This window comes from Petromyzon marinus, chromosome 69 (assembly GCF_048934315.1).
Source record: "Petromyzon marinus isolate PM22_M1 ecotype Great Lakes invasive population chromosome 69, UKy_Petmar_22M1.pri1.0, whole genome shotgun sequence".
NCBI classification, from domain to species: Eukaryota; Metazoa; Chordata; class Hyperoartia; order Petromyzontiformes; family Petromyzontidae; genus Petromyzon; species Petromyzon marinus.
In genome coordinates this window covers 952940-1056187 of record NC_133735.1, presented here as the reverse complement: position 1 = coordinate 1056187, position 103248 = coordinate 952940, and the positions used below count along the sequence as shown (strand labels likewise).

Genomic DNA, 103248 nt, shown 5'->3' with positions numbered 1-103248 from the left:
ACCAGCATCAGCACCAGCGCGTGCCAACAGCGCGCCACCAGCGTGCCACCAGCACCAGCACCAGCGCGTGCCAGCAGCGTGCCACCAGCGTGCCACAGTGCACAACTTCGCGTCACCAGCGCTGAGAGGGCAGCGGCCCCGCACTCAACACCCATCGGCGCGACGATGGCGAGCGTCGTGCTGACTCATCCAGCCAGCGGTGGACAGAAACTGGCAGCCGGTCGTATGCAACCCCTCCTCCACACTCTCCCCCTCACTCCCCCACCGCGCCGCAACACACAGGAAACACATTTTGGACACAAGAGATGCTAACCTCGGCGTCTGCTTTACGCAAAGAATTGAACCAGTGATAAAGAAGACACACGATACGCATATCGGGATAATCAAGAAGGGTGCCACTCCAAGGTGGTGCATTAAAAATCAATTCATAAAGGAAAATACTGCTGTCATTGAGTTGCATAATAACCAATCGTCCTGTTAACAACGTGATACGAATTGACTTGAAGGTCTATGAATGGATGTGGTACTGTGTGGGCAATGTTTAAACACGAATTTACATATTATAAGGTTAAGGTTTTGATAGAATAGTTGCATGTTTTAATCTCTCTCTCAACAACCGATTGATTGCGTTACGCGTCGGGAATTAACCACAGGTGCCGCTATCGAGGTGAAACAACGCAATCGTGATGGTATCATGTTAACGCTGTGTTGAAATTCCAAGGTCGAGAGTTTTCATATTATCCAAAAATTTAAGTTAGCTAGAAAATAAAATTGATCAAAGCAGAAGGTTTGTGTGTGATTCTTCCTGAAATTCTGCGTAATATTGTTCTGCGTATGAGATCTGAATCCTGGGGACCTATCATAAGCACACCACACATAATCCATAACACGCATAATTCGTAATGTTCAATCGAGAGTAATCGTATCCTTATCGATAATACGGAATTAAAGAGCAGAGTCGAATCGACTCTCTCTCATTCACGATCACAACGCCTGCGTCACTGCATACGACTAATTGCGTCATTCCAATTCATAACACAATCCTAGTCACCGAGGCTCGACCTGATAATCCATAACGACCTGCATTATCCTAACCACGCCCACTCGCATAAATTAATACAATTATCTCTCGAATCAGCATAATTTATGCGCATAATTACATCAATTAACATAATTTCGGATAAATTATGCAAATCTCAAATTTCATTAAATTTTCATTATTTTCATCAATTTTCATAACACCTATATATACAACATATTGGGGGCTCGTGTCCGGGATCTCTCGCAGACAGTTTATGCTTGAATTAAGGAACAAATCACTGTTGTATTAACCAAGGTTTTATGATCTAACGTTGCCCTGTGACTATAACGGGTGTAAAGCAAACAAAAAAAACGCACTCTGAAGGGAAATTCCAGAGTAGCAGGGTATAACAAAGACAATTGAAGTAAGATTATTTGCTCGAGTCAAACTGACCACATCCTGTGATACAAGTGTTTTTATACGTACTCTGAAGGGAATACCAGAGTCACACGAGTCGAACTGATGCATTCTGGATACAACTGTTTTGATATGCACTCTGAAGTGAAATTCCAGAGATGCTCGTATTAAGAGTAATTTTTGAGTGGATTGCGGGATATTGGGAACTTGTACCAAAAAGGTCAGGCCGATCTGCTACAGAGCAAACAAATCAGGGAGACACATGGAAGGGGAGCTGTATTGATGACATTGGGACACTGCTTAAGAACTGGATAAAATGGGAGAAAAGCGAACACGATGCAAAAACATCAGGAATAGCTACGCTGAACTCAGACCCTCTCGCACAGACAGACAAACAGAGATTATGGGAGGAGGAAAATTTCGGAAAAGAAACAGGTGGGACTGATAACCCCGAAGTCAGAGTGAGACAGAATATTAAAACTAAATCACCAGGAGATTCTGTACTAATAACGCGAGAAAGGGCGGAGCCGAAGCTCCGAGGCAACTCTCCAGGAAAACGCACACCACGCACAGACGGCCGACATAAACACCGCGACAGGCACGACGCACCAGACAAATATAAATCAAACACCCCACAAAAACCACATAAGTATGAGCCATGGGACAAACATGAGTCACCGAGCAAAGTTGACCCACGTTACAGGCGCAAAATACACTACAAAAATCATGTTAAGCAACGCCACCGTGATGTTAATGACTCATCCGAATCTGACTCGGATGACGATGATCAACTTTCCGAATACTCGTTCAGTAGTAACACTCTGAAATTGATGGACAAAGCTCTCGTCAGAATTCCCTATTTTGATCCACACAATAAGAACAGGGACATTCACACTCACATCGCAACGGTAGAAGCAGAAGCAATGATCAGGGGTCTGAGGAAAACGGATGAAAAAGCGAGTTTGCTGAAACGCAGCTTGCATGGACAGTCCATATCATGGGTAAAATTGCTACCATACGAGGTTCGGAACGATTTTAAAAAGCTGAGCCTGGCAGTGATTCGGAAGTTTGGAGAATATTCAACACTGTCTGAGGGATTTAACGCTGCAAAATCTATGACCCAGTGTGCAGACGAGGATCCTCGGGATTACCTCATGCGATTTAAAATAGCGTACTATGCGGGCGATGTGGATCAGTATCACGAAGGTGACAAAAGGTTCAAAATTATGTTTTTTGGATCTTTGAGTCCAGATATTACAGAAATTGTGGGAATGGTCTTGAATCCAGAGACAGCCTCCTTAGACCACATAGTGGATCGGGCACACACGGGTGGTCAAATAACAATTACACGAGACAATGGCACACAGACCAGGAGCGATCGCAGCATGCAGGGACGCGTATTTGCGAGAATCGCAACGTGTGGAGACCACGAGCAAAGTCAGACCAGTGCTCAATTCCACGGCACACAGACCGAGAGCGTTCGCAGCGTGCAGAGACGCGTATTTGCGACAATCGCCACGGGTGGAAGCAAAGAGCAGGACCATATCTTCACCCAATGCAGCGGCACACAGCCGGCCAAAATTACCCACACAGATGGCGAGATAACAATTACGGTCGACAGTGGCACATAGAGAATTGGCGGCCACGACACACAAAGACACATAATCGCGAGAATCACGGCGTGTATAGGCCAAGAGCAGAATCACGCCGATTCCCCATTCCACGATACACAAGGGGCACACATGGCTTGGCTGTAACAAAGAGGGTGACATGGGCACGTGATAAATCGCTCACACTGGTTGAGAGGAAAATGACAGGGAAAGAGGTGTCCGCTGATCTGAAAAAAAAATCACAGCCCTTTGAAAAGATCAAGCAGGTTGGAGGTTACAAACAGAACCAGGAGGGGAACCATGATTGTGGAAAACTAATTAACACAATTAACATAATTTCGGATAAATTATGCAAATCTCAAATTTCATTAAATTTTCATTATTTTCATCAATTTTCATAACACGTATATATACAACAGTAGCCGTAGGAATAGCCGCAGAGGCGAGCTGGCCGGCTATGTAGCATATCGGGTGAAGGGGCCGTGAAATTGTTATAATAAACGTATGGCCTCTAAGTGAAAGTTCCCTTCAGTGTGTTACCGACTACAAAACAAATACAGTCCCAAATCACACTCAGGCAACAGACGTTGCAATTTAACTCCCAATACAAATCACGTTAGCAAATGTGACTGCATCCAGCACGAATCTTCACCCGTCAACTCACCCTTCCCACTCAAACACCCACGAACCCTCCTACAAAGGCTCTCCCCACTCACTCCCCCACTAATTCCACCCCACTCGCCGCCCCCCCCCCCCTCGAATCCCTACCACTAACCCCACCACTCACCCTGCCCCCTCATCACCCCCCCAATTACCCCCCACTCACCCCTCTTACCCCCCACGAACCCTCTCCCCACTCACCTCCCAACTAACTCCGCCCGTGCCTCCCCACTCACCCCCCCCCACTCACAATCCCCACTCACCCCTCCCCCCACTAATAACACCCACTCCCTCCCTCTCACCCCTCCCTCATCCCCCCTCACCCCCCCCCCCCAGTCACCCCTCCGTCACTCCGCCCCCACTCACCCCTACCTCACCCATCCACTCACCCCTACCTTACCCCCCTACTCACCCCTCCCTCACACCCCCACTCAACCCCTTCCTCACCCCCCCACTCACCCCTCCCAATCACCCCCCCCCTCCACTCACCCCTCCGACTCACCCCCCACCCCTCCCCCCCACTCACCCCCTACTATTCATCCACTCCCCACTCACCCCCTAACTAAATACGCCCACCTCCCCCTACTCACCCCCTCATCCCCCCCCCCCCACTCACACCACCCCGCTCACCCCCCACTCACACCCTCCACTCACCCCCCCTCTCATCCCACTCACACACCCCTCCCACTCACACACCCCCACCCCACACACCCTCCACTCACCCCCCCCTCTCATCCCACTCACACTCCCCTCCCACTCTCACACCCCTCCCACTCACACACCCCTCCCACTCTCACACCCCTCCCACTCTCACACCCCTCCCACTCTCACACCCCTCCCACTCACACACCCCCCCCCCACTAATCCCCCCCACACCCCACTCACACACCCCTCCCACTCACACACCCCTCCCACTCACACACCCCTCCCACTCACACACCCCTCCCACTCACACACCCCCCTCCCACCCACCCCCTCCCACTCTCACACCCCTCCCACTCACACACCCCCTCCCACTCTCACTCCCCTCCCACTCTCACACCCCTCCCACTCACACACCCCTCACACTCACACACCCCCTCCCACTCTCACTCCCCTCCCACTCTCACACCCCTCCCACTCACACACCCCCCCCCCCCACTAATCCCCCCCACACCCCACTCACACACCCCTCCCACTCACACACCCCTCCCACTCACACACCCCTCCCACTCACACACCCCTCCCACTCACACACCCCCCTCCCACCCACCCCCTCCCACTCTCACACCCCTCCCACTCACACACCCCCTCCCACTCTCACTCCCCTCCCACTCTCACACCCCTCCCACTCACACACCCCTCACACTCACACACCCCCTCCCACTCTCACTCCCTTCCCACTCTCACACCCCTCCCACTCACAAACCCCTCCCACTCACCCCCCCCCCACTCACCACCCCCACTCACACACCCCTCACACTCTCACACCCCTCCCACTCACCCACACCTCCCACTCTCACACCCCTCACACCCCCCCCCCACTCACCCCCCTCCCACTCACGCCCCCCTCCCACTCACACACCCCTCCCACTCACACACCCCTCCCACTTACACACCCCTCCCACTTACACACCCCTCCCACTCACACACCCCCCTCCCACTCTCACACCCCTCCCACTCACACTCCCCTCCCACTCACACACCCCTCCCACTCACACTCCCCTCCCATTCACACTCACCTCCCACTCACACACCCCTCCCACTCACACTCCACTCACACACCCCCCCCCACACTCACCCCCCCCCCCCACACCCCACTTACACACCCCTCCCACTCACACTCTCCTCACACTCACACACCTCACACACCCCCCTCCCACCCACACCTCACTCACACTCCCCTCCCACTCTCACACCCCTCCCACTCACACTCCCCTCCCACTCTCACACTCCCCTCCCACTCTCACTCCCCTCCCACTCTCACACCCCTCCCACACACACACCCCTCACACTCACACACCCCTCCCACTCACACACCCCTCCCACCCACACCTCCCACTCACACACCCCTCCCACTCACACTCCCCCCCACTCACCCCCCTCCCACTCACACACCCCTCCCACTCACACACCCCTCCCACTCACACACCCCTCCCACTCACTCACCCCTCCCACTCACACTCCCCTCCCACTCACACTCCCCTCCCACTCTCACACCCCTCCCACTCACACACCCCCTCCCACTCACACCCCTCCCACTCACACACCCCTCCCACTCACACACCCCTCACACTCACACTCCCCTCCCACTCACACACCCCTCACACTCCCCTCCCACTCACACACCCCTCCCACTCACACACCCCTCCCACTCACACACCCCTCCCACTCACTCACCCCTCCCACTCACACTCCCCTCCCACTCACACTCCCCTCCCACTCTCACACCCCTCCCACTCACACACCCCCTCCCACTCACACCCCTCCCACTCACACACCCCTCCCACTCACACACCCCTCCCACTCACACACCCCTCCCACTCACTCACCCCTCCCACTCACACTCCCCTCCCACTCACACTCCCCTCCCACTCTCACACCCCTCCCACTCACACACCCCCTCCCACTCACACACCCCTCCCACTCACACACCCCTCCCACTCACACACCCCTCCCACTCACACACCCCTCCCACTCACACTCCCCTCCCACTCTCACACCCCTCCCACTCACACACCCCTCCCACTCACACCCCTCCCACTCACACTCCCCTCCCACTCACTCACCCCTCCCACTCACACTCCCCTCCCACTCACACTCCCCTCCCACTCTCACACCCCTCACACTCACACTCCCCTCCCACTCACTCACCCCTCCCACTCACACTCCCCTCCCACTCACACTCCCCTCCCACTCTCACACCCCTCCCACTCACACTCCCTTCCCACTCACTCACCCCTCCCACTCACACTCCCCTCCCACTCACACTCCCCTCCCACTCTCACACCCCTCCCACTCACACACCCCCTCCCACTCACACCCCTCCCACTCACACACCCCTCCCACTCACACACCCCTCACACTCACACTCCCCTCCCACTCACACACCCCTCCCACTCACACACCCCTCCCACTCACACACCCCTCCCACTCACACACCCCTCCCACTCACACACCCCTCCCACTCACACACCCCCTCCCACTCACACCCCCCTCCCACCCCGCCGTCTCTGTGCACGCGACTCCCCGTGACGTCATCGGCGCGAGACGCTCCTCGCGCCCGGGGCTCTCTCTGCACGCCGCGCGTCGCTCGCTCTCTCGGGTGAGATGTTGACATCCTGACCACCACCACAACAACAACAACTACTACTGCAGCAGCTACTGACGTTGTTGTTTACCCAGGCGCAAAGCCCTCGCCCTATGCCTCCTTCTTTGTCTGTGCATATCAACGGAGAGAGTAAGTAGTATAGCAGTCGCGGTGCAGTCGATGTCCAGGTTGTTACATTAGAACGAGGAGGTGGGCCTAGCCGCGCAGGGCCCGGGACTGATGCCTCTCGGCTGAATTTTTTTTCGTATAAAAAAAATCGTTTTCGTTTGTCCTCAGGCGCCCCCTCTTGTCTGCTGCACCTCGCCGAGGAGAGAACTCCGCGCATTCTACTCTGGTCAGCCCACGACGCGAACATTGCCCCACTGCCCAATCGCGCCGCTGTTTATGTAACTTTGATTTACGTGACGCACTCCCTTGCGTGCGTGTTTTGTATTGTTCTGATCTCTCTCTCTCTCGCTCTCTCTTTGCCTCATTGCTTTCACGTACAGTCTGCACCACGGACTGGTTGTAATACAACGGAAAAATGAGTGGCGTTTTAGACCGCATGAGGAGGAAATCTGATGAGCTATCACATCTCTTTTTCACAGATGTCCAGTTTCCATCAACAACAAACTACAGACAACCATATAGTTCCACAATAGAGAAAAAAGGTAAGCGTATCATGATAAATTAATGTCAATAAAGTATGTAGTTTTTTTTTTTTGGGGGGGGGGGTGGGTATTAGATCGCGTAAGTGTAAATGTGTCGATTCTCGCCACCACCCGACACAGCCAACTAGTAAGGGTTGTGGTGGTGGAGAAACCAAACGCCATGTCTCGGACCGCATTCGTGAACACAAAGCAGACCTTAAACACGGTAGGACCAACACCTCGGCCGTGGCAGATCATTGTTATAATTCAGGAGGCTCGCATGACATTGACTTCTCCAAGACAGAGGTTCTTTGTAAGCCATCTGGCTACCATGAGAGATTCGTTCATGAGGCTATCCACATATACAAGCACAGAGACAATTTCAACCGAGAAGATGTATTCTGGTTTAGCAATCATTGGAAAGATTTGATAAACCATTTCAGGTCCTAATTGATTGTTGACGCTTACAGTGGCTTTCAGACAGCATACATTAAATTTTCGTCTCCCCCCTCCTCTTTTCAGAACATAGATGGACTCGTCCTTCTAAATAAACTGCTAAATCGCTGCGCGTGGCGCTGACGTTTTTTTATAAATAAATAAAAACACCATTTAAAAATAAATACATTTATGCAAAAACCGACACACCTGATGACGACCGTTCGTGTTATGGTCGAAACGTCGTGAGAATTTTTATTGTTTTATATATATTTTATTATTTTATTGTTTCCCTTCAACGTGACTTTACCGAACGAGCTAAGAATATGAATTACTGCAGTCACGAAAGCTTTAAATCAAAATTTAGTAAGGGTTGTCACGTAAACAGAACGTGGCCGAATTTGTCACTAGTACAGCACACAAGGTGTGTTGGAGAGCGAAGCCACAACATTTACATGCACATATATTAGCGCGATCTAACCCAAATTAAAAACTTATGGATGATATTGGTCGCGAAAGCCTGCCTGTTAAAAAGTGTACAGTACAAATTGTAAGTACGTACGCACATAAATTCCCACCGATTTTTCAACACTAAAATGCAAGCTTGGGGCAAGGGAGCAAAGCAAAACAAAAAAAACTGAAACACTTACATTGTGGCGCATACCCCACGCAAGGCTGGCCTGCAGCCCTTACTGCTGCCGTTATTGTCTTTGTAAATTATCGTGTAATTTGCCTTCATCCAAATTTAAAGGTTTTTGGGTTAAATCGCCAAAGTGTAAATCTGCCGAAACCCTCCACCACCCGCAACGGCCAATCAGTAACGCCAAATGGTTTCTACTTCAGCCAACCGGTGTGTTGAAAAGTGACTCCATAAAATTTACAATCCGAGTACGACGTTTCGCTCGTAATTACATCCAGCATCTGGCAAATCGCCCGATCTGAAATGTACTCGGATTGTAAATGTTGTGGATTCATTCTTCAACACACCGCTGTGCTGAAGTAGTAACTTTCTAGCGTTTTGTTTATGTGACAAATCCCTTACTGATTGGCCGTGTCGGTTGGTGGAGAGTTTAGACACATTTATACTTACGCGATTTAAAACAAAATCCTTCATTGAATTATGAATAATATTTGTCGCGAAGCCTATGTGTTAAACTTGTCTTCGTCTGACTGATTACTTGACCTCGGTCAGTCTCAAGACTAGTCCAGCAGTGTTCTGCCAGCTTCCGCGGTAGAGGTGATGGTGCTTTGCAGTAATCCGAACCAGTTGAATCATTTGCAAATCCCGTCTTTTTTTTTTTACAATATCATGTTTGGCCAATGCCAGTTGCAGTAGATTGTTTGGTGAGGTCCCGTTGGCAGTGGTTGTACAACAAGCACATGCAAAACAACTAACATTTGTAAATAACACTGGCCTTATTTGGAGAATGTACGTATGTTAAACTTTTTTCACACCGTACCTACCTAATCGGTGTGGGAACTCGTGCTATGCCATTGAGCCCTTCAACTTTTTGTAGTACAGGGATCAACGATTAGCATGTGTTTCCCAATTACGTATTTTTAGAGTAATTAAAAAATTAAATGGGTAGACGAAAAGTAAGCACACAAGGTTATTATCTTTATTTTACCGAATTACAGAGGGTTATTTTTATCTTAACTGGATGTAATTACAGTAAAACCTTGGATTGCGAGCATAATTGGTTCCGGAAACGTGTTTGTAATCCAAAGCACTCATATCAAAGCAATCGTATATCAGTTGTGATCATGTGATGCTCGGCAGACAAAGCGTATACGTACTTCTCGTATTGCAAGACCTCGCTCGTTTATCAAATTATTATTTAAATTTTTTGCTCGTCTTGCAAAATACTCGCAGACCAAGTTACTCGCAATCCAAGGTTTTACTGTACCAGCAAAACGTCGTACTCAAATTGTAAATGTTGTGGATTTACTCTCCAACACACCGGTGGGCTGAAGTAGTAACTATTTGGCATTTTGTTTACGTGACAAATCCCTTACTAATTGGCTGTATCCGGCGGTAGAGGGTTACGACACATTTATACTTACGCGATCTAACCCAAAAACCTTATGAATATTGGTCGCAAAAGCCTACGTGTTAAACTAATCACGTATTTATCAAAACGCGTAACAAATCAGATATCTAGGTTCATTTGATTTAGTTTAACAAATGTTCAAACTGACTCCCATTAACATTCTATCGAGATAACTGCTCAACCCGATCTATTAATGCTTTGGTATTTGCATTATCCTGTACTGCTCACCTTTTGTGGCATTGTTCTTTGTTCTAACACTGGTGAGGCAAGGCCAGAACGAAGGCTGTAGCTCTGGTGTAGGCCAACCAGTTACAAGGATAATGCGTACATAATTTTCAAAGCATATTTGTTTGCATGCTTTACCACACACATGATGTGTGGGTGATGCAGACTCGATGTCTTGCAATAATGGATGTCTATTTGGTGATTTAACATCTTAACACCTGTATTTTTGGGTCATCCCATATATACTGGTTTTCATTCTTCATCCTTGCACGCATCGGTGTAGTTTTCAAGTAGTTGTTTGGGTTCAGCAGTTTAATCTATGCCACCCTTTTGGTCATCAATGAAAACGAGTTTTTACAGGTAGGAAACTTTATTTATATTGTGTTTAATATATATCTACAGAATCAATCACATGGAGCAGAGAGACTCAACACAGCCTGGAATTAAAAGGCACCAATGCGTCCTTTGTTCATACAGCACGGATCAGATGGGCAATTTGAAGAAACATCAGAGAACACATACTGGCGAGAAGCCCTTCAAGTGCACTGTGTGTGGGAAGGCATTTAAAGACGCACGATCTCTGCGTATTCACCAGAGAACACACACTGGCGAGAAGCCCTTCAAGTGCACTGTGTGTGGGAAAGCATTTACACGGTCAGGAGATCTTGACAGACATCAGAAAACACACACTGGTGAGAAGCCCTTCAAGTGCACTGTGTGTGGGAATGCATTTTCACGGTCATCACATCTTGACACACATCAGAAAACACACACTCATGAAAAACCTTTCATATGCACGGTGTGTGAGAAGGCATTTAAAGATTCAAGATCTCTGCGTATTCACCAAAGAACGCACACTGGTGAGAAGCTCTTCAAGTGCACTGTTTGTGGGAAGGAATTTCCACGGTCTTCACATCTTGACAGACATCAGAAAACACACACTGGTGAGAAGCCCTTCAAGTGCACAGTGTGTGGGAATGCATTTACACGGTCATCACATCTTGAGACACATCAGAAAACACACACTGGTAAAAAGCCTTTCTTTTGCACTGTATGTGGGAAGGGATTTTCACATGCAGGATCTTTTCATATTCACCAGAGAACACACACAGTTGAGATGCCCTTTAAGTGCACTGTCTGTGGGAAGGCTTTTACACAGTCCGAAGATTTACATATTCACCAGAATAAACACACAGGTGAAAGGCCGTTCAAGTGCACTCTGTGTGGGAATACATTTACACGGTCATCACATCTTAACAGACATCAGAAAACACACTTTGCTGAAAAGCCCTTCAAGTGCACAGTGTGTGAGAAGTCATTTTCACGTTCATCACATCTTAACAGACATCAGAAAATGCACACAGGCGAAATGCCTTTGACGTGCAATGTGCGTGGGGATGCGTTTACAAGGTCAGAAGTCCGAAACAGTCAAGAGAAGACCCACACAGACTGGAATGGCAAATCCACAAGTGAGAGTCAAAATGCTGCAGTGACCCCATCTCTTATTAAACAGGAACCAGAACAATTTCCCCCCTTTGCAATGTGGCCAGGAGTGAAGGTGGAATGTGAAGAAGTGAATTGTGAAGAAGTGAAGGTGAAATGTGAAGATGAAGATTGGATTTCAGGACCTGACCTCCAGTTTGATGGCGGCAGCATGAAGCAGGAGGAGAATGCACACTGGTGAGAAGCCCTTCAAGTTCACTGTGCGTGAGAAGTGATTTATACGGTCAGAATGCCGAAACAATCATGGGCAGATCCACACGAAGGCTAGTCAAAATCAAAGTGCAGCAATGAACCAAAATAACTAGAGGTAAAGCCCCCCTTTACAACGTGGCCAGGAGTGATGTGGAATTGGAATATGAATTTTTGGCTCTAGGACCCGACCTCCAGGTGGATGGAGGCAGCGTGAACCAGGAAGATTCAGCCTGTGAGGGAGAGATGATCCCCAGGAGTTTGTGGATGTGGAGGTGTGGATGGGCTTTACGGAAAAAGCAGAATAGGAGGGCCCAGGACGTGTGAAGTGGGGTCGAGGAAGATCTCTAACCAAGACCGTGACCCAGAGAAGCTCCATCGTGTTCACGTTATTCACAGGCTTCTCTCCCTACAATAATGCATGCAGCTGTAGGTGTAATCAAACCAGAGAAAGCTTTCAGTGTAATAATGCAATATTGTCGATTTGCAAAGAAGTAGGGTTTATTTTTCGTAATTTAGAAGTATAATTTGATTGTTATGCATGACACGATTTTTATTATCTGTTAACTGTTGGACATTACCATTAAATTGGTTGCCATGTGTGGCTTGGCCTTTCTGCAATGCTCCCTCATCTTTTTAAAAAAATAACTTTTCAGACTTCTTTAACTTCACACACACGGTATACTCGACACAATATACATATACACATCCACCACACGCACAAATCATATACGTAACATACAATACAAACATTCACAACAACTGCCATTCACCACTAAGTGGCGGTGATGTTACCAAGGCGCTTGTGCCAGTCTAAGTGAAATTTGAGGCCACGAAAAGTGTCGAAGGCTCAATGGCAAGAGGTCACTGGGCAGACCCAGGTGCCATGGCTTGATTGCAATGACTGGCAGATCAAAATTAAAATATGTATTCATAATGGATTAATTTGATGAGCTATAAAGCTCTTTTTTGCAGATGTTAAGTAGGGGCGGGTCAGACTGTTACAACAAATAATGCAAAAACACAATAGGAGTGCAAACTAACATCACAATTCATTAGCACAGGGGTGGGGAACGTCCGGCCAGCGGGCCGTATAGGGCCCGCGAAATCATTTGGTCTGGCCCTGCCAAGGTAACCGCAAGCGGGACTCGAAATTCAATCAATCTAGGAGCAAACCTGGAAAAGCAGTTGCGAGTTGCAACATCATCAATACTAGCGAACATCACACGCCTCAAAGAGAAGCAGTTCCAGCCCATCACATTAGAGGTGAGTTGATTAAATGTTTGACCAAATATAACAGGATAATTTTTAAGTTGATAATTTTGTATGGCCCGCGAATTATGTTATAAATATACAAATGGCCCTTGGCAGAAAAAAATGTTCCCCACCCCTGCATTAGCAGATAGCCCGTAAGTGTCCACTGCACATTTCATCATTTGTTTCCACTTACCTCTCTTGTGCCAATATGCTCAAGTAGTGCACGTCCTTATGGCACCAATCTTTTGTGTCAAGCCATTCTCTGTTAGGTCTTCCTCTCTTTCCTGTTACTTTAATTTATTCCGAATAATACATTTTTAATTTGCCTGTTGTTCTTCCTACATGTGTCTAAATAGTGCCAGTTTATTTCTCATCACTACCTGCATCAGGTTTTCTATGTGCAACCTTTTTCGTCTATGTTAGTCACTCTTTGGGTCCAGCTTAGAGTATCCCACTATAGCAATACTTTTCTAGTGCCAATATCTTATCTCTATCTCTTTTTAATGTCCAAGTCTCGCAGGCATACACAGCTGTACTGAACATGCATGTTTTTAAGTTCAGTTTGGTCTTGTAACTAGTTTTCTTGCATGCAAAGTATAGGAAAGGTAAACAAATCACTTTAAAAAATGATGAAATTAAACTTTATCTTACCAGGTAAAGCCCACTGAACTATTCGGTTTTTTTTTTCACAAGCGACCTGGTTAAAAATTATAGCTCAACAAAGTGGCTTATGTGAAAATGTATGGGAGTAAAATAATCTAAATGTTTCTAAATGTGGAGAGAAAAAAAACAGAGGACCCGGTGAAAAAAAATCTATGCGACGATGGGGAGAACCTGCAAACTCCAAATATAGAGGGGTCGAGATCAAACCCCCCGAACCTCCATACCAGGCGAGGAAGACAACATCTCATCACTGCGGTGCTCCTTTAATAAATTAAGTATATACATTCAAATTGCATGAGTACATACATTCCCAAGCTTGGGAAAGGCATTAAAACAACAAAAACAGTCCCAGACCAAACCAAGACAATACACAGTCCCTCAATAAAATTACACATGGAAATGTAACTTTCGATACATTTTTAAGAATCAAATTTACAAATCACATTTGCCACGTGTTGTGCAAACTTGCTGTGTTTTGGCTGCCCAGCGCTCTGCTTTTTGTGTGTGTCACTGTCATTGGAGGGCGACTGCCTCCAACTACGCAGTAGTGTCCTTCACGAGCCTCCTCTACAGAGGCCGATCTTGACACTACGGGTACTTGTCTTCGGCAAGTCCACTTAGCTCCATATCTTGTACAGCATCAGTCCATCGCTTCTCCAGCCCGTGTCATACCCGTTTAGCTCCCTCTATCCAGCCAAACAAAAGCTGTTAGAACATGCAAGATACATGACCCAGCCAATGCAGCCTTGCCTGTCGAAGGAGCTCACCGATGGGACTGTTCAGATCTTCCGCGGATTTCTGAGCTCGCACAATTCAGCCCGGTTAAACCTAGGATGGATACTAGTTGGGCCAGCCTGAAGGTTTGCATAAAGTACCATTAGGGGGGTCCACGTTTAGCATGCATCGAGAAGGGAGGGTTTGACTGGCCGAGAAGACCCAAGGCTTTGTGTGGAGCGACAGACCAAGTACCTTCCACGCAGTGTTACGCATCCGATGAAAAATTAATGCTGCCCGGCTGATTCGGAGTGAGACCCCTGCTGTCAAACTGAAGCTGGTTAGAAGCACACTGCCCAAGTATGGAAACCTCTCCACTCTCTAATCAACTGACCTATCACGAATGGGGAGTTGAGGTGGTGAAGTATTATATGAAACAAAATACCCACGCAGGTGCTTAGATTTGGTGGGGCCAGCGGTAAGGCCACACCTGTTTTAGCACGCTCCAGGTTCAGTAGCAGCACCTCAACTCCTTTCTCTGAGTGAGCAGCAATCATCAGATCATCAGCATACATGACATGGTTGACCAATAGGGAACCATTCTTCGACCGCACCCGGGCATCGATCAGCCTCCTAGTACAGCCAGATGATATCCCTGTCGCACCCCAGGGAATGGTGAACAGGGAATGGCTCTGACTCCCAGCTACGTGGCTTTACCCGGGCCTGCCCACCATCATGAAACACCCCCCCCACTCCACCATCCCCCATTCTCCTATCCCCCCCCCCCCTTTCATGAGTGTGGGTGGGACAGTGGTGGGGGGGGGATTCCCCCGCTCATGACGTCAACAGGGCCCTCCCGCCCCACTCACGTGCCACCACGTGATGTCACAATACACCTGAACCAGGAAGTGGGTCAAAGAGTCAACTGGCTCTACTCGCCTCTCACTTGGATTCGAGGTGAGATGTTTGCATCGTGGTGGTAGCGGTTTTTTGACGCTTTTATTTAACTCGCTCTGTCTGTTGTTGTATCCTCAAATCTTGTAACTCAATGTTAACCCACTTCCCAATGTGGTATCGTCTGCAAACCTGGTATACTGATGTCATACTGATGACAATACTATATCCTATTAAAAAAATGTATTTTTAAACCTTCATTTTTTTATGTTATGTTTCGGCTTTGGTCTAATTGTCCATGCTCAACTGTCGTTGGCTGTAAATCACGGCCCCTTACGTTATGGCAAGCTTTGCGGCCACTTCTGGAGTCGTGGAGTACTGCCATTACGAGTAGGATACTTTTCATTAACGCGTGTTTTTAAAAAAAGTATTTTTTAAAACATTATTTGTTATTTACCCAGGAAAGACATCCGTTATTCTCTTTCGTACGGATATCAATTGACTATCGAATCGATTTCCAGGTTGTAAAATGAGCACATTAAATCGTGGGGCCTAGTCAATGCAAGCCTGGCCTGCTGCTCTAGTTTGCTGTTATCTTGTTGAGCATTTTTTGTTAATTTGTTTTCACGGAGTGCAATCACAAACGATTAGCACGGTTGCCTATGTACGGTGCGAAAAAAAGTTGAACAAACATACAAGACCCTTTGATCTCAAATATGAAACAAAAGTACCAAGCATGAACAAGGGTAAACTTTGACCCCCGCGAGACAACAATAATGTAACCTTAACCCACGTTGTGCTGGACAGCTGATCAACACTGCGGTTATTTCTTATTTACTTATATGCATTGGGTTTAGTCACTTGCTTACTTTTTATGTACGTTGCGCTCCTGTCGTATTTTTGTGTTGTAACTTAATAATTAAAGATGTATCATGGTTCATAATAATGTTTTTTGGGTTAGATCGCGTTATTTATAAATGTGTCGTAACCCCCCCCCTCCGCCTCAAATCACTGCACCTGAATGAGTTAAATGATGACGTCACCCTGCTGCTCTATTTAAGACTGGGAGCAAGTGAGGGCTTTACCATTCTGGCGAATTGCCCGATGATGCTGGATGTAATTACCAGCGAAACGTCGTACTCAAATTTTAAATGATGTTGATTCACTCTTCAACACACCGGTGGGCTAAAGTAGTGAACTATTTGTCCTTCTAAACGCGACACATTTTTTACTGTTGGCCGTGTCGGGTGCTGGAGGGTTACGACACATTTATAAATAATGCGATCTAACCCAAAAACCTTTATTATGAATACTATTGGTCATGAAAGCCTACGTGTTAAACTGATGTATAATGTTCTTTGGTTCTTTCGGTAAAGTCACGTAGAATGAGAATAAAATAATAAATTAATAAAATAAAATAACACAATAAAATTCTCACGACGTGATTTTACCGAAAGAACCAAAGAAGATTAATCCTTGCAGTCACGAAAGCTTTAAATCGAAAAATGATGTATAATGGTTGTGTAGAGTAGTAGTTAGTGACGTCATTTCATGCTCGCCCTCCGGTACGATGACGTCACGTATGGTGACGTCACGGACAGAGGGCGGGATGGTGACATCATGTCCCCCTGGGATATTTAGGTTGGGACCCGTAACGTGTTCGAGGTCGTGGCGGGGAGCCAGGAACGTGTGGAGTTGGGAGTTGAGACCCAGGGTAGGAGGAAATTAGCACCAGGCTAGAGTAGCCTGGAGGTGTGCTAGGGAATCCCCAGTACCCTTCCCCTGGGGGAGCGATGGGACCCAGGGTAGGGGGAAATTAGCACCAGGCTAGAGTAGCCTGGAGGTGTGCTAGGGACTTCCCCAGTACCCTTCCCCTGGGGTGTGGAGTGTAGGCAGTGAGCGTGCAGTACACGGAGTCGTGTATGAAGAAAAGTCCTTAATAAAACAACTGGCGCAAGCCCCTACATGAAGATCTGCCTCCGAGTCGTCATTTACGCCTCAACAGTTGTAAAGCGCATTAGATTAAGGCGCTGCTGCTGTACATACATCTATGTAAGATGTGCAGATACGGTATTGGCAGGAGTGGAATGGGCATCTGGACGTCCTGAAGATGCACAGGAAGTCTGATGGCCACCACCCGGTCAATAGGGGAAGCACTAAATACGAAAACAAATACGCTAAATTTCACGTATTACTCAATCGTTTGAAAAGTGAAGGAGATTGGAAAAACACTCAATGCGTTTTTTTTTTCATTTCGATATGGACACAAATATACAGATATTACTCTCAAGCTTGACATATTTTAGGGCCCCCCAGCATTGTCACCATCTGGCCCTGGTAAAAGACTGAAGGATTTTTGATGGAAAAGGTGTGACGTGTGAGTACTGTGTGAGATGTATTTAATGTGAGTGTATATTGTGTTTAGGTGTGCTGTGTGTAAGTGTAAAATGCATGTTTATTGTTTGTGATGTGGCGAGATGTTATGGTATGAATGAGGTTATGCGTTCGATCCCGTCCCTGACGCCTGTATATTTAGAGTTTGCATGTTCTGCCCATGGTCATGTGGATCGTTCTCAGAGTCCTCCAGTTTTTTCCTCTACGTAAAAAAAATGCATTTAGATTATTTATCTTCTACACATTTCCACATTATAAGCCACTCCGTTGAGCCATCATTTGTGGTCAAGTCGCGTCTGAAAAATAGCTAATATCTCAGTTACCTTTACCTGGTGAATCAAATAGTTTTGTGTATTGCGTGTGATGTTTATCTTTTTCTGCTGGGTGTACTGCGTATGCATGTAATGTTTTTATAGTAAGTGTAATGTGTATGTATATCTGATGTGTGTGTTGCGTGTGAGTGTGTAATGTGTGTATAATGCATGTGTTGAGGCGTAAATGATGACTCGGAGGCGGATCTTCGTGTCGGGGCTTGCACCAGTTGTTTTATTAAAGTCCTCTCTTCGCACACGACTCCGTGTACTGCACACTCACTGCCTACACTCCACACCCCAGGGGAAAGGTACTGGGGATTCCCTAGCACACCCGCAGGCTACCCTAGCCTGGTGCCAATTTCTCCCTACCCCGGGGTCCCATCGCTCCCCCGGGGGAAGGGTACTGGGTAGGTCCCTAGCACACCCACAGGCTACCCTAGCCTGGTGCCAATTTCCCCCTACCTCGGGGTCCCATCGCTCCCCCAGGGGAAGGGTACTGTGGAGGTCCCTAGCACACCCACAGGCTACCCTAGCCTGGTGCCAATTTCCCCCTACCCCGGGTCCCGACTGTGCAGTACACATTCCCGGACTGTCCAGACGACCCTGAACCCGTGATGGGTTCCAGCTTAAATCCCCCAGGGGGACATGACGTCACCGTCCCGCCCCCTGTGCATGACGTCACCATCCGTGATGTCATCGTACCAGAGGGTGAGCGTGACGTGACGTCACTAACTCCTACTCTACATCACCCCCCCCCCACCCCATGAAAAAAAATCAGCCAACCCGGCTGCAACCATTACGAGAGCAGAACCCGGCAACCCGAATGGGAAGACAACTATATCAAAAGAGTGCAAGTGACATGTGTGTGAAGAGAACAGGACCGGCTGCTAGAACACAACCCAACACTAGGGCAGCACGGTACAGGGCGACATGGAGATGGTCCCCACACGGGACACCGGAACGTGTCCGACGAAGGCAGGAGACGAAGAAACGGCCCCACTGGCCGTCACCGTATCCGCAGGCCCCCCGAGCGTGTGCGTGACGTCGGCCCGCTCTTCCGTGCCGCGTCGGCGTCAGAATCGGCGGTGTGCTGGCAGGTGTCCAGTCCGCCGGCCAATCCGCCAGGTGAGGTGCTGCTGGTGGAATTACTGGCGGGGCTTCTGCAGGCGCACACAAAGGCACGGCATCGCTCGCGCCATCACAACTCGTGCGGCCCGGCTCGGCGGACACAACAGACACTCGGCCCCTCAGTAGTGGAGATGAGAAGAAAAGAATACACAAATTCAGACGCGTTGGATGCACAACCAACGCCACGATGAACCCGAATACAGTAGAACCTCGGAGATGGAATGCACCAGAACCCGAACAAATTGGTGTTGGAACAAATTGATGTTGGAATGGCCGTCTGGAACGAATTAAGTTTGATCTCCGGGGTACCACTGTACGTTCACCTTCACCCACACAACAAGGGTGGCAGGGTTCCCCGACCCCCAGCCCCCGTTCCATCCACTAGACGGTGATAGAGCGAAGACGGAAGAACCGCCTAGCGCTCACTTACTGCACAACATGCACCCTAACAACGGAGGGATACAGTCTCAACGCAACCGGACACCAACGCCCGAACACCACGAATCACCAGCCCCCTGTTGCAACGTGCCTTGGAGTGTCTCGATCTCCAGGCTGGCAGGGCGAGCCTACAGCTCCAGACGCACCACGGAGGGTCTCAAACTCCGGGCCGCCAGGTCAAGCCATCAGCCATACCATGACGGGACCACATTCTCCGAGCCATGTGAGCGCACAGCCCACTAGGCTATCTACACCATGGAGTGTTTCAATCTCCGGGCGACCAGGTTAAGCCGTCAGCCTTACCATGACGGGACCACAACTGACATGTTTTAGGCACGCAACACCCCCTGGACCATCCTGGTCAGAATCTGCATCCCAAGAAATTTGACAGCCAGCACCACAATTACAAACACTAGCAGCATGTCACCATCTCAATTTAAATGCCCCGTACACATGACGGCAGAGCCACAAACCAAGGCAATCATCCCCCGCACAATCGCAATCTCACACCCTCACAACACATACAATTTAAACCTTGCATTTCAAAATCCCCCTCTACATTTACCATGGGACTCGGGCATTCCAATTTGAGGAGCAAAAAAAATGTATACAGAAAACGCCCAATAATCGCCGAATGGGGTAATACAGTATATGCCGTCTGCATACAGCCAACCATCTCGAGCAATGCTCCATACAGTCTATACACTGTTAACAATCACAGCACAGCTATACATTAACAATGATGAACAAAGTTTTCCACAGTCACGTTGACAACACTCACAAGCGAAGCTCCATACTGTATACCCAAAAACAATCGCGACTCCACAACGGCAACCAACAAAGTGTCAACAAATCATTGACCCGGCAATCCACTGGATCTTAACGGAGCCCGAGACCCCCCACCTAGCCGAATTATTCATTAACTGGCTCCTTAAGATAACAATCCCGACGCCGCCGTAATGAACCAATAATGTAACACGCGGACACCCGACACGAACGCCACGGACAGACGCAAGTTATCAAAAGCAATTGGACGCCCCGCATCCCGGCGGGAAAACAATGAAAACACTAACTCACAACCCGGCGCACGCAAGATGGATGAGGCGTCAACAGGGGCCGGTGTGTGTCGCGTCACGTCCTCGCCTGACAAGCTGTGACGAGCGGAGGGACGGCAGGGTGGAGCGCTGGGAGGCCCCGGAGAATCTTGCACGCCGACCACGGACCCCGCTTGCGACTGCAGCCGCCACCCGAACGTGTGGGAGCTCCGCCTCCACAGGTGTTGACGTCGGCGGGAACGGCATTTTGGCGGGAACAGCGCCCCTCCGCCAAAATGGCGGGAACGGCGTTTTGGCGGGAACAGCGTCCCGGCCCGGCTGCCAAAATGGCGGCCCCACCGCGGCCCCCAGCATGCCCTCCAGGCCTCCCCCGCCAGCCCCCCGCAGTGACGACGGCGTCCTCTCCTCGCGGCTCTGTCGCGCGCCGCGGCCGCTTCAGCAGCAGGCCGCGCACCACGTGGCACCTCCAAAATGGCCGCTCCCGACCGCTTCTCCGCCACGATGGTCAGGATGGCGGCGGCGGCCTGCCACGTGGTCGCCGGAGGACCTGTAATGGAGGCCGTCTCCCCAGCGCGCCCGATGTTCCTCCACTGGTGCTGTAGACACACCAGCCGTGGCCGCAATAGCCGGGGCCACGGAACCCCGGGGTCATCTGGTCCCGGGTCACCGCCTCTGCGTCGTTGGAATGCACAACAGGTGGGTTCCGCTTTTTCAAGAGCATCGCCTTGAAAAAGTCCACTTCTGACGCCAGTTGTTGACAAGTTCCCGATGACTCACTCGGAAGCTGAGGTAAGTTAAGGGCTTTCGCCTTAGGTTTATTACAGATCTTAACAGTACACGGGGGTGAACATTTTCCCTTGGGATTAGGGGTCCCGGGCTGGGTCCCGATACAGCCGGCTGCCTTGTGCGGTCTCCTCTTCGCCGGCCATGGGATCAGACAACACGGCCGACCGAGGAGCACAGCCACGTCTAGCCTGGCACTGTGCTCTCCCCTATCCCTACCCTCTTGCTCCTGGCTCCCCGTTCCACCCTTTTCGGACCCTACTCTCCAGCTACGACCCTGCTGACGTCACGGGGTCCCCCCTTTATACTTGAGGAGCCGTGACGTCATTCTCCTGCCCCGAGCGCATGACATCACGTGACGTCATCGCACTGGACAGCACATGTGACGCCACTTCCCCATTCTACTCAACAAATGTAACGCTTATGTATAAGTACTTGATGTCAGTGCCGGATTAAGCTAGTGCGAGGCCTGTAGCATATGTTTATGAAGGGGCCATAAAAAAAACATTAAACACAAAATTTATAAACTTTCTTCATAATTTAATAGTATTTTCTCGCTAGCTGTACCCGGCCACGCGTTGCTGTGGCTCAGTCTGCTTAAATGGCAAAGAAAGAAAAGAGAAAGCGCACGTTTCTAAAATATTTAATTTCACAATGCTTGTGGGTATACAATAGTTTTTGTTGTTCCATTGTCTGTGTGGATATAGAGATTGTCTGGTTTGCCGAATCTAGAACACGCAACATATAATTGTCCATTTGAGAAGCAAGCCGTGTCTAGATCTAAACCGCACAATTCTAAAGATTGGCCCTGAGCTTTGTTGATGGTGATTGCAAATGCCAATCGAATTGGGAATTGCAATCTCTTAAATTGAAATGCCATATCCGTTTGAATCATAGGAATGCGAGGAATGAGGACATCTTCACCTTTGAAAGGTCCTGTCAATATTGTTGCTTCAACGACGTCGCTCATTAATTTTTTTTACTGCAAGCCGCGTGCCGTTGCAGAGCTTTGGCTGGTTGATATTTCGCAACATGATAATTGGCACACCGATTTTCAATTGCAGTACGTGCGGTGGCATCCCTGGCAGATCGAGTGAATTCAATAATTCTGTTGGATAATTAACCGCTTCATCTGCTTCCACAACAGTGTCGACGGACTTGTATGTGACTGCCTGGCTTTGAATGTTAGACTGAATAATATTGTTAAGTTCGTAGACGTCTTTGTTCTTGGCCGCAAGAATAGCTCGTTCACTCAGCCAATCGTGATTCTTATAATTGGTTTGAATATTGGGAAGTACGTTTTCAACCAATTCTTCTTTTGACGTCACTAAATTGCAGAAGTTTTGAGGCAATGAAATTCGTCCTGAGGTCAGATCAACCGGCACGTTTCCGTTCCCAATTTCCAGCAATTGGTGTGAGAATATTTCAGCTGATCGATCGTTTTGCAGTTGGACATGCATATTTGTAGTTAATTTTAACGTCTTTTCGTGTCGCCACAAAGTAGAGTATTTCAGGCAAGCATTTATTTCGTCCACTGGTGTCGATCGAGGAATCACAGGCAATGTTTGCCTGAAATCTCCTGCAAGCAATATTAATGCGTTCCCAAATGGTGTGATGTTTCCACGCAAATCTTGCAATGATCGATCAAGAGCCTCGAGCGATTTTTTTGTGCGCCATTGTGCATTCATCCCAAACAATAAGTTTGCATTCCCATGCCGGATGCTTTGGAAATGTTGCACGTGGGAGTTTCAATGAATTGCATGTTTAATGGAAATTTCAAAGCAGAATGAGCAGTTCTTCCACCTGGTAGCAATGTCGCAGCTATTCCGGATCGAATTACTGCCAGAATCAACCTAATTAGAAACGTTTTACCAGTTCCTCCTGGCGCATCTAAGAAGAAGATTTCTCCAACTGCGTTATTGATAGTCTGCATTATTTGATCGTAAATGCCTTTTTGCTCAAGCGTTAGCTTAGGAATATTTGATTGCACATACGACAAAAGATCACCCGTGTTGTAATTTTGTTCACGACGCAATTCTACATCGAACGAAGCAGCAGCAGATCGATTCGGTGATGGCATTCCCAATTTATTGAGAACTTTGTTCGAGATGTCTAAGCACAAATCTTCAATCATTATCAACGCTTCGTTGTAGATTTCTGCTGTAAAATCCATGTTCATATTTGCATTTTCCTTGCGTATTCGACGGAAAATATCTTCAGCCATGTGCGATTTATATTTCTCCCATAACTCTGTTGGAGGTGAAGGGGAGCAGGCGGTCAATATGATTGCAAACAATGCACGAATTTGATTTGGATGTGACGTGTTGCACGTGTCATTAATGCATACATCCCAGTGTCGGTCGTTCTCCAATGCATTCAGAGCTTGACATGCACTGCGGAAAGTGGCATGTGTAACGCCGTTGACAATTGTCAATTGCTGGAAAGACTTTGGACCGGGCACATTTACCAACAGCATGCGAAGAAAGAAGCATTCATCTTGATTGGGATGCACGGTGTACAGTCTACCTATCGTAGTTTCTTTGAATATGCCAGGTTGTCCCGCGACTCGCTCTCCTCGTTTGCGTCGTTCAAATGATTTTCTACTCGCATTCATGTGTAATACGTAGGCACTTCCGAATACAGCAGTGTTTTCGCAAACGTGTCATTTTGACGTAACGTGAAGAAAGCAGTTAACGTTGTAGCCGGTGGATTCAGGGCTATTTGTTGCACATTTGCAGCTGTGAAATACACGCGTTGTCCATTTTCTAAATGTACTGCTAAGTGAACAACAGCTGGACTTCGTTCATGTATGGGAAATGAAAGAATTCGCCATACAGCTTCATTGCTGCTTATGTATCATCCAACCTGATACTGTGCGATTTCACCGATATGTATGACCACATTCCTATCACTTCTTTCTGGTTGCACGCCAAAAACTGCCATGTCGCTGCCTTTATTCACGTACTTACAAATGTATTTGATCGATTTAACGGAGTTACAGCATTCCACGTTTATGTGCGCTTTGTATGTTTTTGATAGCAAAGGCGAATATGGAACAACCCACCGGTTTTCTACTTCGATGTCACCGTTTCGCATTTTTATGGTTGCTAATTTACCGCCATCTTCTGCTGATCGTCTTCTGTATTAAGGATATCCATCGTTTCCTGTAACTGTGTTGGATACTAATGCTCGAGGATATCGCTTAGAGCATTTTCCGTCTATCATGCATGGTGAATTTGGATGCAGTGTACCGCAAGGTCCGTGTATCATATTTTTCGTCACGACTTCATGCAAATCCTTATCGACGTCGACATCGGGTATTTCAGCGCATATTACATCGTCGATTTCGTTTGAAGTGATTTTGTTATAGAGCCAGATTAGTATATGTGCGTGTGGCAATCCTCTCTTTTGCCATTCCACTGAGTACATCCAGCAGCGCACAGACCCAACCACTTCATGTTTTACCATGAAATCCATCAGCGATTTCAGCTTCTGTCTGAAAACACGTGCTGTGATGTCATGCCTATCCACCGGTGATTGCCCAGGAAGTAAGAGCTGTTGTATATCGTCGCAAGCTGGATTGCATTTGAATGTAATGAATAGGTCTGGACGCCCGTAGTGACGAACATACGCAATTGCATCTTGAGCGTACTCATGCATATGACGTGGACTGCCTGTATATGAAGTTGGCAAAATCGTTAGTCTTCAACGTTAGTTGTATTGCCGTCATTTACAACTGCATCTCGCAAATGAACGTATTCTTCAGAGCGAAGCTTGGTCTGATTCAAACGGATGAATATCAAACGTTCTGTTTCTATTTTTGCATACATATCTGCGATGTATTGGTGAAACAATTGACGCCATTTCAAAATGTGATTGTCTTCATTCTCTGGAATCATTAATCGGTATGAATAATAGTTCATTGCGCTGCATTTCTTATTTGTTTCTTCGCCACTGACTGGATTTATCATCTTAACGTTGAAGTGATATCCATCGGCACCATCCCAAAAAATGACTGGATATAGCAGGGCATCGTAGCATCGATGTGTTTCTGCAACTTTTGTCAATTGATCGTTTCTCCGATGAAGAACAATATCTCTAGGTTGGAATTGAGCTCCAACTATAACAATTGCCACTTCGTCTGTAGTTGGAGCATTGAATCTTCGCACATGTACTCCAGCAGGCGTTTTGTCAGCATGAATAACAATCTTGTGTGTATCAGATGGCATCATGTCAATTGCTGTTTTGAACAAACGCACTAAATTATTTTTTTTCGTGAAGAAATTCTTGCAGTTGGGAAACGATGGACCTTTTATGCCGGTAGAAATTCCGCAGCGTGCATTCAATTAATCATTGCCATCACCGATGAAATACATTTGTAGGAATTTATGTTGACCATCTGAGAACGGAAGCAGGGAGCCAGCTTTATGATATATTTGTCCTTTCACTTTGAAAGTTGGCATGAATTGAGCTGTTACGATTTCTGCGCCGAACGACGTCATTTGGAAGCATGAGTTGTATTTCCTGATGTTAGATAGGAAATGCTTTGATTCGGCGGTATATCCGGAAAGCAAAGTTTTTAATGGCACTGGCGGTTCTCCAAGTTGAGGCAGTTTAATTTTTCTGGCGGCGCAACACATTCCTTTCGTTTCTCCATTAAATTTCAGAGCCTTGCAATAAGGACACACTTCAGTCACAGTGCCGATGAGAACATGCCCGCTCAAACTATAATCATCAGCTGGCTTGTACCGGAATGCAAGGCGATTGTAATCGCGTGATTGCTGAGCACGTAGTCGTGTTTGACGCTGATCTGCTGTTTCTCGTTGACGTCTTTCAGCCACTCTCAGCCTGTCGCGTTCATTCTGTTGAGAAGGAAGCAGATCTGAAGCTGCAGAACGCGATCGCCTGGCTCGCAACTGTGGCATCTTCAAGTCTGGCTGCACGTCACACTGCTGCTTCCTCGGCACGTATTTGAGCCATTCTTTGTCTGTTTCACTCGTTCGCTGATGCCCGTTCTTCCTCGGTTTGATTCACAATTACTCGTCGCACTGCTTCCGCTCCGCGAGTACGACGACCTAAGTTTGATCTTCTGCGAGGCATTATTTGGGTGAACTAAAGCAGATCGATTGCACTGAAAAAGAAGAAAGAAAGTTATAACAAAAAAGGAAAAAAAACACGAACTAAAAAACAGAAAAAACAAAAATAAAAAATATTAACGAAATGTTTCAATGCAAACGCAGATCAATCGACACAGCTCAATTCCACCGCCAATTGCACAGAAAAATAAGAAAAACAGTTAAAAAACGTAATGAAATGCAATGAAAAAATAAACTAAACTCACAAAATGAACGCTAAGGTAAACGACACAGCTCAAATCCAAGGCAATGTAACACGAAATAATTAAATCAAAATGAAAAAAAATCGAAATCTATGAAAATTAAATTTTACAATGCAATCGGAAACATTGAAATGGAATCGTAAAATTGGAAATTTGGAAATCGTAAAAGGATCGTAAATCTGAAACATTGAAATGGAATCGTGAAATATTTAGTATAGCGTGTGTTGCTTTTACGTCCAACAGATGGCGCTGTTTTTCAAAAACATTTTTACCTGTCACAGGTGTGACATCTATATAATAGTAGGTATATAAAAACATAGTAGGTATATAAAAAACATGCGTGTATTCGAATGCAACGTTGTGTCAAAATTTCAAAGCAATCGGTGAAGAACTTTAGGAGATTTAAGATTTTGAACAAACGAACATTTACATTTTTATTTATATAGATATAGATTGGCTATATTGACAGATAATACGACAAATCGCGAATCTTAAACACCCAGTCGTTCATACAGTTTAAAGCAGTATAGTACTATAGTAATAGAGCAAGTGCAGAATCACTGAACCGGAATTGATAGCTTGAAAGCATTTTGTGCGGGGAACTTGAAAGTGCGGGGCCCGTAGCATGTGTAGCTACTTGTGTTCCTAGTATAATCCAGCACTGCCGAGTGTATTGCATGTCAGTGTGTAATGTGCGTGTATATAGAGTGTAATATGTATAGCTGCTGGGTGTACTATCTGAGTGTGTAATGCCTGTGTGTATATTTTGTGTAATATGTATGCACATTGTATGTAATGTACATGTGTATATTGTGTGTAATGTGTATGTATAGCTCCTGGGTTTACTGTGTGCGAGTGTATAATGTGTGTATATTGTGTTCTGTTGGGTGTACTGCATGTGAGTCTATGATGTGTGTATATATAGTGTGTAATGTGTATACATATTACTGGGTGTACTGAGTGTGTAATGTGTGCATATAAATGGTTGTAATGTATATCTGCAGAATCAATCAAAAGGAACAGAGACTCAAAGCCCGCTGCAAGGCACCAATGCAGCCAATGTTCCTACAGCGCGGATCACATTAGCCACTTGAAGTCTCACCGGAGAACACACCGGAAAGAACCCCTTCAAGTGCATGTTGTGTGGGAAGGCATTTAAAACAGGTATCACATCTTAATAGACACCAGAAAACACAGGCGAAAATCCCTTCAAGTGCACACTTGAAAGGCCCTTTCATTGCATTGTGTGTGGAGTTGCATTTAAACAGTCATCACATCTTCGTGTTCACAATATAACACACGTAGGCAAGAAGCCCTTCAAGTGTACTGCGTGTGGGAGTGTATTTGCACGGTTAGCAGTCCGAAACAGGCATAAGAAGATCCACAAGGAAAGGAAGGTGAAAGCACCAAGTGAAAGCAAAACTACTACAACGAACCCATCTCTCAAGCAACAAAACAATTAAGAAACCCTCAGCTTTGAAACGTGGCCAGGAGTGAAGGTGTAATGTGAAGAAGTGAAGGTGAAATCTGTAGATGAATATTTGGTTCCAGGACTCGACCTGCAGGTAGATAGAGGCAGCGTGTGAAGCAGGATGATTCGGACTGTGATGGTGAGAGATGACCTCCAGGAGTTTGTGGAGGTGTGGATGGACCTTTTTGGACAGAGCAGAGGGCCCTGAATCAAACCATCGTTGAAATTTTAGTAATTATGATCTTATTGCTGTGCAGTTGTGAAAGTCTCGATTTTCAAAGTAGTAGCAGTGCCTCTTTACACACTTTTATTTAACTTGGTGTTGACTTAAAGCTTTTGTGACTGCCTGCAGGAATTCATATTCTTTGGGTCTTTCGGTAAAGTAGATAGGTTCAAAGTAGATAGGTTCAAAGAAAATAACAAAAAACTATGACGTTTCGATCACAAGAGTTCGTCATCAGGAAGAGGGTGTTATCTTCTAAAGGTAAACTTTATAAAGGTTTGAAATGGGCGTAGTCCAAATGTCAGCAGCCTATGTTAATGTAAGTACTTTGAAGGTACTTTGTAAACCCACTGGCTATCAACAAAGATTTGTTCATGGAGCCATCCATATATATAGACAGACACAATTTCCATCGACAAGATGGGTATAAACTGAGCAATCATTGGAAGGACGTTATCAACCAGTTTAAGTCGTAACTAGCTGTGATGTTCCCATCCTACCACCTTGGGATGTTAGTTATTTTCGGCTCTCTGATTTTACATTAACAGGTTAAATTTCTCACACTAACACAGCCACCTCGCTCACCGAGCTCGAGGTTTTTGCATTGTGGTCTCCCATTAACATGCTAATGTCTCACATTAACATAGCCACCTCAAGGCGCCCGCCATGTAGGCCTCTCAACGATCTTACATTATGCTAATTTTTACTGGGCAGCCCTATGATTGGTGGGAAAACCCACCACTGTTGCGGTCGCTGCCCACCACTTACATTAACATTGGCTGCTGACATTTGGGCTATGCCCATTTCAAACCTTTATAAACAGTTTACCTTTAGAAGCTAACCCCCTCTTCCTAATGATTATTTTCTTTGGACCTATCTACGTGGCTTTACCAAAAGACCCAAAGAATATTAATCTTGAATTGTCACGCGAGACGAGTCTGTGCAGAAAACTTCAGCTATCGCCTCTGGGTTCCACTCTGTTTCCAGGCTATTCTCGTTCAAACCTTTCCCTCCAATCACTTCAAAAGCTTGCCTCCCAACCAATAACTTTGGAGGCCTCTTTCCAATCGGAGACCTTGGCCCACGATTGAATAACCATTAAATTGTTTCAAATCTTGATGCTTAATATTTTCAGATCTACGAAGCCTAACGAGCTGACGTTTTTTGCACATACTTGTCTCGTGTGATAATTCAAATTTCATAAAAAAAAAGGTCTGGTTCAGGCCCCGTCGATCCTGTGCCTCTTCGTGATTTTCACTGATTTTTTGTCATTAATACTCGTACATTCTGCCCTCCCATTTCAAATCACGAATGGTCACGCCCAGCTCCGAGGGGAAACGTCTTGTCCAATCAGAGCGGCTGCCGTTGTTGGGGAGCCTCTGTCCAATGATAGGCGTGCTTATATCACCACTCGTCATGGCCCCGAAGCGGCCGCTGTGGTTCCTTCTTCTTTTGCGCAAGCCTAACAATTAAATAAATATTATTGCTATTATTAAAATAATTACATACTTATAATCGTAATAACAAGTATCGTTTGCTTTGTCACGGTCCTTCCGATGCGCAGAGCGCAAAATGTTTATACTCAAGTTGAGCAAGCAGGTGACAACCGTGATCATGATTTAAAATTAAATGCCGAAATGTTATCCCTATTTTGATCGGCTAAATATTTTAATTATGAATGTTGATATAAATGCTTTAAATTAAAGTGATGAATCTGTGTCGGGACATGCACTGTTGTGCATATGCGTGCATTGTTAAATCATTGCAGTCTATAGGTCTTACCATCTTTCATACAGTATAGTACTTGATCGCAAATACGACAAACATGTATCATTTCACTACTTTGCAATCGGGGTGATCGTTAATTGTAATAGCCATGCTGCGTGCTAGTGACCTTTCATTATGTAGAATGTTTTTGTCAGTGACGTGCGGTGAGGTCATTGGCTAGGGAGGCACTGGCGAGTATCAGAGCCAGATTTACACATGAACCCGGTAGAGGTAGCTTAAATTCACCATTCAATTGGCTAGTTGCACAATGACTATTGGTTAGGCCACTGTATGTTTCATATTTCATATCAGCATTCTTTACAACACATGCATACAGGTAAGTTACGTATTCGATTAACGTTTTATAGGCGAATGCAGTTCCACTATTCCTACTAATTCAAGACAAATAAATATATATTTCATGGTCTTACCTTTACTTGTAAATGAAGTCCATTCGTCTATCCTTCTGGACAAAGATGTCAGTGACTTTGTTGTAGAAGTCCTCTTGATTTTATTTTAGTTTTAAAAGTCTCTCCGTTTCAATAGAGATAATTGCCAGGGATTAAAGTCGTCCTTGGTCAGTCTGATTCCGACTATTTTGAGTCGTTTCAAAGCAAAGAACGACCTTTCAACAGACGCTGTTGTAGATGGTATAGTCAGCACCAGCTGGAGTAACTTTGTCGCCTCGGGAACCATCTGCATCGGATCATTTCGTCCAAAAAGCTGAGGAGCTGTCCGGGTGATTTGCATTCGTTCCTCACCATTTGTGAACTCTACAATCCGATAAGATCAGCCTTTAGTCTAACAAACGTTCATATTTTGATTGGCTCTGCAGTTTCGTGTCATAGAAATGTTATAACATTTCATAAAATTTCGTGCAATCGACCAAACCAAGGAAAGTTAGCTCACCGAAATGATCAAACTTAGCTTTCATTTCAACACTGATATTGTCCAGAATGTTATAAAACACTGTTTTCCCTCTCATCTCTGATCAGCTGTTTACTTCGGGAAATTGTCTGTCAGGCCAAGTGTGACTCATTTCTGCTCGAATCGATCATAGAAACGCTCAAACTCTTTGTCTCTGGCGTTCCACAACTCCCATTGTGCCGCGGATTCGCGCACAGCAGAATCCAATGTCCATCGCTTTATTCTGCAGCACACGAAAGAGTGCATCGGTTTAATTGAAAATGTCCTCATGCCATGAAGAAGCAGGTTGATGCTTTTTTACAGCCAGAGATGATATCCGGCGGCCATCATCAGCGTGTCATTGTCCCAACCATAGGGATTTTAGCACATGATCCGGAACACAGCACGCAGATCAGATTGGTACATGCTGATCATCTGCACTAATTTAGAATTTGAGCTCCATCTCGTGGGCGCTGCTCTTGGTAAACGTTGCTTCACAACATCGTCCAGTAGGTGGATGCGATTGGTCGACTTATTGAAAAACGTCACAAGTCCCTCAACTTTAAAAAAAAGTTTTACACTCGGGCATACATTTTGCTGAATGCGAGAGCACCAGGTTCAATTTGTGTGCATAACAATGGGTCAACGTGGCTTCGGGTACCTTTTCTTTAATATCAGCCTGCACCCAAATTAAGATCTGATGCCATCACAGAGGATCCGTCGTAAGTCTGAGCTACCAGCTTTTCAACGCAATTGTATTTCCCCAACACTCCCAAAACATGATCAGCCTTAGCCGGTGTTCGTCTGTCATCACTCACATCAAATCCCAAGAACGCCTCCCTCACCTCACAAGTCACCTCACTTTTAGCCACAACGCAAAATGACAGAGACCTGGGCTTTGTGACATCCATTGTCTCATCTACTTCGACTGCAACAAATGGGGCTGCATTAATCTCTTTGATATCATTTCTAATTACATCACCGACTGCTTCGATTAAATCGTTCTGTATTCTGTTTGATAAGCCAGAAAACACAGTGGATGTCTCCAATTATCTAGGTAACTTTACATCTTTCTCAGCAAAGCATGTAATCGCTCCACAGTTGCCACGATTATAAGAGCTTGCACTCTCATCGTTACCACGAAATGCTAATTCCTGTTTGGCTAGGAAGCAGGTCGCTTTAATAAGGTCTTTACAATCTCACGGTTTTCTTTTACCTTAGCATTGTGGATGCTGATATTTAATCTCTGCTGTTCATTCGAAGCCATATCTTTCCTTGAAGTTTCAAATTCTTTTTAAAGCAATTTAGCTTTGAATGCGAGTTGTCGATTTTTCATGTTTGTTGAGGGGTAGATTTTTCAGTTCACAAAATGCTGCATTAGTCCAAACGTCGGTCGTGGGGAACAGAAGGCAGGGAAAGCAGTAAAGGCGATTCTTCGAAGCACAGCCACACAGCCAGTCTTATTGTTGGTACCACTCCATCTGATACGACAGTGTTATTTTGTGTCCCTTCGTTTGAAGCAGGTCATTAAGCTCGGGCATTGGTCATCACTCCCTGTTTTGATTGAAAGTCCAATTAAGACATTTTTTTAAGGTTAGATATGACGTTTTCCATTCTTGCAGATTCTAGAATGTTGTTTTTCTCGAGCTAGCTAACGTGGAGGTAGAGCGAGCACCAATTACGTCGGCTCAAGACATGCCCCCTCAGTGAGGCAGATGTAATAGCTGCCTCCCCTGGTGCTTTTTCATTGCAGTTTCATGACGAGACCAGCGAGCCTAAATATCTTAATACACATACGTGAAGTAAGTTACCTAGACTATGGAAGGTGAGGACATGTAATGAAGGGGTCTGAAAACATTACATTGGTGACATACAGAGAGATAGTAACAGGCACGCGCTTATTGCCCATGATCCATCCAGTTTGAGGGGTTGCGCAATCAGAGGGGAGGCTGAGCGCATCGCTGCCTCACCTCTCGTCTCTCCCTGTATTTGCAGTGGAGCTCCGCAAATTTGGCGATGTTGATTATAAAAATGATTGGAAACACATAAATGATATTTATAACAGATCGGTGGGAAAATATTAATATTTTTTTTAATTTTCGTAACAGCTATTTTCATTGGAGTATGACAGGTGAGGCTCTGCCTCCCCTGACCGGTTGTTGTATAGCAATGCATATACTTTCATTTACTGTAGGGTCGAGGGTTGACATAGGCAAACCATCGTCATCTAGTCATGAAATAAGTATCGCTTTATGCAAAGTCGTCAGCGGTTAAAGATGGTTCCTGCCATGGGAATGTGGAATTTCGACTGGTGAAGATGAGTGTTGCACAATGCCTGTCGGAGCATAGGGACCTTTTGGCAATCCACTGCTGGATGAGAGCCTCCCCACGCCTTCCTGGTTGTGGAGGCCGTTTGACCATATTTCAGCCTGGCTGGTCAGTGTGGATTGGTAAAGGTGGGCAGCATAGACGTACAGTACAACTGGATATAAACACAACGTGGCCCCGCAGCCCTATGACAACCTGTTTGTGCATGGTTGGGCACCCATCCAGGCACTGTCCAAGCTCAGATCTGCTTGGCTTTCAGGGTCCGACCACATGGGGCGCATTCCAAGTCCGAGTGATTTGTTCATAGGCATTGAGGGTTATCGTGATGCTGTTCTTAAGTGTTACCAATCTCACAGTAGTGAGATGTTAACTACCTCGCCTGGGGGTCGGTGGGTTCGATGCTGACCCTCACACCTGTATATTTGGAGCACGTTCTCCCCATGGTCGCTTTGATTTTTCTCCAGGTCCTCTGGGTTTTCCCTCTACATTTGTAATGAGCGATTTCCTCGACACGTCGTGAGGAGGGTACTCTTCTTTATTCACATTCGGGCACACCACAGGCAAACCTTATCTTCTCCAAGTACACGTAGATATTAGCATCCCTACAGGCTACACGTGGTCGATCCCACAGCGTGGTTCCGTCTGCCCACTCTTGGCCTCGCCACTGGTTGACGGCGTGCCGGTAAGGGTGGTGGGACTTCGCAGAAAGATCTGCCACGTGGCTGGACGACGGAGAGTGATGACGGCGAGCAGCGACGCAGTCCAGACCCAAGGCTCTCCACACCGACCACAAGTCCTCCGCCTCCGCTTATATTGCCGCCTCCGGCCATGCCCTCTCGTAGAACCTTCCAGCCGGTTCCTGGAGTATCTCGGTTAGCCCCGCCCTTTACCTTTTGCCCAGATACCCCTCTCTTTGAGATTTGATGATGTTTATAGTGGTGCCTGTGTAGTGACTGTGCTTGTCACTATGGTGCCGGGGCTTGCGAAGCCACGGCCGATAATGTGTTGTCATTACGGGCAGCCCGGGTTACGGGATGTCGTACCAGCCCTAGCAGGGCTTGGGGTGAGTGCCGGTCAGCGCGGAGGCACGCGAGCAGTGTGCGGTGCGGGCTCCCGGTGAGGGCGCGAGAGGGAGCGTCAGCCAGCCAGGGTTACCTTGGGGCATGATACGCTGGTTGACCAGCTGTCACATGACCGGCCGATATTGGATGGGCGCCACTGGTGGACGGGGGCCATGGGGCGGTCATGTGGTCCAAAGGAGCTCTCGGGAACCTTCGAGAAGGAGCTCGAGAGGCCTGGAAGGTGGGCGGGGCAAAGGGCGGTGCCAGCCCCAGCCCGGGGGCATATAACGAGGGCTCCATGAGGAGCTCGGGGTTCTTCGTGTGCTGGTGTTATGAAGATCCACGTCGGGGAGAAGAAGCCTCTAGCCACGCAGTCCAGGACCCCGTTTGTGGTCCGGACCAGGATAGCGAACCGTGTCTAGTTCTGCCGTAGCGTGGTTAGATGGGCATTCGAGACCTGAGTGTAGGTCTTGTTGTGTTGTGTGTTAATGCAGAATGAATAGTGTTGCTCCCAAGATAACGTCTGCGACTCAGTTGTACTCACTACACCTGTACCCGTGCTTCCCTTTTCCAACCAGTAGATGTCACCATGTCATTACACATTTCTAAACATGTGCTTCGAGTATTTGGCTGCTATAAATTTCCACATAAGCCACTTAATCATTTTTGGCCAGGTCGCTTCTGAAAAAGAGCTATATAGCCCGAGTAGGCATTACCTGGTAAAATTTAATTGTTAAAGTTTCAATAGTTTTCAGGGTTAACAAAAAATTAGGTAGGCGAGCATGGGCAGGATTATTATGCACACGATGGCCCTGAGCTCATCCATGCTGCTGCTGGAGAAGGGGACGTGCATCTCGGCCGCCAGCTGCTTAGCCTCGTTGCTTGTGTGGCCCGACGGCAAGCAGCATCAGCACGAGCACCCGGGCCGTGAGCCTTGTGTCGAACAACCCTACACTGGGTAACATGGCTCACTCTCTCCCAGGTCCCTCTTCCTGGACTTGAGCCTTTTGCAGAGGGTGCGCAGCTGTTGCAGGTCCCGGCTCACCATCCTCACGAGGAAGTGCAAAAAGAAACACTTCGAGTAGTCCTCTGCAGATGCATCTCAGCATGATTGCCATTTGGTGGTGCTGCTGACTGCTAATAGTGGTGATTGTGGCTATTGATGATGACCGGTGGTGATAACTCTCATGGTATATTGATACAGGTAGTGGTAGAGGTGTTGATGGTAAGTGATGGTTAGTGAGAGTGGTGATGGTATAGTGATTGTGGTATTGGTGATGATATAGTGATAGTGGTGATGGAAGTAATGTCAGTGATAGTAATAGTTGTGACGATTAGAGGGTTGAGAGCGTTGATCACAACGGTCATGACGGTGGTGATGCTTGGTATGAGCGAATCATGTAGTTTGTTGACTAAACAAATTCGCCTCTTCCATATCTGTCCATCCAATATATTATAACACAGCCCATCAGCCCCACATACTTCTGCCAGTGAAATGATAATATCAGTCTGCCAGGTGTGGTTGTGCCAGGCTTGTTTTTAAAGAGCCAGTATCCCCTTCACTTTGCAATAGTTTTACTCAACCATGATGGAAGCACCCACATACAGCGAGTCCTCCACATACATCGGGGGTTGCGTTCCTGCAAATTTCCGCTTAAAGAAAAGTCTCGTTAAGTGGGAATAATGGCGATAGGTTTCCGTTCCAGCCCATATTTTTTTAAAAATAGTTTTAATTGCCTACAGTACACTGTTTTGCATGGTTTTTTACATGTGTTTTTTTTTGTATTTCTATGAATATGATACGTGTGACGGTCATTTATCTAAATATGCCGTGTGTGAGAGAGATGTGAAGGGTGAAAAGGTTAAGGGAGTGAGATGACGCAATGCACACAATGCATCACAGAGTGCATGAATACAGTACCAGCTTCCAGCATCAAACAACGCTGCCAACACCGACGCCTATCCAGAAGAGTAGTCCGTCACGCGCTGGGCTCGCATTGTAGCGAGTAGTCCGTCACGCACGAGACTAGTGGAACAGCGAGTAGTCCATCACATCCTAGACCCCTCGCGTTATAGCGTGTAGTCCACGCGCTAGACTTGCGTTATGGCGAGTGGTCCATTGCGCAATAGACTCATGATATAGCGAGTAGTCCGTCACGTGCTCGACACCTCGCGTTATAGCGAGTAGTCCTTCGTGCATTAGACTTGTGACATAGCGAGTAGTCCATCACACACGATACTTGCGTTATAGCGAGTAGTCCGTCACGCGCTAGACTTGCGCTATAGCGAGTAGTCCGTCACGCACTAGACTTGCAATATGGTGAGTAATCCATCACGTGCTAGACTCGCGTTATAGCGAGTAGTCCACACGCTAGACTCGCGCTATAGCGAGTAGTCCATTAAGATAGATAGATAGATCCTTTATTGTCATTGTCACCAGTACAACGAAATTTAAAGTGCTCACCAGTCAGTACATCATTCATAAATTTAAATAAACTAAACAAGAAATAAAAATAAAAGAAAAGAAAATCAATACATTTTATATATAAAAAACTACCCAAGTATACCTACATACCCACATAAAAGTACATTTTATCATTGCACATCCTTATTTTACAGTCAATTGTATACATTATTACTTAGTAATTAATTAGCAGTATTAAGTGTGGTAATTGCTGTAGGATAAAAGCTGTGTTTGAATCTGTTTGTCCTTGTTTTGACTGATCTACATCGTCTGCCTGATGGCAACAGCTCAAACAGAGAGTGTCCAGGGTGAGAAGAGTCCTTTATAATGTTCTTCGCTTTTTAGATGCAACGGGAATTGTGTAGTTCTTCCAATGTGGGGAGAGGGCACCCGGCGATTTTTTTTGGGCCGTGTTGATGACCCTCTGCAGCGCTTTTCTCTGAGCCACTGTGCAGCTGGTGTACCATATACAGATGCAGTATGTAAGAATGCTCTCGATGGAAGCTTGGTAGAAGGACACCAGCAGTTTCTGTGTGATGTTATTCTTCCTGAGTATTCTCAGGAAGTAAAGTCTCTGCTGGGCCTTTTTCAGTAGCTCAGAGGTGTTGGCGCTCCAGGTTAGGCCCTCCCCAATGTGGACTCCCAGGAAGCGGAAGTCTGCCACCCTCTCCACACAGTCCCCGTTGATGATTAGTGGTGGAGTGTCCGTTTTCTTTCTCCTGTAGTCTATTATGAGCTCCTTGGTCTTTGCGGTGTTAAGGAACAGGTTGTTGCCCCTGCACCATGCTGTCAGCCGCTCCACCTCGTCCCTGTAGGCAAACTCATCCCCCCCCAGAGATGAGCCCCACCACTGTGGTGTCATCAGCAAACTTCACAATGGTGTTACTATGGTGGACGGGGGCACAGTCATGTGTGTAGAGGGAGTAGAGCAGGGGGCTCAGTACACAGCCCTGGGGGGAGCCAGTACTGAGGCTCGGGGCTGTGGATGTATGATGGCCCATTCTGACCCTCTGTCTGCGGCCCGAGAGGAAGCTATGCGTCCACATGCAGGTGGAATGTGGAAGCCCCAGGTCGCCCAGTTTTACCACCAGTTTGTGTGGGAGGATGGTGTTGAACGCAGAACTGTAATCCACGAAGAGCATGCGCACACAGCTCCCCTGCTGCTCCAGGTGTGACAGTGCAGCATGTAGTGCTGTGGCCACGACGTCCTCCGTGGATCGGTTCGCTCTGTAGGCAAACTGGTGGGGGTCAAGGCTTCGGGGCAATGCTGCAATGATGTGACTCCGGACTAGTTTTTCAAAGCACTTCATCACCACTGGCGTCAGTGCTACTGGCCGATAGTCGTCGTTGAGGCTGGAATTGTGGGGTTTTTTTCGGCAGGGGACTATGGTGGATGGCTTTAGGCAGGGTGGTACCGTGGACTGTTCCAGAGACAGGTTGAAAATCCTTGTGAATACTCCAGCCAGCTCGTCAGCACAGTCCCTCGGCACACGTCCCGGGACACCATCAGGTCCCGCAGCCTTCCTCGTGTTGACGGCCCGCAGCGTGTGCCTCACCTCGTGCTCCTCTGTTGCGAGGTTCAAGCTGCTGTGGACCGTGGGGTTTGGTGATGCTGTCCCTGGTGGTGTCACCTCGAAGCGGGCAAAGAAGAGGTGCAACTCCTCTGCCAGAGCGGTGTCACCATCAGCAGCTCCGAGGTTGGCCCTGTAGTTGGTGAGGTGCTGAACTCCCTGCCACACCCGCCTGCTGTCGTTACTGTCCAGGCGTTCCTCAATCCTCCTCCTGTAGTCTGCTTTGGCCTCACGGATGCCTCTCTTCAGGTTAGCTCGAGCTGTGCTGTAGAGAGCTTTGTCTCGGGATTTGAAGGCGATGTTCCTCTCCTTCACCCGCTGCTGGACCTCCCCGGTCATCCAGGGCTTCTGGTTGGGGTAGACCCGAATGCGTTTGTCCACAGTGACAGTGTCTATGCATCTTCTTTGGTTCTTTCGGTAAAGTCATGTAGAATGAGAATAAAATAATAAATTGATAAAATAAAATAACACAATAATATTCTCACGACGTTTCGGCCACAACACAAGCGGCCTTCATCAGGTGAAGGGACGAGACTGTCTGGTAGGACAGCGCTGGAGTGAAAAAGCCACGTTCAGATCACAACCTTTAAGCTGTGTGAGAACGTGGCTTTTTCACTCCAGCGCTGTCCTACCAGACAGTCTTGTCCCTTCACCTGATGAAGGCCGCTTGTGTTGTGGCCGAAACGTCGTGAGAATATTATTGTGTTATTTTATTTTATCAATTTATTATTTTATTCTCATTCCACGTGACTTTACCGAAAGAACCAAAGAAGATGAATCATTGCAGTCACGAAAGCTTTAAATCGAAGTGTCTATGCAGTTTTTAATGTAGCACAATACACTCTCTGTGAACACCTCCAGGTCCTGATGTTCGAAGACCCCCCCAGTTGGTCCTATCAAAGCAGTCCTGCAGCTGCTGGGTGGCACCCTCAGGCCAGGTGGCGACAGTTTTTTGTGATGGTAGGAGCCGTTTTCTTGATGGGGGCGTATGCAGGGATCAAAAGCAGAGGCAAATGGTCAGACTGGCCCAGGTGTGGTAGTGGTCTAGCCCTGTAGCCTAGTTTGATGTTGGTGTAGACCTTGTCCAGAGTCTTAGTTCCCCTAGTAGCACACTTAACATGCTGGTGGGATTTAGGGAGTGCTGGCCTTTAAGTCTGCACGGTTGAAATCCCCTGCTATAATCTGCACGGCGTCAGGATACTTGCTCTGCTGAATGCTAATGCTGCCATGTAAAAGTCCAATTGCCGAGTTAGCATTAGCATTCGGTGGGATGTAAACAGCGGTTATCATGACCACAGTAAACTCTCTTGGGAGGTAAATGGGCCTGCATTTAGCAGTCACATACTCCAGATCTGGTGAGCAGTGGCTGTCTGCAGTCACTGTGTTAGTACACCAGCTGTTATTCACGTACACACAGAGCCCCCCCTCCTCTGCTCTTATTGGAGTCTGCTGTTCTGTCATGGCGCTGTGCTGTGTAGCCTGCTGGCTCAATAGCAGAGTCCGGGATGGATGAATGAAGCCAGGTTTGCTGTGAAGAGCAGAATGCAGCTGTCCTTCACTACCTTGTTCGCTGTAGTCTGTAGCCTCAGTTCATCCATTTTGTTCGCGAGGGATCTTGCATTCGTGAGAAATAGGCTGGGTAGCGGTGGTTTGAGTGGCTGCCTCCGTAGCCTGGCTAGCGCACCGGCCCTGCAGCCTCGCTTCTGCCTTCTCTCTCTAGGCCGCCTTCGCCTCCTCCCCGCCGGGATGATAATCCACGGAGAGCCTTGGCTTCTCGCCAACTCCACCGGATTCTTGTGCAACTGTGTGCGCCGCCATCTCTCAAGTAGTCCATTAAGCACTAGACTCACGCTATAGCGAGTAGTCCGTCACGCACTAGACTCGCGTTACAGTGAGTAGTCCGTCACGCACTACATTTGCTTCATAGCAAGTAGTCCATTACGCGCTATATTTTCGTTATCGTGAGTAGTCCGTCACGTACTAGATTTGCGTTTTAGCGAGTAGTCCTTCATGCATTAGACTCGTGATATAGCGAGTAGTCCATCACACAGGTGTGAAAACCAACGGTGTGAAATGATGACTGCTTGTGTTGCAGTCGAAACGTCGTGAGAATTTTATTGTTTTATATATGTATTATTTTATTGTTTCCCTTCAACGTGACTTTACCGAAAGAACCAAGAATATAAGTTTTTATCGGCTTTTACATTGTCTAGGGGTATATATCAATCGTGATAACATTTACTGATTCCTTTTGATCAATTATAGGCAATTGTCATGTCTCAGAATTCAGATCTTACCGCAGGATACAGTTCTCAAAATTGAGAAATATGAGGCACGAGTTTGGAAGGAAGCACTCAGTTCATTAATATGAACTTAGATTGACATCGAAAAAAAGAGTGGCACTATTGTACACATGCAAATATAGTCCTCATCAATTCATACTAAATGGTTAGAAAAGTATCAATGATCAAATCACAAAATTACGCTATCAAAGAAGTAAACCATGCTGACACCTCAAAATAACAGTATTCATGCAGATATACGTGCTCATAAATGCATACCAAATGGTTAGAAAAGCCTCAATGATCGAATGCATGATGTGGAGTGGGTGTGTGCGTGTGTGTCAAGGTGGCAGTTGTACATACAATTAACTAATTATGATATGTGGAATGGGTGTGAGTCAATTGATGCTTGTGCGAGGTTGGCATCACAATCTGTAAGCAGTGTGGTTATATGATGAGTGAGTTTATAAGTCGGTGTTCATCTTCTAACTTCTCTACCAGAAACTACTGCTGAATAGTAGGCTTGCTCCACTGCTGGAGGGCGATACGACCACGCTGCCTGCTGCTTGTTCATAGGATTGTCTGCACGTCAGGCAGCTTAAGCACACTGCGGCTTCGCCTGCCGGCACGCTTGTTGCTCATCAGCAGGTTGGTCGCACGTGGCGACACTCGCCCTGACACATTGCGAGTTAGTCACCACTAGTCCGAGTTTGCTGTCCATGCTCGGAGATCAACGGCGTGCAGACAGCCACAGGTTCAGGTGGAAACTGCACCTGACAATGTGGACACTCTCCAAGCCTCTTCACACCTCATGCAATGTCAGTCAGGCTGACTTGTCTACGAACAGAGTTCTTCCAGCTTGTGCACCCTTAATATTGGTGCGTAACTCAAATATCCACCTGAGTAAGTGGCTTTATACCGCAATGCACGCGTTGCCAACAATTCCCTGGCACCTCTTACCTTAGTACTGCTTTATATAAAGCACATTCATTTGCACCTCGATAGTATGCTACTCTGAATATCTTTGTATAAGGGAGAGCTGGATGATGCCACTATGGATGCTTATCAATGATTTTCATCGCAAAACAACTATACAGAGTTTGACTGCAAGAGACTCAACTTGTGAAGAGGAATAAAAAGAAACATTGAACAGCTTTCAGGAACACTTTTTAGTCTGCCTTAGCAAGACGCAAACTCTTTGATACTCGGAGCCTTTACCGCTGCAAGACTGATCAATGCGATGTTTGTCCTGTTATATAGAAATATCTACCTTATTTAATTTATTCCCGAGGCCATGTCGGGGTATGAAGCTGCTCCTAGTCACACCCTGGAGCATCCATAGGATCATCCTGAATTCATCTCTGATGTTTCCGCTCTCTCCTGCCCTTCGGAGGTCATCTCGAGATCTGTGTGAATACCGACCTACCTTAAATTTCTTTTGCGATGTCTATTGGATGATAAAAGTTCGCTCTTAGTTTTGCTTCTTCCATGGTGTGTGTCTGTTGTTGTGTAGCACATGCATTGAGGTGTGAAAACAGCCTCCCTCTCTGATTTGTGTCCTGTTTCTCCTCTCTCCTATTGAGCCTGGTTGGCAGTGGCGGTTTTCTGAACTGGTTCTGGTTCCCCCCCCCCTCCCCCAAGGTCGACTCAGCCTTAAAATGAATACATGATGCTGCATGTAAAGATCGCCACTGGAGAGACAAAGGTGGTCGGGCGTGGCTCCGGTTATACACCCTTGAATACATATACATTATTTGGTCGTGGAAAATTAGCATAAAACATCTACATATTGTCCTGAATGCTCCTGATCAACACTTCATCATGAACTGCCATAATTCCATTATCAACTTTCACATTTGTAACCCAGACCTTATGCCACGTATTTTTTTTATAATCGTGATTTTTAATAAGATCATGCAAAATGGTAACATTTCACCTTTTGGCCCTCGGCTGCATTGTCATGTAGTAGTACATCATATCATCAAGGTCACAATGTAATACCATGATGTTTTGGAATATTCATATGCGGTCATCACAGAGTGTTTTCACTCTCCAAATGCAAAGACTTGTTACTAATTAAAACAGCTCAAGATGTTGAGTGTGGCGGGTTTCCGATCATGGTAACTTTTAAAGCAGCAGAGTGCCCATATTATGGTCTTTCTGGTAATGTCTGTGTTCGATCAAGGAAAGAGTTTGACATGTTCGTGCCACTTATTATCATCCCAAGCTATCAAGCCTGTTTTGATTTCCAATGTCTCACGAGTCCTAATTGGTTGTTTGTCACATTTGTTTTTTCAACTCACAACGCGATCAATGCACATGTCTACAAGGAACTATGACATTCAAAATAGACATCACATCTCATTTTTTTTGGAAAAGGCGAATATACAACAGTGTTGGCGACAGGAATTGGTTGATACAGATCTATATATATGGTACTGGTAATGTGTGGAATTTAATTGTGGTATACTGTGCAGTGTCGACCTAGCAATATGTATTACGGTCTTGATCTGTGGGGAAGGTGGCGACACTAGCCGGGGTCCAGCAGACTTCACCACAGAAGGAAGGACAGCTTTGCTGCCAAGGCCTTAATAAACCCACCGACATGGTCATTATGAACCCGCCAACATGGCCCTGAAGGGCCCCATGAAAACAACCGTTAGGAACCCCTACCCACACCGCTGTTATAAATCTCCCCGACAATACCGCTTTAAATTCCCCCGACACTGCCATTATAAACCACCCTCCGACGGCACGGCCTTTATGAAGGGGGGTGCTGGTAGTGCGTTAGGCCCCTCTCCATAGAGAGCACAAGCGTGGAATTCGCACGGCCAGTTAGACCAAGCATAGCGGACTGACGTCACGGCCCTGTTGGTGCCAATGCAGGTGGAGATGTCGAGGAATACACTGTCGGCTTGTACGTCGAGGATTGGAGCTCGTTGCCAGTCTAGGTCGAGACACTGACTGAGCACTTGGGAACAGCAGATCTGCGATCGAGAGGAGAGTAGAGGAGGGGAGGGGAAAAAGAGGGTAGACGTTCAGAGAGGATGGAGGAAAGGAGAGTGAAGGAGGAAGAATAGGGGGGAGGAGAGAGATTATGATTATACAATGTAGCAGGGTAATGTGCAGTGAACTGCAGTTGAAGAATAAACGATCTTTGATCGTACTGGAAGTATAGCAAAGCACTTAAAACAATGCGATAAAATAGTAATACAGTGGTACCTCGGAGATCGAACTTAATTCGTTCCAAGACCGTGTTTGAACACCGAATTGTTCAAACACCGAATCAATTTTCCCCATAAGAATGAATAAAAATAGCATTAATTGGTTCCCCATCCAAGGATGATCCTATTATGGGCCGTTTTTACACAAAGGTTACAATTTTAAAATACAGTACAGTACATAAAAGCATACAAAAACAAGAAACACAATTAATATTATTATTATTAGAATAAATTAACATTGAACTTCACTTTACCTGTAGTAAGGAGAGTGGATGGCTTGAGTGGAAGGTGGTGAGGAGGAGGGGAGGAGGAGGTGTCAGTGTTGCTTGGAAGGGGAGTCCCCCTCCATAAACACGTTGGGTAACTGCCCTTCTGTGTGGTTCCTTCTTCTCTTTACCTTTTTTCGAGCACTAACTGTGATTCACTTGAGGGCCTTTTTACTAAAAACTGATCAAGAGAGGATTGTTTCTGCCTCCGTTTTAAGATGTTTCTAAAATTACTCAATGCATTATCATTATAAAAATCGCCTGCTCTACTGGCTATTGCCTTATCTCGATGATATTTTGCTACAAAATTGTGTAACTCAGCCCATTTTGCCACCTTTGAAAAAGGGCTTTCGTGTAGAGTTTTTAAAAGTTGAAAATTACCTGTTGGTCCATGGGCTGTATGAGAGGAGTCGTATTGGGGAGCAGGAACTTTACAGTGATAAAGGACGAGAGCCACGCGTAAACTGGGTCATTTGCCTTTGTCCCGGTCGCTCTGGCTACGCGTCTCGTCCTAAACATGTTTTTCCAGTTGTTCGACCTCCGAATTTTTGTTCGATGTCCGGGGCAAAAAAGGGTCGAAAATTTTGTTCGATCACCGAATTGTTCGTGTTCTGGGACGTTCGATCTCCGAGGTACCACTGTACACAACAACAAAGGTATACTAAAACCGATAACACGAACATCATGTAATATGACCTCTGACCTGAAAGTCGCCCCGTCCCCATTTGCGGTGGATCAGCTTCTGTCCATATTTGATGACGAGCATCTGGGATTTCAGGTTCACAGTGGCCACCTCTGGGAAGGGGCCCTGGAATAAGGAGGAACTGTGATTGTAGGCTACAGCCAGTGCACCTAGCAGCAGACGGGAGGCAACCTCCTGCTTGTAGCGTGGGTGAATCCTACACAGAGAGATACATCATATACTCCATTAATATATACTACGCTACAATATATACTACACTATTCGACACTACGTTATATACTACACTATTTCATACTATACACTACACTATTACATGCTACACTATTTGCTACACTATTTACTACACTATGCCGCACAGCAGAACTCCATCAATTTGCTATCCAACAATCAGAAAATTTCTTTAAGTCAAGGCAAGCCCGCAGTTTGCGAAAACTCAAATTTTACACGGGGTCAGTGATCAAAATATCTGCGGCAAAATGCTAGATTTTAGGATATTTTCTGTGAGCAGCCAATTCTTCTTGTAATCTACAGTGCACTGCTCGCTCCTAAGATTGTTATACTATTTGGAAAGCAATGTACATTTCCTAGAGGCCAGGTGGCCTCGATGGAGTCTCCTCTATGAAGGATGCACTTGAAGTGCACGATGAAGTCTGCTTTTTGTGCAGGCTTGCCCGTTAGTTGGCTAGATAGAGGAGAGGAGGAGAAAGAAGGGAGGGGAGTCATCTTAATTACAAAGCAGAAAATATATGTTTATTTGTGTGAAGTAGCAAAAACTCTCGAACGCTGAGGTCTGGCGTCATGAAATTTGCACAGCTTATTCTGTCTGGAATTTCTAATTCAACGCGACTATTTTCAGCTCGCTACCTCATTCCCTTCCCGAGTTGCCAAAATCAACCTTACGTATAAGTGTGTTAAAGCCTCCACAGTGTTACCACGTGATGCATTACTCATAATACTCCCACAGTGTTACCACGTGATGCATTACTCACAATACCCCCACAGTGTTACCACGTCATACATTACTCGTAATACCCCAACAGTGTTACCACGTGATACATTACTCATAATACCCCCACAGTGTTACCACGTGATGCATTACTAATAACACCCCCACAGTGTTATCACGTGACACATAACTCATAATACCCCCACAGTGTTACCACGTGATACATTACTCATAATACCCCCACAGTGTCACCACGTCATACATTACTCATAATACCCCCACAGTGTCACCACGTCATATATTACTCATAATACCCCCACAGTGTTACCACGTGATACATTACTCATAATACCCCCACAGTGTTACCACGTGATGCATTACTAATAACACCCCCACAGTGTTACCACGTGTAACATAACTCACAATACCCCCACAGTGTTACCACGTGATACATTTACTCATAATACCCCCACAGTGTTACCACGTGACACAACTCATAATACCCCCACAGTGTTACCATGTGATGCATTACTCACAATACCACCACAGTGTTATCACGTGTTGCATTACTCACAATACCCCCACGGTGTTACCACGTGATGCATTACTCACAATACCCCCACGGTTTTACCACGTGATACATTACTCACAATACCCCCACAGTGTTACCATGTGATGCATTGTTCATCAATTCCAGACAGAATAAGCTGTGCAAATTTCATGACGGCAGAGCTCAGCATTCGAGACCTTACGTATGAAATCGACCTTATGTATAAGTGTTTTAAGGTTGAATGTCCTCGAGTGAAAAACATCCGATTTAGAAAAAAAATCTCGCCACGTTCATTCTTAAGAATTTTGTTCAGTCAGATATTCTTATAATTGTAAAAGTGTTCTAACGTTGTGTTTCCTCATCGCGTATTTCATTAGTGAAATATTTACAATGTAAGTTTGTGTAAATTCAAGGAAACCTTTTGAGATTTTTGAATAAGGAAACGCTCGGTTAAATAAATATTGCTGAGCCGAATCAACACGGAGTAAAAATTGAATGTTTGCTTGATAACGTTGTTGTGACATTTCCTACAGATTCCATACCGTACATTTCTTTGCTTATACTCGACGAATATTTTTGACAGCAATGCCCAAAAAGAAGAGATCAATTGTTTTTTTTTCATTTCATCAAACTCAAATCAACACAAAACCGTCAAAAGCTGTCAAGAGCCAAACAATCGGAGGAGAAAAGACAACAAGCACGTGAAGTGCACAAAACTCAACAAGCTGTTCGACGAAGCAACGAAACTGCTGAGGAAACAGGGGCACGACTTGCTGAACAACGATCGCGAACTGCTGCAACGCGAAGCGACGAGACTGCTGAAGAGGCGAACGAGTGCCGAACGTCAGAACGCCTGCGAGCTTCAAACTCGAGAGCTATTGAAAGCGGGGAGCAGCGACATGAACGAATTTCAAAGTGATTTAATTGCTCACCAGAACCGAATTTTGGCTGACGCTGTTGAAACTCGCAAAGGTCGACTGCGGCAGGAGAGAATTCGACAAGGCGCCTCGACGGGCAAGAAACTGGCTATGTTTGAAGTATGAAACATTCAATTATGATCCTGAATTGGATTATTCAAACTTTCCTCCGATTCATCACTAGTAGCATGACTTTGAAGTGCAATTTTTTGCAATGCGCTGAAGTGTGAAGGCGAGACACCAGGATTGTGCTGTTCCGGTCGAAAGATTTGGTTTGCCAGAGCTTCCGGAATTGCCAGAGCCATTGCAGAGCCTTATGAACGGTGATCATCCAATGTCGAAAGAATTTCTAAGCCCGATCCGCAAATACAATTGCAGTTTTCAAATGACTTCGTTTGGAACATCTGTGCCTATGCCTCAGTCAACTGGATTCATGCCAACTTTTAAAATTCAAGGTGAAGTGTACCACAAGGCTGGCTCTCTCTCCTATCGCTGCCCAACGAAGAGTCAAAGTTCCTACAAATGTACTTTCTTGGCGACGAAGAAACTGAAGTGCAACGTCGTTGTGCTGTGATTCCTGGCACAAACAAAAGTTTGATCGCTTCCTTGCAAAAGATGCTGCACGAAAACAATCACTACGTTCAGCATTTCACAATGGCACTTGATGACAATCCAAGTGAAGACCTAAAGACCGTTATTAAGGCAAACAAGAAACCAGCACAAGGCCATGCACGTGTCTTCAATGCACCGGAAGTCAATGAAGTCGCCATCATCATTGCTGGAAATGATTTTGAAAAGCGAGATATTGTTTTGACTCTGCGTAAACAATGACGTTAAGAGTGTTTCCGAGACACATTTCATATGATGCTTTGCAATATCTGCTGATGTTTCCACGTGGCGAGGACGGATATGCCATCAACATCCATCAAGTTAAGCCAACAAAATAGTGTCGGCAATGTCGTACTACGCCTATCGTTTGATGGTGCGATCGAATGAGAACCAATTGCTAAATTACCGACAATTACTGCATCAATATTTGGTTGACATGTATGCCAAGATTGAGACTGAAAGATTGCTCTTCATCCGATTGAACCAAAAAAAGCTTCGTGTCGATGATTACATTCACTTGAAAGATGCGATTGTGAACGATGGCAATGCAGAAAAGCACGGTAAGTTTTTTGTTTTGTGATTTTCTTTGAACCTATCTACGTGACTTTACCGAAAGACCCAATAATAAGTTAGTGATTTTACCATAAACATATACCGGAGGGCTACCAAACATGCATGAATATGCACAAGACGCAATCACCAACATTCGTCATGGAGGCAAGCCGTCATTATTCATCACGTACACGTTAAATCCGAATTGCAAAGAGAAGGAAGATCATTTGATTAATGGCCAATCAAAATGGGACCAACATGATTTGGTGCAATAATTTTCCAGCAGAAGCTCATCAAATTCATGAATATTTTCATCAAAGGCGAACTTTTTGGCTCTGTTAAATATTATCTTTATCCCTTCGAGTGGCAAAAGAGAGGTCTTCCACATGCACACATTTTGATTTGGTTGTTGAATGGACTCAAAACAAATCAAATAGACGACATCATCTCTGCAGAAATTCCCAATCCCGACACTGATAAGAAGCTTCACGACATCCTCTTTAAAAACATGGTACATGGTCCTTGCGGCGCTTTGAGTTGACAATCTCTATGCATGATCGATAAGATGTGCAGCAAGATATTTCCGCGTCAATTCACAAGGAAACGCAAACATTAACAGATGGCTCCCCCGTCGTATCGTCGCCGTAAACCTGAAGACGGTGGACAAACGACAACCATCAGAATGAATTCTAGATTTAAAGCTTTCGTGACTGCTAGGATCCATACTCTTTGGTTCTATTGGGTAAAGTCAAATAGTTAAATCTAGAATTGATAACCTCTATGGGGAGGGCTTTCACCTATCTGTTAAAGCTTTTAACAGACAACGGGACAAGAAGTCACAGCTCATCGCAGCGATGTCCTCCAGACAGTCTCGTCCCTTCACCTGATGAAGGCTGCTTGTGTTCTGGCTGAAACGTCGTGATTTTTTGTTATTTTATTTTTTTACCTACGTGACTTTACCCAATAGAACCAAAGAGTATCAGAATGAAGTTGGAGGATGTGGAAATTGATAATCGCTGGATTGTTTCATAGAGTCCTTTGCTTCTGAAGATGTTCGATACCCACATCAACGTTGAGTGCTGCAACTCAGTGAAATCGATCAAATACATCCTCACGTATGTCCACAAGGGATCCGATTAAGGAGTTTTTACTATGACACGTAACAATGCGGAAATTGATTAAATCTCGGAGGACCAAGCAGGGCCGGTACATCTCCAGTAATGAAGCGGCGTGGCGCATTTTCGGATTTCCGATCTACGAGCGATACCCGACAGTCGTGCATCTTCATGTTCACCTCGAATATGGTCAGCGCATCTATTTTGACCTAGAAAATTTGCAAAATCTTCTGGCAAATCCACAAAACACAACATTGACAGGATTCTTCGAGCTACGCAAAACAGACGATTTTACAAAAACACTGCTCTATTGCGAAGTTCTGAAGTATTACACATGGGACAAGTCAAAGAAAGTCTTCAGTCGATGCAAACAAAGTGCAATTGTTGCAGGACATGTCGGAATTCTATCTGGAAACGCTCTTGGCCATGTTTACACAGTCCACATGAGGAACTTCTATTGCTACTACTTGAGAATGTTCTTGTACAAAAGTCAAAGGCCCAACTTGCTTCAAGAATCTCCGAACAGTCGATGGAGTTGAGCGCGACACGTATCATGCAGCTTGCCTGGCATTGCGACTACTAGAGAAACGACATTCAATGGGACGAGACATTGAAGGAAGCGAAGGAATCGGATTCACTGTAAAAAAATCAGAACTCTCTTCGCAATCATTCTGTTTTGTGAACCATCAAATCCTAAAGCACTTTGGGAGAGCCACCAAAGACAGCATGTCTGAAAACATTTTGAATAAACTACGACGAGATAATCCTCATGACTTTGGAATTCACTGATGACATCTATAATGAGGCACTTATGATCATTGAAGATAAAGTTTTGAAGATGATTGGAAAGTCTTTGTCGGAGATCGACATGGAAAGTCCTTCACGACAGCAAGCAGTGAACATGACCCTATAAATGCTTCGAGAATTGTGATATGAGTCTGACAAAATTCTGGATTACGTTGCACTGAACGAGCCACTGTTGAATGCAGAGCAACAAATAATTTATAGAGGTTCTACGACGACATTACAGCAACGAAGGCGGAGTAATTTTCATCGACGTGCTTGGAGGAACCTGAAAGACTTTTTTTATCAATTTGTTGCTGGCCCGCATCAGAGGAGAAAGTAAGATTGCACTTGCTGTTGCATCTTCGGGCATCGCTGCAACGTTGATGACTGGAGGACGAACAGCGCATTCAACGCTTAAAATCCTGATTGACTTGGTCCATAATGAAGCGCCCGTTTGCAACATCAAGAGAGGAAGTGAAATGGCCAAAGTACTGCTGCAAGCTAAAGCGTTATTCTGGGATGAAATCTCGATGATGCATAAGCACGGATTTTAGACAGTCAACAGAACACTGCAAGACATTCGTGGCAACAAAAATCTCATGGGCGGTTTGATTGTTGTCCTTGCTGGCGATTTTCGCCAAAGAGGCACGATGGTTGATGAAATCAAAGCCTGCCTGAAATCATCACAGCTTTGGAGAGACGTAACAACAATGAAGCTCACGACCAACATGAGAGTTCAAACATCTGACAGCTTTGACTCCAATAATTTTTCTGAGTATTTGCTCAACATTGGCAATGGCAAGGAAGCAACAAGTGAAACTGGACAAATCAAGCTCTCCAAAGAATTCTGCAAAATGTATCTTTCCCTGAAGAGTCTCATCAATTGCGTGTATCCAAACATTGGAGCAAATCTTCTGAATCGCAAATGGATTAAGGAACGTGCAATTCTGACACCACTAAACGTTAAAGTTGAGAAAATCAACAAATCCATTCATGAAATGATTCAAGCACTTCCACGAACATTCTTCTCCATTGACAAATGTATGAATGAAGACGAAGCGACAAGCTATCTGGTAGAATTTTTGAATACTTTGAATCCGAACGGAATTCCGCCACACAAATTAGTGCTGAAAGTTGGATGTCCCATCATGCTGTGAAAAAATTTTACCCACCAAAACTGTGTCATGGATCAGGACAAACAGTGAAGGCATTAAATGGTCATGTCATCGAGGCATCGATTCTAACTGGTCCATTTGAAGGCGAGCACGTCTTCATTCCAAGGATTAAATTGAATCCAACTGATTTGTCATTTTCATTCAAACGATTACAATTTCCTCTTCGGCTTTCATTTGCAATCACCATTAATACATTTCAGGGACAGTCACTTAAAGTTACGGGCTTGGATTTGACAGACGAATGCTTCTCACATGGACAGCTGTATGTTGGAAGGTCAAGAGCAAAGGATCCAACAAAATTATACATTGTCACTGATGAAGAAATAGAAACCAACAATGTTGTGTACGGCCAAGTGTTGAAATAATCACACTATGAATAAATATTTTTTGATTGAATTAGTTACATATATTTGTTTCGGCTTTTTTCTTTCTTGCAAGCATCAATTCTATTCAGGGTTTTCAGTGAAATATGAGGGAATATGAAATTAATCAAAGACAAGAATCCAAGTCCCGGGCGAAGCCAGGTAGTAAAGGTAATGGACCATAATTCTTGAATCAGTCACTCACCACCCATACTCAGAGTTGCGGTCACACAAGTCGATGGTCACGGCCATGAAGGTTTTTGGCATTTGCGAGTTCGGGGAGAAACCGTAGTCTGCAGACTGGTGCCAGCGAATGTGTGGATACGAGTCCGTGGTGTCATCTGGGTCACTGGTGGAGATCTAAAGACAATGGGAAACAGACACCCAGAGAACAATCGGGTAAAGAGATATGGGGAAAGATAAATGAGGAGAGAAATGTTGAGAGATATGGTAAGAGAGAAAGCGAGGGAGAAGTGACAGGAAAAGCTATATGGAGACAAACATGGGGTCAACGATGTTGAACGAGATGGGATAAAGGCCTTGGGGCGAGATAGAGAAATAATGTTTATAAAGATGGACCAATATGATAAACACTCGTGTCATTTTGTATTGCCATTAGGGGCTCACCCAAGAGAAACCCGGCCACATTTATGAAAGGGTTTCCCAAAAGTTGATGACAAAAAAAAACAAGCACGTAAAAATAACCCTTTTCAGCCATGGTGATAAAGTCAAACACTCAAATCATGCTGATCATTATAATTTACCGGCAATGGTCAATCCACTTACCTGCACAAATCCAAAGGGCAGAAGCGGGTCTGTGTTGCCATTGGTGGCTGTGTGGAATTCCTGACGCCAGTCGTTAATCATGGCCGGGAATCTGCAGTTGTAGAGCTCATTGTTGTACTCAGCGTTTTTCTCACCTGCCCAATGAACAAGAAATAGAGAAGTGCATGTACATGGTGGCACTTGCTTACAACACCGCAATATCTCAAAGAGCCTTATATTAACATTTCAACCATCTTATTGCCCATCAACAGTCGACCCTCGGGGCCCAAACAGTTTCAGTTGTATGACTCAAGGTGAAAGCCTGTAAATTGTCACAGACTCGTGCAAGAATCCCATAGACTCATAGGGAGGCCCATAGACTCACACAGATATACAGCCAGACCTCAGCATTCAATATTCATTTCTGGAGAAGTTAGCACTAATTGATGCAGCACTAAAAGGTGTCATTAAACATTGTATACTACATGGGGATGTGTTCTGGACAGCATTATTTCTTATGTATGAGCAATATATGAGGGCTTCTTTGGGGTAGAAGTAATACTGCTTATAATACAGATGGTATAATTATTTCAGAAGTAAAATAATAATATAATTTAACGTCAGTAAGTATTACGTACTCTACTTGTACAAGGGAGCGGTGGGAGACGAGGTTGGAGAAGCTGCTGCGCTGCCAGTCCAGGAATTTCTCAAAGACCCCCAGGACCTTCGTAATCTTAGTGATGCCGTCTGTGTAAATTCATGTGGTGAGGCTTATTTTAGGTGGATCCTGAGACTCTTTATCACCTGGCTAAACAAATCGATTTTTTTATGTAATCGTGACTACGAATTGTAATAATTGAATCGTGGGGGGCGGTGGGGGTCTGTTTGGCTCAGTGTACATCACTCATTGGCTAAGCGAATGATGGGGGCGGCTATGTTTCATCGGCCAGCACTACTGCATGTTCTTACTTGTGTAGTGTTAATACCGCCGGCTGGTGGACAGGAGGGGCAACTGTGGTGGACAGATTGTACACATGCCGGTGAGGGCATGCACGGGGTGTGAGCAGAGGGGAGGAACTAGGGTAAGGGTCACGGAGGACCCCGTCTGGAGGCCCCTGGAACCTGCTAGCGGGTTTGAGAAGAGAGGCGCAGTCAGGGCGGAGCCAGGGCCACGCTGGGAGCATAAAAGAAGCTGAGAATGGGTGGCTCGAGGCTGCCAGTTATGGGAATGGACTCATCTCGTAGTTGCTGTCGTCTCGTCACCATCGTCGCTGCCGTCTCCGCTAGATATTGCACTACGAAGGATAGTAGTTGGCTATCTCAGTCAGCACCGTGAGTGTTAGATGGCTAGTATTATGTACAGGCGAGCTCCTGTGGAGCGTGTGCGGACGAGACCACGAAAGTTGTTAATAAAGAAAGTGCCTCCTAGAAACTCTGTCTGAATCGTTGACACTACACTTGTAAGCAATGTTTAGATATTTTTATTTAAATTTTTTGGAAGCATTTTATCCAGATCAAAGAGTGCTTTTTCGATTCGGCATTCTACGGGGTTGTGCCAAGCCCAAGTCTACCTGTACATACACGGAGACCCATACACTCACACAATAACAATTTAACATTTTAAGGTACATTTTGTCTATAGATTAGCACGTTTGGGAGCTGGACCAGAAGCTCCTGGTCCCATTTGGAATACAGGAGGTCTGGTGGGCTGGTTCTGCCTCCACCTCAAGAGGTGGACAGTGTCCTCCTCCACTCAGGGTAGGAAACTGAACAAAAGAATGAAGGGGCATTGAAAAGTGGTAACTCTATGTTGGAAGCAGTGAATCTTAGGAAAGTGCAAGCTGCGAGTTCCAGGAATGGTGGTGGCAGCTTACACTTCTACCAAAGATAGATAAACATAGATGATGACATCTGTGTCATCAGCTGGGCAAGACTTATGAGTCTGATGCATTATATGACCTGTCCCAGGTGCTGGCTAAAGTACCCCCTTGGGATAAAAGCATCTAATTTGGTGACTTTAATGCGATTACTTGGGCAGAAGTGATTGGAAGGCATGTGCCAGATCAGCTGAAAAACAACAGTAAGAGAATGTGATACTTTCTGCAGCCCATGGCCTTGTAATCACTATCACGCTGTTTTAGCATCGGTTCATTCACATGTACTGGATGTACGCCGGGTCGAAGAAAGAACAACTGGTGGATTATGTAGTGATAGAACAGCGAATGAGGCCCATTTCCTTGACACCAAATTACCATCTCTGGAGCTGATGTGCCAACTCACAAACCACTTCAACACGTAGGCTCTTATGATCAATATTATAATGAATGAGAAATCACTCTTTACTCCCATCAAAACCTAAGCTGCAGAACCCAAAAAGGGAAAAAGAGTGATCTCCAATCCAAGTGAATGTATTATTAGATTATTTTAGAATTCCTATAAAGTGCTCGGGGAGGGTTAACTCAGCTGAAATAACATAATGGGGCAAGGTGAGGTTGACCCTGTTTGGGTTGCTGTCTGAATATTGTAAGAAATAACCATCTCATGTGAGTGGCGCCGTCATGCCATCTGTTTAATAAGTACAAATATAGATCCAGAGCCTAAAACCATATAAAATACCAGGCAGAGATGACATCTCAAGTGAACTTCTGAGGGAGATTGGCTATTGTGTGCAGACTGCCCTATATGACATCATTACAAGTGCCGATATTACAAAATGGGTTTCACATGATTGGAAGTATGCCCTTGACCCTCTACTCAGTTATTAACTACCTTTATCGTAGTGAGAAGGCCCAGGTAAAGCTGCATGGCTCGTAGTCAGAGCGATTCCCTGTTCACCTTGAGATGCAACAGGGATTTATTCTGGCCCCTACACTATTTTGCATCTTTGATGACACAAATTTCGATTTAAAGCTTTCGTGACTGCAATGATTCATCTTCTTTGGTTCTTTCGGTAAAGTCACGTAGAATGAGAATAAAATAATAAATTGATAAAATAAAATAACACAATAATATTCTCACGACGTTTCGGCCACAACACAAGCAGCCTTCATCAGGTGAAGGGGGCGAGACTGTCTGGTAGGACAGCGCTCCAGCGCTCCAGCGCTGTCCTACCAGACAGTCTCGTCCCTTCACCTGATGAAGGCCGCTTGTGTTGTGGCCGAAACGTCGTGAGAATATTATTGTGTTATTTTATTTTATCAATTTATTATTTTATTCTCATTCTACGTGACTTTACCGAAAGAACCAAAGAAGTTTGATGACACAGTTTGGGAATCGTTCAATTGCTGTACAGATACATCTCCATCTGGTATAGATACAATGGGAGGTGGTTTAATGCCCGGTTTTGAATTGGGTGGTTGCCTATTTGTCAACCATGTTATGTATGCTGATGATCTCGTGGTTGGTGCTCACTCTGAGGAGTTGGAGACTGGTGCTGAGCGTGGAGTATGCCACTCAGAGGTGTGGCCTTACCATCAGCCTGACTAAAACAAAGCACCTGCCTAGGTATTTTATTTATGTAATACTCCACTCGCTGAACTTCATATGAGTATTCAGGCAATTTTAGAGAGATTGGAGGAGTTACCTTATTTGGGCAGTGTGCTTATGAAAAGCTTCGGTTTGGCCCCAGAGGTATCACTTTGAATCAGTCGAATAGCCTTATCATATAATCAGCTACTTTAACGACGCGCGGAAGATATCTGACCTGTCACTTCATGCGAAGTTTTCAGTCTTCTTCGCCACAATTATTACGTCTTTTCTACATACTTGTGAAATGTGGTCTTCTTTAACATATGCACTTGACCAAGAAGCTTCTATTTTGTGGGATAGAATAAGTTACATGGGCACGGCACAGGGTAGAGAAGTGGTGGACTGATGTGGTGTGAGAGAATTTGGGGCTGATTACTGATACCAGCAGTGTCAATATCGGCCTATATGGAGGAGGATATTTAATTATGCTAATGGGTAGTTTAAATCAGTCGCCTTCTAACAACAGAGGGTATTAGATTGATGGTCACAACAATGAGCGCAATGCTGGGTAGCTAAAATGCAGCAAGTTGGCACAATGGGCAGCAAATGTGGTGCCAATAATCTCAGTAAACCCATAACACCTGGACCTGTCCCGTCACCTACCAACGAGCCACTGACACTTATTGTAATAGTCTGAAAGTGCTCCTAGCCTGGTGTAGCACCATGGATGGGCTGCACTTGCAGGCAATGACAGGCAGCCCTGACGCAGTTGGGCGGCTATGAGGGATTATACGATCCCTCGCAAACACTCTCAAAGGCTGGGGGGCTGCGGCTGCACTGACCTGCAACGGCAGACATGCGGACCTCAGTGGGGGACTCTGGGGTCTTCCCACGTCCCTCACTGAGGTCAATAACCTCGGCTGAGAAACGGATATAGGGCGAACCTCTGGAGAGGTCCAAACAGTTTAAAAACCGAAGCAGTTGGAGACGGAAGCAGTTGAAGATAACCAGTTGAAGCAAGAAGACCTGCTAGAGTAGGACTCTGAACCCCTAGCTTCGCCGTCCTTTTAAGGGCCGAAGCTCTGTCAGGTCAGTGTTGGACCTGTACCTTGGCTGGGTCAGGTTAGGTAGTTTCACATAGAATATTATAGCCAGAGGACCTGGAGCGTAGTCGGGTTAGGCACGCTACACAGAAGGTGTATAATATACCAAGTGGAAGAGGTCCTCAAGATCAACTGTATGAAGAATTGATGTATAGTAGTTAGGGTACGTGTGGATAATAAAGACGTGCCCCCCCTACGAAGCGCAAAAGCGCTGTGGCAATGTCACTGGCATTAAGTGGCAAATGGCAACTTTTGTTATGTATGTATGAGTGTATGTATGTACCGTAAGGGAAAAAAGAATTTGACCCCCTGCTGATTTTGTACGTTTGCCCACTGACAAAGAAATTATCAGACTATAATTTTTATGGCATGTTTATTTGAACAGTGAGAGACAGAATAACAACAACAAAAATCCAGAAAAACGCATGTCAAAAATGTTATAAATTGATTTGCATTTAATGAGGGAAATAAGTATTTGACCCCTCTGCAAAACATGACTTAGTACTTGGTGGCAAAACCCGTGTTGGCAATCACAGCGGTCAGACGTTTCTTGTAGTTGGCCACCAGGTTTGCACACATCTCAGGAGGGATTTTGTCCCACTCCTGTTTGCAGATCTTCTCCAAGTCATTAAGGTTTCGAGGCTGATGTTTGGCAACTCGAACCTTCAGCTCCCTCCACAGATTTTCTATGGGATTAAGGTCTGGAGACTGGCTTGGCCACTCCTGGACCTTAATGTGCTTCTTCTTGACCCACTCCTTTGTTGCCTTTGCCGTGTGTTTTGGGTCATTGTCATGCTGGAATACCCATCCACGACCCATTTTCAATGCCCTGGCTGAGGGAAGGAGGTTCTCACCCAAGATTTGACGGTACATGGCCCCGTCCATCGTCCCTTTGATGCGGTGAAGTTATCATGTCCCCTTAGCAGAAAAACACCCCAAAAGCATACTGTTTCCACCTACATGTGTTACGGTGGGGATGGCGTTCTTGGGGTCAGAGGCAGCATTCCTCCTCCTCCAAACACGGCGAGTTGAGTTGATAACAAAGAGCTCCATTTTGGTCTCATCTGACCACAACACAGTCCTTCATGGCGTAGTGTGTTACCAATTGTTTCTTGGTGACCATGGTCCCAGCTGCCTTGAGATCATTGACAAGATCCTCCCGTGTAGTTCTGGGCTGATTCCTCACCGTTCTCATGATCATTGCAACTCCACGAGGTGAGATCTTGCATGTAGCCCCAGGCCGAGGGAGATTGACAGTTATTTTGTGTTTCTTCCATTTGCGAATAATCGCACCAACTGTTGTTACCTTCTCACCAAGCTGCTTGGCAATGGTCTTGTAGCCCATTCCAGCCTTGTGTAGGTCTACAATCATGTCCCTGACATTCTTGGAGAGCTCTTTGGTCTTGGCCATGGTGGAGAGTTTGGAATCTGATTGATTGATTGCTTCTGTGGACAGGTGTCTTTTATACAGGTAACAAGCTGATATTAGGAGCACTCCCTTTAAGAGTGTGCTCCTAATCTCAGCTTGTTACCTGTATATAACACACCTGGGAGCCAGAAATCTTTATGATTGAGAGGGGGTCAAATACTTATTTCCCTCATTAATATGCAAATCAATTTATAACATTTTTGACATGCGTTTTTCTGGATTTTTTTGTTGTTATTCTGTCTCTCACTGTTCAAATAAACCTACCATTAAAATTATAGACTGATCATTTATTTGTCAGTGGGCAAACGTACAAAATCAGCAGGGTATCAAATACTTTTTTCCCTCACTGTATATGTGTTGATGTCACTGACCTTGGTACCAGATTACCCCTTTGAGGCTCATTTTGAGCAGAGGGTTAATCATTGCGTTCCACAGCACGGTCGGTTCCAGATGAAAACTACACTCAAAGACAAAGACAACGATATCTGATGTAGCCTAGATAAACTGTTGGGACAAGTGCTGTTATAGCAAGCTCATGATGTGGTGACGTGGCAAGCACCACGCTGATGAGCTTACAAATATTAGATAGACTGCGAAAAGGCTTCTACTGAGTGTCAATCAGTTAATTAACTTTGCTCTTCCTAGACATTCAGTAAAGCATAAACTATGTAAAACATTTATAATGTTTGTTATATATGCACGCGCCTTGATGTGTACATATATAATTTGGGCAAAAGATCCAACGTCCTAAAATAGCCAAATTGTCTTGAGTCATTCCATTGCCTCTGATATCTCTTTAGCACTGGAAAACCGAGTCGTATTGCTAACCTAAACAGCAATTAACGAGTTGTGATGCGTGTAGAGACGTGGTGATGCCATGTCCACATAACGTACTGCCTGATATATCATTCAATGAATGAGTGGAAGACGCGTGGAGATGATGTGATGACACCGTGTCCTCACTGTGCACTGACTGACGTCACATGCAATGAATGTGCAGAGATGCCTGTAGATAATGCGTGGCCCCAAGCCAGACTTAGATGTGTTATGAGGGCAGCGTATCAAATTTTGGCTCTCGTGCGACATGGCAAATAGCCTTTAAACAACAACAGCAGCCGCAACAACAGCAGCAACAACAATAATAGTAACAACAGCAACAACAAGAGCAGCAACAACAACAAGAGCAACAACAACAGCAACAACAACAATCATAGCAGCAACAAAAGCAGCAACAACACCTTGGGATGGTGATGCTGCAACTTCTGCTAATGCTACTGCCCAGATGTTTGTGGTCGGGCCCTGCTCTCACGGGACCCCGACTGAGTGAGACGAGCGGTCTGGTCAAGGATGCCTCCTCTCTTCCCTGGAAAATGGGGAGCCATACCCGGTACTACTCTTGGCTTGGATCAATTCTATCCCATCCAAACGCCACTGATGCTGCGGTGCGACTCACCAGCAGACTCGGCCTAGCATGGAACGTCCAGAAGGGAGTGCTGATCAGTCCACTTTCATGTTCAAACTACTCGAGTTCGGCACCCACTACTACGATCTGCTGTGGAAATGCTGACTCCTATCCGGCCGTGTTTATCAGTTGTTGTCATGCCTCGCACATGTTTGTGCTGCAGATCTGGTCAGTTCTTCTTCTGCCCTGCATCCACACAATCACGAAAGAGCACATTCATCGCCATACTGCTGCTTCTTATTATTTTGTATGGCTGATGTGATGCAGAGCAATAACTACAATTTCAGATTCAGGTGGTAAAGCCAGATACTCGCGTCAGGAGCAGCAGAGTGTGTCGCTGTGATGTCTCCTTCGTATTTGTGGATCGGGCATTGCATCATTATGTTGCAAGGTATGTTCTCGATGACCACAGTTTCACACTAGAGACTGGAGCGTTTTTAATGATTAATTCGTGCATCAGGGATACGCATCTGCCATGGTTTTTGTGGATGCGATTTAGGGTGTAACATGAACTTCGTGGAAGATTAAACCCAGGGATCTTCTGCGTTGGGTATTTCACAAGGTGCTTGTTCGTGAGTTCTTTTGAACTTCCTTCAGCTCTCCAGGCTCCATTGGGGTTGAATTCGCACAGTTTGAGCTTAAGCGCATGGGTCCAAAAGGGCTTACGTGACTTCAAGCAATGACGAGGGATGTTATTGAGGTCCTGATTAATGGAAAGGAGACTGCTTCCCTCGATTCGCAAGACTTCCCATAGGGTTGCAGCATTGTGACGGATGGGTGGGGGTGAGATGTGTGACAGCACAGGCAACCAGGGTGTTGGCGCCGACTTGAGGGTTACAATATTACACCGCATTGCAATGTTTAGTTTGACATCAACAAGTCGAGTGTGACAAATTTTGTCAAAACTTTACGCACAGTATTCGACTACAGAGTACAGAAGGGCCATCCTTGATATCCATAGGATTGATGCAGAGGTTCCCCAGTGTGTGCTTGTCAGTTGCTGGACGAGGTTGACCTTTGTTTGGTCTTTGCGGCTACTTTTTTCGGGTGGTCATGCAAAATTAGCATAGGTCTAGCTTCACTCCGAGATAAGGCGGAGTGGGGTTGTGTTGCACAGTGTTGCTGCAGAAGATCATTTTCATAATGTGTTTGGTGATGTTACAATCAAGGTGAAATGCGATGACTTTTTTCGTGAGGATTTGGCTTGAGCTCCATTTCCGGAAATATTCCGCCATGGTGTTTAGGTCTTTGTTCAAAGTGCATTCGATATCGTTGAAAATGGTTGCTTGCGTTGCCATCCGCATATACAAATTTGGGTAACCCGGTTTGTGACGTGTCACTGGTGTCGACATTAAAGAGCGTTGGCATGAGTAATGAACCTTGTGTTAATCCATTGTTGAGTAACCTGGGTGAGCTGGCTTTGTCGCTCATATAGACACGCAGTTGCCTATTGCTCAACATAGTCCATATCAATTGCATTATTTGGAGGCAAGGAATGGTCCTTGTGGGCTTAACCATCAAACCCTTAATCCAGACAGTGTCGTTGTCCAATGACAAGTCCACAAAGGCTGCACCGGTCTTGGATTTCTTTTGGAATCCAGTCTCAATGTGCGTCGCAAGGCCCAAAACTTAGTCACAGCAGTTGTGTCTGGGCCAGAATCCTGCTTGTTCTTCAGGGATCACAGAGTTTATAGGCCGTGCATAGGAGTGATATTGGTCTGTAGCTTAACTGGTCGTCAGTCGGCTTGCCGGGTTTGGGTATTGCAATGACCATCACCTCCCGCCATGCTTTTGGGATGCGTCTGGTTTTCATACTATTGGTGTACAGGGTTGACAGCCATTGGAGTCCGCTAGGGCCTAACTTATGGGGGGATTCTGGGGGATACCATCTCTGCCAGCAGCCTTGCCTTTCTTCATTTTATCCAGACCATCACTTCCACTGTGCTGATGGTGGTCGGGTCTTGTGAAGAAATTGAGGCCAATGCCTGGTTTAATTGGCGAGGTACTCTTGCTTTATGTTTTTGTTAAGTGGTTCTTTCGTGTTCTTCACTATTTTGGAGGCTATAGAGTTGGGCAGGACTTGTGTGATCTAGTATTTTGCTTGGTTAGCAGCACCCAGATGTCGTAGTAGGGCATAGTCATGGTGGCTAGAGGGTGTGAATTCCAGGCCTTCAATGCACTCAATCAACTGCTCATGCCTAACTGAGTCTAAAGACTCTAGCAGGGCCTTTACAACCTATGGGCTGCCCGACTGGTTGTACTGTTGGAGCAGATCCCGGGTCCCTTTTGTCCAGCAGGGAGTGTATTCTTCAGGAAGCCTTGGGCGATGCTTTTCTTGGCAGCTGCAGTAAGGACGCCAAAAAAACGGTGATAACATTCCAGGATCGCCGGAATTCGACTCATTACTCTTTATACAGCCTCCTTATAGTGCTCCCAGTCAGCTTTGACCAGGTTCAGCCTTGATAATCGTTTTGACAAAATAATGGAGATTTGGACGCCGATGTGAGTAATGATGGTCCTATGTTTACTTTTGGGAAAACTTGAGAGTATTTTGCGGGATACGTCAAGCGTGCACCCACTTTCATCTTTAGAATGGAAAGTTGTTAGCTGCTTGGAATCGAAATCCAGGTGTAGATGTTCGGCAGATATCCCGTCGGTGAGATCTTTCGCCGTCAGCCTGATCTACTGCATAACCTCACATAGTATGGCTGTTAAAATCACCAATATATAGGGCTCAGATTGGTGACTTGGGAGTGCTGGCTTAGGCCATTTTGACTTAGGGGCTTTGCACACATTGATGATGTGCAGCTCTCCCTTGATATACTACTGCCGAAGTCAGGTATTGAGCCCAACCCTAGACCAGGGCTCCTCAACTTAGGATTGGTCAACGCACGCTCCATAGTTCACAAGACAGCGCTGATCTCGGATCTGGTCAACGACTGTGGACTCGACATATTGGCCATTACCAACACCTTGGTATATGACGACTCACCAGACGTAATTAAGCAATTACATGATGTGCAAAATGGTATTACCGATTATTCATGCACCCATCACAACGATATGATACAGAGACTGGAAGCGACTTTACCACATGCTTTTTTATATTTTTTTTTTTTACCTACGTGACTTTACCAAAATAACCAAAGAGTACACATGCTCACCGTTTGAACATCTGGACGTCACCGGTGTGTCTACATCTTGTATTGACGGTTGATTAATTTACAGCTCATTTGGAAAATGACATCACTGCTGTTCTTAATGAACTCGTGCCCATCCGAACAGGCACAAATAAAATGGGGACAGTACGCAGTAACTGCCTGTCACCAGGGGCGATCACTGCTAAGCAGAGGTGGAGGAGGCTCAAGCATCTTTGGAAGAAAACTGATTTCGAGACTGTCCGACTCTCTTACAGAGTCACCTGCATATCTGCCAACCAACTCATTGAGTCTCGCAGATTGTTATATCCTCTGCGCATAAATTGGTTGGCTCATGACCCCCATATTCTGTGACATGTCGTGACGGGTCTGCTGAATTCCAACCACCCATCAACTAGTTAACCCATTTTGCACATTCCTTGCAACATTTTTCACCAATAAAATAGTGATGATCAAGATGCCTGTTACAAACATGAATGCAATGCAGTCTGCCATCTGAGTTTAATCAACCTGAAACCAATGCAAAACTCGAGACCCTGGCACAAACTTTGGTGGCAGAGATGTAAATGTTCATCATACCCCTGCCAAATAAGACGTCGCTACTCAACTATATCCACATGTCAATTATCAAATCATGCTCGGGCGTGTTTACTTCGCTGATTGTACACATGGCAAATATTTAGTTCAGCGCAGCCTTTTCCCCAGACTGGTTCAAAATGGCACTGGTAGCACCGCTTCTGAAAAAAGTTGGTTTGAGTCATAGTGACACTATCGCCCGAATCAAATCTGAGTACGATTTATAGAGTTATAGAGTACCTTTGTCTGAAGCAGTTACTTCTGCACGTCGCTGCAATGTGCAAATTCAACACATTGCAGTCGGCATACTGGAAGTTCTGGAGCAATGATATGGCTCTATTAAACATCACTGATGACCTATACAAGATCATGGATGACCAGTGCACTGCAGCATTGGTTGGTCTTGATCTCTCAGTCTTCGACACCATCAACCATTATATACGCATCAGGTGACTGAGGTCAAAGTTCAGTGTTTCAAGTATGGCACTGGGGTGGATTGGGTCATACCTACATCGTCGATCACAGTTCATAAAGCTGGGTGACGAACTTCATTGCCTATGCCGTGTCTAGTTGGTGTACCACAGGCGACCATCCTCGGGTTCTTTTTATATTCAACGTGTCTCTCCGATCACTGATGTCATCTTATCGTATGACACCAAGTGCCATCAATTTGCTGATGATACACAACTGTATATTACAGTGAAGTCCAACTTAGATATGGAGAGCATCGGTAACCTCGAAGATTGCATGTGAGTGTTTTGTACAAAATCGGAAGTTCTAACGGTTGGCACTCAGGCTCAGGTGAAAAAAATGTGGAAGGATTAGTTGTGGTGATTACAGACTCCAGGATTCAATGTTCCACTCATCTAAAGAGCATGAGCACCACACTCAATTAGAAAATGTTGTTTGATCACCACGTGCAAAATATAGTCAGGTCATAAAATTTTCATATCAGTGCCCGATGATAGATTCGACCATGATTGAGTCGTGCCATAGCCAACACGGTGGCATGTATCATAACATCGACATGGCTCGATTATTGCAAGTAAGTACTCTGTGGGACGTCTGGCAATTTACTTTTACCAAGCAGCAGTGTGTACAAAATGCTTTGGCCCGTGTCATGAAGGGTGCTGCAAGGTCCAACCATGTCCATCCAGTGCTCGCCAAGCTGCATTGGCTTCTGGGTGACGAATGAATACGATATAAGGTTGCACTCGTTACACAAAGTGCTTGCCGCAACTGCACCACAGTTCCTTGCTGATCTCATGAAGGAGCATAGACCATTACGCAAACGTTGGTCATCCTGCCAGCGGTTTTTCGCTACACATCGAACAGAGATGGTCACCGCACCACATGCTTTCAGACTTGCTTCTTCTGCTGTATGGAGTGCTCTCCCCTCCGATATTAGGAAGTCACTGGAGCTATGCACTTTTATTTCTACATTGAAAACTAATTTCTTTAAAATTGCCTTTTTTGTTTAGTTTGTTGTCCTTCCCGTGTACCTCTGATTAGCACGGTTGGCAACGAACAATGCAAAAGAAGTTCAACATACATACATAAACAATCACCCATTCACTCTATGTTATTATATATGCTCCCTATACGGGTCTATGTGTCTTTATATGTCAATCACTCTTTATTACACGTACTTGCTTTGAGGCTGTCCGTTCTGTTTGCAGCGTGCCAGGGCTCGGGGTGAGGACCAGGATTCGATGGCGGTGCCCCCCCAGCAGGATTGCACCAACCCCACAGGGACACCCAGAGTGCGATGTAGGTTTCGGCCAAAGAACCAACAGACGGCAGAGAAAACGGTGAATTCTCCCATGCCCAGGCGGGCTAGACACACAGAGAGACGTAGACATACACAGACATGGTCAACGATTCCCTGTGTAATCTGGTAAAGCAAATTCCATTAGCAGGCACCTATTTAGGTTGACATGGCACATGAGGAGGTGGTTGCCTCGCAACATGCCCGACTGCTGCTTTATCTGCCAAATGCTGATATTAATGCAGCATGGCAGGTACTCATTCAAGGGTTAGTCTATCTAGGGGAGGTCCAGGACCAGTTCAGATATTCACCACCGACGTTGGGTGTAAGCGCAAATTAGTTGCACATTTTTGAGAGCGAATTGGTTGCGCAATTGATGTTCTCAGTGTGGATGTGCCTTCAAGTTTTCCCCTAGTAGTGGGACTCATTGCCATTATGAACAAAACAAAATACGTTCTGGACGTAAATACAAGTGTTAAGACGTTCACACACCAAATAAAAAAATGCTTTACCCTTTATGGCACCTCCAATTAGCACAATTGGCTATGCATGGTGCAAAAGAAGTTCAAGATACATACAACCACACATACCTGTGACATTTCTAGTTAATTCAGACTTGATGCATTGTAATAGGTGTCTATTTGCTGTTTTAACATCTTAACACCTGCATTTATTGCCAGAAATTGTAGTATTTTATTTGCTTATTATCTTGATACTGGTGTAGTGAGTCCAACTGAGTCGTAGACGTTGTTCTTTAGAGGCAACCCATTTATTGTAACATCAACACATAACACCAAGGGGTAACTGTCCCTTCACCAGATACAGCCTAGGGTGGTGAGTGGTGACCACCCAGCTAACTACCCTATACGTAGAAGTTACGGCTACGAAGGGTCGGGCCCTCACTTGGGTCCCGACCACGTGTTGATGTCTCGTAGAGCTTCCAGCTTGTAAACGTAGAGCTTCAGCTTGTAGAATGCAGTGACCCCGGTCCCTCTCAGGGACCCGCTTTATATCTGCCACGGGTCGGGGCCGCTCCGCCCTTGGCCCCGCCCGCTTTCTGGAGCCTTCCAACTCCCTCTTGATCCCTCTCGATCCCTCTCGAGAGCTCTCTCAATAGCACCGGTGAGACAATGCCAAAAAATATGCTTTTTTTGGTTAAGGCCATTTAATTTCGACGACAATTTATACATGATCAATGCAATTTTGTTTGCATGATTTACTACAAGTATGTGTGGTTAATACGGACTTGGTGCCTTGTAATAGGTGTCTATTTTGGGTTTTAACATCTTAACACCTGCATTATTGCCAGAATAGGGGAAGTCGTTTTTATCATCAACAAACTGGAAAAAAGGGTTAAATAGATATGAACAATCTTGATTTAAAGCTTTCGTGACTGCAAGGATTCATACTCTTTGGGTCTTTAGATAAAGTCACGTAAATATAAAATAATAGATAACGACGTTTTGATCGCAACACAAGCAATCGTCTTCAAGTGAGAGAGATATACAAAAATCAATAGAGATCCTACCAACTGCCTGGTTGCGAAAACCAACAATATCATCGCTGATTCGACATCTTTAATCGAACCAACCAAGCGGGTCTCTCTAAAACCCTCTGGTGCTAGACCACCCAGATTTTGTGGCTTACCAAGAATCCATAAAGAAGGTACACCACTCCGTCCTATCGTCTACACCATTGAATCACACACATACAAACTGGCCCAATTTCTGTCTGAGACCTTGCTTCCATTCACTGGCAAGACCACCTCAGCTGTACTTAATTCAGCTCATTCGGTTTCTCTTATTAAAGATATCTCACTATCTCCAGGTGATTTGCTTGTAAGTTTCGATGTGGTCTCTCTTTTCACAAAAGTTCCTGTGTCTGACACCATTCAAATCATTGAAGATTTGGTCCAACAAGGACTGAATGCTGATGTACCAACCCTGGTGAGACACTGTCTTACCAACACTTACTTCACCTGGAATGATACATTCTACAAACAAGATGAAGGTACCCCAATGGGTTCACCCTTATCGGCAGTGGTAGCCAATATTTTCATGGAAAACTTTGAGACAGATGCCATCCAGACATCCACCCTACATCCTTCCTTGTGGAAGAGATATGTAGATGACACGTTCGTCATATGGCCACGTGGTCCGCTAGCACTGAACCAATTTTTAAAGCACATAAATTCCAAACACCCAGCCATCAAATTCACCATGTAAGTGGAAAAGGATGGCAAGTTACCCTTCTTGGATATTTTAATCGAAAAGTAACCAGATGGCTCATTGGGACACTCTGTCTACAGGAAAGCCACCCACACGGATGCCTATCTAAAACCTGACTCCCACCACCATCCAGCCCAGAATAATTATCTCATCAAATCCCTACACCATAGGGCCCGTTGCATCTCCGACCAGCACCACCTAGCCAGTGACCTGGAGCACATACACCAAGCCCTCAAGATTATTGGATATTCGGACCGCACAATCCACAAAGCTGTCATCCCAACCGTGGGGAAAAGAACATCTGAACACCCCACAAAACCATCACCTTGCCATACATAGCAGTGGTCACCAAAAATATTTACAAAATCATGAACAAAAAACAAAATCCAGGTTCGATTCAACACAGTACGTAACATTCGTGATCTGATCCCATCTGTTAAGGATGTGATCCCTGACATGCAATACCCCCGTGTCTACAAAGTTAGTTGTGTCTGCGGCAGTAGTTACATTGGGGAAACTAAACGACATGTCTCAGACCGTGTTCCTGAACACAAGGCGGATCTGAAACACGGCAGGACCAATACCTTGGCCGTGGCTGATCATTGTGTTAACGCTGTGGGCTCACACAATATTGATTTTTCCAAGACGAAGGAACTCTGCAAACCCACTGGCCATCATCGAAGGTTTGTTCATGCAGCCATACAAATATATAAACATAACAATTTCAACCGAGAAGATGGGTACATATTGAGCAATCATTAGAAGGACGTGATTAACCAGGTAAAGTCTTAATTTGCTATGATGTTTCCATCCTCTCTATCGATGTTAACTAATTCTCTGAGTTTTATTACTCGGTTGGATGTCTTTGTATTGACAGGCTGGGTGTCCACTGCCCCAGCTTCTGTGGTTGGACCATCTCTAGCTCCACCCACCTACCTTGATGCACCCATCTCAGGCCTATATTGACCTTGTTTCAGCAGCTGTCTCTCTTTCATCTGAAAACGATTGCTTGTGTTGCAGTCGAAACGTCATGATCTATTATTTTCTATTCACGTGACTTGACCGAAGACCCAAAGAGTATAGATATGTACAAGTTTACTGCCTGTTCCACTGAGTGAACATGGACACGTTTCTTCGTCAGCTGAAGGCTATAATCGCTGCAGTTTCCTGTATTAAATCTCAATACAATACTGGTGCCAGATATCAATATAATTAAAATCTTGCCACACATATGCTCATTCCTGGACTGTCTGTGTCAAACTCCGAGAGGTGATAAATTATGAACACGTACCGGCTGTGGGGAGACTCCAGGGGAGTGCGACTGATGAGAAGTCGTCCAGGGGCTGGAGCGATGTATTTAAGGAGACAGCAAACAGTCGGACGAGAGGAAAGTTGACGGCTTGAGCCAGCTCCCAACTCGCGTTCACCACCTGTATATGGGAACACGCAGGCATAGACACGGGAAGAACAGATACAGAGAACCAGAGTTAGATTCTAGCTCGCGTTTAGTCCTGAGTGACCTAGTGACACAGAGACATGGGGACATATAGACACAGTGGAACAGGGGCACGGGAGGCATGTGAAGACTAGACACAGGGACCACAGGACATGGAGGCACGGGTACATGGACACACACAGACCCAGAGACGTGGGGAAATCGATACGCAGAGATACACTGGGTCACAGAGACCTAGAGACATAGATGCATAGAGATAAAGGGACGCTGAGACACAAAAAACACGGGGACACGGTTACAGGAACAATAAACATGGGACAATGAGACAGGAGATACTGGGACACGGATTCATGCCGACACAGAGACATGGGGACACGGATAGAGATAGACACTGGAAGAATAGACACTGAGACATAAAGATTTAGAGACCCAGAGTTAGGGTCAATGTCGTGTTTGCTACCTAGTGACACTGAGTCATGGAGACAGAGAGGAACATGTATATGAAGACACGTGAAAATGGACACGGATACAAAGGGACGTATGGGTAAACAGACATGGGAAGAATAATATGGGGAAAAAAGGACTCAGAGACACAGGGACAGGGAAACACGGGGACATAGAGTAACAGAGGCATAGTGCAAAGAAACATGAAGACACGGGGACACAGAGATATGGAGACACTGACACATGGGGACACAAACATGTAAAGAATAGACGTGAGATTAAGGGACATTGAGACAGAAAGACATGGAAACATAGGGACACCGAGACATGGGGTGTTGTGTGTGATTGTGCTGTGTATGCTACATTTTATTGGAGATGATTAGAGACATCCGCTGTATTAACCAGGGTGGCCTGCTGGATTAGAACCATGAACCTCTGCAACAAGCACCACCAACGTGTCCAGTCTGTAATGCCTGAAAAATGTGTGTAGCCACCTTGAAGTCGCCACCTTACAAATAATATGCAATGGCATATTGGATGCCCTGGTCCAAAATGTTACCGCTGCTCTGGTGGAATGGGTCATCAACGCCACTGGATGTTCCTTCTCGGCCTTTCGAGGTTGCGTTTACCCTGACTGAGTTCCCATACAAGACAAAGAGCTACTACGACCCTCGGCAGCCCACTGTCCAATAGACACAGGCCGGCGGGCTGGCAAAGTGCAACCGATGCTGGTCTATCAGGCCTGGACACCACCACCAGGGAACCCACCTTGACTCCGAGGAAGTGTGTGTAAATGGCAGAAATATCTGAAAGGCATAGTTTTATGGACGCTTCCACTCGCAAACACTACCTAGAGATGATTGGCAATAGCTTGTATGCCACACAACAGTGGGTCTTAACTGGCCTTGATGCACCAGCAGGAGAACTCCCTCCAGTGGCTGGCATAAACTTTGTCCGTGGAGGCTCTGCTTTACTTAAAAATGAGGTTCTGCACCTGCTCTGAAACGCCCAGTTTCTTGAACGTCATCCTTTAAATGTAGTCAACAGAAAACGCCTGGCATCTGGAAAATGCGTCTTGCCTCTATCATTAGTGAGCGAAACTTGGAAGAACCTTGGCGATTTACTATCGCTACAGCTATTATATTGTCACAGCAAATGCCAATTCATGTCTGTTGGACCTAGTTAGACACTGATCGAGAATGCCATGAAATGGGTACCATTTACATAGTAGAGCCCACTGAAGTGGCCTCATGTGAAGTTTTGTCTAGGAAACCATCTCTGTGGTGGAGTCCATGTGTGCTAGAATGACCAGGATGTTCCTTGCCCTGATCACCAGAATGTCTTGCAGCTAGCTCTCAAAACTGTTGGCTAAATAGAAACACCTTTTGTTCAGAAGTCGTATCTGATCCTGGTATTTCCAGATGTTCAAAGTAAGGTGTTAGAGTTGCTGATTTGTTTGATGGACACTTTTCCAGGTAAACTACCAAACGTTGGTCCTCGAGGATTCGAATATCTACATCGGTTTCTACTAGAGTTTGGGACTTAATTATGCTCTGATCATAAGGTCCTTCACATAGGGATAAAATGCGAATATATATCTCTCTCAATTGTTTGCAAAACCAAAAAATAACTGGGAGACAGACCGAGAGGAAAATCATTCCTGGGTCAACCAAGGCTGTAAACCCCAGGAAAGAAGCTCACAAGACCGATGCGTGCCAAACTGTTGATGGTGGAAAAATTCCAGTTTTGGGTATGTGGGCAGATATTTCCGAAAACCCAGTGCAACCAAGAATAATTAATAGCCCACAGGGACCTACACAAGTAAGGATGCTCGGGGACACTGAATGCACTGGAGTCGTGGTAAAACAAGCAATTGTGGCTAACTCCCAATTAACGGGTACATACCGTGTCTGTATGTTAATGGATGGGACAGCACGCCCCTGTTCAATAGACAAGATTGATTTGATGTCCCCTTACTTTTCAGGAGTAGTTAATACCATGTGTATGGAGGAACATCTGTATAAAGTCATGGTAGGTAATAGCCCAGGTGCGACAAAACTAGAAAGGGTATAAAGGCATGATAGAGTAAGGGATCAATCAGAGCTCACGCCGTTACAATGAGAGCAGGCAGAGGACGTGACGAACAAACCATCAAGCAATTACGGATTGGCTTGTACCATAATTTGGCTGTCGCCTGATGAAGCTAGTTGTAATTACTTGCGAAACGTCGTACTCGGATTGTAAATGTTGTGGCTTGGCTCTCCAACACACCGGTGTGCTGTACAAGTAACGAATTGGCATGTTCTGTTTTACGTGACAACCCTTACTAATTGGCTGTGTTCGGTGGTGACGGGTTTAATGACACATTTATATATTTACGTGATCTAACCCAAAAAAAACATGTATTATGGATGATATTGGTCGTAAAAGCCTACGTGTTACACTTAGTAAGATATTACCGGAAATGTATTCCAAGATTAGCTGAAATTGCCAAACATCTGACCAATATGACAGCTAATTGTCAACCAAACCAATTGGAATGGAAGGAGGATGCCAGTATAGCCTTTGAAACATTGAGAGGAGGTCTCACTGGAGACAACATTCTGAAATTGCCCGATTAAGGGAAAACCTTCATGTTGCATAGAGATGCGTCGGACACACGTTTGCGAACTGATCTGCTGCTGCAGGAGAATAATGGTGACAATTTTCCGTGATGTACGCCAGTCGGAAATTGTTACCAAGGGAGACACGGTACTCAACTATTGAGAAAGAGTGCTTGGCATTGGTGTGGGGGTCCATACGTTTTGGATGTACCTATATAGCAGCGAGTTCATATTGGAAACAGATCACAAGCCCTTCATTTTCCTTAACAGCACAAATTGAAAATAACCGAGTGATTTGATGGGCATTGTCTATGGCATCTTCTTTGGTTCTTTCGGTAAAGTCACGTAGAATGATAATAAAATAATAAATTGATAAAATGTATTATTTTATTTTAAAATGTATTATTTTATTTTATCAATTTATTATTTTATTATCATTCTACGTGACTTTACCGAAAGAACCAAAGAAGATGAATCATTGCAGTCCCGAAAGCTTTAAATCGAAATTGTCTATGGCAGTGTGTATTACGGTGTATAGTCGTGTAATGTAGAAAAAAGTTTAGTTGGAGGCATATCAATATAATGCATAATGTTAGAGCTTACATTGGGCTGTGTATACGATATTATAAAATGTAGTTTAGATTGGAAAGTATAATATTGTAATGTATAGTAGTCTAGTTTATAGCGTAGTTGTAACGAAACACAAGACAAAGCAGCGCATCGTGGCTGTTTCTCTCTCTCCCCCCTCCTCCGTTCCGAGCATAGATGGACTCGTCCGTCTGAACAAAGCTCGTCGCTTTCCGTGGTGCTAACGTTGAGGAAAAAAGAAACTGCCACTTTTTTCGATGTAGAATTGTAATGTATAACGACTTATTGTTAGTAGCTCAGCTGATTGGAGAGTAATTTGAGTTTATTGATCATATTGATGTAATTTATATTTTAGGTTTTTTTTTATCAGTTTACTATATGGTATTCATTATATAGTGTAGTGTATACCCAGTTACTTTATGTTAATAGTTCAACTTATTGAAGAATATATTGAGTACATTTATTATATTGATGTAGTTTATATTTAGTTATTTCAAATCGGCTTATTGTATGATAGGTGGGTAGTTGCAGTTATTTAGCGTCAATATACTAAATACCTCTGTTGATATGTAAACTCTGACTTACACATAGCTACTTCCGTGACAAGTTGCATGCTAATCCCTCATAGTAACATCATGCTAATCTCCCAGTTACATGATCATTTCTGACTATCACATCTATCACATTAACACAGCTACTTCAATGCAAAATTCTTCTGGTGATATGTAAACTCCTTTGTCAAGGCGCTCTGCTCCTCCCACCCAGCTTAAAATACGCTGCTAAGCTTAGCAGTGTTCATTGGAGCGCTGTCTTCCCGACAGTTCTGTTTCTTCACCTGAGGAAGGCTACTTGTGTTGTGGCCGAAACGTCGTGAGAATTTTATTTTATAATATGTTTGTTTTATTATTTTATTATTTCCCTTCTACGTGACTTTACTGAAAGAACCAAGAAGAAGTGCTTATGAGCCATTTGGTAATGGTGTTTAAACAACATTATTGTATAGACGTACAGTTTCTTGATTGTTTGAGGCTGTAGATGTCATAAATTTATAACCCTTACATAGGATCGCTGTGGCCTTAGCTGCAACTAATCCCGAAGTGCAGAAATAATTGTATGTACACTAGACCCCTTCTTAACGACGGTAATTGATTCCACAAAACCGATCGTGAAGTGATTTGGTCGTTAAGTAAGTTGACGTTTCCACTTCAAAGCACAGCAGACACTGAATGTAAACAATGCCCGATGGCTCATGAATGGACGTCGCTGATTGGCCAAGATCTGGTCAGACCACTTTGTATCTCGCCGATTGACCGAAATTGACATACGCCTGCTCGTCGTAAGCCCGTCGTTAACAGGGGAACGGTCGGTGAACAAACACATTGGGCTCTATAGAAGCCCGTCGTTAAGCGATTAGTCATAACAGGGGTGGTCGTTAAGAGGGGATGTACTTTCTTGAACTTATTTCCCACCATACATAGCCAACCATTCTAATCAGAGGTGTGAGCTTCATGGGTAGGGATGGGGGCTATCTGCAGTGCATTTCGTGGCCAGTGGGGAATTGTTGGCCGGCAAATAGAGGACAAAGAGAAACCTTACCTGCTGTACAGTCATCTGCATGTTGCTCTGCCCCCCACAAAGCCACACTTCTCCGAACCAGATGTCGCGAATCACAACCCTCCCCGCTGCCCTCTCAGTGCCCCTCCACACAGGACTCCACTGGGTGGCACTGAGAGAGAATGGCCCCCCAGCATCCATGGGGTCCAGAGTCATGGACCACGTGTGTGACTCTACACACACAAAGACACACAGACATAGGTACGCCATTTAGCCTTGTAATATTTAGCTCAACTTGTAACGCGCCCCCAATATTCGCTTACGCAGTTAGAGAGAGAATGGCCAAGATGCACGAGGAGCGATAGACAAGCAGGAAGGCAGCCACAGAGTGAGCCGGTGCCAACAATTGCCCAAGCTCTGCAGTCCTCTATATATGGTTGTATTGGCCAACTAATGTGGGAGAAAAATGAAGTACCTGGAGAAACCCCATGCATGCAAGGAGGAAACATTATATCCCATACAAACGGAACAGGTAGCGTCCAAACTTTTGCTAACGCCAACCATCCACAGTGCTGGATTACGGGCATGCATACCCACCACCGCATGACAAACCAGCAAGCCTCAAGATACTTTTTGGGGCAAGTGCTGTTAGCGAGCACCAACACGGTACACGAGGAGGTGGGTGGCCAGCAGCACGCCCAGTTTCTGCCTTTGTCTTCCCAGTGCTGCTGTTTACACACCTAACCAGATACTCATTTGAGGATGAGTCGACCTAGGAAAGTCTTGGTGGGAATTGACCTCGGGTCATCGGGTTTCTGGTGCAATGCACTGCGACAAAACCTTTCCTCATACACTGTCTTCGGGTCTTTGATTCATCGTTGCCCATGTTTAACTTGAGCCTGAAAACACCCCCAGCTTTTCGTTGCCTTCACTTCATGACCCATTTTGCTTTCAATCAACAACCCAGATCACCCGTGCAAAGTGGCAACGCTGTATCATATTTCACGATGTGTTTATTTCTCTCTTGGTTTCATAAATGGGCGGTGCTATTGCGTACATATCATGGGTACTGCTGCCTTGGCGCTTTGTGAAAATGGGTTTACCCTTTGATCAACTAAGATGTTAAATCTAACAACTCTTGTGCGAAAGAACCGTTTGTGAGGAATTTGATTACCCACATTGGTCATCACATTTTCCTCCTGAAAGTAATTGGTTTTTCAAGCCGCCGCCACCATTAATAATTTTCGGATGCAACAATCCGTCCAGCACTGGTACATGAGGTGAATTAGTCACTCCAACTCCTCGGTGAGCATCCTCTTGGACCCATTCTATTTTTGGGTGTGACTGCATTATTACTCTTGACCGTCATTCATTGTCCCTTCTAGCCATGTGCCCTACCCAAGTCCACTTATTTTTCTTGACACCTTTCGTGACCTGTGATTTATAAGCACAGGTTAGACAAAGGCATTACAGAGGCTGCCTCTGGTGTAGGTCAACCAGTTTTAAGGACTGCTTACCAAAGCATGTTTTGCGTGTTGCCACAACAATGTGTGGTTAATGCAGATTTGGCGCTTTGTAATGTGTGTATATTTGGTGTTTTAACACCTTAACACCTCCTGTATTTTTGCTAGAAATCATAACACTTTTTGTCATCTGGATTCTGGCCAAAAGGATCCCGAAAATATGCATACACAAAACTGACATAGGCTAAATAGTTGCTCACTGACACTATTTGCCCCAACAACCAAACATACATAGTGTGTTTCTGTTTCCATTCATTTGTTTAACTGGGTGGCAACTCAAGAGACAAGGTGTCTGAGCGCAGCACCCGAAAAATTGTGTAAGCTTGGTTCAAAATTAAACTTAAACTATAAAAACTATGGAAAAAAATTTTTATTTTACCAGTTAAGGCTCACTGAGCTCTAAGCCATTTTTCAGATAGTGACCTGGCCACAAATTATAGCTAAACTAAATGGCTTATGAGGTCGAAATGTATAAAAGCAAAATTCAGTGATAATATTTATAAATGTGGAGGGGAAAACTGGAGGACCTGGAGAAAAAAAAATTCACGCGAACCACAGGAGAACATGCAAACTGTAAATCAACAGGGATCGGGGTCGGATTCAAACCCATGACCTCCTGCATACCAGGAAAGGCAGATAACATCTTGCCACCATGACGCCCCATCGTGAGACTCCAAGTAAATAAGGGATTCATCGAGACTTTGTCATCCTAAAGTTAGGATATATTCGAGGGTTGGTCAGGACCACTCGTGAGTCAATTTGTAACCGATAATAATTATAGCTCAACCACGACCAGCTTTAGCGCACCAAATAATAATGTCATGCCGGCAATGTTGCATGGGGATTTTCTCCTTAGTGGCTGGTTAGCTGGTGCAGTGCGAGTGACGAAATAACCCTAAGCAGCAACTTTAACGTGAGCGTTATAATCAAACTTTGATTCTCATACCTCCTGTGTCTTACAATTAAATTCCTATAATGACATTGATGACCTTACTACAATCTTCGTCTGATAACAGTATTTTATATACTCAGACCCCAGGGTCAGGGCCCTCCAGCGATGCAAGGATAAAGGAGCAATTGGCTCCGGGCTTGGCACAATCGAGGGCGCCTCAACCGATATGTTTTATGTCACTAATGAATAAGGAGGCCTCGTAAGTTGCAGCATGGTGGAGAGAGAGAGAGACCTTCCGACACGATGCTCCTGTGCTCCTGTAGCAACTCCTTGCTCCTGTTGTAGAGTCCCACGACCACCTTGGCTCCCACGCTCCCAAACCCCCACACGAAGGCACCACGCGGTCCCCTCTGCAGGACCATGTGGTTCCCATAATAGGAGGCCAAGCGGAACGTTTCAACCATGAGCGTGGAGGTAGGTGGGGCTGGGGAGATGCATAGTAACAATAGTTAGTTTATGACGGTTGTGATCCTGCTGGTGATGCTGAGGCTCTGCGGTGATCGTGCTGGTGATAATTCTGACCGTGATAATGAGTGGTTATCATTGTGATGTCGGTGTTTATGGTTGTGGAAATGATTGTGGTGATAATGGTGATTGTGACTGAGGTGGGTGTCGTAGCGGTGGCGGTAGTGTGGAACGCATTGATGGTGGTGGTCGTATTGACGGTAGCAATGAAAGTGGAGATGGAGCTGATGTAATGATCATGGTGGTGGTGATAGTAGAGGGGGTGCTGGCAGATTCATGTTTACGTCAAGCACTCACAGGTGTTGTTAGGAGGTTCACGTATGCGATTCACCACCAAGCACTCCACCATCGCCGCCTCGATCAGCACCACCAGCACCACCAGCAGTACAGGCATATTCTTCCTACTGACGTCAATGCAGGTGGGGGCATAGATTTACAGAGATTTGATGCTGTTTTTCACTTCGTCGTTAATTTCAATATAAATTCCTAGTATCAGCTACCTCATGATTGCTAATAGACATGGGGATTATATAACCGCATGTCTGTGATGTATATAGCTTTGTCTGTTTGACATGTGGCAGCTAAAACCTGAGAAGCGAATAAACACATTTGATTCTGATGGCTTTGTATTGTAGATAATAATTTCACCCATGGTGAGGTACTATCTCTTTTCATTTTGCTAGGAAAGGCCCACTACGCTATATAGCTCTTTTTCAGAATCCACCTGGCCACAAATGATAGTTCAACGAGGTGGCTTATCATATAGACATTTATAGCAGTCAAATACTTGAAACACATGTTGATTCTAAATGTGGAGGGAAAACCCGAAAGACCCCGTGAACATTCCACGAGACTACGGCGAGAGAAACATGCAAACTCTAAATACAGTACAGGCTGTTTGAATTTTTTTTACCCAATTTAAAAGCAGTATATTTCACGATGACAACATGTTACAATTACACTAAAACTTACAAACGGTTTAATGAGTTATCAAGTTTTACTATCCATTTTATAAATGCTCTATGTGCCCTCCACCTGCTGTACGGACAACATCGAGACGATAGTTGAATTCATCCCAAACGCCTCTCAAAGTGTCTCCTTCCACTGAAGTTACCGCTGCCGTGATTCTGTTTTTGAGGTCATCCAGATTAGTCGCTAATGGTGGCACAAAAACACAGTTTTTGATTTATCCCCACAAAAAAAAAGTCGCAGGGTGTGATGACTGGGGATCATTTGGGTCAAGAGTGTAGTGCCAAGTCTTGGCGTCCCGTGAGACCTATCCAACGTTGAGGCAGTGTGTCTTGGGAATGACTTAGGCTAAGGGCTGTTTGTGCGCTGGGAGAGGTATGTAGCAGTAATCATTTGAAACTCTATACCCCGCCCTTACAAGTGGTAAGAGTTTAATTCATGGGCGGTTCGTGGTTGCAGAGATATAGCGATTTTAAATGGGGAACATCTTTTTTTAAAACACCCTGTATACAGGCGTCAGGGTCAGGATCGAACCCACAACCTCCTGTATACCAGGCGAGATAGTTAACATCTCGCCACTGTTGCATTCCAGGGAGTCTTGAGACTCCTGTATGATATTTGAAGCAGAGGTCATGCTGCCACCACCACCCTCACCGGGACAAGCGGATTGAGAAACGAATGAATGAACCTCCAACTCTAACACATGTACACTCACCTTCATGCATGCTCACTTTCACCAACACACACATGTGCACCCATGAAAACACAGACACACACACACATATTCATTCCCAGTGTAATAGTGGGACTCATTACATTATGTGGTAGATCGCTACATTTAACCAAATAGTTATGCGGTTCGGTTTGCAAGTATGAACGAATGTTACAAGTCGGATAGTTGAATATAATCTTATGGCGGTTTGCCCGTAAGTGCGGATGTTCGTAAGTTGGGGACTGCCTGTACTGTCGAAAACATAGTCTTGTGGTTCTGATTCACTTTTATGAAATTAATTAAACCACCAATAATAGCATTTTCTGGCCGTAGGGACAATGTTTATCTGAATATTCAAAAAGCAACTAAGGTACAAACTGTACTTTAATATTTTTGTTGGATATCTTGGAATTCAGTGTTCTGTTGGAATAAGAGGCAAAACTCATGAGGATTCCGAGCATACATTTTAATCCTGTATAAGGACCAAAAAAGACCCACATGCAAAATGTAGCGGTAACTCTGCTCAGCCACCAATTACTAATTTACTTGAAAAAAACTGTTAATGCAGCACACGTTGTATGGAATTGTATTAATTTCCACTGCAGTGGCAATATGCTGGGCACTATTCACGCGGAAATTTGAATTTAGCACAGTAGCATTATTATATTGCTTCGCAACGTTTCTCTACATTTCGATATAAGGGTATCTACCAAGTGCTAAGATACATTTTGGTACAAATAAAATACGTAAAATTATCACGCCTCTAACGTGCAGCACAGTAGACGTATCGGGAATTGGCGTCAAATATGTACAGCTCAACATCCGGCGTTTGTCTTGAGGTGCGCTCGACAGAGCAGTAGGCAGCACATAATGACCTCCTTCGGCGCCGCTCCCCTTACCTGGAGTCGCCGGGATGTTCATGACCTGCCCGTGACGTCATGGCTCCGTGGACTGCAGATTCCACAGAACTGCAAAAGTGGATTCTGGTGTTCACAGCAAGAACATCACTTTTTTGAGTGTAGCAAACAAATTTTATCAATCGGCCTGATTCCCGTGTCTTATCTATGAAGTGCATCCTTGTCTGTCTGTGTGTGTATGCGCCTTCCCCGTAACGCTTTCAACTGACAAACTATTCTTCTTCTGGCTTATTTCGGCAAAGTCGTGCAGAGTGGAGATAAAATAATAAAAAAATAATAACATAATAAAATTCTCACGACGTTTCGGCCACAACACAAGTAGCCTTCCTCAGGTGAAGAAACAGCACTGTCCGGAAGACAGCGCTTGAGTGAACCCTGCCAAGCTTGGCAGCGTCTTTTAAGCTGTGTGGGGGGAACAGAGCGCCTTGACAGAGGAGTTTACATATAAATTAGCATGTAACTGGGGAATTAGCATGATGTTGGTGTGAGGGATTAGCACCATGGAGAGCGACGAGCTTTGTTCAGACGGACGAGTCCATCTATGTTTAGAACGTAGGAGGGGGGGGGGGGGAAGAGGAGGAAACAGCCACGGTGCTCTGCTCTGTCCTGTGTTGCGTTACAACTATGCTATAAACTGGACTACTATACAATACAATGTTATACCTTCCAATATAAACTACATTGTATAATATTGTATCCATAGACAAAACCCCACCCTTGAATTATACAATGCGTTACTATAAACTACCCTATACTTTAGACTATAAAATATTAGACTTGTAGTATTACACTATGTATTATTCTACCACACTGCTGTATATTCACTATACAATTACGGTACTATATATTGCCTAATGAATTATGGTAAACAATACACTGTTATACTATTTATTATTATACAAAATGATATAAACTATACTATTGACTGTCTTCATTCCAACGCTGTCCTCGTGACAGTACGGTCCCTTCACCTGATGAAGGCCACTTGTGTTGTGGCCGAAACGTCGTGATTTTTTGTTGTTTTATTTTTTGACCTACATGACTTTACCGAATAGAACCAAAGAGTATGGATCCTTGCAGTCACGAAAGCTTCAAATCTAGAAGTATGAAAGGTACTAAGAGGCAGTGCCAGCGAATGGACTGCAGTCTGAAAGTCACCGTAAAATGAAATCAATCAAAAACCGAAATGGTTTATAACGTCTTTCCAATGGTTACTAAGCTGGAATCCATCTTCTCGGTTGAAATTGTCTCTGTGTTTGTATATGTGGATAGCCTCATGAACGAATCTCTCATGGTAGCCGGATGGCAATCAGAGAACCTTCGTCTTGGAGAAGTCAATGTCATGTGAGCTTACTGATTATAACAGTGATTTGCCACGGCTGAGGAGTTCATCCTACCGTGTTTCAAATCTGCTTTATGTTCACGGATGCGGTCCAAGACATTTCGTTTGGTTTCTCCAATGTAGCTGCTACCACAGATGCAACTTAGTTTGTAGACGTCCGGGTACTGTATGTCTGGAACCACATCTTTACAGACGGAACCAGATCACGGATTTTATGTACTGTGTTGAATCGGACCTGGATCTTGTGTTTATTCAGGATTTTGGAGATATTTTTGTGACCCCCACAATGTAGTGTAAGGTTATGGTTTTGAATGGCTCCTCAAGAGGATCCTTATTCATGGTTGGAATGATGGCTTTGCGGATTGTGTAGTCGGAGTAACCATTAGCCTTGAGAGTTTGGTGTACGTGCTTGAGTTCACTGGTAATGTGTTCCTGGTCGGAACTATTGTTTACGTTTTAACAAAGTACACAATAACAAAAGAACGAAACCTCCGGATGAACACTTGCTATTTGTTTTTACCCTTGGTCCAATCTGAACTAGTAAAGTCACCCTTTGTACAATGTACGCTGATTTATTGTTAACTTTGAGCCAGGTGCCAAAACGCCATCTGCACATGCACAGAACGCCGACTCGCGATTGCCGCTAGCAATGCAAACAAGCTTGCTGAACGACGACTTGCTGGTGGTCATTTTGTTTACAAAAAAATGCCAAAATGAAAATAAATCAAGCCTCTCCAAGACAAAAACAAACACCAAGAGAGTGGCAGCAGTCTCATCAGCAAACAAGGAAGGCACCTCAGCAGCACAGGATGAGGAAACTCCAGAGCAGCGTGATATCCTCTCCCTCCCCACACCCCAATGTGTGCATTTACTACTGTAGAGTCAGTAGATACTTCTGTAGGGTCAGAAGAAATTACTAGAGAGACAATAGATACTACTATAGTCAGTATATACTACTGTAGGGTCAGTAGATGCTACTGTAGACTCAGTAGATACTACTGTAGGGTCAGTCGATTTTACTAGAGAGTTAGTAGATACTACTGTAGTGTGGTAAAATACGCGGTGTGCACTGCTGCCCGAGGGCAACCGGGGGCAGGCAGGTGCACGAGTGCAACGTAAGGTTGCATGTACAAACCGCCACCTCTTTAACGGGAGATTCGGTTGCAGACGGGGTCGGTCCGGGGTCGTACGCTGGGACCAGAGGTGTCGCGTGGGAGTCGTGCGATAAGGAGCGATTGATGGCCTGACAGTCGCCGACCTGTCGGGCCCTAAAGAGACACAAGGGATGAGCTGGATAATTGGAAGGAGGATATGTGAAAGCGGAGTGGGAGCTCGGGTTCTGGGACCAAGGTGAAGACATCTCTCCACTGCCACTCAAGCCAGGGACGTACCTCAACCCTCACGAGTCGATGGGCTTGTGATGGTTGATCCCCCCGCCTGGATCAGACAAGTGAGTGGGTCTGAGATAACGTGGGTGAGGGCAGCGGTGCAGAGGGAGAGCAGCTGTGTGCAAGCTCTGTGTGAGCGAGGCTTCTGTGTGAGCGAAGCCTCTGTGTGAGCGAGGCTTCTGTGTGAGCGAAGCCTCTGTGTGAGCGAGGCTTCTGCGTGAGCGAAGCCTCTGCGTGAGCGAAGCCTCTGAGTGAGCGAAACCTCTGAGTGAGCGCTGCTGTGTGCAAGCTCTGTGTGAGCTGCTGTCTGTGTGCGGAGCTGTGAGTGCGGAGCTGCTGAGAGGAAGAGCTGCCGCAGGCAGGTCAGCGAAGTGTAAAGTAGATAGTGTTGATTTTTTTGTTATTTTTTTTGTTATTTTATTTTCACCTACGTGACTTTGCCCAATAGAACCAAAGAGTATGGATCCTAGCAGTCACGAAAGCTTTCAATCTAGAATAGATAGTGGAAGTTGGTTAACAAAGTGACCGTGTAGACAGAGATAGGAGTGCCTACAACTGGTGCGAGAGAGAGAGTTATAAAGGTTAAGCAGGTGACTTGGAACAACGTGTCCGACTGAGTGTCTCACTTCTTCTCCCCGTGTCCCCCCCCCCTCGTCTCTCTCCACGAGTGTCTGTCTCCGTGTGTCCCTGCATCTCTTCGTGCCTCTGTGCCTCTACTGGATCGCCTCGTGTGTCTCACCTCTTTTGGTTGCCCCTGACGTGAACGACGGGAGCGGAGACTTGTAATGGGGATATGTCTCCAATTCTGAGAAAAAAACACTGAGAGAGAATCACGGGTGGGGGGGGGGGGGCGGGCAGAGACACAGGCAAGAGAGAAATAACGAGAGACTCGTAGTAAAGAGAGACGCCTGGCCAAAGAGACAGGAGGGAGAGAAAAAGTGTAAATGACAGGCAGGTGAAGCATATGGGGAGTGGTTATGTGGAGGTATGCAGGTGTGTGGTCAGGTATGTGCGGACTTCATTTTTGCACGTTTGCAATTTTGCAGGTTTGCTGACCATGTACGTGAGTTCTTGGGGGAGGGGAAATCCCTCACCCCAGAAAATATCATAGGGCAAGGTAGATGTGAACCTGCTTGGACTGCAGTACCTGAAATATTGGAGCAAGTAGTCACCCCCTGTAAGTTACTGGCTGACGTGTCATCAGTTCAGGAATAACGGAAGGCGATCAAGTTTTTGAAACCAGGAAAATCGCTGGGCAGAGATGATCTCCCACGCAAATTACTGAGGGAGGGTGGCTTTTGTGTGCAAATTGACCTATATGACATAATTACAATCGTCTGGACCATGCGACAGTTTCTGCAGGATTGGAATGATGCCATGGTGGTGCTCATCTTCACGAGGACAACTACAGGGGCATCTCAGTGTGCTAAGAAAGGTCCTGGCAATGAGAATTCAGCATCGCCTAGCCAGGCACGCTGAGGAGAGCCTTGCGGATCCTCACTGTGGTTTCAGGCCAGGGTGGTCCTGCACAAACGCTATATTGTCTGTCCATTTGCTACAGCAGATACGTTTGGAATTCCAACAGGACCTCCATCTCTGCTTTATTGACCTGGTCAAGGCCTATGATACCATCAATGCCAGACTCATCGCACTCCCAATTGCAAAATTAAAAAAGTTGGGCAGCAACAGCTGATGCACCGATCTTTCACCACGGCTTCACTGCCCCCAGGTCCCTCCACATGCTTCTCCGAAGCTGCATAAGCCCTTGCAAGGCCCAGTCAAGACCCAGTTAATCCTTCTGCTGGGTACCACAAAGTATTCGATCAACATTGAACCTCGTACATTAGGAAAACACAGTCAGGCCTCCAACTTGGAGTGACTTGGCCAACAAATATTCGTCCAAAGTGTGGGGAACGGAAGTCTTAACATTAACCAAGTGACAGAAAGAGAGCCATAAACAATTTCGAGTAAATTCCACATTGAACCTGCCCGTTGGTAGCCAACAAATGGACTTCGAGATGACAGTTCCTTTATGTGCGTATCTGCATTTGCACAATCGCGTATAGGTGTGTTATGATGTTGAAATATGGGAGGTGCGCCTCCTGGGAGACTCCTGCCCCACCGACATTAGCAGGTAATAGTGCATGGTTTAGCACAGGACATGGCCCAGAGGTTCAATGGCTCGACAACTTGTTGCTTATTGTGACGGGTGATCTGAGCCCGTGGCTTTTGAGCGATTGCAATTGTGGCAGCGATGAATAATAAGGAAGGAGGCAATGTCTTTATTACAGAAAGGCAAAACAAAAACAACTCGAGCAAATTGGAAATTCTTGTGGTTATACACACGTCTGTGAAATCAAAGAAAGTTATTCTCTCCGGGAAACGACGTCATCGTGATCATTATCACCATCATTATCCTCATTTTTTTCGTTTAGAATTAAGTGTTTGCTTGTATCTTTAAATAATACAAATAGTTATAATGGTGCAGTCCAATAAAATTATCTTAATAATTTAGCCAGGCGATGGTGGTGGATATGCTGAGGCACGTTGCTGTCTGTCTGTTTCTGAGTAAAGCTGTCTAGAATTGGGCAACACCTCGCCCAATGTTTACCCAGGCAACTGGAGAGCAGCACAGAATAAGTGTTTTAAACCCAACATTAAAACGAACAATAACATTTGAGAATTACCGTTAAGAGACAGACAACATATATACTATTAAAAAGAAAAATAACAAAAAAAAACGTTGATCAATGGTACTCATACTATATCTGGTACAATGTTCCAGTGTCCAAACGAGGCTATTATTAAAGCATTTAAAACACTGTGAGCACCAACTGAACACCGCGAGGGAAATGTTTGCAATGTATAAGCACTACTTGAATGCCATCGATCTGGATGAGTAATTCAGCACTGTGGAGACAACAGCTAGGGTTGGTGGATAATGCACAGATGTTGTTTGTTAAACTCCCTTCACGTGGGCGTTTACAAGAAGCCATACCCCGGCTTGCTAAGGGAATGCAGTACAGTAAAATATGGGATAGTGCTGTCCCCTTGCAGGCCTGGGTTTTCTGTGCATTTTCCGTTTTATCTCCCATAGCTAAAACAAATACTCATTGGCCAAACTGGTATAGGCCACATTCCAATGCTGAAAAATTACCTGCAAATTATTCGTTTAGGATTACGCCTGGGAACATTACCCCCTACTGTAGAAAATTGGCAGGACCTTTCTGAAAAAGCGCCATAAGATAAATTAGGCTTTGTGTAAAATTAAGCAAATATTAGCATACTTAAAAAACATCTCCAAATATAAATACAGACACATCTTCTTTAGTCCATCAACCTCCTGACTTTCCCTACCAATGTTTTCCAGTATCATTTGTTTAAGCAAGGAAACCCTGCAGGTCCGGATTTAGGCATAAGCTAAGTGACTGCAAAGGGCCTAATATTGAGGGGCCTCTAAATTCGAAAAAATATGTAAAATGAAGCTTCAAATTTTACATTTTCAGTTGTAAAAGTAAAATAAATAGGAAAAAAAAAACTCTCCTACGGTTATTTTTATTCTGGTATGACAAAAAATGTAAAGACACTTGTCCTCTTCAACTTGATTGGCATAGTTTAAGGCTCCAGAATAAAAAAATGAAATTCAGGATCTCATTAGCAAAGTAAATCTTGTTCAACAGATAACACTAGATTAACAGATGTTCTTGGCAAGAGCAATCAATACAAACGGTTGTACCCCATGAAGGAATGTATTAATTAATACATACATTGACTATTGAATGGATTTAACATTACATTCTCATGGGATTCACTATTAATAGCAAAAGAAATTCACGCCCTTTTTTTATTTTATGGACGAGGGCCTGCCTCCGTCGTGTTTGACCACTTCACCACGTTGGTTAATGTAGGTTGGTGATATCAACTCCCCAGTAATGTCGACCGTGACCTTGCAATTAACTCATTGCAAACCGCGTTCAGAGTGCTATAAACTAAAAACTTTATTTTTTTACCAACTAGGGCCCACTGAGCTATATAGCTCTTTTTCCGAAGTGACCTGGCCACAAATGTAGCTCAACGAAGTGGCTTATCATGTGGAAATTGATTCCAACCGAAATACTCTGAACGCATGTTTATAAGTGTGCTTGGAAAAATCGGAGGACCCGGAGAAAATTCTATGCGACCACGCGGAGAACATGCAAACTCCAAATATGCAGGCGTCGGGATCGGGATCGAACCCACGACCTCCTGCATACCAGATGAGGGAGTTAACATCTCACCACCGCGGCATCTTGGTGCACTGCGAGTGGTGCAGTGTTGTGCTCCTCCAATTCAAGAGCAAACATTGATTAAATGTGTGCTCAAAACCTCCTCCAGCCTTGTTATCTGAATCTAGCTTTCGTTAAAAATCAACTACCGATTTTTTTTGTTTGAATTAACCACCAGGTGGCGCCACCGCACCGCTGTGATTAGATTTGATATGCCGTGCATAATTGAACCTTATGGTGGGACCCCGGGGTCCCATAAGCCCCCGGCTCTCGCATAAACTGCGTTGCAACGTCATTTTATGTCTGTTGAAGGCGAACGATACGGCGATATCTTCCTCTCGACGAGCCTCTACACGATGCGCTAATCAACGTTTCAAAGGTTTCTTTCTTCTGCGCATTCGTCCTCGCTGATGCGCTTGGACGACGCGACAAACAGAATGATCCGCGCCTGGTCGGTCGCGGCGTTTACGTGCGCGGTGGGACAGAGTCGTCAAAAATAAATTAATTAATTTCGACTTTTTTAACTTCCGTTAATTTGGGATCCCGGGGATCCCGCCATGAGGTTAATTTTAATAACGTGTTCATTGCAGATGTGCATGTCCGGTTAGACTTGGGCATTGAAAAAGACTGACAGGGATATGATATTTGACATTCGAAATGTATTGCTACAGATGGATACTGCATCTATACTAGACCCAAAGAGTGACCAACGTAGAAGTAATAAAACAAGTTGCACATAGAAGAAGACTTGATGCAACCAGTGATGGGAAGGAAACTGACACTGTTTAGACACAACAACATGTAAAGTGTGTTGTTTGGAAAAAATCGAAGGAACCAGAAAGAGAGGAAGACCTAACAGAGGATGGCTTGACGACAAAATAAATCGATGCCAGAGTGATGTGCACTTATTGAGCATATTGATACAATACAGAGGAAAGTGGAAACAATGACGAAATATGTAGTGGACACCTATGTGCTATCTTCCCGTTGATTGTGATGATGATGATGATATTTTAATAGATGCTTTAGTCTATTCTGTTCTTGCATGTGGCTATGTGTTCAGGAGCGAAATGCTCGTGCATTTTAAGGAGCATGGACGACAGCGGTTTACTTACATTTATATTCTCCCAAAGGATATTTAAACATTTGCCGGTGCATAATAACCAAAAGCAAAACTCAATGCACTCGAAAGTAGCACTGCCCCTGTAAGGAGGGTTGTATATATATAAAAGGGGCAACGTTTCAAGGTACAGCGTTTTTCATAATCAAGTGCATGATATACCATTGATGACCATCTTTCTGCTATGCATAAACGTGATATATCTGGGATGAAGAAGAACCGTTGCCCGAAACGTCATTAATGGGATATACATTTTTTTCTTTTTTTACATATTTGGTTGATTTCTGCCAGGCCACTGTGGTATCAAACGCTGTGGTGGGAAAATCCCCTCCTCTGCAACCCCTGCCCACCGCATCCCATCCGGCAGCTGACATGTTATCCAATTAGTCGAGTAACCAACCCGATACTCTGTAAGGTAATTGATCATTTTTTGTGTGATTGTTTCTCCTCGTTCTAATTATACAATAATGATTAATAATATAAACGTGTGACGCTCTGCCGCACAATATTTGCCCACTCTTATAAAAAAACGAGAGAGAGGGGGGTCAAGTCAGAGGCGCGAAGAGGTAACACAGACGAGCAGCCACACAGTGGGCCGCTTCAAATATGATGACGTTTCTTTACAGAAAGTGACGGTCAAAAATACATCTACGCAGCACAGTGCTCCATCCGTTACGTGATGTCACTGCAAAAGAGCCACCCCTCATTATAAATCATGAGCGGAGAAAATGTTTTTTTACGCAAATTATCTTTAAATTTGACGTTTCTTAATTGAAATGTTATCAAATAATTCTACGCAGCAACAAAGTGCTTTTGGTGTCTTTGTTTATTTCTTCAGCACTTGAAACCAAAGGTAAGTCAAATTTTTGCTTCCAAATTGTGATAAAACTAAACGAACGCTGGCGAGTTGTGGAACAAGCATTCACTTGACATGTCGCTGGATTATCTGCGGCGACATGAAAAAAATGTTGCATTGAACATGGCTCTGCACGACATCAACGCAATTCTCAAACAACATAGTGCGCCTTTTGACGTCTTCTGGTCCAACACCATGTGAGACGAGGCTCTAAAGAAAGCTGTCTCGGGTGTGGACCAATCAATTTCAAGGACAGTGCCACATACATTATCAGAGTTGTTGTTTTTTGTTCGCGTTCCGACCGCAGGTATTGTGGTCAATGTAAACATGACTCCTTGTAAAAAAGGTGCCAGTTTTGTTGCCAGATAAAAGGGTAAAAAAAACAATTATAACATGGATTGTCTTGCGCATCAATTGGTATTCCGCAACCGATAGGACATCCAATCGAAGCTCAGCCATACGACGCAGTGCAAAAAGAACAAGAAGCTGAAAGGAGAATTTGCTCCCATGATGGGCAACAGTTTGAAGCTTTCACAGCAACAATGAGAGCTGTTGACGATGAGCATGTCCACAACAGACTTTTCTACTTAGATAGTCCTGGCGGCTCTGGAAATACTTTTTTGTACTCCACGCTTCTCTCATTTGTTCGTGCAAAAGGTCAAATCACTCTTCCTTTTGCGACCACTGGAATCGCAGCGACTTTACTGAAAGGCGGACAGACTGTGCACAGCGGATTCATGCTTCCAGTTCCCCTCCTCGACACATCTTCTTCGTCGATGAGACTGAATTCGCCAGAAGGCGAAACGCTACGACAAGCTTCGCTCATCATCGTTGATGAAATGACGATGCTGACAAAGCATAGCCTTCAATGTATCGATCAGCTGTTGCGTGACATCATGCAGATTTAACGGCCGTTTGGTGCAAAAGTCGTCGTAATCGGTGGCGACTTCAGACAGACTTTGCCGGTCGTAGCAAAAGGCACCCGTGTTGATGTCACCGAGTGCTGCATCAAATCCAGCGTATTATGGCAGCGTTTTACCAAATTGACTCTCACAGAAAACCTTCGGAGTGATGGTCAAAATGAGCGTAACAATTGGCTGCTGAAAGTTGGATTGGGAACTTTGCCCGAGATATCTGGAGTGTCGTTAGGTTCCATGGAAATTCCACCTCAAATGATAACGGTTGATGATCTGGTCACCGCAATTTACGGTCAGAACTTGCAACACATGCCTGCCGAATAGCTTGTTAAAAGAGCAATTCTGGCACCTACCAATAAGGACACTCTCGAAATAAACCGAATCATCATCATCGTCACACAGCTGTCCGGATATCTCCGAAATGATTACTGCTGTGACTCGATCGTGTTGGAAGATCCTGCGGACGCATTGAATTAACCTCCAGAATTTCTTCACGATCAAACGCTTTCAGGGATTGCCGCCACACACATTGGCACTGAAGGACAGGCGTTATCATCATGCTGCAGCGAACTCTGAACCCGAAGAACGGTCTTTGTAATGGAACGCGTTTGATGGCCAAATCGTTACAAGATAACTTCATCACCGCAAGAGATTGTATCGGAATGCAACCGAGGCGAAATCTTTTCATCACCGAGAATCGACCTAGCTCCAAGTGATGCCACTTCCTGTCGTACCGAAACGACGACAAATTCCGATCATTCCTGCGTATGCGATGACGATCAACAAGTGCCATCGCCAGACTTTTGATACTGTGGGCATTTATCTCAATGAACCCGTATTTTCCCATGGACAGTTGTACGTGGCTCTGTCTATGTAGATCTAAAAATCCACAGCGGATCAAAGTGTTCATCAAGGGCAGTCAACTGCAGGGAAACCTTTAAAACGGTGATTAGAGATTCACACAATATACTGTATGCCAAGAAATCTTCCAAAGTCCTTATTTTCATTTTTTTAAGTTAAGAAAAGTGTACTTACGTGCAAAATTGCCAAAAAAAAATTACAATCACACAAGAACACGTAAATGTAAATCTTTAATATTACAGCTTCCGTTCTAGGACGGGCAAAAGGCTAGTTTAATTTAAAGGTTATAATCCCTTGTTCATCATGACGTCCTTTTTACTTCTATGCCTCAACAGCGTTACGGAGATTGCGTGACGTGAGGGTTCTGCCTTTGTAGTGAGGGTTGTAAGTTGACACCGAAGAGGGGGGAGGAGGCGCCTCGGCCCCCCATGTGGAGTGACATCACCCGATAATTATTATGAATGAGGGGGGGGGGGGGAGTCCATTTGGAGGACGTAACCTGCTCATGATTATTAATTAGGGGGGCTGGTCGATGTGGAGTGATGCCACGAGTGTTAAAGACATTCCTGGGTGATTACAGTAGGGAGAGTTTTGAGTTTTTTCTGATCCTGTTACAACATCGTTTAATACGTTGGACGTGTTTTTGTGATTAGAAAAGGTGGCGTTACTTGATGCCAAGTTTGACACTATTCTTTATCAGCAAACAAGTAGAGGCGGTATGTAAATATTAAAATAATTTCCCACGATGTCACGCTTTCAGAATAACGCTTAGTGCCTTATCTGTCTGCTAGAAGAGTTGCCCTTGAAAAAGAGCTGTATAGCTCAATGGGTTATTTACTCTGGTCATATATTTCTGAAAATCAAAACGAATCTAATTTGATTTGAAGCTTTCGTGACTGCAGGAATTACTCTTTGGTTCTCTCGGTAAAGTCACGTAGAAATAAAATAACTTGAATAATAGAATACGACGTTTCGATTGCAACACAAGCAATCGTCTCTGTGTGTCTCTGTGTTGTCTCTCTCTCTGCTTGTGTGTCTGTCTGTGTGTCTCAGTGTCTGTGTTTTGTCTCTTTCTCAAATTTAGTTCTACCTGATGACGATTGCTCGTGTTGCAATCGAAACATCGTATTCTATTATTTAATTTATTTTCCTTCTACGTGACTTTACCGAAAGAACCAAAGAACACATGTAATTTCATCTAATGGCAAAAGAGGTCTAATGATGTAGATGCTCACCCCGAACCCTCATTACTTTGATAGTGCATTGTCTTTGAGCTGTACGCCTTTTGGCGTCATCTGGTCGAGCACCAATTGGGTCGAGGCTCAAAAGAAAGCCGTCCCTTGGTGTGGACCAATCAGTTTCACGGACAATGCATATATTATCATAGTATTTTTTTGTTTGCATTTTGACTGCAGGTATTGTGGTTAATGCAGCAACATGAATCCTTGTAAAAAGGTTTCAGTTTTGTTGCCAGAAAAAAGGGGGAAAAAACCTTATTATTATAACACATCTAATGTTTTATTTTCAGGTTTTTTGGAGGAATTAATCATTTCAGAATGCATCCCGATAATGAAATGTTTGACTAAAAATCATCGCCAAGAAGGATTGTGAAAAACCACTTAACATATGATCACTATTCCTCCAAAGATGTCTATTTCATCGTGGATCCCCGTCTCCACGTGTGGGTGTGCATTGTCTTCCTTCCATCGGACTCCACCCCCAGATCCATCAACCACCACACACCTCCTCGTTTCACGTGAGCAGCAACTGTACCTATGAATCCACCAGGGGGGGGGGGGGGGTCTCACATTCAGGAATTGCAGGGGCAGAGAACCACGAACAACACTGAGTGTTTCAAAAATTACATACCAGGGGCGTTCAATGTATTACAAAGCCAGGACCCGTGCTCAAAGAGGAACATGTTGCACTTGTGTAAAATATTGACTGCCAACTCTCTTCCTATTTCATAATGTGTTCATATTCGGTTAAGGATAACCCTCCACCACCCAGAATCAGAATATGTATTTCTTCTGCAGAAATCCTATAATGATGAGCACACTATACTTGAAATCCGTAAGTCGCCGGCGGAATATCTCATTGTGGCCGTTCAAACAAAGGGCACGTTTATATTGTTTGTTTGAGCCTCCCCCCGCTATTGAACACAACCAAAGTTAGTATATAAACAGCGTCGCAGGTGGTGGTGTATAGTCTGATTACTCCTAGCCACACTACTCCTACGCTAGTGCCACGGTGGCGAGATGTTATTTCCATCACCTAGTATACAGAAGGTCATGGATTCGATCCCCACCCTCATGCCGGTATATTTGGAGTTTGCATGTTCTCCCCGTGGTCGCGTGGATTTTTATCCTGTTCCTCCGGTTTTTCCCTCCATATTTATAAACATGTGTTTAGATTATTGGCTGCGATACATTCGACACGATAATCCACTTCGTTGAGCCTTCATTTGTGGCCAGGTCGCTTATGAAAAAGATCAGTGGGATACCTAGTCAAATAAAACAGTCTAGCTTAGTTCAACAACTAAAATATGTCTGACCAGCGTCGCAATGCAGGCCATTGTACCTCTTACCTAATCTTCCTACATAATCCTCATTGAAACCCATAACAGCCTAGTTGCAGTTATTTGGTGGACGTTGCCAGTGAGAATTTGATCATCGCTTGTAGCTGGGGTTGGCAACGTCCCCAACTCCCCACGAACTTTTATTGCTACTGAGGACAAGGACTATTATTCTTACCTCCGTTTTTTTTTATCTCAGATGCCAGGTACCTCACTCCACGAAAGACCTTAATGAGCTCACTAAATGAAATATCCTTATCAGATCGAAGGCAAATGAACTCTATTATCCTCTTATGTACAATATTGTATTTAATAAACATTGCCATCATATAAAGGGAAATGTACCTTCCGTGCTCACCCAGATCGATAGCATTCAAGTACTGCTTTTAAATTACCAACATTTTCCTTGCGGCATTCAGTTGGTGCTCACGATATTTTAAATAAAAAAATAATAGCCTGGTTGGGTACTGGAATAGTACCCGGATATAGTACGAGGACCATTGATTATATTTAACGTTTTTTTTATTTTTCTTAAAAAGTATATGTTGTTTCCATTTAAAGCTTTCGTGACTGCAAGGATTCATCTTCTTTGGTTCTTTCGGTAAAGTCACGTAGAATGAGAATAAAACAATAAAATAAAATAAGACAATAAATTCTCACGACGTTTTGGCTACAACACAAGTAGCCTTCATCAGGTGAAAGAACAGAACTGTCGGGACGACAGTGATTCAATGAGAGGTATATTTGGAGTTTGGAGCACTGTCGTCCCGACAGTTCTGTTCTTTCACCTGATGAAGGCTACTTGTGTTGTGGCCGAAACGTCGTGAGAATTGTATTGTCTTATATTATTTTATTATTTTATTCTCATTCTATGTGACTTTACCGAAAGAACCAAAGGAGATATATGTGTTGTTTTTTTCTCTAAACTGTGAGCAAGGTACTCTGAAAACCTTCGGGCTACTATCAAAGGTTTGTTCATGAAGCCATCCAAATATATAAACATAGACATAACTGCAACTGAGAAGATGGATACAAGTTGAGCAATCATTGGAAGGATATTATTAACCAGGTAAAGCCATAAATGCTGTGGTTGTTTCCATCATACCTGCCGGGTACTAGTTTATTTTCTGAGTTACTTTCCCCCCGTGTCCCCAGCTTCCCACTTCTAGCCCCGCCCACTTCCCCCCCAGCCTCACTTTTTCTCCCCCTAGCGCTCACGTAGCCCCCCCTCCCCCTTGCTCCTCCCCCCTTTCTAACCTATATAACCTCTTGCCATGGCAGCTCTCTCGCCCACATCACCATTTTTTCCTGCTGTGGTCGTTCCACCTGATGAGGATTGCTTGTGTTGCGATCGAAACGTCGTGAGTTGTTAATTTGTATTTTGTACTCTTTGGTTCTATTGGGTAAAGTCACGTAGGTGAAAATAAAATAACAAAAAATCACGACGTTTCGGCCACAACACAAGCAGCCTTCATCAGGTGAAGGGACGAGACTGTATGGAGGACAGCGCTGGAATTTGTATTTTGTTTCTACCTGCGTGACTTTGCCGAAAGAACCAAAGAGCACGGATTCCTGCAGTCACGAAAGCTTCAAATCAAGATTGTTTTTTGTTAGTTTTATTGTTAGGACTGTCCTGTTCTCCAGTTGCCTGTGTGAAAAGTGGGTTAGGTTTAGACAAATCGAGGCCAGCTGGCTCAGAAATGTAATCCATGAATGACTGTGACATTGTGCAGCTCTCTCTTCGAGCCCCCTACACAGCTATGATGTGGCCGAGCAGGTAGCGTATTTGCATCTTGTTGCAGAGGTTTGTGATACGAGCCGACTTGCCGCCCTGATTAATAGCGGGGGTGTGTTAACCATAACATCAGTGCCGTCTGCTTCACTGTGAACGTTGGAGATCCAGTAACGTTATTTGACAATGAGTTGCTGACGTCACCGTCAATTTTAATTTGGAATAACCAAGATATTCACCCTCCCCCCTTATGGGAGACTCATTCCCCTTTGCAGGTCGGTTCTGCATGCACCTTATACCAAATGAGGGCAGCTTCCACTGAGTGTCTTGTTGACTAAAAACGAAAGAGATCTTACAGTAGGGCATATTCATTATCCATCGTGCCAGTCATGACACAATCGAGCACTTTATCTCATCATTGCAATATCATTGCTTTAAGCGCCACATCTTACACAGTACTAATTGCATGTTAGCACACAGGTATATTTTTGGACCTGTTTTGCCAGTTTCAAAGTATTTTTTAAAACCCTTTTGGTTTTATTCGGTAAAGTCACGTAGGTAAAAAACAAATAAAAAAAATAAAAAAAATAAAACACGACGTTTCGGCCACAACACAAGTGGCCTTCTTCAGGTGAAGGAACAGAACTGTCGAGACGACAGCACTTCAATAAACGCTGCTAAGATTCGCAGCGTCTTTTAAGCTCGGTGGGAGGAGCAGAGCGCCTTGACAAAGGAGTTTACATATCAAACAGGAGAATTTAGCATTGAAATAGCTGTGTTAAAGTGTTGAAGCAGCAGGGTGTTAAAGTCAGAAAACTGGCATGTAACTGGGGGATTGGCATGCTTTTGTTGTGTAGAGGGTGCGGGGGATGGGTCACTGTGTGTGTGCAATAGAAATGAAAAAATAAAAAAAGATCGGTAAGAATGTGCTGTAACACGACGTAATAGAAAAGCTTAAATGCAGGTTACGTAGGGGGCCTTGGTGGGGTGCGGGGCTGAGTTAATCCGTCTTTTGTTGTGTAGAGGGTGATGGGTCACTGTGTGTGTGCAATAGAAACGGAAAATAGAAAAATTAAAAATCGGCAAGAATGTGCTGTAAGGGGGGAGTGGCGTTTATTGAAGTGCTGTCATCCCGACAGTTCTGTTCCTTCACCTGAAGAAGGCCACTTGTGTTGTGGCCGAAACGTCGTGTTTTAATTTTTTTTATTTTATTTTAATTTGTTTTTTACCTACGTGACTTTACCGAATAAAACCAAAGAGTATGAATTCTTGCAGGCACGAAAGCTTCAAATCTATAATTATTTTTTAAAAGTCCAATTTTGTAGCTGCCCACCCCAAGCTATAAATTATCTGATAGTGCATTGTCTTTGTACTGTTCGCCTTTTGGCGTTCTCTGGTCTGACACTTGTGAGATTTGGCCCTAAAGAAGACTGTCTCTGGTGTAGGCTAATCAGTTTCAAAGACTGCATATATTAGAGCATGTTTGTTTGCATGTTCACCACAAGTACGTGTGGTTAATGCGAACTTGACTCCTTGCAAATTGTTTCTATTTGGTGTTTGAACGTCTCAGCACCTCCCTGTTTTATTGCCAGAATGGGTAAAACCTATTCTTATTTTTTTATATACACAGGTAGAACTCACCACTTCTATAACGGGCGACTCATTTTCTATGACAGGGACGACGTCGTTCTAGCCCTGGACTCTGTCAACGATGCAGTGCAGTGCAGGGTCCGTCTTATCAGAGAGGCGCTCCACTATTTGTCCCGGTGCTGGTGGTTGGGTTCACGTTCATCGGTACCCCCGCAGGGATCTTCTCAGGCTCGGTACTGATGTCACTTTTAACATCTGCTCCTGCCAGTGAACACTTGTCACGAGATTTAAAGCTTTCGTGACTGCAAGGATTCATCTTCTTTGGTTCTTTCGGTAAAGTCACGTAGAATGAGAATAAAATAATAAATTGATAAAATAAAATAACACGATAATATTCTCACGACGTTTCGGCCACAACACAAGGATGAAGGCCGCTTGTGTTGTGGCCGAAAACGTCGTGAAAATATTATTGTGTTATTTTATTTTATCAATTTATTATTTTATTCTCATTCTACGTGACTTTACCGAAAGAACCAAAGAAGACTTGTCGCGAGTATCGGTTTCAAACGGGGGAGGCGCCTGCTTACAATCACGAGAACGAAGCAAACTTGTGAGCAACAAATTAACGAGCCTTCCTTCCGATATCTGTTCCTCCACATTTTTTATTACACATCGCAACAGCCACACGGCCTCCTGAGACAGCAAAATTTCAGTAGAATTGGTTCAATGCAAACACCCTCTGCACAAGTTTTTGACAAAAAAATTTCAGAGCCATGCTGGCTAGAATTGGTTCGAGAGACAGAAAGAGGAAGGCATGGATTAGATAACACACGCAATCATAACACGTGTTGCCTTATCGCAAGATGGCACTGTGTTCAATTCCCAACTCGGACGCCTTGCTGTGTGTTGAGTTTGCATATTCTCCCCCTTTTCTTCATGGGTTTTCCTTGGGTACTCCGCTTGTAACTGGTTACAGCTAATCAGTCAGCTATTTCAATGCTAAATTCTATGCTAATTCCTTTGTCAAGGGGTGCCTCTGCGGATGTGTATGCTTTAACTTAGCTATTTCAATGCTAAATTCTATGCTAATTCCTTTGTCAAGGGGTGCCTCTGCGGATGTGTATGCTTTAACTTTAACATAGCCATTTCTGTGACCCGTCACAAGCTAATCACTCAGCCATTTCAATGCTAAATTCTATGCTAATTCCTTTGTCAAGGCGCTTTGTTTCTTCTCACACAGCTTAAAGGTCGTGATCTGAGCGTGGCTTTTTCACTCCAGCGCTGTCCTACCAGACAGTCTCGTCCCTTCACCTGATGAAGGCCGCTTGTGTTGTGGCCGAAACGTCGTGAGAATATTATTGTGTTATTTTATTTTATCAATTTATTATTTTATTCTCATTCTACGTGACTTTACCGAAAGAACCAAAGAAGATGAATCCTTGCAGTCACGAAAGCTTTAAATCGAAAAGGGTAAGATCTGTCAAACTGTATGTAGAGAAAGGGAGCAGAGGTTGGGAGGCGGGGGGATCAGGGGGAAATTATAAATAATACATTATTTCACCAACTCGCTTTGACCAGAGTGTTGAAGTACGGTCAAATGAACCCCTCTGATCTACACAACGTGAAGGAGCTGTTCATTCAATAAAGAGAGCCGATAAATAACTGAAAATAACGATAACTGAACATTGCCCGAATGTGCTAATGAATTTTAAAAAAATAATCATGAATATTTTGTGTATCTTGTCAAGCCCCACTGAGTCTCAAGACTCGCTTAGTACATTGGGATGTTTGGCAAATGTCAAAAAAATAGTTTGGGTCGTCTTGTACGAGGAGGAAACACAGAAAGCATGTCGATAAACTTACCACGGATATGGGAGAGATTCAATAATCCATTGATGCGCTCCAATCTCCTGGCCACCTCGCAGCCACAGCCCCAAACGTACAGCCCCTGCTATTCCCAAGCATCCTCACAATCAGGTGCTAAGCATCAGTCATGCTCCACCTTGTCAAAAACAAATGGAGTTCGGAGAGATCCGCTCAGCACAGCTCCGATCAAATCGCCCCCTGAGAGTGCGATTACACCGTGAAGGTGTTCTCCATTATGCTTCATGTTGGTTAGTGGCACCGTAGGAAATGTTGCCAAACTCCCTTCCCGTGGGTGTCGAGACTCACCAAGAGAAGGCGGCACAGCTAAACTCTGGACTCCACCTGCTCCGTCTGTGTTTCCTCCCTTGCATGCGGTCGGGGTTTTCTCTGGATGTTCCGATATTCTCCCACACGTAAATACTCATTAACATGTCTGTTACACCTTAATATATGGAGGGCCACAGAGCTTGGACATTTGTTGGCGCCGCTTCCCCGCGTGGCTGCCTTTCCGCTTCTCCATGGCTTCCCACGTCTCTGAGTGAGTGAATAACGTGCAGCGGGCTACACGAGTTGAATTATTATCATGTATAGTTCTCCAATTATTTTTTTTCGTGTTGTACCGCCTGTTGTTTCGTATCATGTCTGACGTTTTACTCCACATTCTGGGAAGTTTATCAATAACTTATCGGAAGTCTCCCCACTTCTGTCACGAAACGTTGGACACCATGGGATGGTTACATTACCCAGCAGATGCGTGTTCACCGTTTGTAGTAGAGGTTTAATATGTTGACTTCAAGCTTTCGTGACTGCAGGAATTCATATTCTTGGGTCCTTCAGTAAAGTCACGTAGATAGGTTCAAATAAAATAATCATGAAGAACATACAACTACGACGTTTCCACCGCTTGCGTTGCGATCGAAACGTCGTAGTTTTCTGTTATTTTTGCTTATTTTATTTGAACCTATCTACGTGACTTTAGCGAAAGACCCAATATTATGCTTTAATATGGTTAAAATTCAGCAGCCGCACTGATTATTATCACTGCGGGTGTAAAAATTATAATAATACTTTGCACCGTCTGTTTCATTCACAGTGCAGGATGATAAATATCTCTTAACGTCATTCGCAAGAGTAGGCGATTGTATGGAGGCATTCAGGGTCCACGTTTGTCAAATTCGTAAATGATACCGCAAATTGACTTGATTGGGATATATATATAGTAATAATCGCCCCCTTACTGGAAAACAAATGCCCCCGGTTACTCTTGCCAATGAGACTTGTTCTGGCCTCTTGTGTTCTGGCCTCTTGTGTTCTGACCTGGTCAAATGAAAAAAAAAGACTTAAACGTACGACTCACAGGCTCAACCCGAAGACACAGAAACTTAGCAAGATGGCCGCCTGAGGCGCGCGCGCTCCCGGGCCGCTCCCAGCAGCGGCTGGCGGGGGCCGTTTGTGAGGGGGCCGAGGGAGCCGACGGAGGGAGCCGAGGGGGCCGACAGAGCCGGGGGGGACCGACGGAGCCAGGGGGGAGCCGACGGAGCTGGGGGGGGGGGACGACGGAGCTGGGGGGGGGTGACGGAGCCTGGGGGGGGGGGCGATGGCGCGAGCAGAGGGAGCCGACACTGACTCACTCACACATCATACACTGACTCACTCACAACATACACTGACTCACACATCATACACTGACTTTCTCACACATCATACACTGACTCACTCACACATCATACACTGACTCACATCATACACTGACTTTCTCACACATCATACACTGACTCACTCACACATCATGCACTGACTCACTCACACATCATACACTGACTCACTCACAACATACACTGACTCACTCACATCATACACTGACTTTCTCACAGATCATACACTGACTCACTCACACATCATACACTGACTCACTCACATCATACACTGACTTTCTCACACATCATACACTGACTCACTCACACATCATACACTGACTCACTCACACATCATACACTGACTCACTCACAACATACACTGACTCACACATCATACACTGACTCACTCACACATCATACACTGACTCACTCACAACATACACTGACTCACACATCATACACTGACTTTCTCACACATCATGCACTGACTCACTCACACATCATACACTGACTCACTCACAACATACACTGACTCACACATCATACACTGACTTTCTCACACATCATGCACTGACTCACTCACACATCATACACTGACTCACTCACAACATACACTGACTCACACATCATACACTGACTTTCTCACACATCATGCACTGACTCACTCACACATCATACACTGACTCACTCACAACATACACTGACTCACACATCATACACTGACTTTCTCACACATCATGCACTGACTCACTCACACATCATACACTTACTCGCTCACACATCATGCACTGACTTACTCACACCATGCACTGACTCGCTCACACATCATGCACTCGCACAACCACTGACCCATTCACTCATCATACACAGATTCACTCATCGTGTGCTGACTCGCTCACACATCATACACTGACTCGCTCATCATGCGCTGACTCACATCATACACTCACTCACACTGCCGCCGACTCGCTCACGCATCATACACTGACTCACTCATCCTGCGCTGACTAACACATCGTGCGCTGACTAACACATCATACGTTGACTCACACATCATACACTCACTCACGCTGCTGCTGACTCACTCACACATCATACACTGACTCACACATCATACACTCACTCACGCTGCTGCTGACTCACTCACACATCATACACTGACTCACACATCATACACTCACTCACGCTGCTGCTGACTCACTCACACATCATGCACTGGGAGTGTCGTGCTGCCAGCTGTGGCTGCAGTTTTTTGTCGTACGTGTTATGTATATCGTTTATTGTTAAATTTAAAATCACAGTTCCTATATTTACTGTTGTTACATTGTTTTTATAGCTTTGTTTTGGTGATTCGAAAACATATGGTAAATCTAATTTGTCTCATGGTTGTTCTTGGTTCTTTCGGTAAAGTCACGTAGAAGGGAAACAATAAAATAATCAAAATAAATCTTTTTTGTTATATTTTTTATGAATCCCTGCAGTCACGAAAGCTGTAAATCAAAATGTGTCTTATGGTTGTTGTTGTTGTTGTTGGCTTGCACCACATTGATTTTTTGCACACAGCGTTTTAATAAGTTTTTTTTTGCGTGTGGAATATTTGCTGGTTTATTCCAGGACGTTTCTGTTACGCGTTGTCGCTTTAAGATGTTCTGTGTTCAAATTTTGTTTGTTGCGGTTGCAGCCGACTTAAGAGCCGCATGGCTCACAGGGATATACCTAATAAATGACACTTGAAACTTGAAACATCGAATATTTAAAGATGTAATCCGCTGTTTCTTAAGCACAATCTTCGCAACTCACCCACAGTCTTCCGCTTATGTTTATATGTGTATGTTGAACTTCTTTCGCACCGTACGTAGCCAACCATGCTCATCAGAGGTTGCGGGGTAAGGACAACAAAATAATCACGCAACAAAAACCGTTCTAAAGACATCATCCATCATTGTTTTTCTTCATTTATTTCTGCAGTTGTGTACGATTAAAAACACTGGACTTCAAACTGGCGTCTCTAGAGTGTAAGTTACGTGTGACAAGCGTTACACCACGGCAGTAAGCCTTGTGTGACCAGCGTCCCACTTTGCCTCGGTTTTTCCTAGCCGTGATCGTCCTCTTGCTAACAGTGGGGGTAGTCAACAATAATTAATAATTCAAATAAAAACCGATAGTTCTCCAGGGTGTGATATCCATGCTCTCCACGCTTGGAGGAGACTCCGTTCACACACGGTGGGTTTATTGAACCAGCCTCTCCGGCACACGAGTATGTCGGACCATCTGAAACGACCAAATGTGCTGTCAACTTCACGCCCCAAATCTCTGCGCCACGCCGAGCCAATTCTAAAATCGGTGACGTAACACGCCGACTCGATCACACCGAATCGTTCTCACCGAATCGATCAGTGATCGTGTTCACGTGAAGTCTCTCGATCACACTGGTCATAACCTCAGCACTTTGTCAAAAATACGTTCAAAATAAAATTAAAGAGGTTATCATGATACTGAGGCGTAAAAATACGCAGCATTTAACAAGTACATAATCACACAGGTTACACTTGGAACATATATGTACAACTAAAGCTTCTGGGAGGTGTATTTAACATGTAGGGAATCACGACAAATATTATTCATAATAAGGTGTTTTTGGTGAGATTGCATA

At 45.1% G+C, this 103248-nt stretch overlaps 2 protein-coding genes and 1 long non-coding RNA gene across 6 annotated transcripts; 2 read left to right on the top strand and 1 right to left on the bottom strand.

The window, feature by feature from the left end:
- The first annotated feature begins 6886 nt into the window (after nucleotides 1-6886).
- On the top strand, nucleotides 6887-12666 carry LOC116957022 (uncharacterized). Of its 2 annotated transcripts, none has more exons than XM_032978934.2 (4): nucleotides 6887-7012; nucleotides 7295-7352; nucleotides 7606-7668; nucleotides 10761-12666. In XM_032978934.2, the coding sequence occupies exon 4, from the start codon at nucleotides 10771-10773 to the stop codon at nucleotides 12040-12042; it is 1272 nt and encodes a 423-aa protein (XP_032834825.1). In that variant the 5' UTR covers nucleotides 6887-7012; nucleotides 7295-7352; nucleotides 7606-7668; nucleotides 10761-10770; the 3' UTR covers nucleotides 12043-12666. The 2 variants fall into 2 exon arrangements, with proteins under 2 accessions (XP_032834825.1, XP_032834827.1); XM_032978936.2 differs by having other exon boundaries at nucleotides 7006-7147.
- Nucleotides 12667-40753: 28087 nt separating this feature from the next.
- LOC142906675 (uncharacterized) lies at nucleotides 40754-47268 on the top strand. Its single transcript, XR_012930438.1, has 2 exons — nucleotides 40754-41749; nucleotides 42743-47268. It is a non-coding gene; the product is annotated as an uncharacterized LOC142906675 (long non-coding RNA).
- LOC116957020 (sialate O-acetylesterase-like) lies at nucleotides 43834-84442 on the bottom strand. 3 transcript variants are annotated; one of them, XM_076054962.1, is made up of 13 exons: nucleotides 83916-84442; nucleotides 82930-83056; nucleotides 80429-80497; nucleotides 78146-78252; nucleotides 77616-77807; nucleotides 74951-75141; nucleotides 69555-69693; nucleotides 65917-66103; nucleotides 59443-59528; nucleotides 53093-53226; nucleotides 52512-52666; nucleotides 45295-45490; nucleotides 43834-44088 (listed from the first exon to the last, which is right to left on the bottom strand). In XM_076054962.1, exons 3-13 carry the CDS (start codon nucleotides 80467-80469, stop codon nucleotides 43834-43836), a joined length of 1683 nt encoding a protein of 560 aa, XP_075911077.1. In that variant the 5' UTR covers nucleotides 80470-80497; nucleotides 82930-83056; nucleotides 83916-84442. The 3 variants fall into 3 exon arrangements, with proteins under 3 accessions (XP_075911077.1, XP_032834823.1, XP_032834821.1); XM_032978932.2 differs by lacking the exon at nucleotides 82930-83056 and having other exon boundaries at nucleotides 80429-80512; XM_032978930.2 differs by lacking the exon at nucleotides 82930-83056 and having other exon boundaries at nucleotides 83916-84441.
- Between the last annotated feature and the right edge of the window lie 18806 nt (nucleotides 84443-103248).

What these genes read in the sequence shown, in the direction of transcription:
- LOC116957022 (XM_032978934.2), top strand. Translation starts at nt 10,771, where the DNA reads ATGGAGCAGAGAGACTCAACACAGCCTGGAATTAAAAGGCACCAATGC.
- LOC116957020 (XM_076054962.1), bottom strand. Translation starts at nt 80,469, where the DNA reads ATGACGTCACGGGCAGGTCATGAACATCCCGGCGACTCCAG. An exon ending in CTGGAGTCTCCCCACAGCCG is followed by an intron (nt 66,104 to 69,554) that starts GTACGTGTTCAT and finishes CTGTGTGTCTAG; the next exon opens with CCCGCCTGGGCATGGGAGAA. An exon ending in AGGGGTAATCTGGTACCAAG is followed by an intron (nt 53,227 to 59,442) that starts GTCAGTGACATC and finishes TTCATTGGGCAG; the next exon opens with GTGAGAAAAACGCTGAGTAC.